The sequence below is a fragment of the Eumetopias jubatus genome, unplaced genomic scaffold (genome assembly GCF_037043125.1).
Source record: "Eumetopias jubatus isolate StellerSeaLion01/CBP00866 unplaced genomic scaffold, mEumJub1_p1.0 scaffold_3, whole genome shotgun sequence".
NCBI classification, from domain to species: Eukaryota; Metazoa; Chordata; class Mammalia; order Carnivora; family Otariidae; genus Eumetopias; species Eumetopias jubatus.
In genome coordinates this window covers 192,055,475-192,196,055 of record NW_028274809.1, presented here as the reverse complement: position 1 = coordinate 192,196,055, position 140,581 = coordinate 192,055,475, and the positions used below count along the sequence as shown (strand labels likewise).

Here is a 140,581-nt window from a genome sequence, read left to right as displayed (position 1 = left end):
TTTTTGCTTGTCTGGGAAGCTCTTCATCTTTCCTTCTATTCTGAATGACAGCCTTGCTGGATATAGTATTCTTGGCTGCATATTTTTCCCATTTAGCACATATAGTTAGACATATGTCATGCCACTCTCTTCTGGCCTGCCAGGTTTCTGTGGACAAGTCTGCTGCTCACCTATGTAGCTTAAGGACCTTATGTCTCTGGCTGCTTTCAGAATTCTCTCTTTGTATTTTGCATGTTTCACCATGATATGTCTTGGTGTCAACCTGTTTTTGTTGATTTTGAGGGGAGTTCTCTGTGCTTCTTGGACTTGAATGCCTGTTTCCTTCCCCAGATTAGGGAAGTTCTCAGCTATAATTTGTTCAAATGAACGTTCTGCCCTTCTCCCCCACTCTCCTTCTTCTGGGACTCCTATGATATGGATATTATTGTGCTTTGTGGAATTGCTGAGTTCCCTAAGTCTGTATTTCTGATCTAATACTTTTCTTTCCCTCTTCTTTCCAGCTTCATTATTTCCCACATTTTATCTTCTGTATCACCTATTCGATCCTCTGCTTCTTCCATCCTCACTGTGATTACTTCTAGTCAGTTCTGCATCTCAGTTACAGCATTTTTTATTTTGGCCTGACTAGTTTTTAGGTCTTTTAACTCTGCAGCCAGGGTGTCTCTGGTGTCTGCTATGCTCCTTTCAAGTCCATCTATTAGTCTAATGACTGTTGTTCTAAATTCTTATTCAGATATATTGCTTATGTCTGTTTTCAGCAAGTTCCTGGTTGTGAATTCTTCCCGACCTTTCTTTCAGGGAGAATTCCTCTGTCTTGTCATTGTGCCTAGATTTCTGTCTTTTGCATGTTAAGAAACCTTGTTATGTTTCTTGCTCCTGAGAGTAATGCTATATCAAGAAGGAGTCCTACACTGTCCAGGGCCTGGCACTTCAGGAAGTGTTTCTGGTGTGTGCTGTGTGCACTCCGCTGCTCTGTTTTGGCTGTTCTTTCCCACAGGTCAGTGCCCTGCAGAGTTCCTCCTTGCTTGCAGTGGGGAGTGCCTTTAACTAGATGTGCTTTGATTTGTTTGTTAAAATAAGCTTGATTTGAAAAAAAAAAAGGCATGGTCTAAGAAAAAAGGAAAAGGAACCAAAAAAGCAAACAGACAAACAAAAAACTGTAAGACTGATTCCAAAGAAAAAGAAAGAAAGGAGGAACAAAGAAAAAAAGAAGAAGAAGAAGAAGAAGAAGAAGAAGAAGAAGGCTGATCCAAAAAACTAGAAAAGGAAACAAAACCAACAAATGAACAAAAAACTGTAAGTCTGATTCCAAAAAAAAAAAAGAAAAAAAAGAGAGAAAGTCTGGCCCTATTTCCACTGGAACTGAAGCTGACACTCTGGAGCCCTCTGTGATCCGTAGATGTGATGCAGGAGTCCTGTGCTGGTCCTCTGGGGAAGGGTCCTCCTGCTCTGGCTCACAGTCACACCTGCCCTGGTAACCACGCACTTGCTGGGCACAGAGGGGCGGGGTTTGGTGTAAGTTCCTCCAGCCTCCACTGGGGGCGCTGTGCTTCTTTCCAAGCCCCACCCTGCTGGTGGGCAGGGGGTGGGAGATGGCGTTACCCCGCCCTGTCCACCCAGCTGTCCACTGCTGTTCCGGAAGCCCTGACAGTAAAAGGGACCATCTCCCCTCCTGTGGCCCAGGATTCGGGCAGAGCGCTGCCCTCAACCTGTCCGTGGCCGGGCCCTCAGCTCCCAGCTGCCACAGTGTTCTCCTGGGTTTTATCTCAGGCAAACGGCTGGGATTCAAAACTCGAAATCTTTTTGTTTGTTTGTTTGTTCTGTTTTTATTTTTTTAAAGATTTTATTTGTCAGAAAGAGGAAGAGTGAGAGAAAGAGATCCTGAGCAGGGAGGAGTGGTAGAGGGAGAAGCAGCCTCCCCGCCGAGCAGGGAGCCCGATGTGCGGCTCAATCCCAGGACCCTGGGATCATGACCTGAGCCGAAGACAGACGGCTAGGCGACTGAGCCACCCCTGCCCTGGAGGAGAGACCTGCAGCACCACCCCTGGCACCACTCTGCCCCAGAAAAGCAGTCACTCAGCTGCCCAGGTGCCCAGAGTCTAAGTGAAGCTGCGCAAAGAGCTACAAGCAGGTCATCTGCCCTCTACACGCGCACCTCCATTGGTCCCCTGCTATTGACTGGCCGCTCGGTGGCTCCTGGGGGGTCTTTTGTCCTTGAAGAGGCAGTATACCCTCTTCCAAAAGTTCTCGGGGCGGGGGCCTCTCTCCCAGTGCGACCCAGGGCTTCCCCACACCACATCCCTGGTCCGCTGCCCAGGAGCACTACTGTCCACCCGGCTTGATTCTGGTGAATGGCATGGACTTCTAAAACCCAGAATCTGAGCTCCACTGTTCGCAAACAGCTTGCCATAGTGTGTCCCTCCGGATTCCCCCATCAATGGTCCTGGCGGAGTGTTTTCCTCGCGGCAACCCTACTCGCTGCTCTCTCTCCCTCATTCCCCCTCTCCCTGTCTTCTCTCCATGGAAAGAGCTCCCACGCCCTCTGCAGCCCCACAGATTTCCTCTCCCTCAATTCCCGTCTCTGAATCTCGCATCTGCCGGTCTCTGCCTCTAATTGTGCCAACTGTCTTCTTAATCCTCAGATTGATTTCCTAGCTGTTAAAAATGATTTTTTGATCTAGCTGTGTTCGAGGGATGAGGCAAGCCCAGGGTCCCCTGCTCTTCCACCATCCTTACTCTCTTGGTCTCAGCAGTTTGTTCTCTATAACTAAGAGTCTGTTTCTCAGTTTGTCTTTCTCTTTTTTCCCCTCTGCTCTTTTGTTTTGTTCTGTTTCTTAAATTTCACATGTGAGTGAAATCGTATCTGACTGACTTACTTCACTTAGGATAATACTCTCTAGCTCCAACCCTGTTGTTGCAAATGGCAAGACTACGTTCTTTTTTATGACTGAGTAATATTCCATTGTGTGTGTGTATATCTATCTATATATAGAGAGAGAGAGAGACCACTTCTTCTTTTTCTTTTATGGATTTATTTTAGAGGAGCGCACATGCAAGCGGGGGGAGTGGCAGAGAGAGAACGGGAATCTTGAGCAGACTCCCTGCTGTGTGTGGAGCCTAATGCAGGGTTCAGTCCCAGGACCCTGAGATCATGAACTGAGCTGAAACCAAGAGTCGGATACTCAACTGAATGAGCCACCCGGGCGCCCCTGTACCACCTCTTCTCTAGCCACTCATCTATCGATGGACACTTGGGCTGCTTCATGGTTTGGCTATTGTAAAGAATGCTGCAATGAACATAGGGGTGTATATATCCCTTTGATTTAGTGTTTTTGTATTTTTAGGGTAAATACCCAGTAGTGCAATTCCTGGATTGTAGGGTAGTTCTATGTTTAATTTTTTGAGGAAACTCCATACTGTTCTCCACAGTGGCTGCACCAGCTCGCATTCCCACCGACAGTGCACGAGGGCTCCCTTTTCTCCACATCCTCGCCAACACCTGTTGTGTCTTGCATTTTGATTGTAGCCGTTCTGACCAGTGTGTGGTGGTATCGCACTGTGATTTTGATTTTCATTTCCCTGATGATGAGTGATGTTGAGCATCTTTTCATATGTCTGTTGGTGATCTGTATGTCTTCTTTGGAGTAATGTCTGTTCCTGTCTTCTGCTCTTTTTTTAACTGGGTTATTTGTTTTTTGGGTGTTGAGTTGTATCAGTTCTTTATATATTTTGGATACTAACAATTTGTTGGGCATGTCATTTGCAAATATCTTCTCCCATTCAGTAGATTGCCTTTAGTTTTGTTGTTTCCTTTGCCGTGCAGAAGTATTTTATTTTGATGAAGTCTCAATAGTTTATTTTTGCTTTTGTTTCCCTTGCCTCTGGAGACAGATCTAAAAAGATGTTGCTACTGCTAATGTCAAAGAAATTACTGCCTGTGTTCTCTTAAAGGATTTTTATGGTTTCAGGTCTCACATTAGGTCTTTCATCCATTTTGAGTTTATTTTTGTGTCTAGTGTAAGAAGGTGGTCCAGTTTCATTCTTTTGTATGTGGCTGTCCAGTTTTTCCAACACCCTTTTTTGAAGAGACTGTCTTTTTCCCATTGCATACTCTTTCCTCCTTTCTCAAAGATTAATGGACCATATAATTGTGGGTTTATTTCTGGGTTTTCTGTTCTATTCCATTGATCTAGGTGTCTATTTTTATGCCAGTGCCATATTGTTCTAATTACTACCACTTTGTAATATAATTTGAAGTCTGGAATTGTTATACCTCCAGTTGGTTTTGTTTTGTTTTTCAAGATTACTTTGGTTATTTGGGGCCTTTTGTGGTTCCATACAAACTTTAGGATTATTCATTTTAAGTCTGAAAAATGCTGTTGGTATTTTGATAGGGATTGCATTAACTGTGTAGATTGCTTTGGGTAGTATGGACATTTTAACAATATTTGTTCTTCCAATCCAAGAGCATGGGGGGTGGCTCAGCCAGTTGAGCATCTGACTCTTGATTTTAGCTCAGGTCATGATCTCGTGATCATGAGAGTCATGAGATTGAGGTCCATGTCAGGCCTGGTGCTCAGCACCAAGTCTGCTTGGGGCTCTCTCGCTCTCTCTCTCTCTCTGCCCTTCCCCTCCTGCTCACACTCTCTCTAAATAAATAAATAAATAAATAAAATTTTTTAAAAAGGAACTGCAGCAGGTTTCTCTACATTGTTTTTGTATCATGTGACTTAACTGAATTCATTGATCAGTTCTAGTAGTTTTTTGGTGGAGTCTTTTGGGTTTTCTATATATATTATCTTGTCATCTGCAAATAGTAAAAGTTTTACTTCTTCCTTACCCATTTGGATGCCTGTTGTTTTTTTATATTGTCCGATTGCTGAGGCTGGGATTTCTAGTATTGTGTTGAATAAAGGGCTGAGAGTGGATGGACATCCCTGTCTTGTTCCTGATCTTACAGGGAGAGCTCTCAGTTTTTACCCATTGAGTATGACGTTGGCTGTGGGTTGGGAGAGCTCTCAGTTTTTACCCATTGAGTATGATGTTGGCTGTGGGTTTTTCATATATGGCCTTTATTATGTTGAAGTATGCTCCCTCATAAAGCTACTTTGTTGAGGGTTTTTGTCATGAATGGATGTTATACTTTGTCAAAAGCTTTTTCTGCACCTATTGAAATGGTTGTATGGTTTTTATCCTTTCTCTTGTTGATGGGATGTATCATGTTGATTGCTTTGTGAATATTTAAACCACCCTAGCAACCCAGAAATAGATCTCACTTGGTTGTGGTAAATGATTTTTTAAAATATATTGTTGGATTCAGTTTGCTAGTATTTTGTTGAGGACTTTTGCATCTATATGTATGAGCGATATTGGTCTGTAGTTCTCTTTTTTAGTGTTGTCTGTCTGCTTTTGGTATCAGGGTAATGTTAGCCTCACAGAATGAGTTTAGAGTTCCTCTTTTATTTATTGGAATAGTTTGAGAAGAATACATATTAACTCTTCTTTAAATGTTTGGTAGAATTCACCTGTGAAAACATCTGGTCCAGGACTTTTGTTTCTTGGGAGTTTTTTTTTATTACTGATTCAATTTCATTGCTGGTGATTGGTCTGTTCAAATTTTCTCTTTCTTCTTGCTTCAGTTTTGGTAGATCATATGTTTTTAGGAATTTATCCACTTCTTGTAAGTTTTGCAATTTGTTGGCATATAATTTTTCAAAATTCTCTTACAATTGTATTTCTGTGGTGTTGGCTGGTATTTCTCCTCTTTTATTAGTAATTTTGTCTACTTGGATCCTCTCCCCCTCTCCCTTTGTTAATGAGTCTGGCTAGAAGTTTATCAATTCTGTTCATCTTTTCAAAGAATCATCTCCTGGTCACATTGATCTGTAATATTGTATTTTAGTTTCTACATCACTCATTTCTGCTCTAATCTTTATTATTTCCTTCCTTCTGCTGGGCTTGGGTTTTGTTTGTTCTTTTTCTAGCTCCTTTACATGTAAGGTGAGGTTGTTTAAGATTTTTCTTGCTTCTTGAGGTAGGCCTGTGTTGCTATAAACCTCCCTATAAGAACATCTGGCATCCCAGAGGTTCTGGACTGTTGTGTTTTTGTAATCATTTGTTTCCATGTGCTTTGATTACTTGGTTGACCCATTCATTGTTGAGTAGGTGTTATGGAGCCTTCTGTATTTGTGCTCTTCCCAGACTTTTTCTTGTGCTTGATTTCTAGTTTCATAGCATTGTGGTCAGAAAAGGTGCATGGAGTGACTTCAGTTTTTTTGAATTTTTGAGACCTCTTTTGTGGCCTAATAGGTGATCTATTCTGGAGAATGTTCCCTATGCACTTGAAAAGAATGTGTATTCTGCTTTAGGATGGAATGTTCTGAATGTCTCTTAAGTCCATCTGGTCCAGGGTGTCATTCAAAGCCACTGTTTCCTTGTTGGTTTTCTGTCCATTGCTGTAAGGGGGTTGTTAATGTCCCCTACTATTATCGTATTTTACTGTCCATTATTTCTTTTATGTTTGTTTTATGTATTTGGGTGCTTCCATGTTGGGTTCACAAATATTTACAATGGTTTCATCTTCTTGTTGGATTGCCCCCTTTATTATTATAGTGCCCTTCTTTATCTCTTGTTACACTCTTTGTTCTAAAGTCTATTTTGGGGGCAACTGGGTGGCTTAGTCATTAAACATCTACCTTCGACTCAGGTCATCTCAGGGTCCTGGGATCGAGCCCCGCATCAGGCTCCCTGCTCCGCGGGAAGCCTGCTTCTCCCTCTCCCACTCCCCCTGCTTGTGTTCCCTCTCTCGCTGTGTCTCTCTCTCTGTCAAATAAATAGATAAAATCTTTAAAAAAAAGAAAGTCTATTTTGTCCACTCTTAAGTATTGCTACCCTGGCTTTCTTTTGGCGTCCATTTGCATGATAATTGTTTCCCTAAGTTCAACTTCTAAATGAAGTCTTTTTGACTAATTTTGCTTTTTATTTGGTATGTCAAATCACATGGGAAGCATTGTCAAATAAGTGATAATAAAACTTTTTAGTGATAATAAACCTTATTATACGGAGGGATACTATGATTGTTCCAGAAATTATATAGAATTCCTAAGGTTTTTATATGTCCTGGTATAATGTCATCGCTTGTAATCCTACTATTGAAATGTTGTGTGTCTCTGAATTTCCTTGTCGATTGAACTGTAATGACAAATACAGGTCTCTGATACCTTTAAGATCATAAAAGTAAGAGTAAGAATTTCTGGAACTAATGGGAAAACTGTGTCAAACACTCTTGCTTGAAACACTGCTGGTTCTCTAATGTTTGCTCTTCCAGATTTAAAGCTACCTATGACTTAACAGAAATTTCGTAAAATATTCCTTTGTAAACAAATATGAAACCTTTGTCTTTTTCTCCCCGTGTCTTTGTCTTTTTCTCCCCATGTCAGAATTCAGAAACACTCAGTATTTACATATTTTCATGGCAATATATTTATTTGCATGAGTTCAAAAAGAATCTGTTCTTGCAACAGGACATCATTGGAAACATTGGTCATATTACCAAGGCTTTGACTGAGTTGTCATATTGGAGAGAGACATGCATAGACTTGGACATGACCAGACAGCCTTAAGGTTGACTTTATGGAGCCAACAGAGCCCCTTAGAAAAACCAGCCTGGTACCTTGCTTACGGGTTTCCCTGCAGCCTGACCAAGTGAGTAAACGTCACTTCCTGGCAGGTGCAAGAGCCTCAGGATGTTTGGGGTACTCTGAAGAGAGAATTCACCCAAACCTATAGGTATTGCAGGCAAAGTCCGATGGAAAGTATTTGACTTGGCTTCTTAGCCTCAAGAAGCTGTTAAAACTTCAATCTGAAATTCTTTATGAAAAGTTCCAGTAAAGCAGATTAAAAACAGAACAAAAAAACAACAACTATATGGCTAATCACTATTTTTGCTGCGCTTATGTAAATAATTAGGCCAAGTTTATTAAAATTGGACTAATTTTACAAACAAATTAGTCTTGATTTGGCTATCTTTGGAAATGAGGGTGATTCTAGAGAGCAAAATCATGTTTCAGTAACACACATTTATGAATGTTAGATTCTAGTTCTAGTTCTAGTTCTGATCTAGTTCTGCTCTAGTTCTGTTCTAGTTCTGATCTAGTTCTGATCAGTTCTCTTTGAGTTCTGCTCTAGTTCTGTTCTAGTTCTGATCTGGTTCTGATCAGTTCTCTTTGAGTGTTATTTGCTTATAAAACTGGGCTGCATCCTGAATTCTTCTGGTTTCCTCAAATATCTGGCTATGACTCTCCAAACTAAGGTTTCCAATCTTTTCCCATTTTCTTGACTTGGAATCATTGAACTAACACTGCTCTTTTTCCTGAAGCCCTCTGGACTGAAGCTGGACAACTTGAGGTCATCTTCAGAGAGAAATTGCCACAGGGACCCATGTGTAGAGAGTCTTCATGTCTGTGGTTGTGTGGGCCACTCAGATAAGGAGACATACAGGTACTTGAATAAGTGTATTCCGGTCATCCCAGTTTGATGGAGCTGCCATTGGAAAATCCAGACTTTGAGATATTCATGGATTAGAACAGTTTTATGGATTAAAGACAATGAAGACCTGGATGCAGCTGTGACACATCAGCTGCTGTCCACTGCTAAGGGCAACAGAAATAAGACTGACTCCCTAAGGGAACAATTGGGCAGATCAAGCTGCTAAGTTGGCAGTCGGTACAAAGGCCCCAAAACCCCCTATAATGTCTTTAGTACCAGACGTAGACTTAACTTACTATCAACCCCAATATTCCTTGGAAGACCTGAGAAGAGCTAGGGCCATTTGAGCATCATGCAGACACTAAAGCTGGCTGGAGATACAACGAATCCTTGTCCCAGAACATCTTATGGAAGACACAACTAACCATATTCACTGAAGCACCCACGGTGGGTGAGACACTTCTCTTCAGTGGGCCCAGGAGTGTATTGTGGGTCCCGATCTTCAGAGAACTGTTCAGAAATGTGACATGTATGTTACAAACAGTCCTAAGACTGAGCCTCCACTAGTTCTGAAAGATAAACAACTTAGAGGCCCCGAACCTGGGGCTGGCAGGCAGCCCTTACCGTGATGCCAAAAACAACAGGAATTCTTGGTATTTGCTAGTGTTTGTAGACATCTTTACAAGTTGGGTTGAAGCTTTCCCACGCTGTTTAGAAAGGCCTCAGAAGTTGTCAAAAACACCTTTAAATGAACTTTAGCAAAGATATGCCAAAAGACCAACTTAACTCGGGGAAAAAGCCTTGCTGGCTGCCCTGCTTTGGGTAAGCGTGGCCCCCAGAAGTGTGCTTGGGGTAAGCTCCTAGATGTTATATGGAAGACTCTTTCTACACCCTTTTCATGACTTAGGAGTTCCTGACAGGCTCACTTTGGGGAGTTGGATACTATGGGGTACTTTCAATGCTTAAGTTGGCTTCCAGCAGGTTAATGGACCCACCCATGTATCTGTTCCCCACCTGAATCCTGGAGACTTGGTGTCAATAAAGACTTGGAAGAGCAGGTGCCTGAAGGACCAGCTCCAACTTAATGCGACAGGACCCCATGAGGTGCTTTGGACCTTCCATTCCTCAGTGGAACTACACTCAAAGTACAAGAATCCACAGGTTCCTTACACCCTGTCAGCAACGAGAATGTAGAAAAGAATCCAGGTTGGACCAGCGAACCTCTGACGGACCTGAAACTACTATTTAGGAGAGCTGGTCCAAAGAAATCAATCAGTAAGTATAATATGCTGCTTGGTTACAACAGCTTTCCCATAAGCCCTGGATAAATACAGTGCAAGAACTAATAAAGTACAAAAATCCTGGCAGTGCAGAATGTCAGGTTTCATCCTGAAACTGAAGAATATTTCTAGGTGAGTGTGGAAAGGTTCCACTCCTCTACCCCGGTCTTCACCCCATGTCGGCAGGAAGGAACCAGAGCGATGGAAAAGCTCCAGGCACCTGGAAACCTGATGATCCTTTACCCAGAAAATCTCAGTCAGCTGATGAAGTTCTACAACTAATGGGAAATGTCCAAGGTGGCCAGATCAAGGATCGGACAGACAGAATTTAACAGCTTTCCTGCATGCAAGTAATAGCCAATAAAGCAAAATTGTGGAAAAACTGGTCCATGTATGGTAGCAACTAAAATGCAAAACACCAATAAAAAATAGGAGGAAAACTATAAAACTTGACTGGAGGCTACAGTAGATACCAGAAGTGAATGGAAACACACTATATACCTACGTGAGAGATGCAAATAGCAAATACATAGGTATCCTCCAAATTAATCTACGATAGCTCAGGGAAACAAATAGAATGTTTGCCCTATAAAATATAAAAATAGATACCGTAAAGCTATTGCAACAAAAACAGTGGAGCTTATTGCAGGAATCAGTCAGTGGAAACTGAGACATGCATGTATATATGAAACGTCAGCATATAATAGAGTTGACATTTCATAGGATTGAGAAAGTAACGGACTATTCAGCATTGGACTGTACAGTGGTCCATCCATTTGGGGAAATACTTGGTGTGGGTCAATATGTAAGATTATTTGAAATTCCCCGCACTTTTACATACTTCTCTTCACTTGAATTTCATGTGGGCGTATTCTTACCATTTCACGAAAGAACTGAGCCTTGGAGACAGGAAACAAACACCTGGGGTCACGTGGAGTCACACAGGTGGCAACACCCCCCCCCCCCCGAGGGCACAGGAGGCTACCCCAGGGGCCACTCCCCACACCTGGAGGCATCGCTCCACTGGCCCATCATACTCAAGGAGTTTCAGGAACTCCCTACCCCAAACACCAAATAAATTCCAGATGGATAAAGGAGGGTTTTCTTTAAATATAAAGAGGATAGGAGAATATTTTATAATTTTGGGGTGGAAAAGACTTTCTTAATCAAAATATAATATAATATAAACTCATATAAGGAAAAAAAAAGTTCAGAGATACCAAACTCAAAATTTAAAGCTGCTTTATGACAAAAGATGCTATGAACAAATATAACAACAACAGACTGGGAGAAAATATTTGCACATAAAGCAATAAGAAAATTAGTAATTTTAGAATACATACAAATGGCCAATATACACCTGAAGAGTTGCGGAAAAATCACTACAAACAAGGAAAGTGCAAATTATATTTAAATACATATATTTATATATAAAATATACAATATATATATAATATAGTATGTATAAAATATGTAACATTTAAGTAGTTAATATATAATATGTATAATTATAATGTATCATGTATAATTATATTTTTTTCTCAAGATAGGAAAAACGTTTTTTTTTTGTTAATATCCAGTGATGATAAAGATAAGGGGAAGTAAGTAAGCTCATATACTGCTGGTAGGAGTGTAAAAGGGCACAGCTTTTTGGGCAATTTGGCAGAAAGATAAAAGTGTGAGGTTTTTCTATTACAATTTCATCTCTATGTATCATAGAGAAAAACACATGTGCATGATGAGATATTTATCTTAGAATTGCTTGCAATAAGAAAATTTGAAGCAATCTAAATGTTGATCAACAGAGGAGTGTTTAAATAAATGAGGACAGAATTATTTGCAGTAGTTAATTATAGGTTAATTAATCTATATGTAGTGACATGGAAAGAGCTCCAGGGCAAAGTGTTACAAAGGAAAAAAATGAGCTAGCGTAAGATCAATACATAGGATATGATGCCATTTAGGTACAAAGCAAGGCAAAACTGTATGTTTGCATAGGTTACCTATGGCTATGTAACAAACCACCCCCAAATTAATTTGCTCTGGCACCTGTGGTTTGGGAAGGGCTTGGGAGATGTGGACAGCTCAACTCTGCGCACTCGGGTGTCACCTGGACTTGGAACCGCCTGCAGGCTCACTCATGTGTCTGGTGGCTGAGTCGGGCAGCCCTGGCTGCCCAGGGGACTCAGCTGAGGTTGTGGCAGGAACACCCGTGTGGCCTTTGTGGGAGGCTGTGTCCCAAGGGTGAGGCTCCACGGACGGGGTTCGCCCAGAAGCTATGTTGCCTTGTCCACCATCAGCTGGGAAATCTCGGGGCGTCGCGGTTGTGGTGCTCTCCTTGTGAGCCCAGGCCAGGCCGGAGGTTCACCCAGAGGCCAGGGGAGGCAAACTAGGCCCTGCCTTTGATGGGAGGAGTGATAAATTTGTGGTTTCAAAACCACCGCAGAGGCGTGTGTATATCCTAGAAAGAAATCTGTAAAGACAGATGGAGCTGTGTCGTTGGGGAGGTGAGCCGGGTCGGGCAACGGGGGCGGTTAGTACAAACCCAACCTGAAGTAGCTTAAGAACAAAAGGGTTTCTTGACCCCCATACTGGCCATCCCAGGGGTTTGAACGATGCCATCAAGGACCATGTTTACCTCCATCTTCCAGGATGACTTTCTCCAATGGTGCACAAGGCAAGCCGCAGAAGCCCCAGATCCAAATCTCACACCTCAGCAGTCCCAATGGAAAAGTCATTGTCCTGGTAGCTCCAGAAAAAAGTTCCGGGGAAGATGTCTCGATGGGCTTGGGGTCCTCACCGCTCCTCACAGTCCCACGGGGCCGGCAGCGGGCACCGCATGAGCGGCCAGGCTTGGTGGCCTGCGAACCTCTTCAGCAGCTCCTCACTATTCCTACTCTAAGTTGCTTTGCTTGGGGGGAATCTCCTTTCTTGTGTTTGCTCTTAGGTACAGATTTAAAACCTTTTCCCTCCCTCATATGAAATATATCCAGCTTTTTTAGTGTTTGAGGCTTGGTCCAGCATCTTGATCACAAGTTTTTTGTGGCTTCTGCAGACAGAGCATACCAACTCTCTCAATATTATGTTTGATTTTATTGTCATCTTTACTTCTGGGGTTGACCTTTTGCTTCTTCTGTGCTTAAGGAATACTGGCCTGGCACCCTCAACGGTTAAGATCCCAAGCTGCCCTGTTGTCGAGGGGAATGTAATGCTTTTGGTGATGGAACAATCTTTTACCCGTGCACAGCCCATATATGTCATTTGTCAGCTTCTCTCCTATGCCAGATATTAAAAAATATCAATAAAATTGTTCTAAGAGTCATACTACAAAGTAACCTTCTAGGAGCAAAGGAAGAAATAAAATCAGCAAATCCATTCACGTATGTCGCTTCCTCAAGACATTAGCCATGACCCCAACGATCCTGCCACATTGAGTTTTTGCCTCTAGGTCCAATTTGCTTTTCTGTGGTCTATTTAGTTGTCTGTATTTTTCAAAAAGTAGGTTGCACCGCAGACTCAGTGGCAAGAACTGGAACTTTGTTGAGATCTGTGCCACACCGGTATGTCCTGTTCGAGGTTACTAAGTGAGAATAATGTGCTTGATGCTGAACGTTCCGATGACTTGTCAGTATGAAGTAATAGGAATAAACCCCACAAACTCTCTCAGGATTGTCCTCACACATTCCATTCTCATCCTTCCCTTCTGCAGCTTGGTCAAGTTTCCCCTTTGGTTAATGTTCTTGAGTCTAGAAATAAGGTTTCAAAGTTTGCAAAGTGAAATGCTCCTTATTAGCCTTTGACACTGCGTGATGAGCTGTGAGACATGCTGGGCAAGTCCAGCCTTATGCATCACTGCCTGCAACCACCTGATGCTTTATGGCAGATCTTTGTGCCCTGAGAGTATTTCACTGTTACTCAAGTTTTAATCATGTTTACGGAGCAGATCAATGATGCAAAGGGTCAAAAAATATTTTGGAAAATCATGTATATTGACCACGGAAGAGTTATAATCCTCACCACCACCTACTTTTTACTTACCTTGAACTATACAAGTTAATTTCCGTTCCCTGAGCATATCCCAACTAATGCGGAAAGAATAAAGCCAAATCCAGTCTGGTTGCCATGGTGGCTGTGTCATCACCCGTTTGAAACATGGCATCTATCGGGGTAAGAAGGATTTTAAAAATGGAAAAGTTTTGGGCGCCTGAGTGGCTCAGTTGTTAAGCGTCTGCCTTCGGCTCAGGTCATGGTCCCAGGGTCCTGGGATCGAGCCCCGCGTCGGGCTCCCTGCTCTGCGGGGAGCCTGCTTCTCCCTCTCCCACTCCCCCTGCTTGTGTTCCCTCTCTCACTGTGTCTCTCTCTGTCAAATAAATAAAATCTTAAAAAAAAAAAGACTGGATCATATCAGGATGCAAGGTCTCCTCTTTAAAAAAAAAAAAAAAGGGAAAAGTTTATTCCCAACACAGTACCGACTATCCGAGTCAGACTTGCAGTGGCTCAGCGTCTAGCATGCTGTCTGCCCTTGGCCATCACCGCCAAGTGCCTCTTGTGCAGCTGGGCAGAACCGTTCCCGGGTCACAGGAGCTATGCTGCCTGTCCTCACTGCTGCTCAGCTTCCTGGGTCTTCTGACATGGCTCTTACCTTTCCGTCTTTGCTTTAGGCACAGTCCGTCAATTACTGTTACTTGCAACCCAAAGATGCTTAAATACAATGGTGGAGAAAACAAATACTTATCAAGCAACTTCTCATGCGGAAAAAAACAAAATTTGGGAGACAGCAAACCATTTAAAGCGTCTTTGTACGTGGATAGATTGTTAATAAACCCAGTGAACAATTATTTACATTTGTTTTTATAAAATTTTATAATAGAAAATATTGAATGCCTGGGGTGATCAAAATCTAACCAAATTCAATTTCTCAAATATTAATCATTTAGAAATATGGCATTTGTAATGGCCTATACATCTCTCGTAAAAATATTTCCTTCCCACAAACAAATTGGAAATTCTGTCTTAGGTGTGATCACAGAACATTTAGAAGTTAGAAAAGAAAATGTCTTGTTTTTCTATGTCAATTCATGGATTGATTATTTACTGAACACATATTTCCTGAAGGCCTCTGTTTTCCATGAAGAGCAGCTCCGCCCTAATGCTTACAGAAGGGAGCCCAAGCCCAGGCTCCGACAGCACAGTGCGGCAGGACAGCCGCCAGCCTGAGGGACCGGACTACCTGCATCCAGCCCAGGAGCCCCACCACTGACCTGCTGAGTGACATCCTGTTCTGGGCTTTGATTTCCTCACCTACGCATGGAAGGGATGGAACTAATTTTCTGCCTGCTTGAATTCAATCAAGAGGTGAGTCAACAAGAAATAGGCTTTGATTGTTGCTGCAAATATAACCGTGTTTCTCCCACTTCTGTGTGCTACAAAGAGAAACAGATTGATTTAGACAAGCAGCTGCAGACCCACCCCTCCCACGGAATGGAAGACGAAGCGGCCACTTTATTTTACGGCGGACTGGCCTGTTTCTCTCCAGCTGTAAGGAATCTCACTTCCATTTCGCAGAACACATCTGTTAACTAGAATCATCGATAGTGGACCGAAATTCTTTGCGTAGTATTCAGCACAGCATTTGAACAGTACTTTGGCACAGGAGCGGGGCCGATCCTCCTATACCCATGGGACGCGCACGATCACCGGCCTTATTCTGCCTGTGAGGACGCTGGGCGAGACAAGCGACCTCCCCAGCGTTAGACCGGACTCAGCTAGTCCCGATTCCCAGACCTTCTGACTTCACATCTCGTACTGATTCTGGGATGGCACTCTGTGCCTGATAAACCGGTTAAACTCTTAGGGGTTAAAGACAGTCCTGAAATTTACTAGAAGGCAAGACGAGAAGCAGGTGAGGACCGGACGCTGGTTCAGCTGGAGGAAAAGCCCTCCCGGGCTCGGTGGCGTGGGTCTTTCAGTCACGTGAGAAGCCGGGCAATGAAGACCCCAGGCTGACTGCCCTGGGCTCCTATTCCAGCCCTACTCCCAGACCAGGCGAGTTTCTTAGGTCTTGCTGTTTTCCTAGTCCTAAATCGAGGCTAAGTCCCTATCCCACAGGAAGTGAGGACAGAGACGAGACCAGTGTAGACACTTAGCTCCACTCCCAGCATCCGTTCACTGGGGCCAACAGCGGTGTGTGCTGACAGCTAAGCCCGTCCGCATGGGCAGCCTGGGGCTGAGAGGACACAGGTTTTGCAGCCAAGGTGGGATGTACGGCCTTGTGTGAGGCAGGGCCCCTCACCTGGGCCTTGGCACCCTCTCCAGGAACACTAGCATCTTCCCAGGCAGGGCCGTGAGGAAGATCTAATATCAAGAATACAAGTACCTAACATAGTGGCTGTATATATCAGCCGAATGGTTTTTATTTAAAGTTGACTTAAGCCCAAGCATTTTCTCGTTTAATAAGAAGACTCTGGTTTAATGAAGCATTGAATGGCACAAACCAGACTTAACCAGTTACTGCTTGCAGGGACTTCTTTTTAAGTGGAGAGAGCATCAACATTTATGAACAAAATCAGGTAATACAAAGTATTTGAGGCAAGAGAAGTGGCCTAATGCTTTTCTTCTTTCCAGTTACAACTCTGTATTTGTTGTCACCCTTTGGGGAGGGGGGTTACACAGCACACTAGTGTTTGGTCTGTGAGGAAAACAACTGAATAAATATTCTGAAACAAAGCCCCCATAAAGACCTAAAGAGGCTGTTTTGCTTCATGACAAACACCCCTCCTGCTGTGACCTTCCCGAGTGCCCCCCCCCCCCGTACACTTGTAGAGGGAGGGTGAGAAGTCATTGCTGACTAGCAGTTTCCCCGGATTCAATGAAGCCAGAAGGCTAGCTCCCGAATTGCTTAAAACCACCTGGGCCCCAAGACTAAAGCGGGACAGGTTAGAAGCTGAAAGAGAGCAGGAGATCTTGTTCTATACATGTAGGGATTGCGAAGAATCATACATTACTTAGGTGGAACAACAAACCAAGCTCATGTCCTGCAAAAGCACATTGTCTTTTTTTTTTTTTTAAGATTTTATTTATCTGACACAGAGAGACACAGCGAGAGAGGGAACACAAGCAGGGGGAGTGGGAGAGGGAGAAGCAGACTCCCCACTGAGCAGGGAGCCTGATGCGGGGCTCGATCCCAGGACCCTGGGATCATGACCTGAGCTGAAGGCAGATGCTTAACGACTGAGACACCCGGGCGCCCAGCACATTATGTCCTTAAATGTGCCTGCACAAAAAGTTAGTAACTCTTCCTCATGGAAAGGTTTAATATCTGGATACATTTTACCTGGAACACTGTATGAACATGATACAGAAGGACATTTCAAGTACATAACTGTCTTTTTTTTTTAAAGATTTTATTTGAGAGAGAGAGAGTAAGAGAGAGATAGTACGAGAGGTAAGAGGGGCAGAGGGAGAAGCAGACTCCCCGCTGAGCAAGGAGCCCGATGCGGGACTCGATCCCGGGACTTCAGGATCATGACCTGAGCCGAAGGCAGTCGCTTAACCAACTGAGCCACCCAGGCGCCCCATATCTGTCCTTTCTAAAATAAGTAGGTAGCGGTACCATGGCTTTTATATTGGCGAGCACTTCCTGACTTCAGCACTTGCCCCCTGTGATAGTCTTGGGTACCAAGAGGACAACTGCAGCGTCCGAGTCACTGGAAGGCACGTCTGCGGGGCTGGCCGGTGGGTCCTGCCACTGGGGGGGGGTTCCTTCTCGGGATGGGGGAACAGCCCCTTCTGCCCCAGGAACGCCATGCCAGGGCTTCGCAATGCACACTAGTTAACCGAAGGAGCCATGTTTCCTGGGCCAGGTTAAAATTCATTCCCACAGGAACACTTGAGACTGTTTCTCTGAACTGTAATAACTCGGTGGGTAAGAGCAAACAGCCGACGGTTGCCAGAGCAGGGATTGGGATTGGGCGAAACGGGCGAGGGGGTCAAAAGATACAAACCTCCCGCTGACTTTACAGCGTGGGGAGGTGACCTGCCGCAGGGTGACTCCATCTGGCAGACTGGAAAGCTGCTAGGAGAGTAAATCTTACAAGTCCTTGTCACAAGACAAAAAGTTTTTGTAACTATGGTGACAGATGTTAACTAGACTTCCTGTGAGCATTTCACAATACGCACAAATACCCAGTCATTATGTTGTACATCTGAAACTAAAACGTTCTATGTCAATTATACCTCAATTAAAAAATTCTTTTATAAACAAATAAGTAGAAGCAGCGGTTCTGTAAGAGCTAGCCTGGCGGTGTCTATTTCCAGACTCCAGCCCCCTCGCGCTGCTTCCCAGGGCCACCTGCCATCTTCCTACTGCTGTATCTCATCATGATCTAAAGCCTAAATCTTGACGTTCCAAGTACTCACGTGTGATTTTACCCTTCGCTGGAAATAATAAAAGTGATTTAAGACCGCCAAATCTAACAAAATCTGCCCTATGATGTTCCATGTGTTTAGAAGAAAGAATGCCTAGCCATCTGTCCCTATTGGAAACTTCATCAAACGTGGGGGAAAATAACCAGCATTTGATTAACTGCATGCCAGGCTCCTATTCACTTAACCTGATTTATTTCTTGGAAGCACCCTTTATAAAACAGATTATTTTAAAAGTAAACCATGGATTAATTGTTAAGCTATTTATTCAAGATCAAGATCATCCCCCCTAAGGGACAAAGATGGGTTCAAACCCAGCAAAGATTAGCCTCTGTGCCTGCCTCTCTACTACAGCCATTGATAAAACTGTCAAATATGAAGAAATCCAGTATTAGCAACTATGTTCTAGTCAATTTTCACTCCCATAATGTAATTTTCATTATTAGCTCCAATTAAAATAGAAACTAGCAAGTGGAATTTCATATAAGCAAAGATTCTTTTAAACCACTTTTATTGCACTGGACTGTCATCAAGTATTTTAGTACCTTATTTTCATAGAAGAAACCTTTTATTATTTGTCTAGGTAAATATTAAATTTTAACATTCAAGAAGATTCTGAAATGTTTTTGAAGTTTTGCTGGAAAGTAAATGCCTACTCATAGGTACTGATATGCAAAAAGTTCACATTTTAATGTATAATCAACTACAATTTGCATTTCTCTACCAAATAGTCTCTATAATGGAAATTCACTGTAAAACACTGAGGGATTTCTGTCTGGCACAAATAAAGTTCTCAACGTTTGTCAAATGAAGTAAACAATCATCAAACAACGTAGTGTTTTATGGAAATCAAGCCACATAGAGCTTTAGAAGCTACAACAACCCCAGTTCTTCCTTGTGGCCGCTTCACGAGAGACGGGAGGAAACAAACTCTCTCCACCATGTTTTGCTTTGAAATGGGAACCAGATTATTGCTTAGAAATGAAGTTAGTCTAAACCAGAGGTCAGCAAACCTCTTGTGCACAGGGCCAGAAAATAAGCGATTCCAGCTTTGGGGGTCATTTGATGCCTGATGCAAACAACTCTGCTGTCGTACAAAGGAGCCCCGGACGATGCTTCAGTGAATGGGCGTGGATGGCTGCGTGCCAGTGACACATTATTTATGGACATGAAAATTTGAATTTTATTACAACGTTCATGTGTTATTTAACAGGATTCTTTTCTCGAATTTTTTTTTTTTTTTTTTAAAGCATTTAACAGGGGGACCTGGGTGGTTCAGTTGGTTGAGCATCCAACTCTTGATTTAGGCTCAGGTCATGATCTCAGGGTCGTGAGATCCAGCCCCATGAGGGGCTCCACGATAGGCGTGACGTCTGCTTAAGAGTCTCTCTCCCCCTCTCCCTCCGCCCCTTCCCGGCTCGCACTCTCTCTCTTTCAAAAAACAAACAAAAAGAAAAAAAAAACACTTAACAATGTAAAGCTCATTCTTGGCTCACAGGCCCTACAAAAACAGGCAGTGGGCTGGATTTGGCTTGTGGACAATTAATTTCCTAACCCCTGGTCTAAATATATACTCTGTTTTGACATTTATTTGCTGGCAATTAAGTACTTCTACTTCATTATTAAGCACAATTTTAAAAATGTCCTTTAAGGCTTTGCCTAAACTGCTGGTATACAGATTTTTAAAACAATTTAAAAATTACTTATACCCAAATTAAAATATACTGCAAGAGGAGCAAACCGGTCAAATTTCACTTATTTCTGGACCTCACATCTGTAAGCTCTCACGCACACAGCAGCAGGAAACACACCTCGGTTCTACAAAGGCTTCCAATTACAAAGCAGCAAGTGCAAGTTCACTTGAAATGTACGTTTATACGCCTCGTATGAATGAAACATGGAGCCACACTGAGATGTGTGATAGCAAAAAAGTGTGATCTGAAGTTCCACGACTAGACCATTTCCATGTGGTTTAATAAAAACTGTGCCCAGTCATTTAAAAAAGGCCACTTGGAGGGGCGCCTGGGTGGCTCAGTCGTTAAGCATCTGCCTTTGGCTCAGGTCATGATCCCAGAGTCCTGGGATCGAGCCCCGCATCGGGCTCCCCGCTCAGTAGGAAGGCTGCTTCTCCCTCTCCCACTCCCCCTGCTTGTGTTCCTGCTCTCACTCTCTCTCTGTCAAATAAATAAATAAAATCTTAAAAAAAAAAAAAGGCCACTTGGGGAACAGGCCAGTAATAGAAAAATGTCATGTAAAACTTAACCATTTACCTGTCTAAAAAATAACCTTCAAACTTTAAATCTTTACGTTGGATTGTTATATGGATATATGTTATCATAGCAAGAAACAAATTTGCTATGGGCTATAAGTTTGGCAATCTGGCTAATGTTTAAAAACGTGCTCATGAAGTGATAACATTATTTTTATTAAAATAATGCTAATGATGCCGAATGAAATCTCTTTCCACATGAAACATGATAGGTTGCTTCCAAGTCACCCCCACCCCAGCAGAACAAAAACAAAACAAATCAGTCTGAGACTCACTTGAGTGTTTAATTCAAACCTCTATTTGTCGTTTCTAAAATGCTGATCCACAGACCACTTTCTTGTTACACGTGTGTACCAACGAAAACAAAAGCAGAGGATCACTGCCGTCCCTGCAAAAGGAACGGCTCCTTTTCTAACATTCCTTAAAAATATACAATGTACGGTCCTTGCGCCCCAGCACAGGCAGTGACTGACGTAATGAAGACACCGGCCCGCCCGCCCACCCTCCTCCCCGCCGAGCGAGCCCCGCCAACTACCTGTTGTAAGCCCGCTCCTTTTTGGATTTTTCCAGGGCCTTGTCCATGGTCTTCTCGTTCTCCCCTCGGCATTTGGGACAGTACCACTTGCCCTTTGGTTTGTGATTCAGTCCCACGCAGGAGAAATGGAACCACTCGATGGGGCACTCGTCATTGTCACAGCCGATCATTTCTCCATAGGAGACCTGATTGCACAGACAGTAGGTTGGCTCGTTCGGGTCGATGGGAAGGTCTGCGGGGGACGCTTCCCGCTCAGCTTTGGCCTTGGAGCGTTTCTTCTTCTTGGAGGCTTTTGCTTTCTTCTCCTTAGGCGTTCCTGAGGTGATGTCATCATGGTCATGATTATTGGCAGCGTTCTCTCGGTTCTCGTTGTTGCGCTGTCGCCGGGACCTCTTGTTATTGGTCTTCTCCGCCTGAGTGATTGTCTCGCTCTTGGACTTATCCTGGCCGGCTTTGCCGCTGTGGCCAGTGGTGTCATTGACCTCCTGATGGGCCTCAAAGAGCTCCACGTGACTGTCCACCTGCCTGGTCCGGTTCTCCACCAGCTCCACCATCTGACTCACGATCTGGATCTTCTCGTCGCCCAGCTCCTGGCTCCGAATCAGGGCTCTCTGAATGCAGTGCAACACCCTCCTCTTCTGGACGCCGTCTGTCTCGCGTTTCAATTTCTCATAATACTCATCCAGTTCCTTCAGGATTTCTGCAAAGGAAAAATAAGCATTATGTCCATTCTATAAACACAACTGAGCCCTCTATTTAAATTCTCTGGTGTATAAAAAAGTAATTGCAAAGGACAGAAATAATCAATGCAAGATTTCCTGTATGAAAATCCTATACCCTACAGGCATTTTGAGCAGACCTTTTTTTTCCCCTATTGAAAAAAATCCCTGGAACTAAATACAAATGCAACACAGTTCCCATTTAGCTAAGTGCCACTCAAAGCTCCCCAAGGGACTCTGTATTCCGAAGCATGGGTAACATTACTCTTGGGATCGGCAACTAAGGGGAATAGTTTAAATTTAGGTGAAGTGCTGGTGCCCAAACTTTTACTTTCTATAAAATTAACTGATTTATGTCCTATACTTCCAGTTTTTACTCAAATATTCTTCTAACTTAAATGCCTTTATTCCCTTTATTTTAATGCATCAATGTCTAGAATACCCTATTAAATCAGAGAATGTATAAAAACACTACCTAGTGACCCAGGGCCTCAGTTTATCAGTCACGTCACCATCATCCAACCTTGCTATTCCTCTGTATTACTAAAAACAAGACTGGTTTGTCACAATAAGTCAGACAACCTAGCTTTGCCTTAAAACAAAGGGGTCAGATTTTGCTTTTGCATTTACTGCTTAAGATAATACACGTTCACATCTATAAAAATCAACAGATTTTAAAACATTACCAAAACTAAAAAACCCTCAGTACTAAATTTAAACTTTGTACAGGGGGCACCTGGCTGGCTCAGTCGGTAGAGCATGTGACTCTTGATCTTGGGGTTCGGAGCTCAAGCCCCACACCAGGTGTAGAGATTACTTAAAAAGGTGTATATGATTTTAAGATGTAATTTAGAAAGTGTAATTAGGCAATTTCTCAAGATATAAAAGTTGTTAAGTAATCTTGACTGAAATAAGGAAAATAAATGTTCTTGCCAAAAACCTATTTAAGGGTCCTGGGAAGGAGCCTCCGCATCAGGCTCCCTGCTCAGTGGGAAGCCTGCTTCTCCCTCTCCCACTCCCCCTGCTTGTGTTCCCTCTCTCGCTTTCTCTCTGTCAAATAAATAAATAAATAAAAATCTTAAAAAAACCCCAACTATTTAAATACAAACAGAAATTCCCAGAGTTATTTTTCCCAAAGAGTAACAAATCTAAATAGTATCAGGGGGCGCTGCCTGGCTTAGTCAGAAAAGCATGCAACTCTTGATCTCGGGGGTGTGAGTTTCAGCCCCACATTTGGTGTAGAGACTACTAAAAAATGAATAAACAGTATCAGATTTTTCTCCTGAAACTCTTTGCAGTCTCTTAAAATAAGGCAATTTTACTCTCCAGCTAGCAAGTGTGGGAGGCAGGATATATAAAATGTAACCCCTCATCCCTTCCAGATCTTATCTTTGAATAGTTATAAGGTATAAGCCTAACACTGAAATAAATACATGAATTCAAACCAACACTGAAGCTTACCTAAATATAAATATTATTTTCCAGGCTATATTTTTAAACTAAAGACGGCTCTGAAGATACTTCCTAGAAAAACAATGTAGACTATCTGCCCCCAGAAAGGAGGAATGCCATAGTCTCATAGTGTCTGGGAGTAATTAATTCTGAAAATAAATAGACTCAACTTATCTAAGTTCTATTTCATAGATGCTAAAACAGAAGTTTCTCCAATTTATTTTAAACTCATTGCATATTACTATTACTATAATAAAGCTATTATTTGGTTTAATCAGTAACCAAATCTATAGACAATATTAGCCTTACATAGAAAAAACGTTATTATCACTAACATAAAATTCAGTAACATACAGCTTTTTACATCACAAGCAAGTTTACATCCATGCGAAGTCTCAGGTGTGGGAAAGAAACAAAAATAACACCACGAAATTACCAAGAAGGAATTCTGTTACCTGCACAATGACATGTATTTCTTAGACTCCCCAAGCAAAGTCCTCTATCAACAGAGCCACTGCAGTACGCGCTGTAAACAAGAACAGCACCAGGTCTAACTAGGCGGGCGCCCTGCCAGGACACCAGGAGCTTCTCCCAGCTCCGTCAGCTCCAACTGCTGCTGACCTTCCTTCTGAAATTGCTCCACACCAATATCACTGTAGGGAAGCAATGGTACCACGGAAAGAATTTAAGGACGAAATGAGACTGCGGCAAAACCGAAACTGATCTGTCCAACTACTAGAAACGTATTTTAACTTTATATAAAGGCTGCACTGACGTTCGTTAAGAAGCGGACTTCCGGGGGCGCCTGGGTGGCTCAGTCGTTAAGCGTCGGCCTTCGGCTCAGGTCATGGTCCCAGGGTCCTGGGATCGAGCCCCGCATCGGGCTCCCTGCTTCTCCCTCTCCCACTCCCCCTGCTTGTGTTTCCTCTCTCACTAGGTCTCTTTCTGTCAAATAAATAAATAAATAAAATCTTAAAATAAAAAAAGAAGCGGACTTCCATGGTGGGGTGGGTATTTTAAAAAATAGTTGAAACAATGCAAAAATAATTGTGAATTCTATAATTCAAGCACAACCTCAAATACCATTTAAAATGGTAAACTAATTCTAATCCATCTTTCTGAACTAATCTCCAACTGATGTATAAGGAAAGACTGCTGGCCAAGTTCGACTTTCAACATAGGTCCTTAAAACTAAAAGCGGCAAGTAAGCATTCCCCCACGTCTCCAGTCAGGTCCACCAAACGAGCTGCGAGTACTCCCAGCAGCTCACTCAGCGGCCCCTCTCTGCAGGAGCAGCGAACTCCGCAGCGGGGGCTCCCTCCCCGGGACACCTGGTCCCGAAGCAGCAACACAGTAACTCTGGGGGATGCTACAACAATTTGAAGATAAGTTTCCCGAGAGCGATAATGAACAGTGCCGGTGACCACGAATCCTCCGATCTTCTTTCGCTGCCCTGAGTCACCGCCCCCTCGGCGCATCGGGGCCCTAGGGGCCGGCTCGTCCTCGCCGGGCACCGGTCCCGGGCCACTCACGCTTCCCCGCTCCGCGCGGCCGCATCCGCGGGTCGCCGGAGGGGCGGCCCGGGGCCATTGGCGGGCCTGCCCGCGAGTCCTTGGGGCCTGAGCAGGAGGCCTGAGCGGCATCCTCTGCAGCCCCGGAACCAAGGCAGGCCAGCCTCGCCCCGACCCCCGAGGGCCGCCATTGCTCCGCGGCCGGAAGTGACCAGGCCCGGGCCCCTGAGGGACAGGGGCGGGGCCGGGCCCTCAGCCAATGCAGAGGCGCCCAGGGGGCGTCCCGCCCCGCCCCGCGAGCCACCGCCTGTGGGGCTCGCCAGGCCGTAGGGCGGAGGCCAAGAGGGGCGCCAATCACGGCACAGAACCAACGAATAAGGCCCGCCCCCGCAGCGCCAATGGCCAATCCGAGGCCGGAGGCCAGGCGACCCAAAGACATTCAAATCAACTCGACCTCCTCCTCCTCCCCGCCCCTCTGAAGAAAAAAGAAGGCAGCGGAAACAGAGACCCGTGCCAGTCACTGCGCAATGCCCACCCTCATCCGGCTCAGCAACCAATAGCTCAGCGGCGGACTGATAAGGACATTCCATGGGGGACGCCAAGACCAATCACAAGGAAGCCAAAGCGGGACGTTCACAATATGCTAATAAGGCCCCTATAAAAGTCGCTGCGAAGCCCAGGCTCGGTTAGAGCGCGCAGGGGCGCCATAACTCCGGGGTCTCCGTGCGTGCTCGGGACGTGCGGTCGCTTCCCTCCTCCCCCCACGCTTCCGTTTCCCTGCTGCGCAGCCCTGTAAACATTAGTAAACTCCGAGTGACGATCCGCGTCCCATACACAGACCCCAATGGCATGCCTGACCTGGCAGGAAAGTTTCCCCCAGCCAACAATTCCCAGCGGATACGAACCCTCCGCCTCTCTCCGGAACTCTGGGCAGCTGGGGCTGCAAAGAACGACCCACAGGTCCTCTTCCCTGCCATGTTCCTCTGCAAGCCGACAAGCTTTGCCCGCGCCCCCCGAGCACAGCAGATGGGCGACTTCCTCGACCCATCCTCCCTTCCATCCCCTCCCCTTCTCCACCGCACGCACAGAATAAAGCCCTCGCCCTCTGCGAACTACACCCGGCCGCGCCGCCCCTCGCACGTCGGCCCTTACTCAGTGTCCAGCTCCACGGGAGGCCCGGGGGGTCGGGCGGGGGTGGCGGCGACCTGGGCCGCACCGCGCGGAGTGCCGACCCCGGACTTTATATAACACTCAGATTCGGGACTGGGTAGCGGTGGCTCTGGGGATGGCGAGCAGAGCCGGGGACCCGCCACCCGCAGTGCCCTCCCAGCAGCCCTGCGCGCAGCCCCGTCGCTGCGCCCCTCAGCCCCAGCGACCGCGGCACATCCTTCCCTCGGCGCCCTAGCCTGCGCCCCCTGCACCCCCTCCCCCGCAGCACCCCGCCTCGTCACTTCACTACAAAGAGCGCTTTGCTCGCGCAGCCTGGCATTGAGACCTCTCGTTCCTCCTTCCTCCTCCGTGTCCGGGCTTCGCGCACAAGGACCTTGGCGAATCAAAGACGCTCCAGACCTTTTGTTCCTGCCGGCCAGAGCTGCCGCCGCGGGCCCGCGGCTCCTCGGGGCGGGGAACAGGACGGCCCGCGGCCCCGCGGCGCGCCGCGACCGGCGGGGATGGAGCGACCGCCCCCGCCCATCCATCCCGCCGTACCTTGGTATTTCGCGTCGATCTCCCGCATCAGCGAGACGTTTCTCTGCAGGTCGAAAGGCAGAGACTCGATGGAGTCCAGGTAGTCCTCCACATAGTTCACCAGGTGGATCTGCTCCCCGTTGGCAGGGCTCAACATGGTTCACCGAGGTCCCCGGCGACTCGGCGCGGCTTTCCGCTTCCTCCAGCCCCCGCCCCCTCGGAGCCCAGCGCTGCAAAATGCAAAGCTCCCGCCCGCCGGCGCCCCCCCTCCGGCCGGCCCCGCGCCGCTACATCTGCGAGCCGCACCGCCTGGGCCCGGGGACCCGGCGCCTGGCGGGCCCGGCCGGCGCTCGGCGGCCTCGGGCGCGGGGCGGGCGCGGGCGGCGCGTGCGGGCGCGCACCCCGGCGCAAGGGCCAGGGCCGGGGCCGAGCGAGCGCGGGAAGGGGCGCGCGCCGCCCGCCGCGCCGCACTTGTCCAACGTGGAGAACCCAAATACCAGTTTCAAACACTTGGGAAACATTCGGCCCCCCGCACCGCGCATGCGCCCCGCCCCCCCCACCGCCCCTTCCCCGCGGGCCCCGCCCCCGCGGCATCACGCCCCTCACCGGCCCGGCAGTGCGGGGGTGTGGCTTTGTCTGTCACTTTGGCTGGGGAGGGGGTCGCGGGGACAGGGTCGGCGGGCGAAGCGCAAACTTTACTAGGAGTTTTGCACTAGAAGCAGAGCCTGTCGGGCGGCAATGCAGAACCGCCGGGGAATGTGGGGAGCAGCTGGCCCCGCCGAAGAGCCGGTCGGAACCGACTGAGTTGTGAGACGGCGGCCGCCGAGGCCATCGCTCGCCCAAGGTGTCACCTCCCTTCCCACACCCAGCCCCTCATTCCGGTGACCCGCCGCGGAGCGCGGCATAAATAAGGCCCGAAACAGACGGGCAACACCGAAACCCAATCCACTTGCCGCCCTCACCTCAGTGGGCCAATCAAGACGAAGGGGAGGCGGGGCGAGTGGGGATAACTCCTCCCAGGCTCCGACTACGAGAAACCCGCGTCCTACGAGGGGCGGAGAGAGAGGACGGGCCGTGCAGGGCGGAAGTGATGGCGCATGCGCAATTGCCGGGAAGGGGGGAGACCTACCATTAGGCGGCCGGACCACCGCTCCCAGCAACCTTAGCGGCTCGCGCGCCTGCGCGGTCTTCACCGTCTTCCCTTTGTGTCGACGGCCGGAGTCCGGTGCAGAGCGGCTCGGAGACAAAGGGGCCCAAGAGGGGAGCTGCTTTCCGGACTGGGCTCCCACAGAGGGCGGGGGATCCCGACCCCTTCCCGACTGTGCCCTAGGATCCGCTCTCATTAGAAAGACCACCCCAAGCGGGGCGGGACAGGCGTCCGGTCCCGGGGGTCCGGGCCCCTCCCCCCCCGGCCTCTCTCCCCACCCTAAGTTCCCGAATTCGGGCTTTCTGAAAAGCCCTGCGCAGACGATCCCGTTGCCTAGGCGACGGGCCCGCGTGCCAGCCCGCTGCTTCCGGCTGAGGCCCCGCCCCGTGGGCGTGGCCGCGCTCCGCCTTTGTCCGGCGAGCGCGGGCCTGCTCCGCCGGGCACGGGCCTCCTCCGCCGGGCACGGGCCTCCTCCGCCGGGCAGCCTCCCGGGCTGGCCTCGGCGCGCCGCTGTGCTGTGCTGCTCACGGTCTTCTTTCCCCCAGGTGGGCGGGGTATCCTGTCGCGGTCTCTGCGGGCGGAGCTGGCTCCGCTCGGCCTGCCGGGTTCGCCCCGGCGGAGCGGGTGCCCTGGGGCCTGCGGCGTGCTCCTCCGCAGACTGCGGGCCTGGCGCTCGCTTGCTCCAGGAGGCGTGCTGTCAAGACCCAGGCCGTTGGCAGTTTCTTTAAAGTTTATGTTAGCGGCGCCTGGCTGGCTCACTCGGTGGTGCCTATCGGGGTGTGAGGTCCAGCCCCACCTTGAGTGTAGAGATGACTTAAAATCTTTAAATAAAAAATAAATACATAAATAGAAATAAAAGTACCGTATGCAAGCCAGTAGTATTTCCGTCAACCCAGTGTAGATAAAATAGATTGTTATCCGCGGGTGGCGCATTTTCAGATAGGGATGCCGGTGGAGCCGAGGACCCTGACGAGCTGTTTTGTCTTTGAAATGGATGGTTCTCATCTGCGGAGATAAACGACCACTGATATTAACACTTTGAAGTAAATAGATTGATCTTCACTATTAAACCCCTTCATCCCTTCCCCATAGCAAAAGAAGTTCAACGTTGATATTGGGAGAATGGTTGTTTTACTTACGGATTCGCACCTCTCCCAGTCTTGGCCTGGTTTAAAGCAAATGATGAATGAAATTTCATTTAATTTTGTACAACAAAATTCGTTGGCCACTAGTCTGCATGAGAGGCTTGAATACTATGACATGTGGCAACGGAGACGTTATATGGAATAGGGAAACAATAACGAAGTTAAATAAGAAAAATAATTATTTTTCTTCGAGACCATATAATTTTAAAGTACCATGGCAAGAAAGAAATAAGTTCTTTGAATCCTTGCATTTATTGGCCCTAGAATGAGTAGTGTTTGTCTGAATTTAAGAATAAAGGTTAGAAATAACTTACCCCTTCCAACGATAATCAAGCCAGCTTGAACTAGGTTATCTTTTTTAAAAATCACGATGCTATCTGAATAATGATTCCTTTCATGTTTTCATGGACTCCACAGACACAGAAACAAAAGGTTATCTTAATCATTGAACGAGAAATATTTCGTGAGTGCCTACCAGGTGCTAGCTACTGTTTATGCACTGGGGATGAGGAGCTTACATTCTATAAGACAGTTTACCTTGTGGGCTAAAAGGTCAGAAGATATTTTATTTACTAGCTTTACAAAGTTATTAAAATACATATCGATGACTTCACAGTTTTCTGAACAAGATAAGAGACTAAGAGCTGAAACCTAACTATGACCATGCATTTTAAATATACTACTAAGGAAACATGTTTAATTTTGAAGATACATTTAATTGCCTTGGTTGTTTCGGTTCTGCTCTTTGGAGTGTGTTGGAAAAATGGATACTAAATTTTTTTCTGAATTATATTTCTAGTTTAAGTGGTGATGCTCCAACCCATGGGAGTAAAAAATAAGAGGTGAACTTAAAACTTTTGTGTTTTGAGGTGCTTAAAAAATAAATGCTAACATGTTTCTCTCAAACTTGAAATACCTTAAGCGGTATGCTACCTTATCTACTGTACTTTGAATTTGCAAGATTTGGCCTTGAAAGAAAATGTATTACTGGGAACTACCTTTTTGGTTGTTGTCATTAAGGACTAGGAAATGGCATCCAAGATACTTTGGAATCATTAATTTTAATACACTTCTTTGTTCTGGCCTAGATTGGGGAGGAGTCACTTCAAAGTCACAGGATTCTCTTTTGGGGAGTATATTTGTTAATAAATGTTCCCAGTCATTTTTACTTTACCTTAATATTCAACCTGCAAAAAGGACTCATTTTTAATCACCATTAAGTAGAGGGTTATGTTTATCATTGGTTTGATGATTTCAGAAAGACTTAAGTAAAGGTAGAATTGCTGCCAATAAGGGCTGACCACCTTACACAACTGGTTTTCTGAAGACAGAAGATACCATTGTTAATTTAAAAGTTATGAATTTCTATGGCCAGTTCCAACATACCACCTGTCCAGATTCACGTGCAGGATTTGGTTTTCAGTGTTACTAAGTCTGTTTTCAAGATTTTTAGCTTTTTTGGGGAGCCTGGGTGGCTCAGTTGGTTAAGCGACTGCCTACGGCTCAGGTCATGATCCCAGGGTCCTGGAATCGAGCCCCACATCGGGCTCCCTACTCAGCAGGGAGTCTGCTTCTCCCTCTCCCTCTGCTCCTGCTCTCTTACTTGCTCACACTTTCTCTCAAATAAATAAATAAAATCTTTAAAAAAAAAACAAGTTTTTCCCTTGAATTCTGTGTGTTGACATAGATGGCCTTTTGTTCATTTTCTTATTTTACTAGCACGTCTAGTACCTGGACCAGAGCTTTCTCCATCAGATAATTCACTGCGGAAATTTCCTCCCACAGGCACAACAGGTGGATTTCATCACAGATTCATTCGGCAGCTCTTTTCTGAATGCAGTGCTGGAACAGTGAGGGAGGGAGTTCAAAAGAATTTACAATCTAAAGTACTGGGGAGAGAAATATATACATTGTACTAGACACAAGGACTCTTACAAAAACTTACCAAGATAGGGATGGAGACAGGCAGTGAAGGAGGGATAATAACTCCAGTAGAACTTTGAGTAGTCAGGGAGTCTGTGCTTACCACTGATGGAGAGTTCTCCTAATTCTGAACAATAGGTTCTAATATTTTAGCTTTATGCATTAGAACATAGTTTACATTAGACTACAATTTAGCTTGAAACATAATTGCAGTATTGGACTCCAGGGATCTTGAAAGAAAAAAAAATGAACTGTTCTAGGAACATACTGGTTTGTCTCTGCTTAAGCATTTGCCTTTCAATAGAACAACCAAAACAAACCAAAAAAAAAAAAAAAAAAAAACCAAAAAAAAAAAAACTGAGGAATCTGTGTGGTTTTGAGGAATGCAAAAATAAAGGGGATTTCTTTTTCTTCCTTCCTTCCTTCCTTTCTTCTTTTTCTCTTTCTTTCTTTCTTTCTTTCTTTCTTTTCCTTCCTTCCTTCCTTCTTTCTTTTCCTTCCTTCCTTCCTTCCTTCCTTCCTTCCTTCCTTCCTTTCGACACTGTTTTGCAAGGTATCAGTAGGGGCCCTTTTGTCAAGATAATTTGAAAGTAACTTCAAGTGAATCCGCTTTTAAAAAGTCCCACTGAAACCGCAATTCAGATTGCTTTTGTTCTCAAGAGAGGAGATGATATAGAATGTTTAACATTAATGAATCCCAAGTAGACACTTCCTACTACACATACTTGATGAATGATGGGTGGTTTCCTAGCTTTGGTCTTCCATCCGGAGACAGTGCTGTCTTGGGGTGCAAGTGACCCTTGTGCTTTTAAATGGAGACGTGCTGGGTGCACACGTAGGAGGGCAGACGTGCCTTGTTTGTGTTGGGGTGCAAGCATGCTGTGTCAGGGTGCACATGTGCTGTGTGTGTGTTGGGTGCAAACGTGCTGTGTTAGGGTGCAAGGTGCTGTGTTGGGGTGCAGATGTGCCTTGTGCACATTAGGAGGCAAGTGTGCTGTGTTGGGGGTGCAGACGTGTTGTGCTGTGTTGGGGTGCAAACGTGTTGTTAGGGTGCAGACATGCTGTGTTGGGGTGCAGACGTGCTGTTAGGGTGCAGACATGCTGTGTTAGGGTGCAAGTGTGCTGTGTTGGTGTGCAGACGTGCTGTAGTGGGGTGCAGATGTGTGTGTTGGGTTGCGGATGTGCCGCGTGCGCGCCGGGGCGCAAACGTGCTGTTGGGGTGCAGACGTGCTTTGTGGGTGCGTTGGGGTGAGACGTGCTTCCCGAGCAGGCAAGGAACCGGAGGCGGGTGCCCGCACCGTGAACTCGGGCAGTCAGCGTCAGCACAAACACCTGCACGACGGGATCCCAAGAGCAGAAGGGCCCCCTCCTCCCGGGCGCGAAGGAGCCCCTCCCTCTACCGGCTAGGGCGTCCGTTGCCGCGCCCCGCCTCGCCCGCGCCCAACTCTTCCTCGGCCCCAGAGCCGCAACGGGTGCCCCGCAGGCCAAAGAGAGGCGCGGCCGCAGCTACCCGACCGCCTTTTGGGGGGTTGGCGGGACCGAGGCCGGTCATCTTCCGGAATGGGCGGGCACGGCCGATCCCTTTCCGGGTTGGGCGGGGCCTGGGCGTCCGCCGTTCTGGGTTGGACAGATCATAGGAGGCCCCTTCCGGGTTGGGCGGGGCCTTGTCTGGCACCTATCAGGAGTGGGCGGAACCTGGACGCCCTCTTCCGGGTGGGCGGGTCCAGTGCGAGCCCCTCCCGGAGTGGGCGTGGGGAGCCTCCGCGGCGGCCCCGCGCATCCCTGTTCCGTGCCGCTCGCGGGCCGGCCATGCTGCGGACGCGCGGGGCGGCTGTGGGCCGCCGGCTTCTGCGGGCCGCGCTGGGCCTGGGCGCCCGGCTGGGGCCGGCGCGGGCGGCGTCGGGGGTGCGCGGGCAGGGCTGGTTGCAGCCGGCGGGCCACGACACGGGCGTCAAGGTGTACAACAGCCTCACCCGGAGGAAAGACCCCTTGATCGTGGGCAGCGTGGACGCCGCCTCCTGGTAGCCGCCCGGGATTGGGGGAGCGGGGTGCTGGGGACGTGGGGCGGGAAGGATGGTGCACCCAGCGCTGCGCTGAAAGGTTCTCAGGTGGGGAGCATTTAATAAGTACAAAATCCATGGAAGCACCATTGGAGATCCTGGTGTAGTCCCGGGTACTTGGCTGGCTTTGGCTACGAATTCCCCAGAAGTGGTTACTTAACAGTTTTTAAAAGAGCATGGTTATATGATAACCGTAACTGAGAATGTGGTGTCCTTTCTTGCAAATATGTTTCACATGGTGGATTTTAACTTTGTTCTTAGGTATAGCTGTGGACCGACTGTCTATGATCATGCACACCTTGGCCATGCTTGGTGAGTGTTCTGAATTTGATTTTTCACACTTCTAGGGACCGTTTATTTTGGAAAGAAAGCCTGTTGCAGGTTTTTCCCATCTCTCAAGTGGCAACTTAAGAATACTGACTAGCAAAAAAAAAAAAGAGAGAGAGAGAGAATACTGAATAGCTAACTATATTCCAGGTATTGTGGGGGGCACACCTGTTGTCTCATTTGGTTCTCATAGTAAATTCTAAGCACTTCTACCCATTTCACAGGGAGGCAGTGAGGAGCAGTGATAAATGACCTGTTTTGGAATTGGATGCTTCTTGGTGGGTTTTAGTGAGATCAGGTCAGGAATGAGCAGTGAGAAGTTATTTCTGGCCCCTACTGCTTATTTTCTTTCCAATTTTGGACAAGCCCTTTTATTACTTTGAGTCCTGGTTTCTTCATCGTTGAGTTGGGGATGATAATAGTATCCATCGGTTTGAATCCTCACAATTTTATGAAGTAGAGCATAAAGTGCAGCTTACACAGTGCCTGAGCTGCGCTGTGGCGGGGGCTGAGCAGTTGTTGGGGATAAGTAACTTGCCCGAGGCCATGCATTCAGGAAGCGGCGGAGCCTGGTGTGTCTGATCTCCCCCGTAGCTTGCTTTCTCAACCTCTTAACCCTCCGCCGCACTGCATCCCATCTTTGTCAGAATTACACTTTTCGTAGTATTTTGTATGTTCTCTTGTTCCTTTTTTAAGCTTATTTTGTTTCAGACTTAGACTAAGAGTGAAAAGCTACCTACACTTTTTACAAAATCCTACATCACCCAGCGAGGCTGGAGTGTTTTTTGTGTTTTGTTAAAACAGAATCAGTGGCTAACTTACCATTCATTTTAAAAAGGATATTTTGACCTCTTTATTGAAGTATAAAATATGTTGAGGAAAGATTGCAAAGACAGAAAGAAATCGCCGTCTTTTATAGAGCCAAGTGGATACCATCTGTGAGGGCAGGTGGGGCTGGTTTGCGCTGAACAGTCAGGTGACGCGTCAGGCCCATCCCCCTCCGGAGATGAGCATTACCTTCCTTGATGGCTTCATTCCAAAGAGATGGCTCCCAGGTCCTTGAAACTTTCCGGAGTTGTGGGACTCAGGAGAGGCTTCCTTAGCCATTAAAACCATTTATGTACATTTTAGAAGGACTGAGGAATTTCTGAAAGAAGGGGGCGGGTGGGGGAGGGTGTTTCCTTATTTTCAGCTAGGAGAATCAAGCCTTTGGTTATAATTTATATTTGCCCTTACAAATACAGAAAAGAGTACAAATGTTAAGGGTACAGCTGAATGAATGTTCACAGGTCTTAGGCAGAGACACGTTACCATCACCCCAGAAGCCTGAGCATCCCCTTCATCACTGTGGTCCCCCACCCCCTCGAGGATAACCGGTTATCCTCTATGGAAGTTGGACTGTGAGATAGAACCCATTCCTCAAGAGTCATTCAGCATGCTCCTGAGTGGTGGGAAACCTGAGAACGTCAAGATTCTGAAGAAGCTGTGGGGTCTTGGGTGCCTGGGTGGCTCAGATGGTTGAGTGTCTGCCTTCGGCTCAGGTCATGATCCCAGGGTCCTGGGATCGAGTCCCGCATCGGGCTCCCTGCTCAGTGGGGAGCCTGCTTCTCCCTCTGCCTCTCTCTCTGTCTCTCATAAATAAATAAAATCTTAAAAAAAAAAAAAAAAAGAAGAAGCTGTGAGGTCTTAGGGGCAGGGATGGTCAAGTGTGGCTCCCACAGCTCCTAAAGTAAAGGTCCAAATCCTAAGGACGTCTCTGCAGTTCTGGAAGTCTGTCCCGATGTACCGTCCAGGTTCACGTCTCCCCACTCGCCTCCCCAGGTAGCCACACCTCTATTTTTTTTTTTTTTTTTAAAGATTTTATTTATTTGACAGAGAGAGACACAGCGAGAGAGGGAACACAAGCAGGGGGAGTGGGAGAGGGAGAAGCAGGCTTCCCGCGGAGCAGGGAGGCCGATGCGGGGCTCGATCCCAGGACCCTGGGATCATGACCCGAGCCGAAGGCAGACGCTTAACGACTGAGCCACCCAGGCGCCCCCCACACCTCTATTTTAAAAAGGCAGGTACTTGGGGTGCCCGGCTGGCTCAGTCGGTAGAGCACGGGACTCAACCTCAGGGTCGTGAGTTCAAGCCCCACCCAGGGCATAGAGCTTACTTTAAAAAAAGAAAGAAAGAAAGAAAGAAAGACACGTACTTAACAGACACAGCACTTTTTCTGTTCTAAATGCTTTACAAACACCAGCCAGTGTGATTCTCCTAAGGACACCAGGTGATGGTGCTGTTCTCCCCCCAGGGGCAGATACAGTGCCCGGGGAACCACTCCTGGGGGAGCCGAATGAAGGGCATGGTGATGACCCATGACCACAGTGACAGTGGCTCATACCTGGAGGAGTTGGTGCTGCAGGGCACCAGGATCGCGTTCAGCAACCCCGTGGCATAGCAGGATTCTGTCCGACTTATAAATAAGCAGCCTAAGCCTTCAACTGATTAAATATCTCGGCAAGAAGTTTCCAACCTGGCTTGGTCACTGGAGCTGTGTTTGGGGAGGGTAGTGTGGGAAGCAGACGGGGTACAGTGACGGGGCTCGTGTTTGAGTTACAGAGGCTGTGTCGGTGACATATGAGCATGAGATTTGCCAACCCTGAGTTCTAAGGTTGCTTTTATGGGAAACCAGATTCTGGATATTTTAAATGGCTCTTGAGCCCTTTTGGTTTTACACATCTGAGCTGCCCCAGTGTGGCATGCTGATAAGCTGGTGGGTTTCGTTTTGTTTTTTTAAGATTTTATGTATTTGAGAGAGAGAGAGCGCGCGTGCGGACAAGTAGGGGGCAGGGGCAGAGAGAGAGGGAGAAGCAGACTCCCCACTGAGCAGGGAGCCCTATGCGGGGCTCAATCCCAGGACACTGAGATCATGACCTGAGCCGAAGGCAGCCGCTTAACCGACTGAGCCACCCAGGCGCCCCAAGCTGGTATGTTAATATCCCACCACAGTGCGCACATTTCTTGGGAGTGACGCCATATAGCTTTAACAGCATCGTCCTTGGTCTGCTGTTCCTTCTGGTTTGCCGTAGTGAAACAGTCCAGTTATTCTAGAACATAAACAAGGACGGTAAAAGCTCTCAGTATTTTAACTACCTGGTGAGATTGTATTACCAGTGAATTGTTCTACAATTAAATGGTGTAAACTCACGTAACAGCTCCAGCGTTAAACATGCTCACCGTGTGCCTGACATTGAGGCGCTGCCTTTGTTGATTTCTTGTGGGGCCCTGCGTGGGCCAGTCAGCGGAAGTCTTTTCCTCTTCGTGGTGCTGTGGGACCCATCAGCTCCATCACACACCTAAAGTTTGGGGCAGCCTGTTAAGATGCAAGGCATTCCTTAAAGATCCCGCTGGGGACTTTGTGCATTAAAGATGCCCCGACATTTCTTTTCTTTCAGCTCGTACGTTAGATTTGATATCATCCGAAGGATCCTCACCAGGGTTTTTGGATGCAACATCATCATGGTGATGGGAATCACAGATGTGGACGATAAAATAATCCACAGAGCCGCTGAGGTAAGTGCAGAGGGTGATGTCGTCCATAACTGGATCGATGAGAGCGCTGTGCTGAGCGCCAGGTGACATCATCCCCTAGCTGCTCCGCAGGTGTGTTCTGCGTCTCTCCGTCCACACGCAGCTTGGCGGGAGCACTCTGACAGGTCATCAGGGGAGTCTCTGCCCTGGTAAAGGAGGCCTGTTTGATTCTGGGCACCGAAGCCTTTGATTCCTCGTCCCCTGCTGGAAGTTTGTCCCTTTCTTGGTCCCGTGGCCTCACGGCCTCCAGGCCTCCCACGCACAGCGAAGGCAAAGGGCCGCTTCCGGGCTAGGAAAACTTAGCTCACGGGAGGTTCAGTTTTCTCATTTGTTTAGTACACAGGGCACTTACCTTACAACTCATGCATCATTCAGGGGAAGCTTTTAGGGGGAAGTTTTAACTGAGGGGTTAAGTTAAATATAGGTAAATTTTTAAGCCTATTTTCTGGTTTTTATAATTAGCAACTTTAACAATTATCTCTAAGGATCTGCAGGTAATTGTTAAATGATCCAATCTATGCAAAAACCTACACCGAGTGCTTTATATTTCTGTTATTTTAGAAGATGTATGTACTAAAAACTGTGTATACTATTTTTTTTAGGAACCAGTCTACACTTTATAATGTTTTATAGTCTGCTTTTTCCATTTAGTATATTTTGAGTACTTTTTTCATGTTCTTAAATATTCTTGAACGTTTTTAAATAGCCGTATAGCATTTCATCACATGGAGATACTCTCATTTACCATTCTTGTTTTTGGACTCTTGAGTTACTTCCATATTCTGCTTTCTCTCAGATTTATTTTCTAGAAGCCATGTGTCCCTGTTTCCTACCAATTTGCCCTTTTTTTTTTTTTTGGTAAAGTTTTACTTGTTTAATCTCTGCACCTGACCTGGGCCTCGAACTCAACGACCCTGAGATCAAGCATCGCATGCTCCCCCAACCGAGCCAGCCAGGCATCCCCTAATTTACCTTTTTAACAACTAGGTAGCATTTGGCATGGGGGCTGTTCAGCAGTTTCCCATCATTGGCTGTGTTGTTTATAGCTGTTAAAAATAGGGCTACTGTGAATATCTTTTTTTTTCATTCTGTCTCGTTTCGCTAAATACTTTTCCTAAAGTGGAGTCACTGGTTCAAGGAGGAATGGTTTTTTTAATAAGGTTTTTCTTCTTAGAGTTGGGTGGTTTAGAGTGTTTACTGATGGCGCCAAACCCAGTGGGGTTTCTCGGGTCTGTCTTTTTTTTTTTTTTTTTTTTAAAGGATTTTATTTATTCATTTGAGACACAGAGATACAGAGAGAAGAGAAAGCAGGAGCAGGGAGAGAGGCAGAGGGAGAGGGAGAAGCAGGCTCCCTGCTGAGCCAGGAGCCCGATGCGGGACTCGATCCCAGGACCCTGCGATCACGACCTGAGCCGAAGGCAGACGCCCAACCATCTGAGCCACCCGGGCGCCCCCCGGGTCTGTCTTGTCTAAACAGCTGAGCCAGTACGTCATGCTCCCTTATAGCAGACTCGATTTCCATTTCCAGAACTGTCCCTGAGCACGCATCGAACTGTCTGGGGCCAGGCCTGTGCCTGGCTTTGTGTCGAGAAAGGTGAGGAAGACCAGTCCTGGCCTCATGGAGCTTGCATCTGGGGAGGCAGACGAGCCCACAGAGAGACGCTCTGTGGGCGACATAGTTCATTTTATAAGCCCAGCTAGGGACGTGCAGGGAAGATTGTCACACCTCCGTGGAATGCAGAAGTGACTCACTGGAGGGGGTTAGCCCAGAATTAGCATTAGTAGAGGATGGGTGGTGAGGAGTGAGGGCAGGAAGGACATCTGGGCAGAGGGCAAGCGAGGAGGGGCTGAAAGGCCGCGTGGAGGCCTGCGAGGGAACCCGCTGTCCTCCTGTGGCCCGTGGGTGGGCTGGCGGGTGAGGCTGGAGAGATGGGGGCGGCTGGGCCTGGAGCACCCAGGGGACTTGCACTTTGTCCAGTAGACTCTTGGGGTGCTCTAGCCAGGCTCAGCTCCATCCAGTGGAGACCCCTCGGTGGTGGAGAGGACACAGTCGGAGACGGGCCCACAGACAGGGTTGGTGGGAGCTTCGCCCTGGAGAGCAGAGTGAGTGTGACGTACCTAAAGAAACGCAGACCTGGATACAGAAATCAGGAGCTCGGTCAGCTGAGGGCTGTGGTATCATAGAGATATGTGTGGACTTTACCCCAGTTCCAGGCACAGAGCGCCTGAAACCCACGGAATCGAGTGAGGGAGAGTGTCTTCTGTGTGCTGATGAGATCACGGCTGGGCCCCTGGCGGGCTTCAGGGCAGGGGCTGGGGTCCCAGAGACCCAGCCATGGCGAGAGCTGGGACTTTTCACCCCTCACCCCTGGCATGGAGCTGATTGCCAGTGGCCAGGGATTTAATCACCTGTCCCAAGTCGTGAAGCCTCCATAAACACCCCCAAAATGAGGGGGCTCAGCGCTTCAGGCTGGTGAGCACAGGTGGGCGCTGGGAGGGCGGCGTCGGAGAGCCTGGGAGCCCCACCCCTCACCCTATGCTGCTCCTGAGTTGTGTCCTTTATCATAAACTAGGGATGGTAAGTGGACTGCTTTCCTGGGTTCTGTGACTCAGCTCAAACCCCCAAATTTAGACTCCATGGCAGGAGTTCAAGTGGCCAGGGGACCTATGGTGGCTGGTGTCTGAAGGGGGCAGTCCCATGGGGTCTGCGCTGACCCGGGGAGTTTGTGTCAGAATAGGGTTGAATCGTGGACACCCGGCTACAGCCGGAGAACTGGAAAAGTGGCTAGAGTTGGAAAAGGCACCGCGTGTTTGGCTGGAAGCGAAGGGTGGGCAGGCTAGGCCCTGGGGTTCATCACCGTCCCTGCTGCTCTCTCTGCCCCTGGGGTCAGGTGTCCCCTGGTCCAGCCAAGGCCCTGGGGGCAAGGTGAGTCGTCCCTTTGTGGGGAGCCGCAAGTGAGGGGACAGCAGGGGGCAAGGGGTCCCCAGGCAGGTAGTGCTTGTGGTAGGTGGCCGACCCACAGGATCCTGCATGTGGAGCGCGGGAGGAGGGGGCCTGAGTTTGGAGTGGTTTGTCCAGGGCTGTCTGACTTCAGTGTGAGCTCAGCCACTCACCAGGGGCACAGCCTTTGGATTCGAGAGTGAAGCTTCTGAGCAAACGGGAGGAAGAAAGGAGCGTCCTCTGATCCATGGGTAGGACGGACAGGGGAGAGGCAGAGGCAGGGGCTGTGCTGTTCCCTGAGAGCGGCTGGGATGGTCCCTGCGGGGCGCCTTGAGGGGTCTGGAGCCATTGCTGGGAGGGAAGGCTGACCCCAGAGGTGCTGAGCAGGAAGGCCTGCTGGACGGGGCCCTCAGTGGCTGTGCGCAGGGTGCAGCTAGTAGCCAGCAGGCCGTGGTCTCTGGCCTGGTGAGCACGGGGTTGGAAGGAACACCGCCGCAGGAGGCGTTGGTTATGGAGGAAGGTGACCCAGGTGAGTGTTTCATCTGCCCTCAGCCCTCCCCCTCCGTGGGGATCCGAGACCACGCACCTGGGTCCCCGCACTTGATGAATCGGGCTCTGCTGTGAATCTTCAGACTCGGAGGTGGACGTGTGAGCTGCAAGGCCTGCTGGGAGGCTGGAGGCCTGCTGGTGGGAAAGGAAAAGGGGAGGGGTTCGGATGCCGGTGAGGATGGGCGTTGGACTTCAGGAGGGAGGGGCGGCGGCACAGGGTAAATGCAGCGAGAATGAAGTTACTGAGAGGATTTCACAGATGCCGCGAGGAGGCAGTGCTTGTTACTTTTAAGAATTGTATTATACTTAGCCTACGAACAGGTTGGTAGAATTAGCTGAAAGATTCTGTGTATAGAGAGCGTTTAATTTTTGACACCTGAAAATTTCCCTCCTGTCACATGGCAAGATGCTAACATGGCACTGAATAGTCGTTCTCACAATATCTCTTTAAGATGATGAAGCGTGCATCTGAAACACGGTTATGAACGCATCTGTTTCTTAGTATCTGGCAAAAAGGATATTTTTTATCTAATGCAACCTTTTAAAGTGATGGCAATGCTCTTCATGCCATCTGCTTCAGCACTTGCTTGTACATACGATATTTTATATTATAATATTACACTTTTCTGGATCTCTCCCTTGACTTTGATGTTCGGCACAGTGTTACAGTTTGTCAGGGATAAAAACGGCCGGCGGATTTCCGGGGGGGGCCCTACGAGAGGCGTGGTACGTGTGCATAGTCGCATTTTGTAGGAAAAATTGGGATGAATGTGTCAGAGTGACCCAGGCCGAAGGTATTCTTTCTCTGCTGCTGGTCACTGGCCCCTGTTGCCTTTGCAGGAAGAAGGCTGGTCGCTGTGGCTGAGTGTCGAGGGCCCGGCCGGGGGGCCCTTGCTGCGGGCGAGGCAGCTTGAGATGGTTTGTAATGGTCGGGGCGAGTTGGACAGTGACCTGAGATCGAAGACTGAGACCGCATTTCAGCTCCCACCTCGTGCAGTTTGATTTTCGGAGAGTGAGAGCCACGCTGTCCAGATACATGGTGTGACCCGCTGCCGAAAGAGTAAATTTAAAAGTAAAAGGTTTCGTTTTATAATATGATTCCACTCCTCCGTGCAAGGCCAGCAGTAGATTGGTATCCCACTTACAATGTTACAATGTTTGGAAACACCTCCGTGTGAGCTGGAGAAGCCGCCTGTGGAGCGGGGCTTGCGTGTTTGGGCAGGGCAGCGTGGTACTTGCTAGGTCATTTAGAGGAGTGTGTGTGCGCGTGCCTAACATTCCCTTTCAGAACCAAACACGTGATTTCTAGAGTTCATATGCGGCCAGGAAAAGTCTATAAAAGAGTATTGGGGCGCCTGGGTGACTCAGTCGGTTAAACGTCTGCCTTCGGCTCAGATCATGATCCCAGGGTCCTGGGATCAAGTCCCACATCGGGCTCCCTGCTCAGCCGGGAAGCTGCTTCTCCCTCTCCCAGTCTCCTCCTGCCCCCCCCGCCCCCGGCCCTGCTCGTGTGCTCTCTTTCTCACTCTCTCTCTGACAAATAAAAATAATGTCTTTTTTTTTAAAGAAGAGTATTAAGGAGGGAATAGTCCTGCCTAATATTAAAACATTTTTAAAGCTATAGAAAATTTTTTGTTTTCATATATTCTTTCTTTTTTTTGGTGCAGCTTTGAGGTTGACCAGATCTACAATAAATTGCACTGAGTACATACGAGGTGTACAGCACGATAAAATTTGAACCCATCACCAGTGTCAGGATGAGCATCTCCATCCATTGCCCCCGAAAGCTTCCTCTGCCCCTTGTCATCCTTCCCTCTTTGCTGCCCTGCCCCCAAGCTTTCACCAGTCTACTTTCTGTCACTGTGAAGGTGGTAGACCTTAAACATTGTTGTGTGGATACGTTGTACAGACAGATAATGGGACACACTAGGAAGTCGGAAATAGACACAGTAAATAATGGAAATTTGTGATAAAGATGGCATTTCAAATCAATGGGGAAGAGAGGAATTATCTGGCAAAAGATGTTGACGGTTAGGTAAGCATCTGGGGGAAAAAGTAAACCCAGGAGGAGTGGCGGATCTCACAACCAGATCCGGGGCAGATCGAGCCTAATGTAAAAGAAATGGAACCACGAATTACTGAAAGAACCTTGGGGCACTTTTTATAGCCTCATACTGGGAAGGCTCTCCTAAATTTGTTTCCAAACCCAGGAGCCATTTGGTGAAAAAGATTTGAGAAATACAAAAGATGGCTAAATATAGAAATAACATTTTCTATAGGACATAAACTAACCATAAAGTTAAAGACTGTGACAATAATTGAAATTCACATCAGAGATAAAAGGCTAATTTCTTTCATGTAAAACTACTTCCTACCAATCGACAAGAAGAGCTCTACAAGTCAGTGGAGAAATGGGTGTGGTGATTACAGACTTAATATAAATGGCTCTAAACCCGCGAGAGATGTTCAGCTCCTTCAGAAGAGAGACGTACACGTTAAACGTACAGCGAGAAAGCATGTGTTAGCAGTCCTGTCGCCGACGTCCAGAAGTGCCCCCCGCCCCCCCGTGCGGTCGGGGCTCCGTCAGGTTCAGGCCGGCGCACCCTCCACGGGGGCAGCAGGTAGCCAGCCATCCGACCAGCGGTCTGGCGTCTGGATCCGTACTCAGGAGCGGCCTGGCCTGTTGTCAGAGCAGAAGAGGAGGGCGTGAGGAGGGGGCCCGGGGAGCGGCTCCTGGTACGCAGGGCGGGCCGGCCAGCAGGACGGTGGTGGTAGTTGGAGGGAGCCAGCTGCAGGCCGTGTGTGCGGGGCGCTGCGTGTCAGGAGGGGGACGCAGATCCCTGTGTCTGGAGCTGGGTGTCCTGTGTCTAACAGAGGTGGGAACACAGCGTTGTCCATTCACGCGGTCGTCTTTCCGAGATGCACACGGATCCTCGTAGCAATCTTGGGGATTGATAGGTGGGACCTCTCCATGTTGCAAAGAAAGCCCCAGGCACAGAGGCTCATGCCTTGCCCACGGCCACACAGCTGAAAAGTCACTTTGTTCACCAGATTTATTCAGTAAATGTCTGGTGGTCGCGGTTTCTGGGATGATTGCCTTTCTGGGGCCCGGGGCGGGGAAGAGCGTGGCCGCGGAGTGACGGGGCTGGCCGGGGCCTCTCACTGAGAAGGTGGGGTCTTGCCGGACTGGAGCTGCGGTGTGTCGGCCATGGAGCGGAGCCCTGGTTCCGGGGCCACAGGGGCGGGGGCTGCAGTCCCGGGCCCTTCGCAAGCTCCACGGGGTCCCATACCTGTCCTGCTTTTGTTCTTGGAGCGTTTTTTTCTGCTGAAAAGTAAAAAATGCTTCAGGGAGCCTGGTTTTATGTGCCAGTGCCCTCAGCCCCTGGGGCTGCAGGAGCGTGCCCCCAGATGACCCACGCTCAGAATGTGACGTCTGTCTCCGGGGGCTGCCTGTGCCCCTGCGTCCCCCCCCAGCCCTGCCACCTGCCCACTGTTTGCACCCGCTCTGCTGCTTTCCAAACACTTCTTAGAGAGTTCCTTGTTCATGTATTTTTGACGGGTTTTCTTGCCCTCCCCCCCCACCCCGAGGGGAAGGGATAAGAGAGGAACCCAAGTTTTTGGTTATGATGTAGACTGGATTGAGCTAGCCTGCCCTTGCCCTAGAAAAGCGGAGGCTTTTTTGTGTGTTTTGGGGTTTTGTTTTGAATTATGTAACAGAAATCGTGACATTGTTTATTCCTTTTTTCCCTCTAACCAGAAAACGGGGTCAGTCAGCCTTTGTGACTAGCTAAGTTACCAGAATGAGTTTGGGAGCTAAAACGAAAGGCCCCTCTGTGAGGCCGGCCGCGGGGGGCCCGACCTGCTGACCTGCTCCCCTCGTCTTTCTGCAGATGAACGTGTCACCTGCCTCTCTCGCCAATCTGTATGAAGAGGATTTTAAACAAGACATGGCAGCCTTGAAGGTGAAGGGCGTAGCTGAGTCTCCTCGCCGCGAGGGGGGCCTGAGCGCTGAAAGCCGGTGTGGCTGACCGACGCCTTCCACCCGTGGAAGGTCATCTCTCTTCTGCTTTCCATCAGGTTCTCCCCCCGACTGTGTACTTGAGGGTAACTGAAAATATTCCTCAGATCATTTCTTTCATCGAAGGAATCATTGCTAACGGGCACGCTTATCCGACAGCACAAGGTGGGGTTGTGTTACTTAACTGGTCATTGGGTAAATACCAGTGGGACCTTGAGAAACTGGACATGTGTTTGCGAGTTGTTGGAGTTGCCGAGTGATTTACTGTCTTCTCTGGTTCACTGTGTTATCCGACCGAGGTGCCGGACCGTTCCCTAACGCGTCTCGTTCTCCTGCGCACCCCCCCCCCCCCCCGGTCTCCCGCTGGCCGCTCCCTGCTTGGGGTGGGCCTGATTGCGTCCTTCCAGCACACCTCACTGCTGCTGGCATGGGAGCCGCTGCTTTTTGCCTGGCTTTGGCTGCCGCTGGGGTCTCCGTGCTCCTCAGCCACGCCTCCCCCTTTCCAGCCCTTTCCAGCCCTTTCTGCCCAAGTCCCACCCGTCCTCACACCCCGACCGAGCTTTCTCCCTCCCGGGGCATTTCTTCTCCGCTCGGGGCTGAAAGCGGACTTCCAGCCCAGCTCTGGTGCCTGGGCTGTGCCCACTGGCCGCCGGGCACGTACCGCCCTCGCTTGCTGTTCATGCTCTCGTATTCTTTCCCTTCTGGGATCGTAAAAACCGCTCGTTTTTGGTGAATGAGCCACTAGCATGCCCAGCCCAGACTTGGGATGTGTCTTGTAATGCTTGTTGCAAGTCAACAACAGAGTATCAAGCGTGCGAGCAGACACCATTTCTGCGGGTTACCGACTGTAAGCCCCGCTCTTTCAGGGGTCCCGCCTGTGCGCCTAGATCCCTGCGAGGGGCCCCGGGTCCCCAGGAACAGGCGCTGCCTTTCTCAGTTACCTGTACGTACACCAGAGATTGCAGCTTTCTTACTTTACCATATTTGCTATATTTAGATTTTGTCTCCAAGAGAAACTTGTTTTTAAGGGGCCCGGGTGACTGAACTAGAGTTTTCCCTGGAAAATACAGGCGTTGTCGTCCCACTGCCACGAGACATGAAATGAGACAAGCAACCCAGAGTGAGACTCTTGGGGGCAGAGGGCCAAACACGCCTTAGCAATAGATGCCCCTGGTCTGTTGCTTTATGACAGTGCTTTATTGTAAGCTTTTAATAGTGATAATGTAAATACAATGAAAATAAGTTGACAACACAGACTCCATTAATTTGGACTTTGTGACAATTCCATAAAAGCTTGGCTGTGATTTAAATTTTGAACTCTTGGGGCGCCTGAGTGGCTCAGTCATTAGGCGTCTGCCTTGGGCTCGGGTCATGATCCCAGAGTCCTGGGATCAAGTCCTGCGTCCGGCTTCCTGCTCAGCGGGGAGCCTGCTTCTCCCTCTCCCTGTGTCGCTCCCCCTGCTTCTGCTCGCGCTCTAAATAAATAATAAAAATCTTTAAAAAAAAATGAATTTTCAACTCTTTGTGTAGAATCTGTTTTTGTTCAGCAAACTGATAACATGAACACAGGTACGGAGAAATGTCTCCTCCGTGAAAGACAAGGCATTTCCAGAGTGCTGCTTATGTCCTGACTTCCTGGATGGCTGCTCGCACGGTAGCCCCCTGGCTCTTCCCCAGTGTACTCGGAGATTGCATGTGAGCTCTGAGTCGGGGTCCTCCCCTCCTCATCCAGATCTGATGGCCCAGTCCTGGGACACAGCCCCGGGGGGGCTCCTGCGCCAACACCTCCTTCCCCGCTCCTCGGTCAGGGTGCTTGAGTGTGGAGGCGTCTGGGATCTAAGCAGATTTTCTGGCTTAGACCGGGTTTCTCTATCAGCTGGTGCATAGCGTAAAGCGCAGAGCTGGATGCCCGCATGTGGTGACACTTTTCCTTCTCGCTAAAAGGAACCATCTCAACATTTGACGCAGATCTTACACTTGGGTTTTCATTTCCACCTCTGGACATTCATGATGTGCCCAGATGCGTGCTCTTACAAAACAGCAGTGCTGGTGTTCATTCTGATTTAGAGATGGAGCACAGGGGCCATGTGAAGGCCAGATGCCATATTCTGTGTTTAAATGCTAGTTACTTGTTAGCTACTATGCTTAGGTAGACGCTGATATTTAAGGTTCAGAAATGATGAATTCTTTTTAATTTTTAGTAATTGTTCATATTCTTTTTTGAACTGATTTTTTTATTAAATTTTTCTTGTTAACGTACAGTGCAGTGTTGGTTTCTGGAGTAGAATTCGGTGATTCAGAGAAATGATGACTTCTTCATTACCTTTATAAAACAGGCAACGTCTACTTTGACCTGCAGTCGAGAGGAGACAAGTACGGCAAGCTGGTCAGTGTGGTCCCCGGTCCCGTCGGAGAGCCAGGTGGGTGGACCCCAGCCTCCCACTTCGGGGTCTGGGGTCTGAAGCGCAGGCTGGGCCTCTCAGACCCAGTGATGGTGCCCGATCGTCCATCCCAGCAGTATTGTAAATGTCCCTCCTTGTTTTCAAAGAGACGGAACTTCGGAGTGTGAAGTCCCTTGGCAGGTTGTGAATGTCCTCCCGCCTGCCGGGTCCTCAGCTCTTCTCCTGGGGGAGGGCACCGTCACCCGGCCACGGGCTTCCCATGGGAGCACACAGTCGTGCTGTCGCGTTTTAACGCTCTCCGCCATCTGGCTGTCGTACTCAGTTCCATCTATAGTTTGCCGTATAGTAAGTCCCCATAGGTATTTTACCATATATTACATTCCTGGTGTATTTTAATTTATTCCTCTGCTCTATTCTGTTCCAATGATTGTTAGATTGAAGTCATTTTATGGAGAAGAAGTATATACATAGAAGTAAATGGAAAATAATTTTTAAAAAAATTTTAAATTAAAAAAAAATACTATTTAAGGGAACCAAATAAAGACAAGCAAAAACCCCAAAGACAAATTGTCCCAAGTAATTTCTGTCTTTAACCATTATCCTCTGCTGTCTAAACGATGCCATTTGTTTTTTCATTTTTTTATTTTTTCAAGATTTTATTTATTTATTGGACAGAGTGAGAGAGAGCTCGAGTAGGGGGAGGGGCAGAGGGAGAAGCAGACCCCCCGCCGAGCAGGGAGCCCGATGCGGGACTCGATCCCGGGACTCCAGGATCGTGACCCGAGCCGAAGGCAGTCGCTTAACCAACTGAGCCACCCAGGCGCCCCAGCGATGCCGTTTACATTTAATTACTAACAGTATTGTTTGACTCCTCAGAAATGGTGTTTGTTACTCTTACTCGTGAGTATGCTGCTCCCTCCTGAAAGACCAGAACCGAGCGCTGCTAGACCGCACACGTGTGGGTTTGCCTCTGTGCCCTAGGGAAGCAGAGGACATGTTTCTGAGACACATGTTCTAGCATCAGCGACGCTTTTGTGTTTTAGTAGACTTTAGGGGCGCCTCGGTGGTGCAGTCAGTTAGGCGCCTGACTCTTGGTTTCGGCTCAGGTCATGATCTCAGGGTCGTGAGATCCAGCCCCGTGTCGGACTCCATGCTCAGCAGGGAGGCTGCTTGAGTTTTTCTCTCTCTCTCTCAAATAAATAAATCTTTAAAAGAAAATAGACTTTATTTTAGGGCACTTTTAGGTTCACAGCGAAGTTGAGGGTTAGGAGCAGAGATGTCCCACATTCCCCTGACCCTACTCACACACAGCCTTCCTGTTATGAACGTCACGCGCCAGAATGGGACATCTGTCACAGCGGATGACCTGTATGGACACGTCATCACCCTGAGTCCATGGTGTATATGAGGGTTCACGCTTGGTGATGTATATTCTTGGGTTGGATAAATATGTAACGACACGTGTCACGGAGTCGCTTCACGGCCCTCAGCCCTCCCCTGTGCTGCAGCTGCTCACGCCCCTCCCTCCTCACCCCTGGCAACCCATGATCTCTTACTGTCTGCATAGTTTTGCCTTTTCTAGAATGCCATAAAGTTAGAATCGTACACTCGGTGGCCTTTTTCAGACTGGCTTTTTTCACTGAATACACATTTAAGTGAAAGTGTGCATTTAAGCCACCAGGTCCCATGGGGACCCAGGCAAGGGCAGAGCCCCTCGGGGACCGTGGATTTAGCCACCTTCCGTGTCTCTTTATGGCTTGATAGCTCGTTTCCTTTTAGTGCTGAGTAATAGTCCCCTGTCCGATGCAGCGCAGTTGGTGTATCCACTCACCTGTCAGGACACCATGGCCGCACCAAGTTTTGGAGCAGAGAGAGCCCAGTACCGGCTCATACAACCGGGTACCGTCCCCTAACCCCCCTCTTCTGGGTTCTCTTGCTCCTCCAGTGTCATTGGTACTCTGTGTAGTTGTCTTTCTGGGGGAGAAGGTGCCCTGAAACTCACCTGCTGGCATACCTAGCTTTCTCAGGAGGAGAATAAGGAAGGCAGACAGCTCAGCTCAGTGCGTCCCTAGGAAGAAGCATCAGCGTTCGCGGTGCGAAATCTCGGCTCTTCTGCTTGCTGAAACTGGCCTCGCCGTGACTTAGATAAAGGTGTTGGGTGGTCCTTCCGGCCGTCACGGGGGGAGAAGAGTAGCGTGAGGTCACGCGCTGGAAGGGGCAGCCAGCCTCTTGGGGACGTCATGGCCGTGCTGTGTGGGTCTGCCTTTGTAGATTCTTGCCCCTGATCGATCATTTGCTGTTGGCAGTTGATTCCGACAAGCGGCATGCCAGCGACTTTGCCCTGTGGAAGGTGGCCAAACCCCAGGAGGTATTTTGGGCCTCTCCTTGGGGAAAGGGAAGACCGGGCTGGCACATCGAATGTTCCACCATCTCAAGGTAAGGTTTTGTGTTCTGTGCAAGCTCACGCAGTGCCCCACTTGGCCAGCAGAGGGGGTGGGTGTGCCAGCCGCCCGGCGGTGGGGCTGGGAGAGGAGGCGCCAGGCTCCCTAGGGAAACCAGACCCTGACCAAGCCGCTTACCTTTCCAGCATCAACTGCCTGTCCTTTTTATTTTTATTTATTTATTTTTGAAGATTTTATTTATTTATTTGGTAGAGAGAGAGGAGCAGGGGGAAGGGGCAGAGGGAGAGGGAGAAGCAGGCTCCCCTCTGAGCAGGGACCCCAACGTGGGGCTCGATCCCAGGACCCCGGGATCACGACCTGAGCCGCAGGCAGACGCTGAACAACTGAGCCCCGCAGGCGCCCCCTCCCCTGCGCCCCCTCCCTGTCCTTTTTAGCAGAAAGGCCTGCTTCGCAGTTCGGTTCTTGATTGTCACGCACAGGACAGTTCCGCTGTGCTTCTGTCTTTCCTCGGTGGTGGGTGTAGGGAAAGGCCCCTCAGGGACAGGACCACCTTCCTCTTTTTATTTTATATTAAGGTTTTAATTTTACTTCCAGGGTAGTTAACATAAAGTGTTATAGGGGCGCCTGGGGGACTCAGTCGTTAAGCGTCTGCCTTCGGCTCAGGTCCTGATCCCGGGTCCTGGGATCGAGCCCCGCATCGGGCTCCCTGCTCCGCGGGAAGCCTGCCCCCTCTCCCTCTGCCGCCCCCCCTGCTTGTGTGCTCTGTCAGATACATAAATAAAATCGTAAAAAAAAAATAGTGTTATGTTAGTTTCAGGTGTGCAGTGTAGTGAGCCAGCGGTTCTGTCCATTACCCGGTGCCCATCGTGATGGTGTGCTCTTAATGCCCATGCCTGTGCCCCTGCCCCCACTCTCCGCCCCTCGAGGGGTCGTCAGTGTGTTTTCTGTACTTAGGTATTTGTCTTTCTCTGACTTACTTTGCTCACCATTATGCTCTCTAGATCCATCCATGTTGTTGGAAATGGCAAGATTATGGCCGAGTACTATTCCATTTTACATATACTACATCTTTATTCATCTGTCAGTGGACACTTGGGCTGCTTCCATAGTTTGGCTCTTGTAAGTAATGCTGCAAGAAATATCAGGGTGCACGTATCCCTTTGAATCAGTATTTTTGTATCCTTTGGGTAAATACCCAAAAGTGCAATTGCTGGATCGTAGGGTAGTTCTATTTTTAACTTTCTGAGGAACCTCCACACTGTTTTCCAGAGTGGTTGCACCAGCTCGCATTCCCACCAGCAGGGCACGAGGTTCCCCTTTCTCCGCATCCCCGCCAACACTGTTTCTCATGGTTTTGATTATAGCCATCTGACAGGTGCGACTTGATTTTGATTGGCTTCTCCCTGATGATGAGTGATGTTGAGCATCCTTTCGTGTCTATCGGCCATCTCTGTGTCTTCTTTGGAGAAATGTCTGTTCATGTCTTCTGCCCATTTTTTAATTGGATTATTTGGTTTTGGGGTATTGAGTTGTATCAGTTCTTTATATATTTTGGATACTAACCATTTGTTGGGTATGTCATTTGCAAATATCTTCTTCCATTCTGTAGGTTGTCTGTTAGCTTTGTTGATTGTTTCCTTCACTGTGCAGAAACTTTTTATTTTGATGAAGTCCCAATAGTTTATTTTTGCTTTTGTTTCTCTTGCCTCAGGAGACAGATCTAGAAAGATGTTGCTATGGACAACGTCAGAGAAGTTACTGCCTGTGCTCTCTTCTAGGATTTTGATAGATTCCTGTCTCACATTTAGGTCTTTCATCCATTTTGAGTTTATTTTTGTGTGTGGTGTAAGAAGGTGGTCTGGTTTCCTTCTTTTGCATGTGGCTTGTCCAGTTTTCCCAACACCATTTGTTGAAGAGACTGTCATTTTCCCATTGGATATTCTTTCCTGCTTTGTCAAAGGTTGACCATGTAACTGTGGGCTTATTTCTGGGTTTTCCGTTCTGTTCTGTTGATCTATGGTATCTACTTATGCCAGTACCGTACTGTTTGATGACTACAAGCAATATAACTTGAGTAATATAATTTGAAGTCTGGAATTGTGATCCCTCCAGTTTTGTTTTTCTTGTTCAAGATTACTTTGGTTATTTGGGTCCTTTTGTGGTTCCATACAAATTTTAGGATTCTTTCTTCTTTATTGTTATTGTTTATTCCGTGAAAAATGCTGTTGGTATTTTGATAGGGATTGCATTAAGTGTGTAGACTGCTTTGGGTAGTGTGGACGCTTTAACAATATTTGTTCTTCAGTCCATGAGCATTGAATGTCTTCCATTTCTTTGTGTCATCTTAAATTTCTTTCATCAGTGTTTTACAGTTTTCAGAGTACAGGTCTTTCACCTCTTTGGCTAGATTTATTCCTAAGTATCTTATTTTTGGTGCAGTTGTAAATGGGATTATTTTCTTAATTTCTCTTTCTGCTCTTTCATTATTAGTGAATAGAAATGCAACAGATTTCTGTACATTGATTTTATATCCTGTGACCTCACTGAGTTCATTTATCAGTTTTGACAGTTTTTTTGTGGACTCTCTAGGGTTTTCTATATATAATATCGTGTCATCTGCAAATAGAGATTTGCTCCTTCCCTACCAATTTGGAAGCCTGTTATTTCTTTATGTTGCCTGACTGCTGAGGCTGGGGCTTCCAGTACTGTGTTGAGTGAAAGTGATGAGTAGACATCCCTGTCTTGTTCCTGACCGTACAGGGAGAGCTCTCAGTTTTCCCCTACTGAGTATGGTGTTAGCTGTGGGTTTTTCATATGTGGTCTTTATTATGTTGAGGTATGTTTCCTTTAGACCTGCTTTGTTGAGGGTTTTTTATCGTGAATGGGTGTTACACTTTGTCAAAAGCTTTTTCTGCACCTATTGAAATGGTTGTATGGTTTTTACCCCTTCTCTTGTTGATGCGATGTATCATGTTGATTGTTTTGTGAATATTTAAACCACCCTAGCAACCCAGGAATAGATCTCACTTGGTTGTGGTGAATGATTTTTTAAAATATTTTGTTGGATTCAGTTTTTTTTTTTTTCATTTGCGAGAGAGACAGAGAGAGAACGAGCAGAGGGAGAGGGAGAAGCAGACTCCCCGCTGAGCAAGAAGCCCGATGCGGGACTCGATCCCAGGACCCTGGGATCATGACCTGAGCTGAAGGCAGACGCTTAACCATCTGAGCCACCCAGGCGCCCCATGTTGGATTCAGTTTACTAGTGTTTTGTTGAGGACTTTTGCATCTATATGCCTGAGAGATACTGGTCTGTAGTTCTCTTTTTTAGTGGTGTCTTTGTCTGCGTTTGGTATCGGGGTGATGCTGGCCTCACAGAATGAGTTTGGAGTTCCTCTTCTATTTATTGGACTAGTTTGAGAAGAATACATATGAACTATTCTCTGAATGTTTGGTAGAGTTCACCTGTGAAGCCATCTGGTCCTGGACTTTTGTTTTCTGGGAGTTTTTTTTATTACTTGTTTTGTGGTTATTTTTATAGTTCTTCTCTGATCCTTCTCTTTCTTTCTTTCAAGGTTTGCTGGCTTTCTTTAGTGATATACTTGAATTTCTTTCTTTATTTTTTGCATATCTATTCCTGGTTTTTGATTTGTGGTTACGATTAGGTTTCTGTGTAACATCTTCTGCACATAGCAGTCAGTATTAAGTTGCTGATCCCTTAAGCTTGAACGCATTTTCTGCTCCTTGCCATGTTTTACCTATACGGTATCATACTTTACTTCCTTTTATTTTGTGACTCCCTTGACTGATTTTTTACAGATATATTTGTTTTTACTGCTTTTGTGTTTCCTCCTTTTCATACTTAGTTATGGTCTTTCCTTTCCACTAAGAGAGTCTCCTTTAATATTTCTTTTCTTTTTTAAAAAAATATTTTCTAAATTTGTATGTCAGAGAGAGAGAGCACAAGCAGTGGGAGTGGCAGGGGGAGAGGGAGAAGCAGGCTCTCCGAAGAGCAGGGAGCCCGATGTGGGACTCAGTCCCAGGGACCCTAGGATCATGACCTGAGCCGAAGGCAGACACCCAACTGACTGAGCCACCCAGGCATCACCCCTTTAATATTTCTTACAGGGCTCATTTAGTGGTCATGAACTCCTTTAGTTTTCGTTTGTCCGAGAAACTCTTTATCTCTTCTTATTCTGAATGACAGCCCTTCTGGATAGAGTATTCTTGCCTGCAGGGTTTTTTTTTTTTTTTTTTATCTTTCAACACTATTTTTTTTTTTTTTTTTGACAGAGAAAGCACGAATAGGGGAAGTGGCAGGGGGAGAGGGAGAAACAGGCTCCCCAGTGAGCAGGGAGCCTGATGTGGGACTCAATCCCAGCACCCAGGGATCATGACCTGAGCCAAGGGCAGACGCTTCACAGACTGAGCCACCCAGGCATCCCTCTTTCAGCACTTTGAATATATCATGCCATTCTCTGGCCTGCAAAGTTTCTGCTGAAAAATTCACTGATAGTCTTATGGGGTTTCCCTTGTGTGTAACTGTCTTCTTTTCTCTTGCTGCTTTTATTTATTTTAGGGAGAGAGTGTGTAAGTGGGGGGAGGGGCAGAGGGAGAGAATCTTCAAGCAGACTCCACACTGAGTGCAGAGCCTGGTGTGGGGCCTGATCCCTGACTCTGAGATCATGACCTGAGCTACCCAGGCGCCTCCCCAGTTTTTTTCTTTATCACTGTATTTTGCCGTTTTATTTACTGTGTGTCTTGGTGTGGACCTCCTTGTGTTGATTCTCTTGGGGGAATCTCTGTGCCTCCTACATCTGGATATCTGTTTCCTTCCCTAGATTCAGGAGGTTTTCAGCTATTATTTCTTCAAATAAATTTTCTTCCCCCTTTTCTCTCTCTCATTCTGGGATCCCTATAACATGCATGTTGTTATGCTTGATGCAGTCCCTGAATTCCCAAAGTCTATTCTCATTTTGCATAATTTTTTTCTCTCACCAGCTCAGCTTAATTACTTTCCATTACTCCGTTTTCCAGGTCATTAGTTAGCTCTTCTGCTTCCTCTAGCCTGCTATATATTCCATCCAGCATATTTTTAATTTCATTTATTGTGTTCTTCATCACTCGTTCTTTTTTATCTCTCTGTTAACAGTCTCACTGATATCCTCCACTCTTTTCTCAAGCCCAGTGAGTATCTTTATGATCATTACTTTAAATTCTCTTTCAGGTAGAGTACTTATGTCTGTTTCCTTTGGTTTTGTCCTGTTCTTTCATTTGGGACCTACTCCTCTGACTCCTCTTTTGTCTAACTCCCTATTTCTGTGTGTTAGGGAAGTCAGCTATATCTCTTGCTCTTGAAGGTAGTGGGCAGGTGCAGACTTCTAACAAGGGGCACTGGCCCATTTCCACAGGGGATGCGCAGCTGCTGTGGAGACTAGGTGGCTGGGGCTGCTCCACAGGGTGTGTGGGTCTGGGGTGCAGTTTAACCAGCCACCCCCACCAGGATCGAGGCCCCACAAAATGCATGCGTTGGGAGATGTGGTGTTGGTGAGCTTTATGCCAGTCTTCTGGGAGAGGGGACCTGCAGCTCTGGGGCTGAGACGGCACGGGCAGGGCGCTTGGTGTAAGAAACTGAGATAATGAGCCTCAGTGTGGCACTGGTTCGCACAGGTGGCTGTGTGTTTGTGCTGAGGAGCAGGGGAGGGAAAGGGTGCCTTCTAGGCCCTGGAGGTTTCTGGAGGGATCTCCTTGCGATCCCTGCCTCTCCAGGGCTATTTGTCAGGTGTCTCTTTAAGGGTGGGAACTCAGCTTCCTAACACCCTCTTGGCTCTCCCAGAGCCTAGCCGCTGATTTTTAAAATTCCCGCTTTTGGGGCATCTGGGTGGCTTAGTCGGTTGGGCGTCTGCCTTCGGCTGGGGTCATGATCCCAGGGTCCTGGGATCGAGTCCTGCGTCGGGCCCCCCGCTCAGTGGGGAGTCTGCTTCCCCTCTGCCTCTGCCTGCCACTCTGCCTACTTGTGCTCTATCTCTCTGTCAAATAAAATCTTAAAAAAAAAAAATCCCTGCTTTTGGGTTTTGAAGATTTATTTATTTATTTTAGAGAGAGTGTGCAGTGGAGAAGGGCAGAGGGAGAGGGAGAGAGGGTTCCAAATAGACTCTGCAGCGAAGGTGGAACCTGACCCAGGCTCGATCCCACGACCCTGAAATCATGACCCAAGCTGGAACCAAGAGTCACATGCCCAAACGACTGCACCACCCAGGCGCCCCTACAATTCCAGGCTTTTAAGTCCTGCTGGTTGTAAGAACTCATGAAATTCTGCCCCTCTCGCTTTCAAAGCCAAATGATACAGGGGTTCATCTTCCTCATGTGGGCTCCCCGGCATGACAGTCTGTTTCTTGCCCTCTCCCCGCCCCCGTGGGCTCCCTCCAGACAGCCAGGCCCTTTTAGCTCCTGACGCTGTCTTTGCCCTTCCTACCCTATTTGATGTGGTCTGTTCTCTCCCTTTAGCTGTGGAGTTTGTTCTGTGAGTCTTTGGGTCGTTCTGTGGATTATTTACACGGATGTGAGTATTTTCTAGTTGTATCTGTGGGACGAGGCTAGCTTAGGGTCTTCCTCCTCTGCCATCTTCTCAGTCTCTCCCCGAACCACCTTCCTCTTACTTGCTGCTCCCCCAGAGATGGTTGTGGATCAGACCCATCAAGCACCACCCAGCTTCCACTTTGCTGGCTCCTCAGTCTTCGGTCTGCCCACCTTCCAGCTCTTCTTCTGGAGCAGCAGCATGCACTGGAGATCCTCCTCTGTAGACTGTTCCTCTGGTACTTCCCATGGTTCTCTTGGTGGCCAGATGCGCCACTTCTTGTGTGTGCATGTGGTGGGTGTACAGGAGATTGCAGACTGCATGTGCTCTTCTGAACAGGCACGCCTCATGTTACTGTGCTTCGTAGATACGGTGTTTTTGCCGATTGAAGGTCCGTGGCAACCCCGTGTAGAGCAAGTCAGTTGGCATCGGTAGCATTTGCTCACTTTGTGTCTCTGTGTCGTGTTTGTGTAATTCTCACAGTATTTCAAGCTTTCTTATTATATTTGGTATGGTGATATGTGATCGTAGTATTGGATGTTACCACTGTGATTATTTGGGGGAACGTGAACCATGCCATGTTCGTGTGCCCCAGTGTGAGATGATGAACTTAGTCAACAAATGTGTGTGTGTTCTGACTGCACCAGAACTGGCTGTTTCCGCCTTGTTCTCCCTCTCCTTGGGCCTCCCGATTCCCTGAGACACAACAGTGTTGAAATTAGGCCAATTAATAACCCTCCAATGGCCTCTAAGTGTTCAAGTGAGGAATTCACATGTCTCTCACTTTCAATCAAAAGCTAGAAGTGGGGGCGCCTGGGTGGCTCAGTCGTTAAGTGTCTGCCTTCGGCTCAGGTCATGATCCCAGGGTCCTGAGATCGAGACCCGCATCGGGCTCCCTGCTCAGCGGGAAGCCTGCTTCTCCCTCTCTCACTCCCCCTGCTTGTGTTCCCTCTCTCGCTGTCTCTGTCTCTGTCAAATAAATAATAAAATCTTTAAAAACAAACAAACAAAAGCTAGAGGTGATTAAGCTCAGTGGGGAAGGCAGGTCGAAAGCCAAGACAGGCTGAAAGCTAGGCCTCTTGTGCCAAACAGTCAGCCAGATTGTGAATGTAGAGGAAACGTTCTCAAAGGAAATGAAAAGTGCCACACAAACGATAAGAAAGTGAAACAGCTTTACTACTTACATGGACAAAGTTTTAGTCATCTGTATAGAAGATCAAACCAGCCACAACATTCCCTTAAGCCAAACCTAATCCAGAGCAGGGCCCTGACTTTCTTCAGTTCTGTGAGGGCTGAGGGAGGTGAGGAAGCTGCAGAAGGAAAGTCTGAAGTTCGCAGAGGCTGGTTTATGTGCTTTAAGGGAAAGAAGTCTTTTCTATAAAAGTGCCAGGGCTGATGGAAAAGCTGTAATAAGTTCTCTGGAAGATCTCGCTAGGACAGTGAATGAGGGTGGCTATGCTAAACAACAGATTTTCAGTGTAGACAGAAGTCCCTTCTTTTGGAAGAAGATGCCATCTTGGTCTTCAATGGCTGGAAAGAAGTCAGTGCCTGGCTTTATAGCTTCAAAGGGCAGGGTAACTCCCTTGTTAGGAGCTAATGCAGCCAGCTGGTGACTTTAAGTTGAAGCCGATGCTCATTCACCATTCCAAAAATCCTAGGGCCCTTAAGAATTATGCTAAATCTACTCTCTGCTCTGTAAGTGGAACAATAAAGCCTGGATGACAGCACATCTCTTTACAACATGGTTTACTGAATATTGTAAGCCTACTGTGAGACCTACTGCTCAGAGAAGAAGATTCCTTTCAAAACCCTACTGCTCATTGACAATGTACCCGCCACCCAAGAACTCTGATGGAGATGGCCGAGGTTAATGTGCTCATGCCTGCTCACACAGCATGCATTCTGCAGCCCACGGAACAAGGAGTATTTAAATAGTACATTTTGTAAGGCTATAGCCACCATAGAAAGTGATTCCTCTGATGGATCTGGGGAAGTAAACTAAAAATCTTCTGGAAAGGATCTGCCAATGTAGATGCCACTGAGAACATTTGGGATTGATGGGAAGAGGTCAAGTGTCAACATGAGCAGAAGTTTGGAAGACACTGATCCAGCCCCCTTGGATGACTTTGAGGGGTTCGAGACTTCAGTGGAGGAAGTCACTGCGGACGTGGTGGAAATGGCAGAAGAACCAGAATCAGAAGTGGGGCCTCAGGATGGGACTGAATCACTGCGATCTCATGAGAAAACTTGAACTGTTGAGGAGTAGCCTCTTACAGATGAACAAAGAACAGAGTTTCTTGAGATGGAATGTTCTCCTGGTGAAGATACTGTGAAGATTGTTGAAATGGCAACAAAGGATTTAGAATATGACATAAACTGAGTTGATTAAGCAGTGGCAGGGTTTGAGAGGATGGACTCGTTTTGGAAGTAGTTCTGTGGGTACAATGCTATCAAACAGCATCTCATGAAACATCGTTCATGAAAGGAAGAGTCCACTGATGTGGCAAACTTTATTGCTGTCTTACTGTGAAGAGCTTGCCACAACCACAGCCGCCACCACCCTGACGGGTCAGCAGCCGCCCCCATCAGGCAAGACCCGCCACCAGCAAAGACTACAGTTCGCTGAAAGCTCACAAGATGGTTAGCATTTTCAAGCAGTAAAGTATCTTCTCACTGGCGTATGGACATTGTTTTTAGACAATGCTGCTGCATACTTAATGGACTACAGGGTAGTGTAAACATCACTGCTGTATGCACTGGGAACCCAGAAAGTTCATTTGACTCGCTTAATTGTGATACCTGCATTATTGCAGTGGTGTAGAACTGAGCCCGCGGGATCTCGGAGGCAGGCCTGTAAGGTCTTTTCTCACTCAGCGCTGGTCCTGAGAACCGCCTGTAAGGGTTCTCCCGCTGTTGTGCCTCAGCGTCGTGGTGCTGTGCTGGGTGGGCGGACCGTCATGCAGTTAGCTAGGATCCTACAGATGAGCATGTAGTTCCCGGTGTTTTGCTCTTACAAATACCTGCAGTGAATAACCTTGTACATTTATTTTCCGTCTGGGGAGGTGTGAGGGTTTTTAGTATCCTTAGTAACGCATGATTTCCACATATCTGATGGGTTTCAGCTCATTGCAGATGTTTACTATAATGAACAGTTTTAAAGATTAGAAACATATAGAAAATATAATGAAGATGAACATTTCAGACTACTGGCTACACCCAAACTTGAAGATCAGCAAACCCGGTTCCCCAGTCGGTCATCGCCTGTGGTGCTGTTTGCTGGCCGAGTCTGAGCGTGCGCATCAGGAGTAACTGTCCTAGGAGAGTGCTGTGCCCCAGGCTGGTTTCTCCTCAGTGGACACTGAGTGGACCCTCCCTCCCCAGGTGGGAGGGCCTCGTGCTCCATGACCTGCCTACCCAAGTCCTGTTTGTTCTACTGAGGACCTAGGAGGGGCGCTACATTTCCCACCAGGCCTCCCCTACTGCCCTCACCTGTGGTGATGTCGATAGGACTCTTCTGGAAACGCACCGGGAATTCCTGAGACGTCACGAAGCAGGGCCCAGCTTTGCATTAAAAAACCATGTCCAGCCCTCAGTCCCTACTGCACACACTTATGTGTGTTTATAAATACTTTTGACTTAAGAGCAACGTGGGGAATATATTGGATTGTAAAAAGATATTTTGTAGATTCAAATAATTTCTCTACAGTAGGTAGAAAAGATTTAGTAAATTTCAAATGTAACGTTACCATTAAATGTTTTTGCTGAACTCTAAATAATGAAAATAGACTTGTATTCCTTCTTGGTGTTCTCTTGTTTTCAAACAGGTCTAACTTACAGATAAGGTAGAGACTAATCTAATGAACACCATAGACCCAGTTTAGCTTTATTTTTTCAGGTAACCTCTATGTCCAACGTGGGGTTGGAACTCGTGACCCCGAGATCAAGAGTCAGACTGAGACAGCCAGGTGCCCTCACCATTTAGCTTTGTTAAGTACTCACAGTGTCAGCTTTGTTTCAGATCTTTGTAAAAATGAATCACTCATTACAGACAGAAACAAACGAGGCCCTCTGCTCTCCTCCCTGGCCCTGCCCCTACGGTCTCACGCTCCTTTCGTGCCGCTTGAACTTCAGGGACTCAGAGACTCTCTAAAGCCCGTCACCAAGGATGTGTATTAGCGGCCTGGTGCGTTCCTGCCACCACTGGTGTGGCCAATGTGGACGTGTCTTTCTAAAGCCAGACCAGTGGGAGTCAGCAGGAAGGGATCTCAGTGAGGCTGTGGCATCTTTGGAAATGTCCATTTTGGGGGCGCCTGGCTGGCTCTGTTGGTAGATCCTGCGACTCTTGGTCTCGGAGTCGTGAGTTCAAGCCCCACGTTGGGCATAGAGGTTACTTAATAAAAAAAAAAAAAATTGAAATGTCTATTTTTAGCCACGTTTAGAGAATTCACGAGCATCTGTACACTGAGTTCTGTGCACAGGGGCAGGTGACGGCCTTGGGAGCTCCAAGTCTGCCCGGGGTGCCCACAGGCCCATGTTCTCACCGAGCTGACGGTTACGTTTTTACTGTTGTCCAAAGCAGAGGCGCTCAGCCTGGCCCGTAGGCCGCAGGTGCTCTGGGGACAGAGTTACACAGGCTTTGAGTGTCTGGCCAGCCCCATGGTCCCCAGCAGCTCTGCTAGTTGTAGGGTACAGTTTTGTGGGTCATGAGACTTTTCAGGAACGCAAGCATTGGAGCAGAAATGTGATGCTTTGAATTCAGTTACTTGTTATTCATATGTGATCGCTAAATAGTTGTATTTTCAAAAGCCATAGTAAAAATTCTCTTGATTTTATAGTGCTCTTTTGTTAAAGTTGGAAAACCACTAAACTCTACCTATTAAAAGAAAAGGTAATTTAGTATTTTTTTTTTTTTTTTAGATTTTATTTATTTGACAGGGAGAGACACAGCGAGAGAGGGAACACAAGCAGGGGGAGTGGGAGAGGGAGAAGGAGGCTCCCCGCCGAGCAGGGAGCCCAATGTGGGGCTCAATCCCGGGACCCTGGGATCATGACCTGAGCCGAAGGCAGATGCCCAGTGACTGAGCCACCCAGGCGCCCCAATTTTGTATGTTTTTAAAAGCATCTATTATATCCAGAACAAAGAGAATTAAATCTCTCTACTAGGAGGTAAAGCTATGAATTAGAGATTCGTGAAATTAAAACAGGATTTGAGTTTCTGTGTGCATCAATTAAATTACCATGCATATTGATTTGAAGTTGCGATCCATTTGCTGGTTGCATAAAGCCTGGGAGGATTAACTGTAAATGTGCTATTTGAACTAACCCATGTCTCTACGCTGTCCTGCAGTCTGGTGTTTGGAAGCCAGCTGGACATCCACTCGGGCGGGGTCGATCTGGCCTTTCCACATCACGAGAACGAAATCGCCCAGTGTGAGGCCTTCCATCAGTGCAGGCAGTGGGGAAATTATTTTCTGCATTCTGGTAAGTCATGACTTCGTGTTAATTTGTTCTATTTTGGTTCTTTTGATTTTCTTTATTGGTGAAACTGCTCCATTTGCAAGTGCATGGCTCCAATCGGTGAAGAAACAGAGTTGGCTCTCCCAGTGTTTGAGTCTGAAGCAGCTGGATGTGAACCTCTCCAGATCAGAGTTACGAGTGTGCCTTTTTGGAAGAAGTGCTGGCTGAGTGGAATGTGGGGAACGTTCTCGGTGCGGGGGGTGACGGCAGAGGCGTGCCGTCTGGCGGGCGGTGGGCTGCTTGACGTTACACTTCTCTCGGGTTCCTGGGACCGTAAGCCCTGAGGCTGCTTGGCCCGGAGCACGCCCACTGCCGCGTTTCCCGCACCCCAAGTCCTCCCGGGAGGCGCCCCCACGGTGACCGACGTCCCTGAATCAGCCTTCGGTTCCCTGCAACGCCAGGCCTACGACTGCGCTGCCTGCGGGAGTCTGGGAAGAAACAAAGCAGAAGCAGAGCGCTCCTGGTGGCTGCTTCTGGCATCGTAATCCCCGGGGGGAGCCCAGCAGTGGCTGAAACCCTGTATTTCTGCCAACAACACGGCTTGCTGGCGGGTTCCCGAAATAGGACGAAAGCCTGACGGTCCCAGTTCCACCCTGGGCCAGCCGGGTGGGCGCTGCGCAGGGGCTCCAGAGACAAGCCCCGGGGCCTGGCACATGCCACGGCCTCCCTCTGGCATGGGGCTGGAGGGGAAGGCACCTGCGGCATAAATGCGCACAGAGCCCGTCGGGCAGAGACCCTCCAACGACCAAGGCGCCACGTCCCGTCCCGTCTCAGATGTGGGCACACGGCACCTGGATGAGCCGTCGGGCACACCTGCCGTGGCCATGCTCCCACGGCACTGCGTTCTCCTTCATCGCCTTCATCCCACGGCCGCCCAGGGCTGGGGGAACAGCTGTGTCTCCTTCCTGATGTAAACGGATGCAAGAGAAGTCGTCGGACGGGTTTCATTTTCCAACGACTGTCAACTTAAAAAGTTTAATTGTGTTTGGTATGGACACGTTACATCAAAGTGCGTGTTGAAGGTTATATTTCTGTTTGGAAGCCACATTTTCACCAGTTCTCGGAAAGCTCATCCGTGGAGCCCCGTTGTGCTCGATGTCCTACCGTGTCAGGAGAGGAGGCCCCGGAAGTAAACCGTGTGAACGTACAGCCCAGGGGAGCCCCGCTGGGACTGAGAAGCCCTGGAGTCGGGTCCTCCTGTCTTCTGTACGTGGGGGTGAAGGAGTGCCAGGCTCTCAAGAAGCCCGCGGAAACGGACTGCAGCGGGAAATCGAATCAGTCCTTCTCAGAGACGTGCAGGTCGGAACGGCCGAAATCCAGTGGATATTGCTGGGTGCCTGGTTTGCAGAAGCAGAGTTCTGGCCTCTGCTGGGCTGACGAGGCCGTCAGGCCGGTGTTTCCAGGGTGCAGGACGGGGGGCAGGGCGGCATGGGGGTGCTGGGGGGTGCACGGCGGACCCCACACCCTCCAGCAGGTGCGGCTGTGGCTTCCCTCCTGGGGGGCACCGTCCTGTAGCAACGCGGACGTGGGTGTTTGCCTCCTGCAGAACGAGCGCGGCGTGTGAATTACTCACAGTAATTCCTGCTACCCCCTCTTCCACCCAGTAATTCCTGCTCCCCCGCTTCCACCCAGTTCAGAACAAACTACTGTCTTTGTTTCAGGGCATTTGCACGTGAAAGGCGAAGAAAAAATGTCCAAATCGCTGAAAAACTACATTACCATTAAGGTAACGGTGCACCACCGACCTGTCCGGAGGGCTGCTGTGTGGGATGACCCCAAGTCTCTGATCCCTGGTGCTCCCGGCCCTGACAGGCTTCTCCTCCCTCCACATTTAACTTACTGTTTCTCGTGGTAAAAGCACGGCGGTATCTGGCATTCTGGTTCTCGGCCGTGTCCCCTGCCTGCTGTGGGCCGGCTTCCCCACGGACATCTGCCTGTCCCCTCCTGTGTCCGGACGCTCACACCACCTTCTTCCCTGGCCTTGGCCCACACGGCTACCCTGAGTCCCATTTACCCCTTTTCCTGTCCCAGCGCCGGCCTGTCGCTTAGCAGCTTCGCTGTGCTATGGGGACGGGGGGCGGCGTGTGAGTGTCCACGTGAGCAGAAAACACGTGAACGCACGGGGGCACTTCCAACACTTCACTCATCTTTGGGCCCGTAGAGCCAAATGTAGTTTTATTTTTTGTTTGTTTGTTTGTTTGTTTGTTTTTAAAGATTTTATTTATTTGAGAGAAAGAATGACAGAGCACGAGAGGGGGGAGGGTCAGAGGGAGAAGCAGACCCCCTGCTGAGCAGGGAGCCCGATGCGGGACTCGATCCCGGGACTCCAGGATCATGACCTGAGCCGAAGGCAGTCGCCCAACCAACTGAGCCACCCAGGCGCCCAAGCCAAATGTAGTTTTAATTGCAAATGTTAAAATGCAAGGCCAGTTACCAGACCCTCATCCCCTGAACACACGAGCACTCGAGCTGTTCCTACCAGATTTACATACAGTCACCCCCTGTGCACGGTCTTGTGGACGCGTTCTCACGGACGCGGTCCGGGGGCCGTGACCGGCAGCCTCGTGCTGCGTCCCGAGGCTGCATCCGTCCCCTGAGCTCCCCTCCTCACGGGGGCATTCGATATCTCTCATCATCACAAGAGGGGCGAGCACTGGACAGGAAGGTATGTTGAGCGAGAGGGAGACCACGTCCCAGTAACTTTGATCACAGCGTCACGGTTGTTTGTGTCCTGTTGTTGTCATCAATCCCTGTGCCTGCAGTATCACTAAATGTTCTCACAGGCATGTTTGTCCAGGGAAACCCAGACGCTTTGGTCCTGTCACATATTCGGGCATCCACAGGGGCTGTGGAGCGTATTCCCTGCGGATGGGGGCGCTGGAAGCCAAAAGGGGAGTTCTCCTCATAAAATAGTCTTTATATGCTTTTCTTAAGTGGAAGTGTTCGAATCTCTACACATTTTCCTACAGAAGAGTTAAACTTACATACCTGCCACATAGATTCAGGAGTTACTGCTTTGCTACATTTACTGCTTTTTGTGTGCTGACGGGAGTGGTGGACGCATATGCCTGTGCACAGGGGCGTGCACGCTGTGTACTTGATCACCGCGGTTGCTGAGCCATCAGACATCATGACACTGCCCCATTCTGCGTGCTACTCCCCAAAACGAGGACGTTTTCCTGTGTAGCCCAGATGCCGAAAACGTCAGCAGTAATTCCTTAACATCACTGACTCCTCAGCGTTCGGATTTTTCCATGTGTCCCAATGTCTGTTATAGCCTTGATTTTGTTCAAACCAGGATCCAGTGAAGGTTCTTGTGTTGCATTTTCTATGCTGTGTCTTCTTGGGCCTTTCAGAAGATACTTTTCATCATGGTGAAACACACAGAACATAAAAGTCACCGTCGTAACTGTTACGTGCATGGTGCTCACGTCATTGTGCAAGAGAGCTCCAGAACTTCCTTATCTGGCCAAACTGGACCTTTCCCCTGTTGAGAAAGTCCCTGCCACCCCCTCCCCAGCCCCTGGTGTCTGCCATGCTGCTCCCTGATCTCGTGACGGACGGTGAGTGCTCTGGGGAGCGCATGGAAGTGCAGACGCGCGGCATTTGCCCTTGGTGACTGGCCTGTTTCACCCAGCGTGATGCCCTCCAGGCCCGTCTGTACCGCAGCAGATGGGGGGAGACGGGAGCTCCTCCGTGATTGGGCGTTTTTGGCTTCTGGTCCACAGTAGTCTCTCTCCTTTTATTTTCCGTGCGGTGTTGACTTTTTGAAGACACGAGGCCAGTTTTGTTGAACGTCACACATTTTGTATTTGTTTCTCTGTGGTGTCATGTAACTCGTTCTTCTGTCTCCCGTTCTTCCTGTAGCTGGAAGTGAGGCCTCGAGGCTTGACTCAGTTCGGGGTAAATCTGGCGGGAACACTTCCTCCGCGGTGCCGTGGGCTCCGCACGGCAGCCCTCCGGGGGCCACGGTGCCAGGCCGTCCTGCCGTTAGTGATGTTGGGTCTGACCGCTGGGGTCAGTGACGGCCACCACATCTCTCTGACGTAGAGATTCTTATCTCCTCGTGCGCGTGGACAGCCAGCGAGGTTATCTGCCGTCGGGCATCCTGTTCCCTGACAGCCTGCCGCCTGTGGTGTTCACGTCCGCTGCAGGCTTCGCCCCGTCCTGCACGTCAGTAGTCCCTGCGAAGCACACTGTCTTGTGCTGTTGCCTGGCTGGCCCTCCTCTTCAGAGAAGGGGGGGTTCTCTGTTGTTCTCTTTTCAATATTGCTAGAAGTTCAGCTTTTGTACTTTGTGTATATCATTTTAGTCTTTATCCTTTTTATGCAGAAATTATCCCAGATTTGACCCGGGGGGAGGCGGGGAGGAGGCTCCTTTGGTTCCTGCATCCCAGGGAAATGCCCTGTGCGCATCCTTGCTTTCGGCCCTGTTTCCCTTTGCCTCTGGCCCCAGAGCTGCCACTTCTCCAAGGAGCCTCGCTGCCTTTGCGGGGACATGGAATTTTGAGCCAAGATCTGGGCATTTGGTGTGTTTGCTGCTGCTGGAGTGACATTGCTCCGAGGCCCCTTCAGGGGACAGAGCTGGAGGAGGAGATGGACCCCCCACACACAGAGTCGTCAGCTGCTGGAGTTCACTGTGAGCTCTCCAGTCTCACACGGCAGGACTGGCTTGTTTTAGCTCTTTTCCTCTTTTACAAAACGTCTTGTTTCCTTACAACAGCATATCAGCTTCATGCTTTATCTTAAAATTGACATGTTGTAAAATTTAATACCAATATTCCTATTAACAGTAGAACTATTGAGTAAAGTTGAGATTTTCTAGCAATTCTGGTTTTAATAACAGCTTTATTGAGACATAATTCACATAGGGAGGCTTCACCCTGTACACTGTATTATTCAGGGGTTCTTAGCGTCTTCACAGAGTTGGGCACCCAACCCGGCCATCTACTTGACACGCTCCCCGTGCCACACGGAAACCACACGCCCGTGAAGCGCTCCCTCCCCTCCCCCATCAGCCCCCAGCGTCCCCTGGTCTTTCTGTCCCCGTGGACTTGCCGGTGCTGGGCTTGCGCTTCCTGTCACTCTCAGCCTCTGGCACGGGGGTCACGTGGCTGGGCACATGCCCGCGCAGAGTGTAATTATTTGCTGGGTGGCGGTCCCCCTTAGCTGCACAGCAGGCTCGTTTGTCAAGTTTGTTTCCAGTTGGAGGGCTTCTCTTTCCGCTTTCCCTCTATTTTCCGAGAGCATGAAGTGTTGTCCGAGTTCGGCAGGGAGCACTGAGCCGAGGGCCTGGGACGCCGTCCCTAGTGCGCCTCTGCCGTGTGGTTTGTCCCCAGGTCACCCTCCCAACGTTCGCTGTGAAAGAAAGAAGCCATCTGTGTAGGAGTCCTGATTTTCTCCTCCTCACGCCGCACACTGCGTGTCCTGGAGTGCACCTTGCTTCTTCCCCTTCACAACAAGTGATTTTATTTTTTTATTTATTTTTTGTTTGTTTTTTCCTTTTTTTCATTGTTATTTTAATTGTTGTACATTACATCATTAGTTTTGGATGTAGTGTTCCATGATTCATTGTTTGTGCATAACACCCAGTGCTCCACGCAGAACGTGCCCTCTTTAATACCCATCACCAGGCTAACCCATCCCCCCACCCCCTCCCCTCTAGAACCCTCAGTTTGTTTTTCAGAGTCCATCGTCTCTCATGGTTCGTCTCCCCCTCCGACTTACTCCCCTTCATTCTTCCCCTCCTGCTATCTTCTTCTTCTTTTTTTCTCTTAACATATGTTGCATTATTTGTTTCAGAGGTACAGATCTGTGATTCAACAGTCTTACACAATTCACAGCGCTCACCGTAGCACATACCCTCCCCCAGTGTCCATCACCCAGCCACCCCCTCCCTCCCACCCCCCACCACTCCAGCAACCCTCGGTTTGTTTCCTACAGCAAGTGATTTTAGAAGGAGTGGGCTTCCCCCAGGAAGTGTGCAGGCTGCAGACAAGGCCGGGGAGCCGCGGGGCGTGAGGAGCCCTCCTCCCTGGCCACGCTCCCCAGCTGCCCGTGTTCTTTCCCAGAGCAACTGTCGCCAGCTTCTTGGCACAGTGCGCATGTGTAAATACATTTCTTGTTTTTTTCTTTCCACCCAAGTGGTTGCACTGTTGCACTTGCTTTATTCACTTAATGAATCTTTTGGATCAGTTTCTTCCATATGGAGTTAATTCTTCTGAATGGCTGGGTTCTCTGTTGCACCTTAATTAATTTAAACAGCATCCTGTTGATGGTCATTTAAATTATGTCAAATTGTCTACTAGAGGGTGTGCCTTTTAAACATTCATAGATATTGCAGAGTCTGCATTGTCATGAGCACTTGGGGGCCCACGGGGGTGCTGCACCATGACGAGCGTAGCACGGAGGCCGTCAGAGGATGTGTGCATGCAGAATGTTCTGGATAAGGCCTCTGGTAGCATAGCAGGTTTGCTCGACATTCCCACCAGCAGGGTATGAAAGTGTCCATTTCCCTTATCCACATGAACTCGGTACAATCTTAATCTGGTTAACGTTTTCCCTGTTAACTTGGTGAAAATTGACAGCTAGATTTTAAATTTCCATTTCTCTGTTTATTATGGTGCATTTGAGTGTGTGTACTTATTGTCTCTTGTTACTTTGTATTTTGGCCAGTCTGCAACTTGGCCTTGCGGGCAGTCCCTGGGGATGCTCAGCCATGTCCCGTCATGGAAAAAAACACGTGTCAGTTTCCCAGTTTCTAGCAGGAGGTTTTCCTGCCAGTCCTCATTATTTGGGAGACCATGGACAGGCTTTTATAACTGTCTGCAGGGAAACTTGATTCCTTCTGCTTGACGGACTGGAGTCCGCGTGGGGAAAGCTCAACCGTGACAGTTCAGATAACAGCTCAAAACGGGCCAACTCTAGGTTGTGATTTGGGACCCGTTACTTTACTGTCAAAGTCTTAGTTTTTCCTTCTGAACATGACATAGCAGCGCCCACTCTGAGGGTCCCTGAGCACGTGAAGTGAGGCAAAGGGCTGAGTCTGTGTGGTCAGCCCGCCTGCCCTGGGTGCTGCAGGAAGGGCGGGTATGCATTAGGGGAGTTGCACCCAGCTTCCTGCTGGCCCGCGCCCCCTTAGCTCACTGCATCTGAGGGTTCGCCACCTCCTGGCCTCCCAGCACACAGGCCTGGTGACATTTCGCCTGTCAGGGAGCTGTGGTCATGCTGTGCGTGGAGGCTGAGCAGTGGGAGGAACAGGGTAAAGCGTGACCTCCACAAAGACCAGCAACGTGGAGGCCTCATCAGTCACTGTCAGGGAGGGTGACCCAGGTATTCAGGGCAATGAGGTTCGGGAAGGTACAGCGCTTCCCCCCTCCCTTATCTTTCCCAGCTTCACTGAGTATAATCGACAGGTGCAACTAGAGTGTACAACATGATGATTTGATATGCGTGTATGTGGTGAACTGTTTGCACAATCAGGTTAGTTAACACATGAGAACACGTACAAGTTTCAAGTACATGACACAGTATTATTAATTATGGCCACTGTGCTGTCCATTAGAGGCCCAGAGCTGCTTCATCGTACAGCTCAAAGTTTGTACCCTTTAACCAGCATCTCCCCGTCTCCCCCAGCCCCTGAGCCCCCGGCAAGCACCATTGTCTGTTTTTGTGAGCGTGACTTTTTTTTCGTTCCACATATGGGTGGATCCTATGGATCCTACAGTATTTGTCTTTCTCTTTTTATTTATTTAACATAATGTCTTCCAGGTTCATTCATTTGTCACAAATGGCAGATTTTTTTTGACAACTGAATAATACTTCATTGTACGTATATGTGTCTGTATCACATTTGTTTAATCCGTTCGTCCGTTCACAGACACTTAGGTTGCTTTCGTATCTTGGCTGTTGTGAACAGTGATGCAGTAAACATGGGGGTGCAGATACCTCTTTGAGATACGGATTTTGTTTCCTTCAGGTAATTACACAGAAGTGCAATTCCTGGGTCGTAGGGAAACTGGTTGTGTTTTTGTTTTTTTTTTTTTAAGATTTTATTTGACAGACAGTGAGAGAGGGAACACAGCAGGAGGAGTGGAAGAGGGAGAAGCAGGCTTCCCGCCGAGCAGGGAGCCCGATGCAGGGCTTGATCCCAGGACCCTGGGATCATGACCTGAGCCGAAGGCAGACACTTAATGACTGAGCCACCCAGGTGCCCCGGGAAGCTCTCTTTTTAACTTTCTGAGGACTCTCCATACTGTTTTCCAGAGTGGCCACACCGGTTTGCATTCCCACCAGCCGTGCACGAGGGTTCCCCTTTCTCCGCATCCTCGCCAACACCTGTTGTTTCTTGTGTTTTTGAGTCTAGCCATTCTGACAGGTGTGAGGTGGTATCTCATCATGGTTTTGATTTGTATTTCCCTGATGATGAGTGATGTTGGGCATCATTCTGTCTTTGGAGAAATGCCTGTTCATGTCTTCTGCCCATTTTTGAATCAGGTTGTCTTTTGCTGTTGAGCCGTAGGAGTTCTTTATGTATTCTGGGTTCTGAGCTCTTATCAGAAACATAGTCTGTGGATGCTTTCTCCAGTTCCGTAGGCCACCTTTCCGTTTTGTTGAATGTCACCCTGGGTACACCCAGAACCAGCAGGCCAGCAGTCAAGATAAATCCAGTGCTCAGCGAGGGGTAACAGGACAGTAGTTGGATGTGGTTGTCCTTTCATTCTGTTATTATCAGCAGTTAGCTCTCAGGGACCGAATGCTGTAGAAACACTAGATCACAGATTTCTCCTTGTAGTAAACTCCTTCACAGGAGCCCCCCACGGTGGTGAGAATAAACATCTTGTCCTGTTGCTGGGCTGTGGAGAACTCTTACCTTAGATTTCTGAATACACATTGAGGTTAATCTGAATGAGCACATATTCTGACTGGGAGGAAAAACCCTTTAAAATAAAACCCTAAAATCCTTTTAGGATTTTAAATGGAGTGAAATAGGGTTTAGGAGTGAAATAGAGAACGTAGCCACTCAGAAAATATGAAATACTAAAATGGAAGAGAGATTTTCTTTTTTAGAAAGATCAGAGTTCTTCAGTGGATGGAAAACAGCCATACCACTTTAAATTTTTTTAACTGAATGCACAAGTATGAGCAGAAAGGCAAGAGAGAAGGAAAAGGTTTCCAGTTCAAAGAAAGCACAGATGTTTGGAGAACGAGGGGCGGTATCTGTTTCTCTGGTGGATGAGCGAGCGGTCTACAGCTGACCTGCGAGAGGCACCGCTCAGCTTTGCTGGAAACAGCTCCCCACCGACTCCAGACTCCTACACACCAAACATCTGGCAACAACTTACAAAAAAAGCAACACGAGCACCAACAGCAATTGAAAAAAAACAAACAGCACAGGAAAGGAGGCATGGCAGTTGGGGAATAGGTCCCCTGATGAATGCTTGCAGGAAAGCAACTTGTAACAAGCTATAGAGCAGCTGAGTCTGCACTTCCCCGAAGGAATTCTAAAGAAATTATTCGAACATGTGGGAAAAAGGCAAAGAGGGTGGCCAGAAGGCCCTGTGTGTGCTGGTGAGCAGCCGTCCACGTGCCCCTCCATTCCAGGCATAAACCCAGACCAGCACTCAGGTCCAGCGGAGCAGAGCCACATCTGGAAGCTGTGGTCCCCAGGTAGTGCTGCACGGTGCGGCCCGGGCACAGGGAGCCTGTGCACGTAACTGCTCAGAGAAGCACCATCCGTGTGCGTGAGAACTGGGAGGACCTCAGAAGTACCACGGTGGGGAAGTGAACTAGCAAGTAAGACCCAAGGAAGACTAAACACAGCAGCACAGAGCTGGGAGCTAGGGTGGAGCCCCCGGTGCTGGGGGGCAGGTTTTCTGTTCTCCGAGCCTTGTCTCTGTCACCGGGTAGGGGACACACTGTTCAAACGCATTAGACTCTAGCCGTCTGTGAGCGATGAAGTCTGCTACAGGGTTAGTTTTCTCTCTGCTTACACTGTTTGTGGCATAGTAACTATGCTGCATTTAAAGTGGTGTGTCTGCTCGTCCTTCCTGGAGGAAGGCTGTCAGTGCACCTGCTCCCAGAGGGGCCACCTGCCGGTCCTGGTGCAGGGTCCCGGCCACGGTGTCCTCCAGCTGTCACCCGCTGGGTCACTGTTGCTGAGGAAGTCCAGAAATAACTGCTAGACACGGAGTGGGTTCACAGGAGAAGGGCTGAGAACGTCATTTTACTCCCAGAGAATGCATGACAAAGGGACAGGGTGGTTTTGGGTTTTGACCCAAACTCCACGTTGTCAGATGGTCCTGCTGGAGCCGGTTTGTCCTCGGTGCCACCGTGGGCCGTGTCCGAGCATGTCCCTGGCAGGCTGAACAGCGCCCCGCGGAGGCTGAGTCTGTCCTCCCTTCCCCCTTCCCCCCGTAAGGTCACTAAGTGCTTCTTGCCGCAGCCACCACACAGAAATTTGTTGAATTTCATGCTGTTTGAACAACTTCTGCTAGGTTTCCCTGGTTATTCCTCCTAATGGAGAAGGGATACACTTCTTTGTGTAGACGTTCTGGACGTCATCCGTTCAAGGACAGGTGCTCAGTTTTACTGATGTTTAGTCAGAGGCAGTGGTGTGTTCTTCAAGAAACGTGGGCTTGGGGCCTGCTTCATCTCAGCGCTGACACAGGCCTAGGAGCCGGGCACCCCTTCCCTCGCTTGGCCGCCACGTCCTGCAAAGGGGCTCCCGAGGATAACAACAGCACAGACTCCCTGTGTCAGTGCGGAGCCAGGGAAGACCCTGTGGGAACGTGGGGTGGGGGTGTGCTCATAGTCTGGAAACAAAACGAAGCTTTTCGTAAAAATTCCTGACGGCTTGATAGGCCAGATCAGCTCACGCAGTTGTCGCACATGCTCTAATTTCCCATCTCTCCCTGATCTCTCCCTGTTAGGACTTTCTGAAGATGTTTTCCCCCGATGTCTTCCGGCTCTTCTGCATGCGGAGCAGTTACAGGTCAGGTGAGTGAGACGTGAGGCCCGGCTGCACTCAGGCAGCTCAGGGAAGGGTCCGTGGACAGCGTTTGGGGAATGGCTGAACACGGGCTCATGCCTGAAAGGAAGCCGGAGGATGCACTATTAGGAAGCATAATCCCAGCTCCCAGCCAGAAGGTTCCAGAAGCTTGTCTCTTGGAGGCCGTGGGTTTTCCAGTCGACCCCCAGCTCTCCTCTGTGTGGGTCTGGACACGGGGCCCAGGTGGAGGGCATGTTCTCAACACACTGTAAAGCGCTGAGTTTGAGAGCCCGTCCTCGCTCCCTGTGCTGAAATACAGAGCCCTAAGTCCCCACCGTTGGCTGGTCTCCTGAGAGGTGGTGTAGGGCCCAGGGATCTCTCCCGCTTCCCAGAGTCACCCATCTCAGCAGGAGTGAACCCCTTGGCCAAAGCATATTGGGAATGGTTTTCGTGTCTCTTCCAACGTGCTGAGGCCCGGGTCAGCGTAGACCCTCATGACCCGAGTGGGATAGGGGAGCAAGTGTCCTGCGTCCGCCGCTTGGCCTCTGGCCAAGAGGCGCCAGGCCTGCAGGGTGCCTCCCACGTCCCCTCCACAGCCATCGACTACAGTGATGGCACCATGCTCGAAGCCAAACACCTCCTCCTGGCGGCGGCCGCATTTGTGGAGGACGCCCGGGCCTATATGAAGGGGCAGCTGGTGTGCGGCCCCATCAGGGACGATGTGCTGTGGGAGAGGTAGGTGCCCTACCAGCATCCACCCGAGGGTCCCGGGCGCCAGACATGGGGCTTCCTGAGATGGGAGAGGCTTTCAGAGGCTGAGGTCCCCAGGGGCTGCTGGTGCAGGAGGTGCCTCGGGCGAGTCGGTGATCCTGTTGGGGACAGACGAGGATGCCCTGCGTGCGGGGTGGCTGTGGGGGGGGGGGGGTCACACCTGTGCTTGGACGGGGCGCTCACTGGCGTTTGTCGGTGAGCCGTACAGAGGCTCTGGTCACCTTGCTCTGCGGGTAGGAGCCCAGTCCTTCCCCATGCCTGGAAATCGGGGAGTCTGCAGGAAGTGGGGTGAAGACCAGTAGTGGTGGGCAGTAGGGAGCTAGTCTCGGAGACAAAGCTCAGTGTGTGAAGCAGCAGGTGTGCAGGTGGGGGGACCGAGGGGACCGGAGTGTCCTTGCCATGGCTGGGGAAGGAAGGGGGGGGCGCGTGCTGGCGGGCGGGGGGGCGGGGCTCCAGCCGCAGAGGGAAGGACGTGGAGAGGCCGCAGCCTGGTGCGGGAAGCGGGACACGCTCGAGAGCCCAATGCGGGCCGGGTCCCCGGGTCCCCGGGCCCCGCGCCCGGCAGGCCTGCTGCTCAGAGGCTCAGGCTGTCCGTGCGCAGGCGTAGCTCACAAGGGGTTGGGGGCAGGGCGTGAGCAGCCTCCCTCCACCGGGACCTGGGGCCACCCTCCCCCTCAGGGAGGCCGGGCCGTCATCGTGGTGCCAGGTGTCCTGCCTGTGGGCTCCTGGGGAGGGGGGCCGCATCGTGTCTTGCTCTCCAAGCCGGCACCAGACACGTGTGCATAGCACAACAGCTGACAACGCGGCATACTGTCGTGGGACCCTTCCTTCTCACCGCTGCGTTTGTAAGCCGTCGGGAGGTGCACATACACGGTGTGCTCAGACCCAGGGGTGAGAGGCGTTCCCCGAACTTGTGGGTGACGGGATGGTGCCAAGCTGATCTTACCCCGTCAGGACTGTGAGCGCTCCCAGGTGTGAGCCCGGCCTAGGAGGGCCGGGGGCGAACTCACAGTCACTTCTGTGCTGCGGGGGGGGCCAGACTGCACCCCGTTCCAGCCGCTGGGCCGGGCCAGGGGCTGAGGAGCATCGTGTTTCTCCCAGGCTCCGCCACACCAAGCAGGCCGTGAGGGCTGCCCTGGCGGACGACTTCGACACGCCCGCGGCGATGGACGCCGTCATGGACCTCATTCACCACGGGAACAGACAGCTGAAGGCGCACGCTAAGGTGCGTCCCCAGACGAGGCTGTAGGGTAGGTGGTGTGGTGGGGGCTCCCTTCTCGGGAAGGCACAGCCGCCACCCTGCCAGCTCCCTGCAGTGGCCTCCAGCCCCCCCCCCGCAACCGACTTGCGGGGGCTGCTTCGTCCTGCACGGGGCTGTGCACCGCCCCCCCCCCCCCAAGAGCAGGGAGGTCCTGCACACCGACAGGTGGCCTCCCGTGTTTGCCACCACGGGAAGCGCGGCATCCTCCCGTTTGCTCAGAGGAACTCTGTGGAAGCTGAGCTTGCTAGCACGTGAGATAGGACATGGGGGGGAAGCCGTGTGTGGACCCCACTGTGCCCACGCAGCCTGGCCCTGCTCTGGGCTTGGCACCAGTGCCATTGATGGGTCTCTCTGCGTGCGCCAGTGACCTCCCAGAGACCTGCCCGCTAACACTGTCACACGGGGGGTTAGGTTTCAGCATCTGGATCCGGGGGACACCAGCATGCAGGCCCTAGCAGATCCCCATCTTACAGATGGGCAGACGGAGGCGCAGGGTTCCGTGGTGTGCCAGTGAGGGGCCCCCGCCAGGGTCGTCCCCGCCGCACGAGGCATGGCCCAGCGACGGGAGCAGCGACCGGCTGCGTCCCTGTGTCTTTTTCGTCGTTTCCTTGGCTCTTCACGTGCCTCCTCTGGGTGATCTGTCACAGGAACCCGGCGGTCCCAGGAGCCCTGCCGTGTTTGGCTCCGTCGTGTCCTACGTCGAACAGTTCTTCGAGACCGTCGGGATTTCTCTGGCAGTCAGACAGGTACAACCTGCCCTTCTCAGTGAGGACGCCTATGTGTAGTCACCACTGTCTCCTTCCCCTTTTATGTTCATTTTAATGGACAATTGTGTCGAATTTATTTACGTGCCTAAAATACGTTCCTGAAAAAGCAAACAGGCTCAGAGCTAGTGTTTTATTACCTGACGCTGCAGGGATTCCGAGCAGAACCCGCGGCCCCGCTTGGCTGCAGACCGTGTGCTATCCGTCCGCACACGTTTTGTTTCTTCTGAGACTCAGTGCAGCTGGGCGCACAGTAGGATGACACTTTCCGGCCGAGCCCCTCGCTGTCTCCCCTGCAGGGGTCTGGGCCGTGCCCCCACTCCCCACCCGGCCAGCCCCCTCCCCGCTCAGGCAGCCTTCCGCACGACGCCCCTCCTCTCCCCGGGGCCCCGCTCCTCCCCAGCACCCTCCCCGCCCTGCTCCACCGTGAGGCCACTTTTAGACACTCGGGGAGCAGGTCGTGAACATGAAGGGTCCAGCCTCCATCATCCGTATGCTGGGACCGCTCACTCTTCCCAGATCGCACTGCCTGGCCCTTGTCAGAAACTGCTCGCTCACCTCCCCCTCCTCGACAGCAGACACTGGATCCCGCTTTGGGCTCATGTTTTTTGTGACCAGAAATACGGTCCTTTATCGTGGAAGCAGCAACTGAGGATTCTGTAGGTTGGAGAAGCCTGACCCCGAGCAGAATGTGTTGTTTCTTTCACACCCGTGAGCACAGACAGGCACTCGGATCCCCTCCCCGTAAGGAAGGAGAAGTCGTGTAAGTGGGAGAGGGCCTGACCCACCGAGACCCGCAGCTGGGCGTGGAGACGGTCCGTCTGTGAACAGGCGGCGAGAGCGCACGTGTGCGCGACCCACACACGAGGTGGACGGTGCTTTCCGTGTTTGGTCAGAGGAACAGATCCGGTTTCAGGAGTCAGCATGGCTTGCACTCCCAGACTGCCTAGGGAGCCAGCTGATAAAGACCCCACCTGAGACGTTAGCTCATCTGGGATGGGAGGAGGGCTGCCCAGCCAGGTCGGCCTCATGGAGACTGCTCCCGAGGACACGGACAGGGGAGCCCTGGGTGTGCGCCTGCCGGCGGCGTTGGAGACCTCTGCCTGGTTGAGCAGGGCATGCAGGCCAGGAGAGCCCTGGGGAGGACGTGCTCTGGGTCGGCTTGGCGCTGCGCACCCCCCCCCCACGCCCCCTCCCAGCTGGGCCCCACCGTGTGGGCAGCTACCAGGGCCCTGCTGACCGCGCCGCTCTGCCTGGTGTAGTCTGTTTCAGGGGACGACAGCCGGGCCACTCTGCACAGCGTGGTGGAGCAGCTGGTCCAGTTCCGGCTGCAGGTCCGGCAGTTCGCCCTGGCCTCAGGAGCGGCCACCAGGGAGGCCCGACGGCAGCAGCTGCTGGACACACAGCCCCTGCTGGAGGCGTGTGACGCTCTGCGCCGGGACCTCGTTGCCCATGGCATCAGCATTAAGGTGAGCCACTGGGCACCGTCACCCCGACGAACTGTGTAAACGGGGCAGCATCGCACAAACGTGGACCAGGCAGAGCCCGGACGTCCCGAGCCCCCGACCCCAGTGCCGTCAGGAGTGCCCTGTGGAGGCAGCGGGTGGGCACTGAGCCCTCACTGGCCCACTTTCCCCTGGTGCTTCCTCCCCAGGACAGGAGCAGCACGTCCACATGGGAGCTGCTGATCAGAGGACAGAAGACCCCAGACCGGCGAGCTGACGGCCCCCAGCACCGTCCTGTGCTTCCATGAAAGTTTCCCGTTGTGGCTGCTCAGTCACCATTAAAGTCAATCCAACCGATACCATGCGCCTGAGAAGTGGATTCTTCACGGGCCAACACTGGTCCTGATGCTGGCCCCTGGGCCCCGTCACGTGAGGACCGTGAGCCCTGGGCGGAGGATGTAAGTCCTACAGGGGGTCTGGGGCAGTGCTGAACTAGGGATGAGGGCCCTGAACGGGGCACCCCTTCCCCGCAGAGGGGAGGTGGTCTTCCTACATTTATTTGTTACAAAAGTAATGTGTTGACCATAGAAAACCACCGTGTGCTGGATGCACCGGTGAGAGCAAGACACAGGTCTGACCGCAGAGCAGGAGGCAGAACCGGCGCCCACACCGCGCGGCCCGCACCCCGCTCTCCGTCCCTGGCCAGGCCGCCCTAAGTCCGGTACTGTCGGGCGCGCATGCCCTGGTCACTGACCTTCAGGACCCCAGGAGGCACTGGTGTCCTAGCCCACAGGTGAGGAAACCCGCTCAGAAATGGACTTGCCGACAGCGACCCAGCTCGCGCAAAGAACCCACCTGGCAGGTAGGCCCTTGACGAGGACACCCAAACAGCGTCCCTTCAGTAAAGGGGATTACTGTCCCCTGACAGCCAGACGCCGAACCTGGCTACGCCAGTGTACTTCCGTGCTCTGCGATCTTGGTCTCAGGGTAAAAGCATGTCCTTAGCTGGAGCCAGTAGTCCATATGGGTTATTTTTAAATCAGCCACTGGCTACTTGAATATACTCCTCATTCCCATTTGAGCAAGAGAATTTGTACTTATTCAGATCAAAAACATAAAAATAGTTCTGTGACTCCTGATTTTTACCTTCTGTGGAACGAAAGGACTACATTTTAACAAGGTGGGTAGGCACAGGTGAAAACTGACAGGCTTTTACATGTTTGTCTTTCTGCTGACAGGAAAGCTGAAAGGTGGGTTTGGGCTCTGTAAGAAAAAAAGAAAACTCCGCATTGAAATCAGATTTGCCTTTTAATGATTACCAGGATTTAGATGTAATTTCCCAAAACAAAATACAGTGACGCGTCTCAATTACATATGAAACAAGAGTGGCAAACATTTTAAGAAATCTGGTTTTAAAGTAGAATCGGTCTGGGGTGGGGGGGCATCTGAATCAGAGCATCAGCCCAGAAGGACATAAGGGATCCACACAGGTCTGGTCCTTGTAGAAAGCATCGTGAAACCTACAGAAGTACTTATAAGTGCAGGAACCGACCCTAGGGAAAAACACTGGAGAAGCAGCTCTCTGGCCGCAGAGAAAACCATCCACCCAAAGCACCATCCAGAAGCCCACCAGAGGCTAACAAGGCAACTCGCAGACAGCACTTCTTTAACGGAATCTATTCCTGAGGACACACCCACTTTCAACGACAGTGTTCAGTGCCCCCATTCGGGTGCCCTCCAAATGTCCAGCTTTGTCTGCCTCCTCCGGAGGGCACACGGATGGGCCACATCCCAAACGAGGGCTCCGTGACTGCCCCGGGCGTGCTTCCTGCCACCACGGACTCGGGTGCGTGCACACAGAGGAGAGGGCAGAGCCGCGGGTACCCCAGAGCCCCACCCACGTGCTCTGGGCTCAGTGTCTTGTTTCCTCCAAAAAACCGATCACTGATTGTTCTGAAATATTTCAATTAAGCACAACCACTAATGCTTACTATTTCTGCCCAATTTCAACCTAATCAGTGTTCAAAATAGCTACAAGAGGCTTTTTTTAACAGGATCGACAGGATCCCTGTGAGGGGCATCCACCGCAGACACACGGGAAGCACGTGGGTAGGGAGGAGGTAGGGAGGAGGGCCCGTGGTCCCAGAGCGCACACAAAGCTCAGCGGCTCATTTCCTGCTGAGCAGCTAAGAAAAGTTCAGGGATACTTGGTTTGGTGTCACTGTAACATCTCCAGCTCCACGTGTAGCCAAAAATCCACCCATGGACCACGCTGCTCTGTTAGCCCGAGGACTGGGACACAGGACGTGGGTTCTTGGACAAACGCAGCCTCCCGGTCTGTGTGCTGCTTGCTTCCCGGTGCCTCAGCTCAGGCTTCAAAGAGTCTGTGGAAAGCGGGCCCGACCTCCGCAATCATGTCGGTGGTGGTGGTGGAGCGGCCATGCTTCTGGAAGGCCTGGTGGCTGCACTGCCTCGTGAGAGAGCACGCACCCACGGCAGCCAGGAGGAGAGGGCTGCACCTGGAGGGGGAGGAGCGTCAGACAGCAGCGGCCCCCCGCGCTGGTCGAGGTTTATAGTGATCTGCAACACCAGGGAGGACTACCGAAGACCTGAGAACATGGGCTCCCGCCCCCCTCAACAGATGCCCGTAGAGCTTTTGTTTCCACGTGTACCCACGCCGGGCAGGGACCTGCCCCCTGCTGTGCCACCACCCCATGGCCTCGCATGGCTTCACAGGTGGGTGGGGGGGGCTCCAGACCAAGGACACCCCGCCCCAGCACAGGTGGCCACCACCGTCCCACGATGGGTGTAGAAGACGGGGGCCCTGGAGAACTGGACCCTGCCTGCGCTCACGGCTCTGACAGTGGATGTGGGCCAAGCCTGCTTCTCTGAGTTCTGTCTCCTACAGAAAACTCCCATCTTGCCAGACAGTAGTCAAGGCCAGCTCACCTCTGCCCTGCCGGTTTCTGTTCCACTGTTTTGCTTTACAGAGGATACAGATCACACTGCCCAGAACAGGGTCACCCCAAAGCCATCAGCACTGAGCCACAGGGCAGGGTCCCGACCGCCCACGGAGCAAGAGCACCCCTGCTCTGGGACTGCTTCCGCGGAACACCGATGTTTGACAAGGCTACGCATTAAACGTATGGGCAACCTGAATGGCTTGCATGATTCAGAACTCTCGGGGGGTGGGGAGGGCAAGCAAAGACGACACATACCCATTTGTCTTCTCGGGTCCGGCGAGCAGTGCCCAGTGCACCAGGACACCCAGGGCGCCCGACAGCAGGTCTCCCTGGCCGCCACACCTGCGGCTGCTGCCCTCCTGGGCACACTCGAGCACTGTGGGGTGAGAGGGACATGGCCGTCAGGGACGAGCTCGCCTGTGCCCGAGGCGCCATCCCAATCCGTGGCAGCTCCTCCTGTATGTTCTTAACCAGGCGGCCTGGTTTACAGGAGAGCAGACCCAGCCGGCGGCTGCTCATCCATTTATGCTGTGTAACCAGCAGCTACTTCAGAAAACGCGTGGTTATATCCCCTCAACATGTCAGAGTCTAAAGCATTTTCCAACATGAACCCCAAAGGTTTCCGGGTCCCTCGGAGAACACTCCCTCAGTGTTTCCTGTCCAGGGTCGGGGGCATGTGAGCGAGCCTCGCGCTCCCTGGTCAGCAGGCCTACACCACGACAGCAATTCTGTATTATGTCCTGTTACCATAACGAGTGCGCTCCCTGCCTCCCACTCAGACTACGTGAGGGAAGGGCCTGGCTGCGGGGCACTAGGGAGGCTCCGCATCTCACGGTCACTGACACCCACCATAATCTCCCCCTGCTGTTCCCACTGGGCAGCTGGCAGGCCCCGGGGAGAGAACGAGGGGGAAGCTGCCACACATCCAGCACCTGGCGACCCCCTCCACCCGCTCAGCTCCCAGCTCCCTCATTTCCAGCCCTTCTTAGAACAAGATGCAGTGGAATATTCCTGTAACTGCCTCTACCTCTACCGCACTGGCAGGCGGGCCGGGGGTCCTGGAGCGCCACCTGCCAGTAGGGCCCCCCTGCATGGTTTCTCCCAGATGGCAACAGAACTAGCCGCCGCACCTGACATCAACAAGGATGAACACTCAGCGTGGTCCCCGCCCTTTGCAAAACAGAGAAATAAAACCAAGCTCTTCGGGAAGCCCCTGTGTGTGGAACATGGGTGACACAAGGGACCGCGTGTGTCATCACTGTGGTTTTCCAGGGGCTGGTGCCCAGCACCACCACATTGAGTGACACATGTGAAGCCCACAGCTACCCACCCTGTTCACCATCCGAGAGCACGTCCTGCTCCCCTTTCCGGACCACGGTCACATTCCCCAAGGCCTGGCTGAGTCTCCACACAGCTTCTCGATCGCTGCCGTTCCCAGGCTCTCTCAGCTGCAAGGTGGGACAGCAGACCACGCCGTTGTCAGACACATGAAAAGAGCCCACTGTCACGGGTACATCCTGCCCGTCTACCCTGATCCTCAGACCCCCCCCCCCAACCACACACACGTACACTCTCTCTCCGCCAAGAGCTCCAGCCCCACACATGGAAAGGCACAACACATCCACTAGGGGGAAGCAGGCCCAGAAGAGCTGGACAGCAAGGTCCTCGGGTGGATGCACAAACACCACTCAGGGACCCTCCCCCTACCTTTGGATCAGTTAGGGGACACTGCCCAAGGCTGGAGTTTCACAGGTTTGCAGAGGTGACAACTCTGAATAATCACGCACTAACATCTATGGGACGCTTACTACATAAGAACTCGGGGGTTTACATTCATCATCCCGTTTCGTCCTCAGACCCTATGAAGCGATGCTCTCAGGACCCACAGTTCACAGGCGAGGCAACGCAGGACAGGGATGGAGTGCTCCGCCCAGAGCCCAGCACCCCGCCTCTCCCCCAGTCAGAGATGTTCTAGGGAGAAGATCGCCGTCATTCCATGCACCACCAAGAAAGAGGAGCACTGCTGGCATGGGGGAAGCATGCATCTCCTTGCTGGCCATCTGCAAGTCCACCTCTGCAGGGACAGCTGGGGCAGAAGCAGAGCCGTCCCTCACCCCTCCTCAGGATGGGGAGGGCTTACACCCCATCTTTTGGGCGGTCAGCAAACTCACCACAGCTTCAGAGAGTCTGCTGAATTCCACGTGGTTGGGAGTGAGAACGGCCTTCCGGTAGCCCTGGATGAGGGCTGGGTGCTGAGCAATCAGCCACAGCCCGTCCTACAGACAAGGACAGGTACATACAGCACAGCCTTAGGGGCCTGGCTGGGAGAAGGGGCAGGAGAGGAGAGTCACACTCACTGCATCGATGACGACGGGGATGTCCCTGGCCTTGGCTGCTTCTAAAATGCCCTGCAAGGAAAGAAAGATATGCTGAGCAACAAGGCCATCACCCCTCAGTGGAATTAAAAGATGACCAAGCAAGCAGTACCTTGAACTGCAACATCAGGTCATCAACAAACAAAATGATAAATGCATGCAATAAACAGAAAAAGACCCAAATGAACGGACAGCAGCCCCCCTGTAAGGCAGGGGCCCTGGGAACTCTGGAACTCTGGAGTCCATGGGAAGCCCAATACACAGCGCTGGGCCAGGCGAGCCCATGGAGGCTGACCGCAAGCTAGAGGCTCCAAGTGTCCCACCAACATTAATCCTCAGGGTTCCCAGATGAAAAAGCTCAAGTCTGCAGAATTCCCCCAAATCGTGAGTTTTTATGCATTCTAACTCTGTGTTTTAAAATAAGTGACAATAGGGGCGCCTGGGTGGCTCAGCTGGTTGAGCCACTGCCTTCGGCTCGGGTCATGATCCTGGAGTCCCGGGATCGAGTCCCGCATCGGGCTCCCTGCTTGGCCGGGAGTCTGCTTCTCCCTCCGACCCTATCCCCTCTCATGTGCTCGCTCTCTCTCTCAAATAAATAAATAAAATCTTAAAAAATAATAATAATAAAATAAAATAAGTGACAATAATAAAAGTCAATCACCTCTCTGAAAAAGTTATACTAAAGTCTGAGGTTTTTTGCCAAATTACATATCTATCTACGATCAACATGCATACGGTCGCTTATTATGAACCACTATTTTACAAGATGACACGTTGCAATAGCATTAAAACCATCTCCCCCTGAAACACACACTTGAAAGTAGAAAACATCGAGTCAAGACCCCCACTCCAGGATGCCTGTGTCCTTACAAGAGGAGGAGACCGGCACACAGACAACATGGACACAACCAGATGAGGACACAGTGGGCAGGCAGCCGGCCATCTACCAGCCAAGGACAGGGGCCTCAGAAAAAAAACCAAACCTGCTGACACTTTGCTCGCGGACATCCTCCAGGACCGGAAGAAAACAGACGTCTGTGCTTTAAGCCCCCGCCTGCGGTGTTCTGCCGAGGCGGCCCCAACAGGCACAGACAGACGTCCTCCATCATTTCCAGTGCCCCACCCCACCCCCCCGACAGCATGGACTCCCTAGGAAGTGCCTTCTGGCCCCAAGAGGAAAAACCAAGGAAGCAGCAAATGAATCCTGGACAAGGGAAGGCTGCTCTAATGGCCCTGAGTCCTCATCTTAAAGAAGTGTTGACCTCTTCGGGAGACAGCTTCTGACTGAGGCTCCGAGGGAAACGAGTCCACAGATAGCGACATCACCAGGACAGTCCCGGACCCCGGCGAAGCTGCTGGCACTGAAGGACACGGGCTCAGAGTCCAAAAGACTCAGTTGTGTCAACTTGAATAAAATCACTTTACTTCTCTGCAACTCCATCTTCTGGTCTATAAAATGAGGATATTGTCTCAAATAATTTTTTTTTTTAAGATTTTGTCAGAGACAGCGCACGTGCGCTCCTGAGCACTTAAGCAGGGGGAGCAGCAGAGGGAGAGAGAGAAGCAGGCTGCTGAGCAGGGAGCCCGATGTGGGGCTCGATCCCAGGACCCTGGGACCATGACCTGAGCCAAAGGCAGACGCTTAACGACTGAGCCACCCAGGCGCCCCTCATATAATACTTTGTATGCGGATGAGAAATATCAACTCTAAAGAGGTACCTAGTTCTTGGCAAGGGAGTTGGCAGGCCACAAGTGGCGGCTGCAGGGGAGGTCACCTGCCAGCATCGCCAATCTCACCTATGGGATGGACAGCAAAGGGGGGAAGGAGCCACACCACCACAGGTCAGAAGAGGCTGGGTGCCGTCCGAGCAGCGGCCCCGTGTGTCTGGCAGTAAGTCCAGCTACAGTCAGTCGGGGGCGCGCCCACGTGGGAGGTGGCGCCAGGGCGGGGGGATGGACCCCGGAGCAGAGGCCAGGCAAGGGCAGCCCTGTAGGGGAGAGGGGGCTGCTGCAGCCGCCACCACCTGGCCATACAGCACCTAGACATTTATCCTGAAGGACACACCCAAAAGAGATGGACAAACATAGGTGCAGAAATGTCTGAGACATCACTACCATGTTAAGAAAAAGCCGTAAACCACCTAAGTGAACTACTTAAATACGGTATATGATGATACAGCTATTAAAAACCTTGAGAAACATGTACATATTCTACCCAGGAAAAGCCTCCAGGACTCATTACATAGGAGCATAAAGAGCATGAGGGGAGTTAGCCAAGAGCCCACATGCTAGATCCAGAAACTGCAGATCAAAACCAGCGTATAACGTGGAGGACTGAGTAGCACCAGCAGCAGCAGCAAGCCCTCCCCCCAGCTCATCTACACGTTCAGCATGTTCCCCGTCAGAATCCCCAATGCCTCTTCCGGTCCTAAAACCCCTGTGGACATCACAGGACCCCCAGCAGGCCAAATACTCCGGACGCAAACAAGGTCAGCAGGATCACATAGCCGCCACCATCAGGACTGGGTGTCGCGGCACAGGGACAGCCATACAACTCCATGAACAGAGACGAGAGCCCCGAAATACACCCCTGCCTTTCTGTCCAGACTTTCAACAAGGCTGCCCAGATACAAGCGGAGTGGTGCTGGAACGGAATATCCACTCCCTACCCCAGACACGAAAATGTACTCAAAATGGACCACAGATCTACATATAAAAGCTAAAACAAAGCTCTCAAAACACATGACTTGATCAGAATTAAAAATTCATCCTTTAAAAAAAAAAAAAGAAAAGTGCAGCAAACAGGAGTTCCTCCAAATGTGAAGCAGGGTTATCACCAAAGTCTGTACACGAAGATTCGGAGAACTGCTTGCAACAGCCAGAGTGGAAGCCACCCAATCGTCCGTCACGTGCTGGGTAAACCAAACGTGGTCCACCCGCACAAGGGAATACCCAACAAGGAGAGGAGCGGAGCACTGACCCCCACCACACACACACGAGCCCCAGATGCTGCCGAGTGAACACAGCTGGCCACAAGCACCGCGTCCTGTAAGACCGCATTGCCCCAAAAGGTCAGGAATTGGCAAATCCACAGACTGCAGGTGGAGGAGTGGACGCCAGGCTCTGAGGAGTTTGAAAGGAAAAGGGAGCAGTTGCTAATAGATGTGGGGTTTCTTTCTGGGATGATGAGAATGTTCTAAAACTGATCACGGTAGTGGCTGTACAACTGTGAAGGTACTTAGAAGCCAAGAACTGGGCGCCGCCGGGGTGGCTCAGTCGTTAAGCGTTTGCCTTCGGCTCAGGTCATGATCCCAGGGTCCTGGGATCGAGTCCCGTATCGGGCTCCCTGCTCTGCGGGGAACCTGCTTCTCCCTCTCCCTCTGCCCCTGCTTGTGTTCCTCTCCTGCTGTGTCTGTCAAATAAAATCTTTAAAAAAAAAAAAAAAAAGAAACCACGAAATTGGACGCTTTAAGTGGGTGAATTGTGTGGCTGTAAAAACTCTGAAACTGAAATTAAGAACTCTGCACCTTACGACATGGCCACTTCAGGGGTGTAATTTAATTTCTCCAATTTAATTTCCTCATCAGAAAAAGGAAGATAATGGGACGCCTGGGTGGCTCAGTCGTTAAGCGTCTGCCTTCGGCTCAGGCCATGAGCCCAGGGTCCTGGGATCGAGCCCCACATCGGGCTCCCTGCTCAGCGGGGACCCTGCTTCTCTCTCTAGGCCCACTGCCCCTGATTGTGCTCTGTGAAGTAAAATCTTTAAAAAAAAAAAAAAAAATTAGGATAAGGAGAGAAATCTATCTAATAGGGCTGTTTTCAGGATTGCACCAGATAATGAATTTGTTCAGGAAACATCTAGTAAGTGTCTGCTATGGAGCAGGCAGCAAGCGGGAAACAAACAGCATCCGGGCTCCTTGCTTTGTAAAATGGGGAGAATACCAGCACCGACAGGAGGGCTGCTGTGGGGACGGAGGGTAGCAAGAGCGAGCACGCGGAAAACGCACCCAGTGTGAGTGTACAAGTCACAGACTGTACCGAGCACCGTAACCCAGCAGAACATAAGGACACAGAGCCGAGCGGATGAGGAAGGTGCACGGCCGTCTCGGGGCCTCTGGCCAGTGCTGGGTGTGGCCCTTGCACACGTATTTGTCCCAAGGGAGAAAAATACTTATGAGGAAGAATTCTGGTAAAATCCAAGTACGTTTTCCCACTCATTTAAACCGTTGTTTCAAAAATAAGTTCATTTCTCATCACTGATCTTAAGTTTTCTCTGCACATGAAATCCTCTGCTGAGGAATGAAGTGGCCAACACTCGGGGAGCCCAGGGAGACGTGGGTGAGGGTGAGGCGTTGATGCCCGGTGTGGCAGCTCCTCGGAGGTGGGCAATGCCTAGGTGTCAGGTGGACGGCACAGAAAGCCATGCTGCCACGGCAGGACAGGCTCGGGGCCTGCAGCTCACCATGGAAGCCGAGAGGGCCGTCTCCGTTTGCGGTTCTGTTCCAGAGACAGCCTGACAAGTGGCTTCCTGATGCAAACTGCCATCAGACCATGCAGAGTCCGCTCAAGCTGCTGTGACAAATGCCACAGGCTGGGTGGCTTGGAAAAACAGGAATGCACTGCTCATAGTTCTGGAAGCTACAAGTCCAAGATGGGGGTGCCGGGGGAGGGTCTCCTACAGGTCACAGACCACTCGCCATGTCCTCACCTGGTGGAAGGGGAAGGGAACTCTGGGGGCCCCTTTATAAGGGCATGAGTCCCATTCAGGAGGCTGCTCCACCCTCACGACCCAACCACCCCCCTCAAAGGCCTCACTTCCTGACACCTCACCTTGGGGGTGAGGCTTCCAATACATGGATCTGGGGGGACATGCGTTCAGGCCGCAGCAGTCACCGACAGCCTACGTAAACAGCTCTCCTGAGGAAGCAGCAGACGAACCCCGAGGCTGCTCCACACAGAAGTCAGACGCGTCTACACCAACGGCATGTGGGTGTCTCCCAAGTATGTAAGCGAGAAACAGCACCCTGATGTGAGAACCCCAGTGAGCACGAGAGGAGGACAGAGAAGCCAGAGAACCTCGTGAGCTGCACTCTGTCGTGACCAAGTGGGGCCAGAGGTTAACGGACGAGTCACAAAAGGTCACGAAGCCCATTGTGCCAACGGTCCTCCCCACTCTGGCAGGCGCCCTCACTGGCCTCTCTTCCCAGAGACAAACCACCTGGGAGAGGCCATTACAGCCCAGCCACCCGTGCAGGGCCGCCACATCCTGACGCGAGTGCACAGCAGACCTGCCGTCTACACGTGGGCTTCCCCACTCGGATCCCCCTCACCTCACGTGAACCAAAGGCTCTTGCGCCCTGCAGCTAGGGTTTACTCCTACTTTTCGGCAAGTGGTCGAGATCAACGACGCTGCCTGCATGTGACGTGCCCCACGATGGCTCCAGGCGGCTCCGACCCAGGGCCGCTCAGACTTTGCAGTGTGTCACCAAGGGTCACTGCTCGACTGTCCGGGAATGGCTCTCCGATTACTTGTCCCAAATGAACTGCTGGTTCATTCGGCACCCATTCTCTCGGCTCTTTGTGAGAGGGCTGAGTGGCTGTCCCTACCCCCCAGGCGCCCATCACCATGCTTCTCATTCCAGAGGGGAGACCCCTGAGCCCCGGGCGGTCCCGGGGAACTCCCCCCGCCCCCCCGCCGCAGTATGACAAGTACGACAAGCTGAGGCCCCGAGAGCAGGAGACTCCTTCTGTCTAATCTGTTTCAGGGTCATTCTTCTCTCTGCCTAGTGCCTCCTCTCCCCCCCAAACCATCTTAATTTTTCCATCAGGAAGCCCCAGAACACTGAACAACACAAACTCCAAGAAAACACTTTTCTTCTGACTCCACAAGCTGAGTCTATGAGGAGAGGCATGTTCAATAATTCTCTACATTTACCTTAACGTTTTCGAGAAGAGTATCATCTCGACCCAGGCCGGGTCCCACGACCAGGGCATGCAGCCGGGGCAGCCACTCCTCCACATCATGAACGGCGCCGGGGCTGTCGCTGCATGGAGAAAGCAAGGCCGGAGCAGCTCAGTCCGATTTGCACTCACTGGCTGGGGAGCCCACACGTTTTTCTGGATTTCCCCAGGTCCTTCTCCTGTTGCAGGACCCAGGCCAGGACCCGAGCCTGCATCTAGCCATACCTCCCCCGTCAACTCCGTAGATGGGCTCATCCTTTCACACCCCAAGGGAGAAATCTAGCTTTCAGCATCTAAACGAAGCTATACAGAGACATTCTGGCTACTTTCCAAACAGTCTTCACCCTCTAGAATGAACCGCTTTGTTTCCATCACACCAGGGGTACCTTATGTACTCAAAGGGGCACCTGTGAACCCTGTCACTTAGAAGAGGACCTGAGAGCTGTACGGGATTGTGTCGTTTCACCACACCACCTTCCCACCCATCTCGCTCGACTCTTAGAACCCACTTTGTAAGGCTTTGCCCCCAACAAGTCCACCATGAGATCCAAGCACCTGTGCTCAGTCTCCGTATCTGACGGACTGCAGGGACACAGGCCCTTCCAGAAGAGTGCCAACAGTTCTCCAGAACACCCCTCCTCCCCCGTTCCCTGCCCATGCTGAGCTCCCAGCTGCTGCGCGCTGGGCTGTCCCTGCTGATACGCACTCCCGCAGAGCCTCATCGTCTCCTGGCTTTAAACACCTCCCACGTTAACACCCCCAGATCTACGCCTTCCCCGACCACCCCACTCTTGTCCGACACATCACAGCAATGCTGCCTGGATGTCCAACAGGCAACTGAAAACACATCCAAAAGCCAGCTCCTGATGGTCACCCCCGCCAAACCTGCACCCCCAGGTTCCCCCCCTTGTCAAGTGACAACTAGCTTCGATCAAACCCAGAGCGGCCTCCATGACTCTCATCTTTTCCTTCTACCCCATAACCCACCTGCCAGTAGATCCTGGGGCTGCACTTTCAAATGTACCTAGAATGTGACCCCCTCTCCTACTTCTACTCACCAGGACGCTGACAACTCCCTTCTCATGCAACCCCTGCTCCCACCCTAGGCCCCAAAAGCTCATTCTCCACAGCAGCCGGCTAAGTCTTTAAAATGTACACTGGATCCGTTGCTCCCCTGCTCAAGGGCTCTAGCACATCCCTTCTCCCTCTTCCTCGTTTACGTGAAAGCCGAAACCCCTAGGATGACCCCCATGACCTGCACACCTTGGCCCTGAACCTCTCGGGGCACCCGCCCCATCCTGAGTCTTCAGTGCTCCCCAAAACTCCTTGGCTTGAACCGCGGCGCCAGCCCTTCCCCAGGTCTGTAGGTCCCTACCTTAGTGCCACTCTCTGGGCCCCTGCCCACCATCACCCTAGTGAAAACTGCACATGCGCCACGAGCGTGCACACATAATGCGTGGCACGCGTGCTTCCCACACGGCTGGCATTCCCTGTCTCCTGCCCTGCCCCTCTGTGTGGTCCTCATCACCCTCTGACATCCTTCTCTCTTGCTTGTCCATCTCCGGAGCTGTGCTACCCAATAGGGCAGACACCAGCCACATGTGGCTATGTAAATTTAATTCAGCTTCTGAGTCCCACCGGCCACATTTCACGTGCTCAGCAGCCACAGATCTGGATAGCACTGAGAACGCGTTCACCACTGCATAAAAGCTCTAGGACACAGGGCTGCCCTAGAAAGGGGGCTGCACGGGAGCAGGTGTTTTGTCTGCTTGGTTCAGTGCTGTCCCCGTGGAAGCCAGGGCAGGGACGGACAGTGGAAGCATCTGCTGAACGAGGGAATGGCCGGTGCCTGCTCGACAGGCCCCTCATTACTGCTGTGGGCAGCATAGCTGCAGGCAAGGCCAAGACTCTGTTAGGAAGCTTCAGCCACTTCTGACAGACCACGGGGCAGCCTGGGGGCATAGCGCCCTGGGGGTCCAAACCCCTCCCATGCCGTACACACATGGCTGCTTGTCTTCTGACCAGACAGTGGGCTCCTTACAGCCTTCTCCTTCTAACAGCACCTACCTACCACCCCCCAGTACAGCAGCCGCTCCACGGAGGGACTTAGAGCCCACAAGAAGGCCCCATGGCCGAGGAGCACAGCTGCAAGCAAAGCACCCCCGAGCGGCCCCACTCACAGAACTGGGTGAACAATCAGCTCCGGGCTGTACGACTTGATCACAGGCGCAGCCTCCCGGGTGCAGAACACGTGGGATAAATCTGCGCCCTGAGAAATGAGCACAAGGGGCTGACTCAGAGCAGGGCCCGCTCAACAGACACGGAGGTGGCCTCAGCGCCAGGCCCTCACCACGGCCCTTAAACTATAGCGAGGTGGCTCAGAGGAAGATGGAAGCAAAGAAAAGGGCTGGAAAGAAAGCAGACTGTCGCTGCCACCCAAGAGGCAGGTCAACCCAGAGCAACTCTGGCTGCATCACCCCGAGGGCCACGGGGAGCACATTTCACATTAACTGTGCCAACTGGGCCATTAGGACTTGATCAAAGGCCTGAGAAATCGCCAAGGCATAAAGACGCCAACTGCTTAAGTGAGGACTAAAGCGGCATTCTAGGATCATGGTGGTGAAGGACAATTCTAATAAAACTTCAGTTAGGGGTGCCTGGGTGGCTCAGTCATTAAGCATCTGCTTTCAGCTCAGGTCAGGTCAGGATCCCAGGGTCCTGGGATCGAGTCCCGCATCAGGCTCCTTGCTCCGCGGGAAGCCTGCTTCTCCCTCTGCCTGCCACTCCCCCTTCTCGTGATCTCTCCCTAATAAATAAAATCTTAAAAAAAAAAAAAAATCCAGTTCTGTTGTCACTGCACAAGGTTAGGATAGATTTAAAGGTGTTTCTCTTGCCCATGATTACCCTAGGACATTGAGATTTCTATCAGAAAACATTTCTCTAATCATATTTAAAGAATCCAACTCTTGGGGCGCCTGGGTGGCTCAGTCGGTGAAGCATCTGCCTTCAGATCAGGTCAGGATCTCAGGGTCCTGGGATCGAGCCCCGCATCGGGCTCCCTGCTCAGCGGGGAGTCTGCTTCTCCCTCTACCCCTCCCCACTGCTCGTGGCCTCTCACATGCTCGCTCTCTCAAATAAATAAAATCTTTAAAAAATAAGGAAAGAATCCAATGGTTGACTAGACAGAAAAGCTGTAAATAGACCTACCACTTTGAGAGCTGAGATGGCAGCAAAGTAGGGCGCTCCAGTGTACCTACAAAGGAAGATAGGGACAGTCAACATCCTCTGAGAAGGCCAGCACACCAGGGTTATCAATGGGACATAAAGACAGGAATCCCTGAGCCCAGGGCCCAGCACCTCGTAGCATGGAGCCCAGCAAGGCCTGAGCTCCCAACCCGAGCTGAGATCGAGAGTTCGCCGCTCAACCGACTAAGGCACCAGGCGCCCCTGCCACGGAAGACCTTCATACCACGTCAGGACCGCTGGCTTCTCTGCAGCGCTGTGTTCAAACTGGAGGCTTGCAGAGGCCGTGAGAACTCACAGACAGTGTGGAGAACAGCGGCACACAGCCAGGCGCAGAGACTCACACACCTCCCGACCCCACCCCCCCCCCCCCCCCGTGTCCATCCCAGCATTCCTGTCTTTTTAACATTGCTTCCAGCACAGAAGGGGAGGGCAATGAGCAATGGGCAACAACATTTAGGATGTCTGCACTCTGCTCCAGTATCAATTCTGGGAATCGATCCCTTGGAAATAACCAGATGCACATATAAGTAGAAAAATATACAGGTATGTCTACAGTGATACTGTTTAGTTGAGAAAAAGAACAGAGGTGACTGATCGCCTATCAACAGGGATTGGTTAGTAAGTTACAGCCATCTTTACAACAAATACCACAAGTCCACTCACCAAGAATCGGTCTCTAGGAACCAACATGGAATGACTGATACCCAGGACACTGCACTGAATGAAAAGGAGGTCACACCAGCAAACAGCAAGTATACATAATGCAAAGCCCTGACGCTTGTTTCCTCTGTTCTGTAATACAAGTACCTGATGTAAGCTCTGACTGCAAAAGCATCCACTTCCAACACCGCTATCTCAAACGCTTCACCAGCCCAGGACTAGGGAGAAAGCCAGGCCACCCCCACCCCCTTGAGGCTAGTTTGTTTTAAAGATCTTGGTTGATTTTAGGGCGCCTGGGTGGCTCAGTTGGTTAAGCAACTGCCTTTGGCTCAGGTCATGATCCCAGGGTCCTGGGATCAAGTCCCGCATCGGGCTCCCCCTGCTCTGCGGGAAGCCTGCTTCTCCCCCTGCCTCTGCCTGCCACTCCTCCTGCTTGTGCTCTGTCAAATAAATAAAAATCTTTAAAAATAAATAAAAATAAAGATCTTGGTTGATTTCAATAACTATTTGGGCCACTTGTCGTCTCTCTTCCGGTGCTTTAAATTCACCAATAAGAAGTGAGCCCTTGAGACCCTAGGTGCCCACCCTCACCCCCAATAAAAGTAGAACCCAAGCCCACATGATCTGTCCACCCACCTCGCTGTGTAGCCCCAGTGCTGTGTCATTTCCAGATCTTGTAAGTAACACACCTTTATTTTTTTTATAAGTTTCCTGAAAGTTGTTGCTAACGGGCATCTTGTGATCGTAAGAACCACGGGGGCAGCTCCAACTACAACACTGGTTATTGGCAGAGACTGGCACAAAACAGTGACAACGTGGTCCAGTTTTGTAAAAAATAGTTACGTACACAGAAAAGTCTGGAAGGCTAATAATGTGCCCGTGCTGTATTATTATATGGGGTACTATGAGGCTTTCACTTCACACGTTTCTGCAGTGTTTGAATTTTTACAACAAGCAGATAATACCTTTATAATCAGAATAAAGATGACCCTACTTTAAAGGTTAGTTCCCAAAGCTAATGGACATATTTTAAGTTAGATAATTACTCCCTAGCATGCTACACTACCAGACTCATCTGAAAAGAAAGACTGATGGCCAGTTCTTCCCAGGTAAATGTCCCAAAATACAAGGCAGGAGAGAGAGGGGATGCGAGGGCTAAAACCCCCGACTCTCAAGGAGTCAAGGGCCTGAGGGCCTGGTCAAGGCCACCGCGCTGCCGGCCTCCATCCCGGATGCCGGAGGAGGGCTGTCCTTTAACTGGGGACCTAAAGGAAGACAAGCAGCTAAGAGCTAATGATCCAAGAATCCACAATGCAGCTGGAGAAAAAAACAGATGAGAAAGGAGAGCCAGTAACAGAGGCACACTTCCCTCATCCAAAGGGACCATGTCTACAGACAGAAAGGGTTCACCAAATCTCAAGTACGATTAGCAAGGATAAGACACACCCGGACACATCCAGAAGAAACTGCAGAATTCTAAAGAAAAAGAAAATCTTATAAACATCCAAGCAAGAACAAGTTACTTATAAATTAAAACAAACTTCTTTTTTGTGGTGCAAAATACAGGCTAGAGGACAATGCAATCACATGACAGTTTAGCAAAGAAAATCATGCTACCTGAGAATTCCTAACTCAGCCAAGGCACAAGAGCCCACTCACCACAGCAAGACACAGTGGGTATGCAAGTACTCCGCAGGGTCCCCTGCGTATTGTCAAAGAAAATGCCAGAAAAGGGGCGCCTGGGGGGCTCAGTCGTTAAGCGTCTGCCTTCGGCTCAGGTCATGGTCCCAGGGTCCTGGGGTCGAGCCCCACATCGGGCTCCCTGCTCCACGGGAAGCCTGCTTCTCCCTCTCCCACTCCCCCTGCTTGTGTTCCCTCTCTCGCTGTCTCTCTCTGTCAAATAAATAAATAAAATCTTAAAAAAAAGGAAAGGAAAATGCCAGAAGAGGCCAAGGACTCCCACCCCGAGTGCAGACCACTAGGCCAGGCAGGAAGTAGGCAGCGGCGTACAAAGTCGCGTGTAGTACTAGGGGCTGCGCTACGAGTTCCCTAGCAGTTCTCAGATCAGTGTTAGCGCTCTCCCGAGTGGCATTTCTAATCCATCATGCTAGTTAGAAAAGGCAAGCCCTAGCTAAATTTGAAAGCATAACAGTATTTCCAGATTAATAAAAGGAAAAACCTAGCAAAAATAAGGAAAAAATGGAAACAACGAAAAATGAAGAGAAAACATAACAAGTCTTAGAAAGTACATTAGGTAGACTAAATGTAAACAGGTTGATTTGCCTTATTAAAAAGAGCAGCTACTGTCACATGGGGTTAAGAAACAAATCAAGCTGTGTATTATTTATAATACACCTAACTATGTGATAAACTGCTGAAAATACACAGCCAGGCAGAGACAGCGCATCAACATGAACAGAGAATAAGCAGTAGCTGAAATGTTAACCAAGGTCGAATTTAAGTCAAAGGCAAAAGTATCATTTATAAACAAGGACAAATTATAAAATTTTATGTGCAAACAACACGGCAGCAAAATCCATAGAACTAGAAAACAAGCCTTGAAAAAAGGCTAGCATCTGTCAAATTTCCTTAATGGCTTCCAAGAACATCTTCAAATTGACAAAGTAAACCAAACACATGGTTTTCTCCTGATTACAAAGTAACATGTTTATGGTATGTAGCCTGGTCAATCCAGGAAAGTATAAAACAAGAAAAAACAGTCCCAGCCCCGAACCGTGAAGGGAGTCTCCACACTGACACACCAGTCAACGGCTCACTCGGGGCCCTTACTGTTTTCTCCTATTCACAAAGTTCATCACTGAAAAATCCCGGGTGTCGGAACATCAGACTACACTGAGACATTACTGGGGTCCAACCAGACAGAGAGACGGACGACTGACTGATAAGCAGGTAGAGAGCCAGACAATAGAGACTGACTGCTTAAACACTAACATTTTCCAAGTCACTTACTCCTGGCAGCCTCCAATGACGCCTATTCTTCCATCTTGGCCTTTGTGCTTCTTGGAAGTTTGAGGAGGTATAATATTTCTCACCAGCTGCAAAGTATTTTCCATATCCTTTATCGAATGTGCTTTATGCAGTGAAAATGCTCTTTGTAAAACTAAAAAACAGGAAAACGGAATCATTTAGAAAAATATCTATTAACATACATAAAAAGAGAGACTGAAACAAGATAGCCTATTAACCAAAACACTTCCCAAAGCTGACTTAACATGGAGGCTATAGATTTTCATCCAATGGTTTCCTTATTTTATTTCTGTAAGCAAATGATGCTTAGAAATTACAACACAACACTAACACTAGCTGGACATATCAAGTTTGTTTTTGAAATGTATCAGACGTTTCCAAAGTCTAGTTAACCTTTCAGAGAGTGTTTTTAATGCATTACCACTTAATAAACTACTCACATTCCAGTTCAATCTTCCATTATCAGGTCTCTTCTCTCAAACTGGAAAAGCAACCTCCCATATTCATACTCCCAACCTTCCAGTCATGTTTCTGACACTCAATTAGATACTAATTAAATAACCTAGAAATGGCCTTCTAAATAGAGAATATAGCTTACACTGGGTTCAAAGCAGCATTTTAAAGAAAGATGAAAAAATAAATTAAATAAGATGATTTTGAATTGTCTCTAAATAGCTAGATTTTAACTGCCTTTCTAGAAAAACTTCCCTCATTACATAATTGCCTTGATATTTAACCCAGCTCAGCTGTGAGAGAAATGCCATATTCTGTAACATGTTGTGTATTCAAGGTTTGAATAGATACTAAAGCACGTTTTCTCTAGAATTAAAGCGTCTTTGCAAATATACACAATACTCACACAAGGAACCCAAAATTCATTTCCTTCCAGTTATCTCAGCAGCAGAGAAAAACCAGGCAGGTGTCACAGTTCGAATGAAGACCAAAAGCTGCCCCAGCTCCATAAGGTAAACAGTTTTATCTTTAAAAACACTCTTAAAATTCTGCTTTTTATTCAACAATTTTATTCAAGTAACTTTAATGAGTAGCTGTAATTGCCTCCTCAGTTGATGTGCCAGGTGCTGAGACCTCCACATGTGAGAATATTAATTACTGTCAACCCAACACTTTTCACCTGCTCCCAAACCAACACAAGACTAAAACTTAAAACAGAATCACTGTAAACCTTTGGCCAAGAAAAGGCCCAACTGGGCTTGCTCAGCCTTGGCGACAGCCGGCTGATCCCTCTGCTTCCAAAGTCTGGTGCCAAGTCTTCCATCCTGCCCCAGAGGCACCCAGCTACCAGAGCAACCCAACTCTCTCCTCCACCTCCCTGGCGCCTGTTCACGCCCCGCCCGCCCCCCCCCCCCGCCCCCCCCCCCCCCCGCCCGCTCACTGTCTCCTCCTCGCCCCCATCACTGTGCACTCCCTGTGAGCTGCAGGAAGAGTACTAGGGCTGCCGCCATCAGATCCGGTGACACATCGCTGACTGCTGAAAAGCATGTCCACAGCACCTGAACACGTCCAGCTTAACAACATGATCCGCCAATACAAGGATATCAAAGAATGGCTGCGCCTTCAAATTCCTCACATCATGAAACACAGTTGCTTTTTAAAGTCTAGAAACTGTAAAAGTGGAGTCCAAACGCAACCAATCACGCAAGGGGTGTTCTGGGTTCCTTACAATGTTGTGGGTTTATCAGGTTCCAGTACCTTCTATTCAGCACTTCGTCACACACAGAGTGTTCCTAAGACCGCTACCCTTTGCCGACACAGAATGTGATAGAGCTCCCACCCCCGGCTTCAGGACAGGTGTTTCCCCACCCTCCATCACCTCGGAGTCTGGCACAGATCAAGACACTCCATAAGGGCGCCTGGGTGGCTCAGTCGTTAAGCGTCTGCCTTCGGCTCAGGTCATGGTCCCAGGGTCCTGGGATCGAGCCCCGCATCGGGCTCCTGCTTCTCCCTCTCCCACTCCCCCTGCTTGTGTTCCCTCTCTCGCTGTCTCTCTGTCAAATAAATAAAATCTTAATAAAAAAGACACTCCATAAATGTTTGATAAATTAAAAGCATCTTAATTTATTCTCATTAGCGGCCGGTGTATCCTTTTACAGATAAGGAAACTAGAGCCCAGAGACACAGGCCTGGGAAGACGCCTGGGGTAGTAATGGATAAGCCAGACCAGAAGACACCATTTTACCAAAATGCTACCATTTTACAGCAAATCATTTTTCCTTAACCAAATAGTCACCACACCGACCAAAAGACAACAACGATCAAGTCCTTAATAACCATTTGGGAGGGGAGAATAAAATCACTTGAGAAGTATACCATTTTCACTGTTTAACCAGTGCGTATGGATGTGAAGTAGATCCACTGCTCACCGGCCTCTGTCCCATCCACCTGAGACGAATGCCTTGTTAGCAAAGGGCCAAATGAAGGTCAATTACATCTCTCTCCACTTCAGTTACTCAGTTTCAGCTGGCTTACTAGCATGCATCATTGGACTTATCCACAGAAATATTTAAATATAAACATCAATGTTCTCAAGGATAAAAACAGCTTGACAAGAGGTGATTTAAAATTTATCCCATTACGTAACTTTATCTTCAGGACAATTCTGAGCCTGGAAGAACAGGTCAAACCCGTCTGATTTTTGTTGTATGGAAGTGGTGGAGGGAGCCTGGAGATGGAAATGGATTTCTTCGGCCCGGGCTGTCTTCTAGAATTACCACCTACAACGCTCTGGGATAAGCCTGCGTCTTCCTGCCAAACTGTGCTCCAAACCAAAGGGAACCACAGCTAATCTGGAGCAGCTGACAGCAATCCTTACAGTACCCGACAGGCCCTAAAGCTAGGATGGGAAGCCAGGGCTCTAGAACTCCACCTGTTTTGGGGTGAAAGTTCAGCAAATCAGCCTAAAAATAAAACCTTGAACAAATGCCAAGAGAAATACAGCTAGCTAATCACAGTGTGCAAATTCGAGACAAATGGCTACCAACAAAAAGTCTGAACTGACCGGAAGCCCCTCTGCTGCCCGTGCGAGTAAGGGAGGTGCAGAAGCTAAGAGACCCCTCAGTGCCTCTCAAAGCAACTGGCACCTGAAGCTAAGGTAATGCTGTGTCAACTGTACTCCAATTAAAAAAAAAAAAAGCATTTGGAACTATCGTGCGGAAAAACAAAAAGCCAAAACTCCCTAACAATTATTCTCTGCTCTGCACCACTATATATACGTACGTAGCAAAATCTTTTTACTATCTTAGCAAAAGTGAATTTTAGCATTTCAGCTAGTTATTGGCTGGGGAACCGCGGATGGCGTAATTTTCGCATTTTCTCAGGGCCTCTAACGTTCCACACAAAGGTGGGTAAACAAACCCCTCCACCGAGTGAGAAATGGGATAATACAGCCCACACGAACGCACACGTTCCCTAACGGTCTAAAACACACTCCTGTATTTTACGTAAATCCTCCTCCACCGGGCAAACGGGGAGGAAAACACGTTCCGACGGGGTGCGGGACTCCGAATAAGACAGCCCTGTTTCTTACACGCCTCCGTTCTTTCTACACCACCCGTCCTGTTTAACAGCCAAGGCCGGGGCGGGGTCCTCGGGGGTCGCTCGGGTGAGCCCAGGCGCGCCCCGGCCCCTTGCCCCGCGGTACCGGCGCTTCCAGCCACCCCCCCCCCCCCGACGCGGAGGCGGCTGGGCCGCGGTCGCGAGCGAAGCCCTCCTCGGCCCGGCCCCGCGGCCGCACGAAGGCCGTGCAACTCCTCGCGGCCCCCGGGCTCCTCGCGCGAGCGGCCCTCGGCGGCGCCCCCCAGTCCCGACGAGCGCCCGCGGCCGGGTACCTGCGTCCAGCGGCAGCTCGCGGAGCACGAGCGCGGCCGAGAGCAGCGCCACAGCGGCCGCGCCGGCGAGCACAGCCCCGGCCCCCGCCAGAGGGGCCATGCCTGCAAGGCCGGTGGCGCTCTTACCTCGGCGGCAGGCCCCGGCGGCCACCCAGACGGGACCTGCGGCCATCGGAGGCCGGGCTCCCGGCCGCCCCCGCGCCGCCGCCGGAACCAGAGCTCGCGGCGGACTTCCGGCTCCCGGCCGCCCCCGCGCCGCCGCCGGAACCAGAGCTCGCGGCGGACTTCCGGCTCCCGGCCGCCCCCGCGCCGCCGCCGCCGGAAGCCGACCCTCGAAATCTAGCCTCGCCCCACCCACAGCCTGGCCTCCATCAGGCGTATACGGTCTCGGATGATTGACAAGCTCAGTGCCCAACCCCGCAGGGCCCCAGCTCCCGACCCCTGGAGTTTTGCCGGGAGGCGGGTTCCGGCGTCTAGATGCGTCTCAGGGATTTAGTGTTTGGGGTCTTTGCATTGTTCCTGCTTTGGGGCTGGGGGCGTTACAGAAAGTGGGGCAGAACGCTGCGCGGTTGACAAGCACGTTACTCTGGGAGAGCGGGTGGAGGGCCTGGAACACCACCTTCGCGCAGTCCGATTTCTGGGCCGGATGTGCTCGCGGACTCCAGGCTGGTCCGTCCAGCGGGGTGGCGCCCGCGGTGCTCCCCGCCCCGGTGAGCGGGGCCGCCGCCGTTCAGCTGCTCAAGTCCGAAACGTGGAGGGCGTCCACTCCTCCCGCCTTCCCGCTCCCGCACGCCGCCTCCTGAGGACCTGCCTTGCAGAGGCTGCTTTCAGGCAGACAGGCCAGAGCCGGGGCAGGTAGAAGGGCCCCTGGCGACCCCCTGGCTGAACACAGCGGGCCCCTTGGGGGGGCGCAGTACAGAACAGAAATGTGTTGTTTCACGGTTCTGAAGGCCGCAGGTCTAAATTCAGCCCTCTGGTGGTGGCCGTCACCCCTTCGCGTTCCTTGCCTTGCAGCTGTGTCCCTGCCATCTCCGCCCGTGTCCTCAGATGGCGTTCTTCCTGTGAGTCTGTCCTCATATGGTGGTACTTTCCTCTTATAAGGACGCCAGTCGTACTGAACTAGGGCCCCCTCTGATTACCTTAGACTCATTGGGTCATCTGCAAAGACCCTACTTTCAAATAAGGGTACACTGACAGGTGCCGGGGGTTGGGACCTAAACAGATCCTGGGGGGATACAACTCACCCGTAACACCTAAATGCGCCTCCTTACTTCCCTACAGCAGCAGAAAGATCACGTCACTCCTCTTGAGGTAGTTTTGAACGTAGGTGAGGTTTGGTAGGGCAAGGTCCCCAGCCAACCAGCAAGAAAGGATTCTTGAGACGTCTTTGGTGCAAAAAGGTGATTTTACTAAAAGCATGGGGACAGGACCGAGTGCAGAAAAAGCTGCTACACCGGGTTGTGAGGGGTGACTCATTTTATACTTGGGAGTTGGGGGAGGTAAGGAAATGGGAGGTTTTCATACGCTAAAAAGGACCTACAAGATGCTGGAGACCTTGCCATTGTCAAGTCAAGGTTGTTTCCCCCCCCCACTAGCAAGGCATTAGCATTAAGACAGTTGGGAGCTTTCTTCCAGAAGTTAAGGTATTGTTAAGAATACTCTTGGCGGGGGCGCCTGGGGGGCTCAGTTGTTAAGCGACTGCCTTCGGCTCGGGTCAGGATCCTGGAGTCCCGGGATCGAGTCCCGCATCGGGCTCCCTGCTGAGCAGGGAGCCTGCTTCTCCCTCTGACCCTCCCCCCCTCTCATGTACTGTCTCTATCTCATTCTCTCAAATAAATAAATAAATAAAATATTAGAAAAAAGAATATTCTTGGCGGGGCGGGGGGCGTCTGCCCTTGGCTCGGGTCAGGATTTCCTGGTCCTGGGATCCGGCCCGCATCCGGGCACTCTGCTCAGCAGGGAGCCTGCTTCTCCCTCGCCCCCTGCTTGTGCTCTTATCTCTCTCTCAAGTAAATGAATAGAATCTTAAAAAAAAAAAAGAATGCTTTTTTTTTGGTAAGATTTTATTTATTTGACAGAGAGAGCGCACAAGCAAGGGAAGCGGCAGAGGGAGAGGGAGAAGCAGGCTCCCCACTGAGCAGGCGCCTGACCCGGAGCTCCAACCCAGGACCTTGGGATCATGACCTGAGCCAAGGGCAGACGCTTCACCGACTGAGCCACCCAGGCGCCCCAAGAATGCTTCTTTCTTGTGAATCACTGAGACATTCATAAACTGAGGGAGAGTCCTGTCTTGCAGGACTCTAATCTCTATAAGTTAACCATTTGTTTTTCCTTCCCTCAGCTTTAGGGCAGCCAGGAGTGCCTGAGGAACCATACATATTCCACCTGTGGCGGGGGGCAGGTTGTGGGTTGTCAGCTTGTGCTTTGTGCTCAGCTTGCCTTCTATTCCCTCATCACTCCTCCAATGATTTCCCGTGTTGGAGTAAAATCCAAAGTTCCTTTCTTCCAAGGCGTTCTAGCCCCTATGTGATCCATGCACCTCAATCCCCTGCCACTGCCCTCCTTGCTCCCTCTCCTGGCTACACCAACCTCTTTGCCCTTGGTCTACCTTGCCCAGCATGTTCCTGCTCTCCCTTCTGCTGGCGTGCTCTTTCTCCTGATACTGACATGGCATGTGCATGCAGCATTTTATCAGTGCCAAGCCATTCCTGACCATTCTATGTAAAATCCATACCCCTTTTTTCCTGTTTCCTGTATTATTATTCTCCTTAGTACTTCTCACTACTTGACATATTCGCTCATTTATCCATTCATTGTCATCTACATCACCATCACCATGTCTATAGAAGTTAGCTCCAATGGAAAACCTTTACTTTGTTCTGTACTATATGCTCAGGGCATAGAACATGGCACACAGGAGGCTCTCTCTTTCTCTTTATTGGGGCATAATTTACATAACAATAAACTTCACTCATTGTAAGTGTACACTTCCATGAGTTTGAACAAATGTGTATAATCATGTAATCACTGATGTGGGAAACAAAGGCAAAAGAAAAAATTAAATTTCCTTACTACTTACACCCCATTGACAGGTCCTCGAAACAGGCAGAGGGACTTTCCTCTAGGAGCTCAGCTGCCTCGATGTTGACACTTTGCTAAGGGCCAAAGGTAATCTTAGCCGAACTCCCCAGGATCCTGTGAGTCTACTTTAAACATAATAGAGATTCCTTTGGAAACTTTCTTTATCTCTACCTCCCAAGATACGGGTTAGTAATCATCCTCCAAGCGTGTGGCCCCTGATACACATCTGAAGAGTCTCAAGACTGCGGGTTTACTAAACAGTATTAAATAGCCTTTTCCTAACAATAGCTAGCCCCCTCAGGGTCCTGGAAACCTTGTTTCCAAAATACCTTGGAGGCTTGTTCTATCCCTAACCCCTTCCCAACTTGAAAGTATATCATCAGTCACCCCTCACAGCCCCAGAGCAGCTCTTTCTGCCCACGGGTCCTGTCCGCATGCTTTAATAAAACTGCCTTTCTGGGGCGCCTGGGTGGCTCCGTCGTTAAGCGTCTGCCTTCGGCTCAGGTCATGATCCCGGGGTCCTGGGATCGAGCCCCGCATCGGGCTCCCTGCTCCGCGGGAAGCCTGCTGCTCCCTCTCGCACTCCCCCTGCTTGTGTTCCCTCTCTCGCTATGTCTCTCTCTGTCAAATAAATGAAATCTTTTAAAAAAAAACAAAACTGCCTTTCTGCACCGAAGATGTCTCAAGAATTGACTGTTTGCTCCTGGACCCCAACGTTTCCTACATTAATCACCACCACATTAGTGATTTAGAACACACCTGTCAAGACACCCCAATTCAGGCTTTTGTTTCCATTATAAATGTTATTTTCTTAATTTTAATTTTTAATTGTTCATTGCTCATATATGGAAATACTATTGATTTGCATATATTGACGTTGTATCCCTTGACCATGCCGAATTCACTAATTATTAGTTCTAGCAGATACTTTGAGGTTACTTGGGATCTTCTCTATAAGCAGTGTCAGTTTGCCCATTTTTTGGTGATATTAACTTCATTAAATTTCTGGGTAGCCACCAAATTATTTATTACCAGTATGAACTCCTGAATTTTTATTTTACTCAACAAAAATCTATGAATTTTTATTTTATTTATTTTATTCAGAATTTTAAATTTTATTTATTAACCACCACATTGTTACCAATATGAATTCATGAATTCTTATTTTATTTCATTCATTTATTTTATTTACATCTTATTTCTTATGTTATCCTCTTTTATACTTTAAATGCAAACATATTTAAATATTTACTTTTTTTTAAAGATTTTATTTATTTGACAGAGAGATAGTGAGAGCAGGAACACAAGCAGGGGGAGTGGGAGAGGGAGAAGCAGGCTTCCCATGGAGCAAGGGAGCCCGATGCGGGGCTCGATGCGGGGCTCGATGCGGGGCTCGATCCCAGGGGAAGGCAGTTCCTTCTCTTGTGCGGGCAGGGGCCGGGGAGGGGAGATCTGTGCAAACTTAGAAAAGTCGTGCAGATCAGTTAACGGGAACCTTCCCTATTCAGCTGTGGCATTGTGGTGTTGGCACTGCCCTGGCCAGGAAGTAAGTAAGAGAGTGAGGGCTCACTGGACACTGGCCTGTGTCACTGCATTGTTCTGATTGGCCTTCCCAGGCCAAACGCCACAGGGACGGGAAGGTAAGCGGTCTGAAATGCGGGCACCCACTTCATTTGCAAACCTCACCTCTGAACTGGAACACATTTGACCCATCTCTCTGGCAACCTCCAGGGGTGACCTTCACCTTCCAACTGTCTTCCCCCGCATCCTGGTCTGCAGGCTGCTGTCCTCATCGGCCAGGCTGAGAAAGAGATCTAAGAACAATCGGGACCAGATCTTTTCCTCTTCCAAAGGTGAAATAGCACATTGGATAATATTACAGGAGCCCTGTAAGTATGTTTTTTAATATTCACCCACAAAATCGGAAAAATCATTGAAGCTGAAATAATCTGTACTTTTTTAGTAAGCAAGAAGAGACCAGAATTGATGTAACATTGACAAGGGATTTGCATTCCTATTAATTTAATTACCTCAGTGGGAGCTGCTGCTTTGCACATCCATTGGTAACTGGGAGAACGTCCTTCCGTTTGAGAACTATCTCTTGTGACATCTTACCTATTATTTTTAGCTTTGCAATGAAGAGGAATGTGATTAAGGGATATGGCCAGAAGGAAAAATAAAATTTTTTCCAGGATCAGCAAATCTTTAATTTCAGACTTAAGGAAAAACCAGTCAGGCTCAGGTAGATTTGGTCTCTCTGGGGGCTTATCTGAAATGCAAAAGCATAAAGGTACCTATTGTTTCCATAAAAATTAAGTTATCTGTTTTAAGTGATTGCTATGATTCAGCATCTTTCTTAAAAACACAAATAAAATAAGCACTTGAAATGTTGATGCTGCTATTGATCTGCTTGGCCACGGCCGCCGGCTGAGAACCCTCTTAGTCCCAGCGCCCCATCAGCGGGAGGGTTGCCGTGGTGACCCCAGAGAGGCCGCTGGTGAATGTTGAACTTCACTCCATGATTTCACCACAATCTCTTCTCCTAGGTCAGTTTGATGAGGCTGGTGAACAAAATCCTTATCAAAATCTCAAGTGATTAAAGCACTTCTCATATTTGTCACATTTGCAGATGGCAGTGTGTTGGGTAATCTTTTTCACTTTCTCTTACATAAAACTCAAGGGAGTAGTTCTCCATCCTTTCTCCCTGCATTTAACAAAGGAAGGCACACTGCACTGAATCTGAGATCATGAAACCCACCTTCCTGATCCCGGTTCAGGAGGTGAGGCTGAGAGGAAGTAAAACGTCTAGCTGTGTCCCTGTGAGAGCACTTCTATATTACGGATCAACCACCAATAAGGGAAGTGATTGGCTCTTTCAGTAGTGCTAATCTCAGTGAAAGACTTTAGAATGCCCACATTTTTAATAAAAATGTTTTATATATGGGGCTCCTGGGTGGCTCAGTTGGTTAAGCATCTGGCTTCAGCTCAGGTCATGATCTCGGGGTCCTGAGATCGAGCCCCGCATCGGGCTCCCTGCTCAGCGGGAAGTCTGCTTCTCCCTCTCTCTCTGTGCTTTCTCTCTCAAATAAATTAAATTAAAAAGTTTTGTATAATCATAACATAAAGGAAAAAAACACTACATTGAGTCTGGATATAAGAGTTCTAATCCTCAGCGATAGCCTTGAGCATTTGGGAGAGACGCCTAAACATTTCGGGTCACAGAGATTTTATCACCAAAAGATGAAATTAGATGAGATAACCATTAATGTTTCTGTCAGCAATAGAAACATATGTATTTGACCTAGTAATACACTTGCTTACATTTTATCTTTTATTTCGTGTTACTTTTAAAAGACTTTTAAAATCCTGTAAGAGGAGCAGTAATGTGCTTGGGGGTTGAAAGTAATCAAGAATTTATGTAGAGCAAGTCCCAAATGATATTCAGACCAATATCTCCCCTATTTTTTAATTGAAAAAATACCATCCTCTTTCTTTAGTTGAAGTTTTTCTCCAGAATAAAATTAGAGAAATCCACTGGAAGGGTGGCCAGGTGGAGTTACCCGATTGGAGGCCAGCTGACTATCCTCTGTGCCCAAGCCACGCAGGCTCATCAACCTCAGAGCTCAGCCTCTCTGCCAGACCAGTTTGTTTCTGTTATTCTTGGTGGATTGTGTAAGTGGGGGGAAACAATCTTCCTCTGCCCTCTCAGAGTCGGGGTCTATAATCAGACTGACAAAAGACGTACGAACACGAGAAAAGGTAGACACATTTCACTTCTTGGTATTTTAATTTTTTCCCATGAGTGGAGGCCTTCCCAGAAAAGAAATGAAGACCCAGGGGCGCCTGGGTGGCTCAGTCGTTGGGCATCTGCCTTCGGCTCAGGTCATGATCCCAGGTCCTGGGGTCGAGCCTCGCATCGGGCTCCCTGCTCCGCGGGAAGCCTGCTTCTCCCTCTCCCACTTCCCCTGCTTGTGTTCCTGTTCTCGCTGTGTCTCTCTGTGAAATAAATAAATAAAATCTTAAAAAAAAAAGAAAAAGAAATAAAGAGGCAGGGAAGTGGTCCAATTAGGGGTGGGGGTGTATATGCCATTATAACAAAAGGCAGTAAGTTGTGGAGAAGTGACCAGACCAAGGAAATGGGGTTTGGGCGTCCAGAGGCAGATACAGGGGAGACTAATGGAAGCCGAGGGATGTTCACTGAGGCTGTTTACATAGAGGCGTCCTGGCAGCATCTCTGTCTCTGGTGATAAAGGGTCCTTCCCTTCCTGGTTCCACAGAAGGCCACCCCTTCCCAAGGCAGACTCACTCCCTGCTCGTAGGTGAGGGAGACAGCAGAGAGCTTCCCCTGTGTCTGCTGCTTCCTAATTGTCTTCAGCTCAGAATAATCTTGACGCCAAAGTAGTGTATTTGGGGGTGGCATATTCCTCTTTTCTTTTTTTAAGATTTATTTATTTTAGAGGGAGAGTGAGCGAACACAAGCAGGAGGGGCAGAGAGAGAGGGAGAAAGAATCGAAAACAGACTCGGAGCTGAGCACAGAACCCGACGCAGGGCTCGATCCCAGGACCCTGAGATCATGACCTGAGCTGAAACCAAGAGTCAGACGCTTAACCCACTGCACCACCCAGGCGCCCCTGGGGATGGGGTGGCGTATTCTGATTACATATTCAACTGTCACATGTATGGGAACTGGGATTTTAGCAGCACTGTCTACGAGAACTTTCTATAATGGTCGAAATGCTCCATATCTGTGCCATCCAACATGGTAACCACTAGCCACGTGTGACTATTGCGGACACAAAACGTGGCTGGTGCAAGTGAGGGGCTAAACTTTAAATGTGTTTTTTTTTTAAGGTTTTATTTATTTATTTGAAAAAGAGAGAGACAGAGATAGCAAGAGAGAGCACGAGTTGTGGGGGGGAGCGGGAGAGGGAGAAGCAGGCTTCCCGCGGAGCAGGGAGCCCGATGCGGGGCTCGACCCCAGGACCCTGGGACCATGACCTGAGCTGAAGGCAGATGCTCAACCGACAGATCCACCCAGGTGCCCTGAACTTTAAATGTTAACCAACTCGGGGTGCCTGAGTGGATCCGTTGGTTAACGGGCTGCCTTCGGCTCAGGGCATGATCCCGGGGTCCTGGGGTCGAGCCCCGCATCGGGCTCCCTGCTCCGCAGGGAGTCTGCTTCTCCCTCTGCCACTCCCCCGCCCCCGCTCGTGCCCTCTCTTGCTATCTCTGTCTCTTTCTCAAATAAATAAAATTTAAAAAATAATATATGTTAACCAACTCAAACAGGCACCTGTGGCTAGCAGCTACCATATGGGATGGCAGAGCTCTGGGATACTGAAACCATAAACAGATGGAAAATACCAGGTTAGCTTGAGGCCAGAGGAGTTCACATTGCCTCTGTTTAGCGCCCTGTCCCCAGTAACTGCAGGCCACACTTCATTCTGGGATGGGGTGCCCCCTACTGTCTCCAGGATGACAGTTTTGAAATGTCCTCCATGCGAGCATCTTCAGACTACAATCCGCTCTGTAAAGGCTGCACATTAGCCCAGAACTAACTACTGTTACCACATAGTCCCGTATTTAAGTGTGCTGCTTCAAACTTTATTCAAGCAGAACATGAACCCAGGAGACAGTTACAGCCTCTGTCCTGGTCGTGAGAGGAACATGAACCATTCTGGATTCCTGATGCACCGTTCTTTCTGCTAAATCTTTTCTTCCTGGCAGGGGTGATGTCCCTAGGCCTGGCTAGGAGCTGATGTCTAGCATTCCCATTTACATTCTGTGTTACAGTAAAGAGAGCCAGGAAGACAGAACTCGGGAGATGCGCGTGGGTCTGAGGCAGATGTGGGCAAAATGGCAGGTGAGCTTACGTCCAGTCCAGGAAACGTGGAAATCTAATGAAGAATCTTATTTATTTATTTATTTATTTATTTATTATTTATTTATTTATTTATTTATTTTAGAGCAGGGGCGGAGGGGGAGGAGCGGAGGGAGAGGGACAAGCAGACTCTGAACTAAGCTTGGAGCCCGATGTGGGGCTCGATCTCACGACCCTGAGATCATGACCAAAGCCAAAACCAAGAGTTGGAGGCTTAACTGACTGAACCACCCAGGTGCCCCATCTAAAGAAGAATCTTAAGGAGAGGCTCTGAACCTCTGTTTGGTTTGTGAGCTTTACCATTTTCCAGGTCAGAATCATTTCTCACAGTTGATTCAGGGGCAAGTAAAAACAAAAAGAGAGAGACGGAGAAGCTGGGCTGGATTCTGCTTAGGAGGTATAGTACTATCAAATTCAAACCAATGTTTGACTTAGTCAACAACTTCACTTGGGGAGAAAAAAAATGATGCCAAGTCTGTGGGGGAAAACCATTGACTTACTTGACGGGCCACATGCATCACTCAGTAGAAATTGGAGCACCAGAGATTTCTTGTCCTCCCTGCAGGGTAGCTAGTGAACAATTAGAGAACATGAATCATAAGATGCAGCGATTCATGTGGGCTTAAATCACCAGTGAGGGGCGCCTGGATGGCTCCGTCGTTAAGCGTCTGCCTCCAGCTCAGGTCATGATCCCGGGGTCCTGGGATCGAGCCCCGCATCGGGCTCCCTGCTCCGCGGGGGAGGGGGGGCTGCTTCTCCCTCTCCCACTCCCCCTGCTTGTGCTCCCTCTCCCGCTGTGTCTCTGTCAAATAAATAAATAAAATCTTTAAAAAAAAAGAATTCTTGGGGTGCCTGGGTGGCTCAGTTGGTTGGGCGACTGCTTTCGGCCCAGGTCATGATCCTGGAGTCCCGGGATCGAGTCCCACATCGGGCTCCCTGCTCGGCGGGGAGTCTGCTTCTCCCTCTGACCCTCTTCCCTCTCGTGCTCTCTATCTCTCATTCTCTCTCTCAAATAAATAAATAAAATCTTAAAAAAAAAAAAAAGAATTCTTGAGACATCTTTGGTGCAGAAAGGCAGTTTTATTAAAGCATGCAGACAGGACCCGTGGGCAGAAGGAGCTGCTCTGGGGCTGTGAGGGGTGACTGATGATATGCTTTCAAGTTGGGACAGGTTAGGGATAGAACAAGCCTCCAAGGTATTTTGGAAACAAGGTTTCCAGGACCTTTCCAGGACCCTGAGGGGGCTAGCTATTTTTAGGAAAAGGCTATTTAGTACTGGCTAGCAAACCCTCAGTCATGAGCGCCTTCAGATGTTAGCGGTGGGCCATATGCTTGGAGGATGATTGCTGACATATCTCGGGCGGGGGGAGGGGTAGAGATAAAGGAAGTTTCCAAAGGAATCGCTATATGTTTATAGTAGACTCACAGGATCCTGGGGAGTTCGGCTAAGATTACCTTTGGCCCTTTGCAAAGTGTGGACATCGAGGCAGCTGAGCCCCTAGAGGAAGGTCTGTCTGCCTGTTTCAAGGACCTGTCAATGGGGTGTAAGTAGTAAGGAAATTTAATTTTTTCTTTTGCCTGTTTCCCACATCAAATACTTTAGAGAAAAGCACAGAGTATGACAACATGAGGTGCCTTCAAGTCAAAAGGCCAAAGGAACAAATCCAATGTAGAAGCGCATAGAGCAAAAAGGATTTGTAGCTTGCTTCTGCAGAAACTAAGAGACATTGTAGGTGGGTCGTAGGCTTGGGTCTGATTGAGTTTTTAACCTGGGCCATCGTGATACAGTTACAGGTGTAGATTTAAGTAGATGTTCAGGAGGCAGAATGAATGTGGCAAGGGCTACTTAACTAATTTCCACGGGTATGTATAGTTTCTATGCACAGGGCACCTGCGGTGTGCAGGGATAGGAGCCTGAGCAGACCTGCCGGCCCACACATCACAGGCAGGGCCCCGCTGGCCGGCTGCTCTGCGCTGGGCAGAGCGGGAGAAAGGCAGTGCTGGGATGCCACCCAAGAACCACCTCCTGCTCTCAGATGGGCATAGATGGGGATCCTGCCCTCGAGTTGGGAAGGTTGGCTCTTGCCCCAGGTCTGGAGGTTAACCCAGACTGATCTGACCAAGGCAGGATGGTTCATTCCATTTCGCTTGACGATTGCATAAGCGATGTAATCCTGGCCTCTCAGCTGTGAGGGAGGCTTCTGGGAATGGGGTCTTTGCTCTCTGAGAGATGCCAGCAGGTGGAGGCCAGCCTCCACGATCCCTAGAGCTGGAGAAGCCTTGGGAGCCTGGGGACATCTCGCTGGCACAGAGCCTATGTATTGAGCAGGGCAGGGTCGGGAGATGGAGAGAACCCAGGTCTTCACAGAGCGGCACGAGCCAACAGTGGACGGCCCGGCGGGGTGAGCCGTGGCCAGGTTGGCCGCAGGCTCTTTGAGCTACCGCACCGGAGCTCCCCGCCCCACTCTCGGCGTTGTACCGAGGGCTGTGCGTGTCCTGTTTGCTCTCCTCCTCACAACGGTTTTTTTTTTAAGTTTTTATTTTGAGATGGCTGTGGATTCACATGGGATTAGAAGGAATAATAGAAATCCCATATGCTCTCTGTCCAATTCCCGCAGTGGTGACATGTTACGAGACCACAGCGCAACACCACGACCAGGATAGTGACGCTGATACAGTCGAATTTAGGACATTCGCATCATTGCCCTGTACAGACACCCCACCTCCTCCCCTCCCAACCTCCCGAGCCCCGGCGGCCACTGAGCTGTCCTCCATTGTTAGCATCGCATCTCTTCTAGCACGTTACTGAAGTGAAATCTACGGTATGGAACCTTCTGGGGTTGGATTTGGGGACGCTGCCATCTTCTGCCACAGTGATTTTTCTGGGTAGACATTGTCATCCCCGTGTGTGTTCGTTTCCCCAGGGCTGTGGTAACAACCACCACGAAGTGGCGGCTTAAAGCAACAGAGACCTGGGTCTCACCGTTCTCCCATCTGGAGGCCAGAGGCCGAAATCAAGGTGTCTGCAGACCCTGCTCTCTCTGAAAGCTGTGGGCACATCCTTCCCTGCCTCTTCCACCTTCTGTGGCGACCCCTGGCGACCCTTGGCTGACAGCTGCACACGTGTCACACGCGTCCCCCTGGCGAGTCTGCGTCTTCACATGACGTGTTCATCTTAAACATTCCTTTCTTTTCTTTTCTTTTCTTTTTTTTTTTTGACAGAGAGAGAGAGTGCGGGAGAGAGCAAGAGGGAGCACAGGCGGGGGGAGCCTCAGGCAGAGGGAGAGGGAGAAGCAGGCTTCCCGCTGAGCAGGGGGCCCGACGACAATGCCGGGCTGGATCCCAGGACCCTGGGACTGTGACCTGAGCTGAAGGCAGACGTTGAACAACTGAGCCACCCAGGCGCCCTATCATGACCTGTTTTTCTAAGGACACCAGTCACATTGGTTAGGGGCCTGCTCTACACCAGGATGACCTCATCTTAACTTCACGAATTGCATCATAATGACCTCCTATGGGGGTATGACTCCATTTTTGTCCGCCTCACCAGAATGTGCTCTGCGGTTCCTTTCAAGGAGTCAGCCGGTGGGATCCTTAGGGAACGTGTTCTGTGCGTTTTCTGAGCACCCCGCCAGCCAGTGCTCACCCCGTGTGACCCCGTCCCCCCAGTGTGAGTGTGGCGGGGAGAGGGCAAGCCGCCAACAGACCCAATGAGATCCTCGCCTCACTAGCAGACTCGAACGCCTCTCTCCCCCACGTCGGGTTTATGAATGCTGACATCATTTCTCTGTTCCATTTTATAACTATTTATTGCTGATGACAGCATACTGCTGATTTTTTTGCAGTGTTAATATTATTCCCAAAAACCTATTATTTCTCTGTAAATGTTCTCAGATTTGGTACATACGAAATTTTATCATCCGCAGAGAATGACAGCTTTGTTTTCCTTTCCAGTTTCTATTTCTCCTTCCTTCCTGCTGTGCTGGCCAGGACGCCCTATTCACTGATGAATCATGGGGAGTAAAGTGCCCTTATTATAATCTTTCACCTTCATGGAAATGCTTTTATTTTATTTTTTTAAGAATTTTTTTAAAGATTTATTTATTTATCTATTTGACAGAGAGACACACAGCGAGAGAGGGAACACAGCAGGGGGAGTGGGAGAGGGAGAAGCAGGCTTCCCGCGGAGCAGGGAGCCCGATGCGGGGCTCGATCCCAGGACCCCGGGACCACAACCCAAGTGGAAGGCAGACGCTTAACAACGGAGCCACCCAGGTGCCCCGATTCATGGAAATGCTTTTAAAGTTAAAACAGGAAGTATGATGTTGGTTTCTGATCAACACCTTTTTATTAAGATAAGGAAAATCCCCTTATTTCACGTTAAGATTTTTTTTAAATCACGAATAATTATTGATTTTTATTAATTTTTCTGTATCTGTTAAAATTATCCTCCTTGTTTTCCTTTAATCTGTTAACACTGGGGAGTAAATAATACATCTTCTGATTTACAACCTTGTGGTGATTCTGGGACTGAACTATGTTGTCATATGGTGCATCACTATTTCTTTTTTTTTTTTTAAGATTTTTATTTATTCATTTGAGACACAGAGATACAGAGAGAGAGAGAGAGAGAGAGCGAGCATGAGCAGGGAGAGAGGCAGAGGGAGAGGGAGAAGCAGGCTCCCCGCTGAGCCGGGAGCCCGATGTGGGGCTCGATCCCAGGACCCTGGGACCATGACCTGAGCCGAGGCAGATGCCCAACCATCTGAGCCACCCGGGCGCCCGGTGCATCACTATTTCTATACACGTTGAATGTCCTTTGCAATCTTTTATTTACAAGGTTTATTTGTGGGTGATATTGGTGAGTCATGTACATTTCTTGCACTTCTGTAGTCTGCATTTTATGCAACGTTATACTGACCTCACAAACTGATGTCCCCTATTTTTCTACTTTTTGGTATAGTCTGTATGAAATAGGGTTATCCGGCGCCTGGGTGGCTCAGATGGTTAAGCGTCTGCCTTCGGCTCAGGTCATGGTCCCAGGGTCCTGGGATCGAGTTCCGCATCGGGCTCCCTGCTCCGCGGGAAGCCTGCTTCTCCCTCTGCCTCTCTCTCTCTCTCTGTCTCTGTCTCTCATGAATGAATGAATAAAATCTTTAAAAAAAAAAAAAAAGAAAGAAATAGGGTTATCTGCCTTCCCAGGCCGTGCCTGGTATCATCCGATGAGCAGAAGCTTTTGACAACGAATTCAATTTCTTCAATGGTTAATAGTTTATTTAGTTTCCACCTTTTCTTCACTCAATTTTTGCAATTTTTATAGAAAATCATATGTTCAGGAGCGCCTGGGTGGCTCAGTCATGAAGCGTCTGCCTTCGGCTCAGGTCATGATCTCAGGATCCTGGGATCGAGCCCTGCATCGGGCTCCCTGCTCAGCGGGAAGCCTGCTTCTCCCTCTCCCTCTGCCCCTCCCCTGCTCATGCTTTCTCTCTCACTTTCAAATAAACAAATAAAAAAAATTATCTGCAGCTTTACCACCTTTCTTCCTATACCTCTTTGCAATTCATTTTTAGTCATGTTAGAGTTTGATCTATTAATAATCTTTTTTAAACTATGTTTTGATTTTGTTCATCTTTTCTGTTGTTTCTTTGATTGTATTTTTTATCAACTTTTGTTTTTATATTTCCTTGTGCTTTATTTAAATTTACTTTGTTGTTCCTTTTTCCATTTTTAAAATTAAACTTTTTTTTAAGATCGTTGGATTATGTCAATGTCAATATCCTGGTTGTACTGAAAGCAGGGATTGATTGATTATTATTATTTTTTTTTTAGTAAACACTACACCCAGCGTGGGGTTGGGACTCACGACCCCGAGATCAAGAGTTGCATGCTCTACCAACGGAGCCAGTTGGGCGCCCCTAAAAATAAACTCTTAAGTTAGTTTTTTTTAGTATTTCTTCCTATTAAATCGAGGCCTTGGAAGGTGAGTTTCCCTGCGGGTCTGGCCTCTGGGGCATCTCACAAGTGGAGCATGCTGAGCACTCACTGACGTTCGGTTCTGTGGAGCTGGTCTCCCTGCTTCCACCAACCTTCCTCCTTAATCCCAGAGCAACTCAGTACACGCGGACAAACGCTTAGGTTCTCTAACCTCCTTTTGTCGTTTATTTTCAACCCGATGGTCTTCTTCTTTTTTCTTTTTTAAAGATTATTTATTTATTTGACAGAGAGAGACAGCAAGAGAGGGAACACAAGCAGGGGGAGAGGGAGAAGCAGGCTTCCCGCCGAGCAGGGAGCCTGATGCGGGGCTGGATCCCAGGACCCTGGGATCTAAGCCGAAGGCAGACGCTTCATGACTGAGCCACCCAGGCGCCTCAACCCAATGGTCTTCTATCTGGAAGGTGTGGTGTGAATGACTCCAGATTTTGGACAGTCATCGACGTCCGTTGTGACCTGGGTGCACATACATTTTTGTGAATCTTCCATTTCACATATATGTTATTTAAGTGTCCTAAACCCCATGAGAAGGGGACAGCAGACACTTCATTTTCAGATGAGGAAATTAAGCATTAAACAAACTAAGAGCCTTCCCATGGTCACATATTTATTAAGAGAGAGACCAAAGATTTAAACCCAAACTTGCTTCATTAAAACTCCTCTCCACTGTTGACGGTCATCATCCCTAGGAGGAGATGGAACGGGTTTCATTTTTACTTTGCATTCTTATGCAATATTTGATTTAAAAAAAGAACAACAAGCATGTGCTGTTTTTGCAATTTTACAGAAAACAGTGAAAATGGGGCAGGGGTTAGGCAATCCCACTTCTGGGAATTTACCACAAGGGCTTATTCCCACAGAATCAAAAAGAGATATGCAGTAGGAGGTTCATCCTAACAATGTCTGTAAGGGTGGAGATCCCCAACAATGTGACCGGCGTGTGGAGGGCCCGTTAACCTTACACTCACACCGTAACACCACTTATGGTGGCACCATCTCTAAGATTTCCTGTAAACGTATTTGTGTGCAGTCAGGAGATATCTGGAAAGATCTTTCTAGTACACTAACATTGGTTTATTTCTGGATAATGCGATCTAAAGTGTTTTTTAGGGGCACCTGGGTGCCTCAGTTAGTTAAGCATCTGCCTTTGGCTCAGGTCATGATCTCCGGGTCCTGGGATCGAACCCGGTCAGGCTCCCTGCTCAGCGGGGAGTCTGCTTCTCCCATTCTCTCTGCCACTCCCCCTGCTGTGTTCTCGCTCTCTTTCATTCTCTCTCTCAAATAAATATATAAAATCTTTAAAAGATATATAAAGTGTTTTCTATTTTTGCTTTGTCGTGTTTAAATAATGGTTGGATGTTTGAGACCATACCGCTTATTTAAGCCAGTTTCAGAAATAAATGAACAAATAAATACATAGAAGAGAAGGCATCATGCCTGAATGGTACCAGATTCTGAGGTACTGGGGGCTAGGACTTCAACATATCTTTTTTAGGGAATAATTTAACCCCTGACGGGCAGCTTAACTCCGCGTCCAGTTCCTTGCTTCAGGAGGGGCGGGGATGAGAAGCTGACCCCCTGTCCCTCTCCTTCCTTCCGCTTCTACACGCTCAGGGGTCAGTGTCTCTTACGTGGACAGGTCTAGGCAGTGACTGCACTCATCATGAGCTCAAGGCCAGAGCTGACCCCGCATACACAGCCTCCAAACACCCATCAGGGGGAAAGTGTGATGTTGGAACCCTCACTGCAGGATTCCCTAAAAGAATGTCAGTGGAGGGGCACCTGAGTGGCTCAGTTGGTTGAGCGTCCGACTCTTGGTTTTGGCTCAGGGCACAATCTCGGGGTCCTGAGACCGAGCCCCTTGTTGGACTCCGCACTGGGTGTGCCGTGTGCTTGAGAATCTCTCCCTCTTCCTCCGCCCGTCCCTGCCACCTCTCTCTGTCAAATCAATCAATTTTTATTTGAAAAAAAAAGGAATCTCAGTGGAATCCACATTTAAAGCCCTCAAAGGATTCGTGCTGAGGTTAGCCCAAGAAGGGTCCTCAGGATTCTGGAAGAGGATTCATCCTTTCCCTAAACCTGGGTATGGGAGGGTACTACCCTCCCCAGGAGGGTGACAAGGAGCTGGCCGTCATGGTATTGCAGGAGTCTCGGAGGCTGTCAACCATCGCTGCACATTAGAATCATCTGGGGGATGGGGTGTGTGCTTTTCTAAAACACTACCACCTGGGCAAAGCCTGGGACAGCTGCTCAACATCATGAGCCTTTAGAGAAATGCAAATCCAACCCGAGTGAGACACCACTACATACCCATCAGAAGGACGAAAAGTGAGGAGACCGCCATACCCAGGGTTGGCACGGACAGGAAGCAATTAGAGTCTCATGCCCTGCGCATGGGAACATACGGGGAAACACGCACTTTGGAATGCAGCTTGACAGTTTCTTCAAAAGTTAAACATATTCCTACCATACGACCCAGATACGTGATTTCTAGGTATTTACTCAAGAGAAATGAAAGCACATTGCACTAAGGCTTGTCCATGAGCAGTCATGGCAGCTGATTTGTTAATAGCAAAAGTGTGGAAATAACCCAAATATCCAACAAATGAGTGGATAAACTCTGGTATGCCCACACAGTGGAGTCCTACATAGCAAAAAAAGAAGCCAACTATTGATCGCTACAACAACACGAAGAACATACGCCGAGTGAAGGAAAGCCAGACAAAATGCAGTGTACATACTGCATCATTCTATGTGGAGAACATTTTGGAAACTGCACGCAGATGTACAGTGACGGAAGATCAGGGGTTCCCTGGGGACAAGGTGAGTGGGAGGAGCCGAAGGGACAGATGACAAAGGGGCACAAGCAGACTTTTGGGGTGATAGGTTCATTATCTTCAGTGTGGTGACGGTCCCACAAGTGAACACACTTCTCAAACTTCCCCAGCTGAGCACTTTAAAAACGGACAGTTTGTTGTCTGTCGACTATACCTCAATAAAGTTGGTAACAAACAAACAAACAAGGACCTGCTGTCCAAGCCCCAGTCCCCCGAGATTCTGACTTTGTTGGTCGGGGGACAAAAGGGTTGGTACTTTTAAGAAACTGCCCCTAAAATCACCTGGGTGTGATCACTGGCCCTTGTAACTTACGGTGGGTTTTGGCATGTGAGAGACTAGGCTAAGGCTACGCACTTTTAATTTCTGTAGCTGAGAGAAAATATGTTTAAACCAACCCAATGGACATTGGTCTAGGACATTGGTCTCGTTAAATTCACCACGTTGTCGGTTGAACTACATGAAATCACCATTTTTAGGTCATCAAAGCTCAGGTGCCGGCAACTTCATATGGTTCAACCCATATTTTCAATAGTTTCACCTTCATCAAACGGTAGTTGTTCACAACTGTCATATTACGGCTGGGCCAAGTCCCACTAATGATGTCACTAATGCCGTCACCTCAGACTATTAGAGCTGCAACCTGGGCCATTTGAGCACCGTTCAATAACGACACTCCCCCTTGCTCCCGCCAAAGCCAGTAAATCCTGGCATGGTGCAAGGAAATACGATTTCAATTGAAAGTAAACACTACGAGGGGCACCTGGGTGGCTCAGTCGGTGAAGTGTCCGCCTTCAGCTCAGGTCATGATCCCAGGGTTCTGGGATTGAGCCCCGCATCGGGCTCCCTGCTCCGCGGGGAGTCTGCTTCTCCCTCTGCCCCTCCCCCCTCTCCTGCTCTGTCTCTCTCTCTCTCTCTCTCTCTCTCTCTCTCTGTCTCAAATAAATAAATAAAATCTTTAAAGAAAATAAAAGTAAACACGATGAATTTTAAGCTTTTCCTTTGGTCCTTCCATAAACTTCCACCCCAGTTTTCTAGATTCAAATTAAGTTTAACTTTAGATCTACTTTTTCTCTTTTCAGAAGTAACGTTTATTTATTGTAGAAGATATGAAAATGGAGAAAAACACAAAGAAGACATGGCAAGCTGAGCACGCCCCACCGTACCCACTGCCCATGTCTGAAAACTTAGGATCAGCCCGGCGTTAGTCCTTCCTGAAAATTAACTTCGGGTTAATAATAATAATAAATAAATGATTTGAGACCCATGTTAATACTTACTCAGGTGGCTTGACGTATGGATTAGTTCCGTAATCATCCAAAGTGGATCTCTTGTGGAAGTGTTTGTCAAGTGCTACAGTAAAAATAACTGGGTCTCTACAGAATAAACAGTGATTCAAATGCAGATCTGAGCACCCTTGCTGGCTCAGATGAGATGGGGAGGAGAGCAGGTAAGGAGGGCCGCCTGGGGATGGACAGGAAATCTGATGAGCTAATATCTGAAAATATTTCAGAGCCACAGTGTGGACAAGTTAGTGAACATAAATGATGAAAATCTCAAACCAGAGTTCCAGTGGCGTGGGGCCTTACTTTAAAGCTGGCCAATCCTGGGGGCTCCTCCTGAGTCTCTCGGGTTACTGCAGGGAGGACACCCCTGTCTTCAGATTCCCCTCTGTTCATGTTTTTTTTTTTTTAAAGATTTTATTTATTTATTCATGAGAGACAGAGGGAGAGACAGAGGGAGAGAGAGAGAGAAGCAGAGGGAGAAGCAGGCTCCCAAGGAGCAGGGAGCCCGATGCGGGACTCGATCCCAGGACCCTGGGATCATGACCTGAGCCGAAGGCAGACGCTTAACCATCTGAGCCACCCAGGCGCCTCCCCTCTGTTCATGTTGCAGACAGAAGCTAGAGGGAGCATTTGAGAAATTAAAATGCATTTATTCCCCTTGGGTCATCTAAAAAAAAGTAAATAATCTTAGTGCGTTCAGGCAGCTATAAGAGAATCCTACACATTGGGGCGGCTTAGAAGCCACAGAATTTATTTCTCATAAATTGGAAGTCCCAGGTCAGGTGAGGATGCTCTCACTGGGTCCTCTCGTGGTGGAAGGGGCCAGGGATCTCCTGGGGTCTCCTTCCTAAGGGCACCGATCCCCTTCGTGAGGGCTCTACTGTATGACCTATCTCCTCCCAAATGCGCTCCTAATGCCCTCCATGTGGGGGTCGGGGTCTCATGGCAGGCATTTGGAAGGACACAGACATTCAGGCCCCAGCAAGTAAGTATCTTTCATCCTAACGAGGAAGCCAGAATTGCAAAAGGAAGTGCAGGAATCCTGCCTGTTTTCTGCCAGGAATGCCGGGCCGTGGCCTCCCTGGGGGGCATGGGGATCTTGTTTAGTACAACTCAGGGAGTCCGGAGCAGTGCCCACAGGAGCTCAGCTCTGCGCTCCGTGCAGGCCCTGAGGAAGGATCCTTCTGCTCAAATTCCAAGCAAGAGCTCTATTGGTCTCATAGGGACCCACCGGCCGCACAGAGCTGGTACGAAGATTGAACTGGAGACATTTGACATACAATGGATGCCGAGAGAAGCCTTTTCAGAGCTCCCTTCCTTTGCTGAAAGCAGAGCTTCACCCCCAGATGGGAAGGAGCCGGGCCACTCACACCAGGATGAGAAGTCGCATAAACAAACATTACCACAGGGGCCACACCTCCCATTCCCCCTAAAGGCTCATTTGTCTCCCCCTAGCAGCGCTTTCTGCCCCCCCAATTAAGTTGGTACACGAACCCCTATATCTCTCTGTTCAGGGTCCGCTTCATCTGAGCATGCTCACATATAGTGTGGACAGACTTGCTCTCTCTTCTCCTGTTAATCTGTCTGTTGTTAAATTTTCAGGCCCCTAGCACTGGTTCTGCATTGGTGGAGGGAAAGTGTTGCCCCCCCCCCCGACGATACAAATTTCAGGGGGGGCATTCTGGGGTTGGCAACACACCCCAGGCTGTACCCTGAAGACAGCTGTCTGCTGCCCCGTCTCTGCCCACGTGTGGATGTTCTGCTTGTCTCTTCCCTGTGAGGTCCAAACCTCCCTGTGATGCAATTCGAGAAATTTACCAGAACTGTGAAATCCTGCGATTAGAACAAGTGATTGCTTAAGGGCACAAGTCACAGCACTAACGTCCTGAGACAAGTGTCATAATCTTCTTTAACGGCATTATGTTCATTGTGGCTTATTTATTTTTTCAGATCTTCAGAAATTCTAGAGTCTTTAAGAAGGCCTGTTTTGACAAGTCTATTCTTGGCAGGATTGAGGTTTGATTCCAAAGGGGCCAAAATTCCATTCCAAGGAAATCTAGCTAATATTGTACATATGGAGTTTCAGTGCACAGATAGAGACTTAAAGAATATGTGGTGAGTTTATTTAAAAAGCAAACCCACACGATGAGGGTAGAGCCCTGGGGGGTGGGGGGCAAAGTGAAGGGTGGTCTGGGAAGCCACAGACTTTCAAGGAGGAAGTGGGAAACAGAGTCAAAGCCCACAAGTGGGTCGAAAGGCTGACGTGTCTGTTAGGTTGATCCCAGGTGACACGGGGGAGAACGGTTTCAGGGTGCGTGGGGGGCAGGTTCCCTGGAGGAAGTGTCACAGCTAGTGCCCATGAGCGTCGTGGAGAACGAAGGAGCGTCAGCCGCCTGAGGGAGGAAGGCTCCTGCTCATACACCTGCTCGTCATCGCTGAAAATCCTAGCTAAGAATCAGCGAGTAATAAGAAGAAATGTACAAGATGAGAAGTGGAATCTTTCAAAGTGGGCATGTCCATAAAAGACCAGGAAAAGTCATTCTTTTACGGAGAATGAAACACCCCACCCATGGCCTCTCTCCTGGGTCAGACGCCCTCACATTCTACGTCCATGCTGAAGAGGTCACGATGGACTGGGTGGCGCAGTGGAGAGAGGAGTTGCGCACATGATGTTGCAGAAACATTCACGATCCCCTCCATCCATCAATGACTGAAAAACCGAAAGCAATTAATTAAGAGTTCCCTGTTCTATCTGCACAGGGAAGTCCACTGTTTCGCAAGAGGATGTTGAGCTGTTAAAGAAAAACCAAGCCCTAAGTGTTAGACTAAGGGAAGGATGAAGGAAGAGCTACTTGCATTTCTGTTCGGGGGAGGTGATAGAACAAAAGAACACAAAACCCAGCAAAACCCCAAACCAACAACTGTACAAAGGCTTCTTAGCAGATCGAGTAATTAAGTTGCAGATTGATACCCAAATTCTGAGGGCAAAGTGTGTGGGGAGGACCCTTCTCTTAAGTTCAGTGGTGCGTGTGAGATTTCACTGTAGAGACACTGGGGTCCCGGGAGGTGGGGGCAGGGCTGCTGGAGGAGCTTTGCTGAGGACCCCGTGCCATGGCAATGGCACAGTCGGGGGGCGGGGGGCTTCCACGTCCTCCGAGCTCTGGGGGTCTCAGTGCCCATCACTCTGCAAAGAAGCTAGAGAGGTGTGGCCTAGGGCAGGGTTTGCTGAGCACACCCTGCCCAGCTTTTGAGCAAAGGAAGGGGATTCCTACTGCGCTCAGTGAGGCTCTGGGCCTGGTGGGGAGAGGCCAAGGAGGCTGGGGAGATTAGCCAGGGTGCTGCCGAGAGCAGGGACCCCAAGCCTGAGGGGCTCAGACTCAGGTGCAGGGCTGGGCCCCACCCAGAGTTCCTGACTGCATACGTGTGGGGAGTGGGGCCAGAGAATTTTGGGTGCTGGCTGGCCTGGCTCAAGGAAAACCATCCCTGAGAGCGGGTTCTCAGGACTGAATAGGGCTGCAAGGAATGGCCAGATGCTAAGGACCCCAAGTCTTAGCAGAAAGCTGGCGAGGCGTCCTAGCTTAGGAGGGCCCCAGAGACACCATGGGTCCAGGGAGGAAAGGGGCGTCCACTCTGGGAGGCCAAGGCGGCGAGGGGCCAGACAACCCACACTTCCACCCACTGGGAAGCAGGGCAGGGACTTGACTGCCCCAGGCCCCACAGCAGCGCCGGTCTCTCCCCCTCCTTTCTTGTCCCTCGAAGCCCTTCAAAGTCCTCCCCACAGACACACGTCCTTCACGACAAGGTCCCGGACCTGAGGGGACACAGGAACCTGTCACAGCATGTCGACGCCTAGCCCCGTGAGGAATGCTGCATGCAAGAGATGGGGCAGCCCGCCACGGGGTCTCCCGTGCCCCGCAGCCTCCAGCCCCACCCGCCAGAGCCTGGCCTGCCTTGATCTCCGACCTCCAGGACTGCGGAGAAATAATAAATGTCTGTCGTTTAAGCCGACCAGCAGCCAGAGCAGAGGAATACACCAGGGATAACATGTCACCATCCTTGTCCCAAGGATGTTTGGGGGAAAGAAGCATAAAGACCGGTGTCCATCACAAGACAGAGAAGGGTGTCTGAGAGATGCTTGAAGCAGGGTTAGGACAGAACCGATGGCCCACACTTTGGGGGTCCACCTATGGAATCACCCAGCTTTGGATGGAACTGAGCTAAGGGTAGAAAGAACGGATGCTCGGGAAGACAACAGCAAGGAGGCTGCTGAGGGGCCGATCCCTGACCAGCCATGTGATTCGTGGCTGCCCCAGGTGGGTGTGACTAAGGGCCCGAGCTGGCAGGTGCTGCAGAGGCCAGGCGGCCGGGGGGGAAGACAGCCAGATGCGGCAGCGGGCAGGGGCTGTACTCCCCTGCCCGCACTGCGGGGCACCGCGCAGTTTTCATTTTGGAAGATGCTCTTTTTATGAGAAATCTACCATTTTTGAAGTTTGTATTGACTTTGTTTCCATTTCTGCAAAATTCCTTAAATTTATTTTGAGGTTTTGGGATGGCTTTTATGATAAACAGAAAATGGGCTGATGGAAGTCAAATCAAGTGAAGATATGATATATTTTGAAATCTAAGAAGAAATGGACGTGGCGGACTGTTGATCTACAATAGCAGCCTATATGCTAGTAGTTACATCATTGCAGCTTTGGATATTTTGTTTCTCTGTTTTTAAGCAGGGAAAGGAGTTTTCATATGTTCTCACCTCTGCCCCCAAATCTGTGTGTAGATTTAGGCCGCACAGTCTTTCTGTGAATGTGGTTTGCCCAGCAGCCCTGTAGAGGGTCCCGAGGTGCCGATACCCCAGACCTGAAGGGATGAGGTGCACGCCTCCTGGCAGGTGCATACCTCCTGGCAGGTGCACGCATGGCAGCATAGCTGAGAATCCAGCCCTGGGTCATCAACTGACTCCAGAGAAGGGAAGAGGTTGCCGGGAATTCTAAGAGGAAGAAGAACAAACTCAGCGTGGCGGGGCGGGGGGGGGGTGTCTGAAATTGAAATATAAACCCGACTCGAAAAACACCCACAATTTCCTGTCCTAGCTGGGGCAAGGTTGTTGTCCCCAAGGGCCTGATTCATCTTACTGAGTGCTGGTGGTGCTGGCTGAGGGGATGCTGATCGAATTGCGGGGGGCACCAGGAGGGAATAAGGGAACTCACACCTACTGAGCACCCCTGCGTAGAGGATCACTTGCCCACAACACTGAGAGGGGCAGTGTCATCTACATTTGGTAGCTGATGAAACAGAGGACACCACCATTAGGAACACTTGCCCAGAGTCGTTCAGTTAAAACATGGCCAACCGGGGTTCCAAATTCAGTTCTCTTGAGACCTTTCCATATACTTAGCTGACACCAGGCCTTCAGCAGTCAATTGACGGGATCACAATGGATATTGAAATGCCCAGAAACTATGCTGGAAAAGTTGGTAGATTTGGTTACATACAAATAAAAAATATTTGCACATTAAAAAAAAAAAAATCCCTGGGGCGCCTTGTTGGCTCAGCGGGCTGAGGATCTGACTTGATTTCGGGTCAGCTCCTGATCTCAGGATCCGGAGCCCCACGTGGGGCTCTGCACTGACTGGGTAGTTTGCTTGGGATTCCCCCTCCCTCTCTCTCTGCCCCTCCCCACCATGGGTGCATGGGCATACTCTCTCTTTCTTAAAAGCAAAAACAAACAAACAAAAAACTTTTTAAAAATCACCATAAACAAGGTTGACATAGTTGAGTAAACAAGTATATAAAAGCTTTTAAATGTTCTATATCATAGAAATTTATTTACAGGTTTATGATTTAAGTTTTATATTTACATGTTTGAAATTTATTTACATGATACATATGACTCCCAATTTATTATTTTGAAGAATGTCAAATCTATAGTAGCACCATAATTTAAAAATGTTCAAAAAAATATTCACAGTTTTTTTCAATGTTTCTTTTTTTTCTTTTTACTTATTTATTTATTTATTTATTTGAGAGAGAGAGTGAGAGAGAGCATGAGCAGGGAGGAGAGGGAGAAGCAGGCTCCCTGCTGAACAAGGAGCCTGCCTGGGTTCCATCCCAGGACCCTGAGACCATGACCTGAGCCGAAGGCAGAGGCTTAACTGACGGAGCCACCCAGGCGCCCCAACCAGTAGATTTGTTAAATAAAGATTTTGACTTTACTGATGGTCAGAGAAACACAGATGGATATGAGACCTATTTCTGCCTACTCCATTGGTGAGGACGAAGCTTTATCTCCTGGTGTCGGGAGGGTGTTGGATAGGCGGGGCAAGTATTCAGCACGTGCACTGCTACTCTTCTCCACAGTGTCCCTTGTGTCCCTTGCAGACGTCACTACCCTCACTCTATCTGTCCGCTGAGCCCCAGTGAGATTATCATTTAGATTTGGCACGTAGCTGAAGGCTTATTTGCCCCCCAGGAGAATACTGAAATTCAGTATTAATGGAAGTATACAATGACGTAATATTTGTGGCATTGAGGCATTTTGAACAGTATCGGTTCAGTTTGTTACATGTGAGCGGCAGAAATTGCTGGCTGTCCCCCCTCCCCACCCTTCCACCTTCTGTTCCTAATTAGAGAATTTTTACCTGGGTACACGAGGACTCCGAGTAAAGACTACATTTCCCAGCCTTCCTTGCAGTTGGGTGTATGGCCATGTGACTAACCTCTGACCAATGGGATGTAAGCAAAAGTGTCCTGTGTCAGCCATTGGACAGTCGGCCCGCCCCTCCTCACTCTGCGGCTTGGAACGTGGGTGTGACGGCCGGAGCGCCGGTGGGAGGAGGAGGGTGCGGGTCGCCCCCGGGCGGGCAGAGCTGCGAGCTGGAAGCGGCCCTGCGGATTTTGTAGAGCAGACTGCCAGGCCGGCCCCAGACGGGCTACCTCAGAAGTTCTTTTGTGAGAGGGATACATGTCCCTTTTAAACTCCACTTATTCGGGGCTTTCTGTGCCGTCCGCGGGGACCCAGTCCTACGTGGCCCAAAGTGGATCTGCTCGACCTGGCTGCAGCGACGTCCTCTGTCTCGGGCGTGACGGCGCCGCCCCGCGTCCGCCCCAGACAGGAGCCGCGTTTCCGCTGCCGGGGGTTCGCTCAGCGAACACCCTATATAACCACCGATTGTGTCCTGAAGTAGATGTGGTCTTGTGCATGCGAACGACAGAGAAAGAAACCAGTATCTTATGGATGTGAATGTTGGGGTCCGTGCCCGGCTGGCGTGGGCCGAGGGCAGGACCTCAAGCCTAGACGCCTCCTCGGCGCGGCCAGCCGCGGGCCCGGGAAGCTGGGGGCTCACGCTGCGCCCTGGCTGCGCTTGTAAGACAGCGAGCCGTCCCAGGACAGCAGCAGCAGCGCCCCCGAGCGCGCTCCGGGTACCCGGCCTGTGGCCGCGCTGGCGTCAGCAGCAGCAGCGCCCCCGAGCGCGCTCCGGGTACCCGGCCTGTGGCCGCGCAGGCGTCAGCAGCAGCAGCGCCCCCGAGCGCGCTCCGGGTACCCGGCCTGTGGCCGCGCAGGCGTCAGCAGCAGCAGCAGCAGCAGCGCCCCCGAGCGCGCTCCGGGTACCCGGCCTGTGGCCGCGCAGGCGTCAGCAGCAGCAGCGCCCCCGAGCGCGCTCCGGGTACCCGGCCTGTGGCCGCGCAGGCGTCAGCAGCAGCAGCGCCCCCGAGCGCGCTCCGGGTACCCGGCCTGTGGCCGCGCTGGCGTCAGCAGCAGCAGCGCCCCCGAGCGCGCTCCGGGTACCCGGCCTGTGGCCGCGCAGGCGTCAGCAGCAGCAGCGCCCCCGAGCGCGCTCCGGGTACCCGGCCTGTGGCCGCGCAGGCGTCAGCAGCAGCAGCGCCCCCGAGCGCGCTCCGGGTACCCGGCCTGTGGCCGCGCAGGCGTCAGCAGCAGCAGCGCCCCCGAGCGCGCTCCGGGTACCCGGCCTGTGGCCGCGCAGGCGTCAGCAGCAGCAGCGCCCCCGAGCGCGCTCCGGGTACCCGGCCTGTGGCCGCGCAGGCGTCAGCAGCAGCAGCGCCCCCGAGCGCGCTCCGGGTACCCGGCCTGTGGCCGCGCAGGCGTCAGCAGCAGCAGCGCCCCCGAGCGCGCTCCGGGTACCCGGCCTGTGGCCGCGCTGGCGTCAGGGAGCCCTGCTCCAGAGAGGGCTGCTGTCAGCCCGGGGCTGGTAAAGATGGACGTGGCACCCCATCTTTCCGCAGGCTTGTGCTCCGCTCCCCTCTCTAACCCTCCCCCTTCCCCTTTTATCCCACACCCGATCCCGCAAATCCTGTAGGTTCCACCTTCAAAATACACCCAGACTGCGCACAACTTTGAACACGCCTCCGGGACCGCGCTAATCCCAACCAGACTCTCTGAAGTCTCTGCAGCTGCCGTGGCCGCCTCAACACAGCGGGCAGGTGACCTTGTGTGAGGACAGCTCCTGTCTCTCCTCCCCTCGGAACCCTCCGCTACCCTGCTGTCTCATTCAGAGTATAAGCCACCGCCCTTACGATGACCTCTAGGCCCCAGTGCCCTTCCCTGCCCCACCCACCCGCCTCCTCACAGACCTTAGGTCTAGCTCACCTTCTCCCTCCGGCTTCAGCTGCTCTGACCTCCTGCGGTCCATCAAGCTGACCAGGAGGGCTTCTGCCTCAGGGCCTTTGCATGCACTGCTCTCTGTGTGAACCTTCTTCCTACAGATACGTGTGTGTTCAACGCCTCACCTCCTAATGCTTACGAAAACTTTATCTTGAAGACATTCTGCTTAAAAAACGGGACCCCCTGCATCCACCCTCAGGCCTCATTCTCTGTATACCGTCCTGTTCTGTTTTTCTCCATCTAACATTTCATCACTGTCTAGGACACTATATATTTTGCTCGTTTATTCTGTTGGCTGCCTTTCTCATTGCTCTGTTCCTAGGTCAGGGCTTAGTGCTTAGTGCTTCACCTCCTACCCACTGAATGAATATATAATAGGCAGTGTTTGGTTTTGTTGTTTTGTTTTCCTTTGCTTTTTATTAAAAAGGAGGAAAGTACTTTAAAGGTAAAATTGTTCTACAACCAGGTGATGTGGAAAACAAAGGCAGAAGGAAATGCAGATAAAATTAAATGTCCTTATAACCTGTAGCCCATTGACAAATACTTGAGGCAGGTAGAGTGTAAGATTCCTCCAGGAAGCTCCCAACTGTCCTAATGTTAATGCCTTGCTAGAAGGAAAAAACACCCTTGGTTTGACAATAGCCAGGCCTCCTATATCCTGTGAGTCTTCTTTAGCTGATGAAAGTTCTTCTGGAAACTTCCTTATCTTTACTTACCCCAACCCCATAGTATATAATCAGTTGCTCCTCAGAATCTTGGGGCGGCCACTCTTTCTTTCTTTTAAAGATTTTATTTATTTATTTGAGAGAGAGAGAGAGAGAGAAACAGCATGAGAGGGGAAAGGGTCAGAGGGAGAAGCAGGCTCCCCGCTGAGCCGGGAGCCTGATGTGGGACTCGATCCCAGGACTCCGGGATCATGACCTGAGCCGAAGGCAGTCGCTTAACCAACTGAGCCACCCAGGCGCCCGCGGCCTCTCTTTCTGCCCATGGGTTCTGTCCCAAGCTTTAGTAAAACCACCATTCTGCCCCCAAGACGTCTCAAGAATTTTTTTTGGCCGTGGGCTCCGAACCCACCACCAACACTACTCCAAAAACTACATCAAAGGCACCTAGAAACACTCCCAAGGTACTTTGCAAACCCCGACGAAAGCAACCACAGTTTTTCCCTTATATTTTCATTGCAGAAAGTCCCAGAATTGCTCAGTTTCCATCTTTTTTAAAAGGAAGCTACATATTTTTCTTGGCCTTGGGAATGTTTCATCTAGCAACTGGAAAAAGGATTAGCCTGTTAGGCCAGTGGTTTAAATCCAGGCGGAATAAACATCGTCCTTGGCAGGTAAGTAGCTCCTTAAACAGACTCATCCCAACATCTGCCTCCTTCCTCCATATGGCCTCCTGAACAGGAATAAGGCAATTGAGAGTCTTAAGGCATTTTTTAGGAGTGGTTGAAATTTGATACGGAGACTTTCTCCTGGTTGAATTTAGTTGTTCAAAATGCTGGACAATTTAAATATTTTTACAGACTCGCTGAGTGAATTGTATGTGCCAGGCACTGGCCTAGGTGCTGGGACCTAGCAAACCTGCAGGTCCCTCCCCTGCAAACCTGCTCTGAGAGCAGCAGTTTTTCCAGGGGCGACAACATTAAGTTAATGAAATGTATTTAAATACACATGAACTGAGCACAGCTCGTGGCCTAGTTCCAGGAACTCGGGAGACACCGGAGAACAAAACCCAAAGACCCTCATGGGCTCAAAGCCCCAAGTTCAGTGAATGATGGGGGGAGCCAAGAAAGGCGTGTTGAGCTGGGTGGGATACAAACTTCGTTTAAAACATGCTCCCTGTCCCTAGGGAATTTTAAAATTACTTCAGGAGATAATGAAGTAACAGTGAATATAATGAGCTGGTTAGAAGTGCCAGGGCCTTAACTGCATGGGAGGGCTGGGAGGGTGAGGGACATTCACCAGAGGGGGCCTGGAGGAGGGGCCTGCCCACACGGCTGGGGGGCTAGGGGGCTGCCCAGGTGAGGCAAACCCAGAGGGTGTGGCATAGCTGGTCACCAGGTGTTTGCAGGACACAGCTTCTGGTCTCACCAGGATGTTGAACTCATCCATTCTTTCCTAACTCAAAGCTTTCTTTCCTTTTTTTTTTTTTAAAGAGAGAGAGCACAAGGGGAGGGGCAGAGTGAGAGGGAGAGACAGAATCTTAAGCAGACTCCATGTCCAGTGCAGAGCCCGACGCAGGGCTGGATCTCACGACCCTGAGATCATGACCTGAGCCAAAACCAAGAGTCAGACACCTAACCAGCTGAGCCACCCAGGCACCCTTGACTCAAAGCTTTCTTGAGCAACTGTTGTGTGCAAGATAGGCTTCACCAGGGCTCACTGGGGAGCACCACACAAAAAGTCCCTTCCTGATGATGTGGAAATGTTGGGGTCTGGAGCTGAGGGTCAAGAAGGAATTCTTGAGACGTCTTGGGTGCAAAAAGCTGGTTTTATTATAGCACAGAGACAGGACCCATGGGCAGAAAAGAGCTGCACTGGGATCGTGAGGAGCAACTGACTATAGACTTTGGAACTGGGGGAGGTAAAGACAAAGGAGTTTCCAAAAGGATTTTCATATGCTAAAGAAGACCCAGAATCCTGGAGGCCTGGGTATTATCAGACCAAATTGTTTTTCCCTTTTTCCCTCTAGCAAGACATTAACATTAAGATTGGGAGCTTCCTGGAGGAATCTTATACTCTGCCTGCCTCAAGTATTTGTCAATGGGCTGCAGGTTATAAGGAAGTTTAATTTTATCTACATTTCCTTTGTGCCTTTGTTCTCCACTTAGGGAGCTTGCATTCTGGAGAGGGAGGCTGCAGGGTTGGACGTGTGAATAAGCAATACAATATGAGATACCGGCAAGAAAACAAAGCAGGATGGGGCACCTGGGTGGCTCAGTCGTTAAGCGTTGGCCTTCGGCTCAGATCATGATCCTGGGGTCCTGCGGTCGAGCCCCACATCGGGCTCCCTGCTCCGCGGGAAGCCTGCTTCTCCCTCTCCCACTCCCCCTGCTTGTGTTCCCTCTCTCGCTGTGTCTCTCTCTGTCAAATAAAAACTTAAAGAAGGAAAAAAAAAAAAAAAAGAAAGCAAAGCAGGATAGGGCCCTAGAGGGGAGGGGGCGGGAGAACTCTGGAAAAACCGTGGGCAGGATGTGGGGGCAGATAATGCGCAGAGTGTGGACTGGCCAAGTGGGAAGACGGCAGGTGTCTGGACAGAGAAAGCAGGAGTTAGGAAAGGTCGGTGTGGCCGTGAGCTCCCACTCCTGGGCCTCACAGTGCGGGAGATGCTCCCACACCTCTGCCCCCCCCCCACCCCGTCTCTCTGCACCTGAGCGGACCATGTCCCACTCCCCTCCGACAGGGACCCGCCAGCGCACACAGCGATCTCAGCAAACCACCTACCGGGATTCAAACTAGAGCACCGAGGTCTGCCTCAGCAGTTTCTCTAAAATAAATACTAAAGCCCACACGCTGCACATTTTAGAAGCATTTCAAGGTTCACTCGAACAGGAAGGAGGAAAGATTTTGCTAGTAGGCATTGCTACTGAAAAAGACAAATTTTCACTCCAAAGTTTTAACCGGTCACAGCCGTCCACCTTTCAGGTATAAAACAGCATAAACGATTTCTTGCAGAAGTGAAGAACACAAAACAAAAGCGACACAGTCAGGCGCCTCCCCAGCTTTCTAATCATTAACGTGCTGAAAGGTTTGCACAGATGCCCCTTGAAGGTAAACTTCTTACAACGGCCTTGACCAGTGGCTACATTTGCGCACCCGCAGATAAGGGGATCCGCACGGCTGGGGTAGCGGCCGTGGGCTGGACGGGTGCGGGCCCCCCTCCTCCGGCGGTGCCGCGGGGCACGTGCGCGAGCTGCCCGAGCGAGCCTCCCGGCAGCGCACCGCCCACGCCGCCCGCAGGACCGAGTCCGCGGTCCCGCGCCGGAGCCAAGTGCAGCGGGGGCGCGGTCAAGGTGGGGGCGGGGCGGGGCCCCGGCGAGGCCGGGGGCGTCGGGAAGGGCGTGGGGCGGGGCCACGGGGCGTGGCCTGGGGGACGTGACCGGGGCGGGGCCCGGGGCCCCCGACGGGAACTGACTGCCGCGGTCTGGACATCCCAGGTGGGCGCGGGACTGGGTTTCCAGCTCCTGCACGGGCTCAGAGACTCATTTCCTCTTCCGAGCTCCCTGGCGTCGGAGCCGGAGGGTCCCGGCGAGTCCCCACAAGTTCGGGGTCCCCGCGAGCCCGGGTCTCCGCGAATCGGGCTTCCCGCGAGTCTGGGTCCTCGCGAGTCCCGGGGTCCGAGCGTTCGGGGGGCGGCGACCGGCTGCTCCAGCGGCACCTGGTGCGCACGGGTGGGACCGGCGCGGAGAGCAGGAGGGGGCCTTCCTGCAGGAAGATGAGGAAGCCCGATGGGAAGATCGTGCTTCTGGGGGACATGAACGTGGGCAAGACGTCGCTGCTGCAGAGGTACATGGAGCGGCGCTTCCCGGACACGGTCAGCACGGTGGGCGGCGCTTTCTACCTAAAGCAGTGGCGCTCCTACAACATCTCCATCTGGGACACCGCAGGTGAGGGCGGGAACCGCTCAGGCCCCACTCGGGCCCACTGTCCTGGGGCTCCGCAGACCAGGTGCTTCCAGCCGGAGAGAAGCATCCCCCAGGGCCGGGGTGTCCCAGGGCAAGACTTCCCCCAGGGCAGGGTCCCCGTGCGCAGGGTCCCGCCTACGCACTGCGTGTGACCCCATCTCGGGATCAGGCCCCTGGTCACGGTCGAGGCCGCACTTGGCCCCTCTCTGTCTCTGCTTGTTCTCCTTTGCTGGTTGGGAAACTTCAGCCACTCGGTGGGTCTTAGGGACAGTACAGGTGTCACTTGAAAAGCGCCCCTGGATCCAAAGAGAGAGGCTCCTGGTGTCTTGTGTACCCTGGGGTTGCTTGGCTCCAGAGCCCCACCATCCTGCTAATGGGAACGCCACGGTCAGGAACATGCTCATTTGATAATCCCAACCCCATGGAGGGGTGAGCAAAGCTACCGAAATTACCCGTTCTTTACAAAGGAGGAAGTTGAGCGCAGAGCCTTCCCTGAGGGGTTTCGTCGGGAGACCAGGAAGCTCAGGCTTCTGCTCTCAGTGCTGAGCACATCTGCCTTTCCCCCTTCACTTACCACCTGCCCGATCTCCACTCCTATCTGTCATGGGGCTTTGAAGTGGTTTTCTGCAGAAGCATTTTTAAGATAGTGATGAACTATTTTTAGTACATGTAGTATTTGTGATTTTTCCAAAGTGCAAATCACAGGGTCTTGATTCAGCCTTTCGGTGAGTTAACTCTGCAAAAGTCCGCTGGCAACAACAGTCCTACCATGGAGCTTACCTCCTTCCCCAGGAAAAGGAAGAAGATGCCTCAAGTAAAGACACTGTGCATCCTTGGGCACATTTTCAATGAGCATGACTTTCAGCAGCCCAGCACTTTCAGAAGTGACCTATATACCCGAAGGTCCTGTCTAGAAATTTGATTGCCAACTTGGGCACACCGGTCTGCTAAGTAAACAAAATGAGAACTAGTTCTCTGTTTACAGTGCGGTTAATGGAGTTCACTGATGTCCCCTACCCTTCGCCATCCTGCTTTCTTGGTTGCTGTCTTTTTAGTACGGTGGTTAATGTCCGACTAAATAATTTGCAGTCATGCTATGAAAACAGTGTCTCCCAGGTACAGATGTAGCCACCCCTGCTCCTCTCCAGGCTGCGCAGTGACGTTCCCAGATGCTTTCCTTAAGCTGACTTTCTAGCACTAAGCATTTGGTAGGGATGGAACTCAAGCTCTAGAAGTCACATCACATTGAAATGACTCGGCTGCCTGTTTTGTACAAGGCTGGCCCTATTGATCCTTTAGTTGGCTGGCTGGCCTTCATTGCTATCCTCAGTTTACAAGGAGATGATGCAGGATTGGTGTTGGGCTCCCAAACTGAGCGGCTCTGTAGCGGCCGCCGTCAGAAGCCGCCCTTTACCGCGGGAGCTGGTGTTTCTGGAAGAGGAGCTGACCTTTGGTGTCAGAGCAGGTGTCTCTGGCGTCAAGAGTATGAAGTAATTTTGACTGGCCACTTTCTTCAGTGACCGGGGCATGATCAGCCGGAATCTTGATCACCGGAGGATTTTGTAATACAGCCGATGACAGGCCCCAGCCATCTCGCCCGGCTGCTGCCGGGGGCGGCAACTCATTTCCTGGCATTGCCTTCTTGTTCCTGGAACCCTTAGTGTGAGCTGGGTCAGGCTCCCGGGGCCGCGGGGGCGGCCAGGCCCTGTGTCCACATGGCTGACCTGTGTCCACACGCACAGGGTGACCGAGGCTTGGCCTCAGCGTCGACACAGGCCATTTCTGTGCCTGGCGCCCCAGCCACTGTGGGGTTATGGGCCACCTGGACGTATGAGTAGATACCTAGACAGGTATGAATAGATACCTTTCCTTAATCATTGTTGGAAATTCAAAAGTTTAACTCTGAAGAACGCCCTTCCCATTCTACAGACACTGGGTTTTAAGCTGTGTGCATTTTACTTTTCAGAACCAAGGCAGAGTTTACGGACCCGCGAGAGGACCGTTTTTAGTGCTGGCCCTGGTCACAGGAGGTGGGTGGGGTGGGGGTGTGGGGCTGTGCGGGGTGTCAGGCTGTTCAGTCGTAGAGGAGAGAGGGGGGGTCAGAGGTCTTACTCTTCTTTCCAGCAGCAGAGTGGCTGGCTGTCTGAAGCTGGAGGGGGAGGAGAGGTTTGCCGGGCTGGTTAAGAGGTATCTTATTCAGTGACGCTAGAGGCCTCCTGAGGGGGCTAAGGTCATGTCCACATCTAGGATGGGGCCCTAGAGGCTGGCCGAAGCTAAGAGGGATTCAGACTTTGGTCTGTCCAGGTGCTGTGCATTCCGTTCATTGTGTCTTGCTCACCCTGACCCTTGCCTAGTTGGGCAGATAGATGTGGGACATTCACCGTGAAGGTTTGATAAGTTCTGGAAGCAAAAGGCGGTTGCCCAGAGACGAGATGGGGCCCCAGCAGAATCCGCCACCACTCTCTTCTCTGTCATGCCTTTGGTCGGTCTGAACAGTCTGAAAAGATGTTGCCCATCAGTCAGCAAAGTAAACCCAGCCCCTCCTACACGCCTGGGGCCACTGCTCCGTGGGCTTTCGACTCCAGGGGAGGGGGAGAGGCAACAAGGAAGGAAGTAGTATCATTTCACATGGGATCATCCAAAGAAACTCCATCCCTAGAGCCCTGGAAGGCTAGCCCCCTCCTTTATTGCTCCTACCTCAAGGCGGCAGCCCCTGGAGGTGGGGCGGGGGGGTACGGCTCACTTTTGCATCCCCAGTATCTGTCCCGTGAAGACCACTTTGGAACCCTCGATCCCCTTTCCTCCAGCCTCCAGGAACACGTTCCCTGTTTCCATCTGAGCTCACACTGGCAACACCCTAACGTCCGTATTCCTGCCTAAAGTCTTCATGCCGGCTTGGGTATCCTCGAAAGATGAGACAGGTTTTCTCTACCGTGCTCCCTCCTTCCTCCCGAGCCCTCGCCAGCAGGGCTGCTAGAATCCGTATTTCTAACGGCCTGTGCAAGACAGGGCAGGCTCTTTCCATCCTGTGTCTCAGATTCTTCCCGCCTCTGCCCGTTGCCCAGTTCCAAAGCCACGTCCAGCTTTGTCACAGTCGTCCCCGTTCCAAGGACAAACATCTGTTTCAGTACTCTGCTCCCGCTCTAACAAAGCACCACAAACTCAGTGGCTTAAAAAAAAAATGCAGGTCAGAAGTCCTAACTGGGCTAAAACTGAGGTGCCGGCCACCTGTGCTCCTCTCTGGAGGCTCCAGGGAGGAATCTGTTTCAGTGCCTTTTCTAGCTTCTGGAGCCTGCCCGCATCCCGTGGCTGCTTCTTCCTCCTTCCTCAAGGCCCTGGTGTCTCTCATCGTGTCTCTGGGACCCTGACTGGTCAAGACCCCTCCCCCACATTTAAAGGACCCCTGTGATTCCACTGGGTTCATCTTGTTAAGTAAGCTTTAAGGTCAGCTGGTTAGTAACTTGAATTTGTCTGCGACGTTAGTCCCCCTTGCCACGTAACATAACATCTTCACGGGCTCCAGGGTTTAGGACCTCTCTGCGGGGTGGGGGTGGGGGTGTGCCATTCTGCCCGCCACAGCCACTGACCACATGTGTGATTTTGTGGCTGTTATGTGTGTCCACTTCATTTTCCTCCTCTACCAAATGGGGACGGTTGTAGCACCCACCCGAAGCGTTGATAGGAATCAGTAGGTTAATCTTGACAAAGTGCTTGAACAGTAGTACCTGGAACGAGGAAGTGCTGTGTTAGTGTTTGATGAAGAAACAATCATCTCCTAGTCCTGGGGGCTTATGACCAGGATTACCACCGGCAAGAATGTCGCAGAAGGACAAGAGAGGCTTGAGTGGGCCCCCAGTAATTCTGCAGTAAAAAGAGGGGAGATTTAGAGCACTTGGTGTAATGATTAGATGTTGAGATGTGTTCTTTCCATGCCTAATTTGTTAATGATTTTTATCATGAATGGGTGTTGAGTTTTGTCACACGCTTCTGCTACATCTACGGAGATGATCATATGATTCTTTTCTTTCATTCTATGAATGGGACGTGTCACATTGATTTGTGGACGTCAAACCATCCTTGCATCCCAGAGGTGACAGTTAGTTTAAGATCTTTCTCTCGAGGAACTTTGGTGCAACCCAGGAGAAGATGCTGCATGTCTGGGTATGAAATCATGGTGCCCGTGAAGTTAGCTGAGAGGTCTTGGCCCCCGTGGCAGAGCCGAGGGCCTCAGCCCTGTGAGTGTCTGAAGAATGGCGAGGCCCACACAGTTGAAGATGTTGAGAGGCGACGGACCATCCTTGAGGACTGGGAGCCCCCCATCATCCCCCTTCCGCTCTTCGCAGAAGCCTCAGCCCCCAGCTCCACCTGGAGGCAGCTGCCACTGGATCCAGGGAATGATAGGGCAAAGATGGTGGTGTTGCGGATGAGCTGGTGAGTAGCTCGCTTTGGCAGGGACCACACAGTTGCTGATCACTGATCCTTTGGACTGGCCTGTGAGGACTGTGTAGTTGAAAAGCCCCGAGAGCTTGGTGCCGAAGTGGGTGGACAGCCCGTGCAAACTGTGGAGCTGAGGGTGGAGCACTCAGGTCTTTATTGGCTCTCTGGTTATGTTTGCGCAGCTGCTGAGTGGTTCTGGAGGTCCGAATATGGTGGCCCTGAGCCCAGCAGTTGGTGTTCGTGCGACGGGAGAGCATCTGGTGGATGACATCCCCTTCTTGTAGATCAGCAGACTGAGCTGGGCCCTCCCTAGTCATCATAAATAAGGTTTTATTGGTACACAGCCATGCTGATGCATTTATAGGCTGTGGCGCCTTTTTTGCTTTCTTTCTTTTTTTTAAAGATTTTATTTTATTTTATTTTATTTTATTTTATTTTATTTTATTTTATTTTATTTTATTATTTTATTTTATTTTATTTTATTATTTTATTTATTTTATTTTATTTTAATTTTATTTTATTTTATTTTATTATTTTATTTTATTTTATTTTATTATTTATTTTATTATTTTATTTTATTATTTTATTTTATTTTATTTTATTATTTAATTTAATTTAATTTAATTTAATTTAATTTAATTTTATTTTTTATTTTATTTTATTTTTTATTTTATTTTATTTTTTATTTTATTTTATTTTATTTTATTTTATTTTAATCTCTTTGACAGAGATAGACATGGCGAGAGAGGGAACACAAGCAGGGGGAGTGGGAGAGGGAGAAGCAGGCTTCCCGCGGAGCAGGGAGCCTGATGCAGGGCTCGATCCCAGGACCCTGGGATCATGACCTGAGCCGAAGGCAGACGCTTAACGACTGAGCCACCCAGGCGCTCCTAGACTGTGGTGCCTTTCGCCCTGCAGCAGTCGAACTTACTTGTGGCACAGAGATCGTATAGCCCAGAAAGAGAAAAACATTTACGATCTCACCCTTTGTAGAAGGTTTGCTGGAGCCCTGGTTTGGGTCATGTAGAGGGGAGAACACTTCTCTAAAAGTCCTCTCTGTGGTTACAGAAACTCCCCACACACAGAGTCTGGTGTTCAGTGACTGGGGGTCCCATGATCACTTACAGGCAACGGGGGGTGCCGTGTGGTCCACTCTGAGGTGGACTGGGGTGGGGGGGCTTGGACTTAAGATTGACATGAGCCCCCCCTCAAAAAATCTTAGTTTACACTTGAGATCTGGACGCTAAGCCTGCAGAGCCCGCGTTGTGGGTGAGCCCACATCTTCGGGGGCGGGTCCACATCTGTACCGCTAGTGCAGGCTTTGATTGGGCACCCTCTGGGTGCACGGCCGCATTTGCCCAATTCCTCTGCTCTCTTGATCAGCCACAGTGGCCTGAATATGAATGCGGGTGTTAAGACAGGTGGAAGGAAACCGAGGGTTCTGGGTTCAGCGGGGCAGACAAGGCGCCATTATATTGCGAGACTTAAGCAGACAAAGGATGCCTGTGAACAGTGCGTGTGCTGGGAGGGCCGCCCAGAGTCCTCCTGGAGGGGGCGCCGAGGATTCTGGGGGTGGGAAGAGGTATTTTAGGCTCACTGGTATGGTGCTGATTCAGGAGAATTTGACTAATTAAGGTCAACCATACTCATAACTAATGCCTGAATCCCATTCAGTGTCTCTGGAAGATAATCTGGGCTTTAAAATTTCAACTCGAACTTGCCCCTCTTGCTTTGTTGAGATTTCACATAACTTCCCTTCCTGTAAAAAATGTTTACACACATGTACATACACATGAGCTTAAATGACTGTTCATTCTTTTTTATTTATTTATATTTAAAAAATTTATTTGAGAGAGAGAGAGCAAGCGAGAGAGAGCACGAGCAGGGAGCCCAATGCAGGGCTCGATCCCAGGACCCCAGGATCATGACCTGAGCTGGTATCAGGAGTCTGACCCTCAACTGACTGAGCCACCCAGGTATCCCAACAAACCTTGTAGACGAGAACTGCTGTACTCCAGCCAGACACTAAGAACAAGCTGGAGCACCCCATCTCCACCATCAGGATCTCGTAGGAGCTAGGGCTCTCATCCCCGTTGGGGGGTGACGAGCCCTCCCCCTCGGCGGTGCCTATGGAGGCTGCATGGGGAGTCTGGGCTTCTGCCTCCACCGGTCAGGAAAGAAGAGAGTACCCGCCCCAGCCCCCCAGCCCCTGCTGGGACGAATGAGCCAGCTCAAAAGGAAGATTTAGGTAAGATCCAGTGTCTCATAGCACAGGATGGGAATGTCCAGGTTTTAATTAAAAAAACCAAAACAAAAACAAAAAAAAACACTCATCATGTAAGAACCCGGAAGATCTCCAATTGAGTCAAAGAGGACAATCACGAGACGCCAGTCCGGACCTGACAAGATGGTAGCGTTACCCCACAAGGACTTGAAAGCAGCCAACCCCTGAACAAATGACAAAAAATAGAGAGCCTCAGCAAAAACAGATTTAAAGAAGACCCACATGGAAATTTCTGAATGAAAAAAGTGCAGTAAGAAAACCAGAAGGCGCGGTGGGTGGACCAACAGCCAGGTGGAAGGGAGAAAGGAAGGAACGGCGTGGGAAGACAGCAGGAAACACCAGCCAGCCTGGAATACGGAGGGAAAGCAGACGGAGGTGAACGGAGCTCGGCAACCCGGAGGGGGTGCAAGGTCAACACCGCGCCGTCCCGGTTCTGGAAGGATGGGAGAAAGGGGGGGGCTGACAGAGTCCTAGAAGAAATCACGGCTGGGAGCGTCCCAGATTCGGCCAGAGACAGAAACCTGCAGGTTCCAGAAGCTGAGAGAACCCCAAACAGGAGAAACCGAAAGAGATCCTTGCCAAGACACATCAGAAATAAATTCTGAAACCGAAAGACAAGGGAAGAGTCTCGGAAGCAGCCAGAGGAGAAACAGGATCCGAATGACAGCGGGTATCCCGTCCGACCCCATGGCAGTCAGAGAGAAGTGGCATCTTTCTCAAGTGCTGAAAGCAAAGGTGAAGAATATTGATACCTAATGCTCGACCATCTTCCATCCTGGTGCGTCCTGGCGCACGTGCCTCAGTTTGGACTCCGGATTTCTGCTTCCGTTCTTTAAATTACACATAGTGGAACCCTGTTTCGTACTTAACACACTATTTAGGCAGACCAGGGAGGTTTTTTCCACATGAATTTTTAAAAGCTTTGGCTTTGTAGTTTAAAAATTGGCAACAAGTTTTGCATAGGAAATAGTTTTTGTTTTTTGGTAAAATTGTCTAGGTTGTGTTTTATTTTTAAGGAAGGTTTATTGAATGTTTGTGTCTCTGCAGTAAAATTCACTTTTAGTGTATAGTTAGGAGTTTTGACACATACATATAGTTGTATGACCACAACCAAAATACAAATCATTTCCACCATTTACGACAATCTTGTGTCCCTGGGAGTCTCTCTACTCACTCCCGGCCCCATATAGCACCGACTTGTCTCTGTCCCTAGAGTTTGGGCTTTTCTAGACTCATAGAGTATGGAGCATTTTGAGTCTGGCTTCTTTTGCTTAACGCATTTGAATTCATCTGTGCTGTGGCGAGTGTTCATTCCTGTCAGTCCCTCCAGCTCAAGGATACTTGGATTGCTTTCAGTTCTTGGTGATTATGGATAAAGCCACTATAAATAGTCACGTAGAGGTTTTCGTGTAAACATAAATTTTCATCTCTCAGGTGAATTACCTACGAGTAGGCTATTTGGGTTTTATGGTCGATGTATGCTCAACACCAGTTGACCCAACACCATTTGTTAAAAGATTGGTTTTTGTATTAGCCTTTATTTGTTGCATAGTGTTTGAGATACTTCCATTTTCACGGACAGACTTGGAGGTTTTATTATATAGGTAATTAACACTCCGCCACCTTCGTGAGGAAAACAGTCTGCTGCTTGTTTTTCTTGTTTTTCTGCAAGCGTGTGTGGGTAATTCTGCACTGCAAGTTTGTTCATTTCTCAGATGCTGTAATGCACGTGTGTCTGGAACAAGGCAGGGTGTTCGCAGACCGGCCCTAGGAGTAAGAGACCTAAGAATTGTAAGGTTTTAGTCTTGATTTCTTTTCTTGGCCATAAAACACACATTTCAGGGTTCATTTGGGTCTCGTCAGAGTTTTTGTTTTTTTAAATTTTAATTTTATTTATTTATTTATTTTTCAAAGATTTTATTTATTTATTTGACAGAGAGAGACACAGCGAGAGAGGGAACACGAGCAGGGGGAGTGGGAGAGGGAGAAGCAGGTTTCCCGCTGAGCAGGGAGCCCGATGCGGGGCTCGATCCCAGGACGCTGGGACCATGACCCGAGCCGAAGGCAGACGCTTAATGACTGAGCCACCCAGGCGCCCCTAATTTAATTTTATTATGTTAATCACCATACATTACATCATTAGTTTTTGATGTAGTGTTCCATGATTCATTGTTTGCATATAACACCCAGTGCTCCATGCAGAACGTGCCCTCTTTAATACCCATCACCAGGCTGACCCATTCCCCCTCCCCCCTCCCCTCTAGAACCCTCAGTTTGTTTCTCAGAGTCCATCGTCTCTCATGGTTCGTCTCCCCCTCCGATTTCCCCCCCTTCATTTTTCCCTTCCTGCTCTCTTCTTCTTTTTTTCTTTTTAACATATAATGTATATAATGTATTATTTGTTTCAGAGGTACAGATCTGTGATTCATCAGTCTTGCACAATTCACAGTGCTCACCATAGCACATACCCTCCCCAATGTCTGTCACCCAGCCACCCCATCCCTTCCCCCCACCACCTCCAGCAACCCTCGGTTTGTTTCCTGAGGTTAAGAATTCCTCATATCAGTGAGGTCACATGATACATGTTTTTCAGCAGTTCTTTTTAGAAAGAAGGTCACTTGTGGAGCTTGGTGAGAGGTTCTGTGGCCATGAATCCCTTGGTTTCCAGTGATAAATTATTTCCAGCCAGCATTCAAAATCCAGCCCTTTCTTGAGCTCTGCCTTCCTGCTTGGCGCGAGCTGAGCTAACCAACATGCACGTGCTTCCTCTAGTATTTGCATTTCAACATACACCAAGCTGAGCTTGTAACTCCTACAGAGCATTTCATCAATGCTTGTTGATTTGTCTTGTGGCCCTGAAGGGTGTGGATGTACAAGGATGGCTTCCTGCCCTCACCCTGGCCTGGCCTGTCCATGTGCTGGGCTCCGGCTTCTGAAACAGCTCAGCTCCCTACCACACCTCCCCTTCCTGCTCCTTTTTAACGTGGATCAGATGGCCTTGGACCCATGGGCACAGAGGAGCTTAGCTTTGACCTCTGTGGGTTTGCTGGGAGCAAACACGAGACCAGTGTGGCCCTTGTGGGCACTGTGATCCAACTGTGGAGCTGCTCAGGATCTCCCGTCCTAGCCGGGCTGGTGTCCTTCACGGTCCCATCCGTGTAACAGGGCACAGGCTGAAATGGCAGAGGCTGGTGTGATTCCCTATGACCGTGTGTCTTCTCAGCCTCTTCCTCTTTGAGATGAAGAGACAGACCCTGGAAGTTAGTGTCCCACGTCCAACGGCCACTTGGTGGCAGAACAAGAGCCGGCGTCAGAGTGTGGGGAGTCCGTGC

At 50.0% G+C, this 140,581-nt stretch overlaps 5 protein-coding genes and 2 long non-coding RNA genes across 15 annotated transcripts in view; 4 read left to right on the top strand and 3 right to left on the bottom strand.

The window, feature by feature from the left end:
• Positions 1 to 20,725: 20,725 nt before the first annotated feature.
• On the bottom strand, positions 20,726 to 27,760 carry ING1 (inhibitor of growth family member 1). Of its 2 annotated transcripts, none has more exons than XM_088021898.1 (2): positions 27,493 to 27,760; positions 20,726 to 21,695 (listed from the first exon to the last, which is right to left on the bottom strand). In XM_088021898.1, the coding sequence occupies exons 1-2, from the start codon at positions 27,704 to 27,706 to the stop codon at positions 20,992 to 20,994; spliced, it is 918 nt and encodes a 305-aa protein (XP_087878024.1). In that variant the 5' UTR covers positions 27,707 to 27,760; the 3' UTR covers positions 20,726 to 20,991. The 2 variants fall into 2 exon arrangements, with proteins under 2 accessions (XP_087878024.1, XP_027943180.1); XM_028087379.2 differs by lacking the exon at positions 27,493 to 27,760 and adding an exon at positions 26,385 to 26,678.
• Positions 27,761 to 32,387: 4,627 nt separating this feature from the next.
• CARS2 (cysteinyl-tRNA synthetase 2, mitochondrial) lies at positions 32,388 to 76,530 on the top strand. The gene is given in 16 exon segments (XM_028087361.2): positions 32,388 to 32,599; positions 32,900 to 32,950; positions 36,403 to 36,520; positions 43,919 to 43,990; positions 44,106 to 44,211; positions 46,383 to 46,466; positions 48,755 to 48,884; positions 60,772 to 60,905; positions 62,603 to 62,667; positions 71,872 to 71,938; positions 72,527 to 72,665; positions 73,803 to 73,926; positions 74,610 to 74,708; positions 75,989 to 76,195; positions 76,381 to 76,408; positions 76,411 to 76,530. Coding segments are annotated over 16 exon segments (1,674 nt in total). The 3' UTR covers positions 76,449 to 76,530.
• Positions 76,531 to 77,460: 930 nt separating this feature from the next.
• Positions 77,461 to 99,533, bottom strand: NAXD (NAD(P)HX dehydratase). 4 transcript variants are annotated; one of them, XM_028087364.2, is made up of 10 exons: positions 99,454 to 99,533; positions 94,347 to 94,497; positions 90,678 to 90,723; positions 89,651 to 89,739; positions 87,445 to 87,553; positions 81,492 to 81,542; positions 81,306 to 81,410; positions 80,465 to 80,582; positions 79,390 to 79,510; positions 77,461 to 78,690 (listed from the first exon to the last, which is right to left on the bottom strand). In XM_028087364.2, the coding sequence occupies exons 2-10, from the start codon at positions 94,448 to 94,450 to the stop codon at positions 78,540 to 78,542; spliced, it is 894 nt and encodes a 297-aa protein (XP_027943165.1). In that variant the 5' UTR covers positions 94,451 to 94,497; positions 99,454 to 99,533; the 3' UTR covers positions 77,461 to 78,539. The 4 variants fall into 4 exon arrangements, with proteins under 4 accessions (XP_027943165.1, XP_027943164.1, XP_027943163.2 ...); XM_028087363.2 differs by lacking the exon at positions 99,454 to 99,533 and adding an exon at positions 98,336 to 98,445; XM_028087362.2 differs by lacking the exon at positions 99,454 to 99,533 and adding an exon at positions 98,210 to 98,329.
• LOC114196625 (uncharacterized) lies at positions 98,588 to 112,741 on the top strand. 5 transcript variants are annotated; one of them, XR_015767920.1, is made up of 5 exons: positions 98,588 to 99,609; positions 101,302 to 101,377; positions 103,022 to 103,179; positions 109,791 to 109,994; positions 110,097 to 112,741. It is a non-coding gene; the product is annotated as an uncharacterized LOC114196625 (long non-coding RNA). The 5 variants fall into 5 exon arrangements; XR_015767922.1 differs by adding an exon at positions 107,085 to 107,154 and having other exon boundaries at positions 98,588 to 101,377; XR_003606756.2 differs by lacking the exon at positions 101,302 to 101,377 and having other exon boundaries at positions 98,588 to 99,270.
• Positions 112,742 to 119,271: 6,530 nt separating this feature from the next.
• On the bottom strand, positions 119,272 to 123,030 carry LOC148164787 (uncharacterized). Its single transcript, XR_015767918.1, has 3 exons — positions 122,664 to 123,030; positions 122,038 to 122,271; positions 119,272 to 119,994 (listed from the first exon to the last, which is right to left on the bottom strand). It is a non-coding gene; the product is annotated as an uncharacterized LOC148164787 (long non-coding RNA).
• A 1,215-nt stretch (positions 123,031 to 124,245) lies between these two features.
• LOC148164786 (uncharacterized) lies at positions 124,246 to 129,885 on the top strand. Its single transcript, XM_088021984.1, has 3 exons — positions 124,246 to 124,419; positions 124,579 to 127,240; positions 128,735 to 129,885. Exons 1-2 carry the CDS (start codon positions 124,246 to 124,248, stop codon positions 125,548 to 125,550), a joined length of 1,146 nt encoding a protein of 381 aa, XP_087878110.1. The 3' UTR covers positions 125,551 to 127,240; positions 128,735 to 129,885.
• Positions 129,886 to 130,013: 128 nt separating this feature from the next.
• Positions 130,014 to 140,581, top strand: part of RAB20 (RAB20, member RAS oncogene family) — a 26,994-nt gene continuing 16,426 nt past the window's right edge. The window contains exon 1 of the mRNA XM_028096717.2: positions 130,014 to 130,510. Within this exon, the coding sequence (XP_027952518.1) occupies positions 130,339 to 130,510 (172 nt within the window). The 5' untranslated portion in view covers positions 130,014 to 130,338. The remainder of the gene's footprint in view (positions 130,511 to 140,581) is intronic.

Bases quoted from the DNA above. Each gene is read 5' to 3' on its own strand.
- ING1 (XM_088021898.1), bottom strand. From the start codon at position 27,706: ATGAGAGCGGATCCTAGGGCACAGTCGGGAAGGGGTCGGGATCCCCCG. The intron at 21,696-27,492 runs GTAGGTCTCCCC...TTTCCTTTGCAG, and splicing joins GGTGGTCCGGCCGCCTAATG to AAATCCTGAAGGAACTGGAT.
- NAXD (XM_028087362.2), bottom strand. From the start codon at position 98,309: ATGGCCCCTCTGGCGGGGGCCGGGGCTGTGCTCGCCGGCGCGGCCGCT. The intron at 81,411-81,491 runs GTGAGTGTGACT...CCTTGTCTGTAG, and splicing joins TCCCCGTCGTCATCGATGCA to GACGGGCTGTGGCTGATTGC. The intron at 78,691-79,389 runs GTATGTGTCGTC...CTCCCCCTCCAG, and splicing joins GGACCCGAGAAGACAAATGG to GTGCAGCCCTCTCCTCCTGG.
- LOC148164786 (XM_088021984.1), top strand. From the start codon at position 124,246: ATGTCCCTTTTAAACTCCACTTATTCGGGGCTTTCTGTGCCGTCCGCG. The intron at 124,420-124,578 runs GTTCGCTCAGCG...CCTCAAGCCTAG, and splicing joins CCGCGTTTCCGCTGCCGGGG to ACGCCTCCTCGGCGCGGCCA.